Below are 144,179 nucleotides of genomic sequence, written 5' to 3' on the forward strand. Positions count from 1 at the left end.
ATGTTAATTGATCCTGGTCTAAAAAAAAAATGCTCCAGGTAAAATGAAAAACTTGGGGCGCATGCAATAGTCAATAAAGGTTCAATAGGTGAATATAATTGATTAGAAGATGATTTGATTAGAATTGATTAGAAGATAATAAGTGAAGATAACTTATAATAAATTAGCATGTGCCCCACGTTTTTCGTTTTAAATCTTTCAAGTCTTTCCACATATTTATAAATTACTTTTTACTTTTTAGTGCATTTAAAAACATGGTTTTTTTTAAGAATTTTTATTTATAAATTATTTTTGCCTATTTGAATTTATAAAGGGATTCTGCACATCTACAGGAAAACACATTTTTAACAGTATGCATAGATTTTCCTGTAGAAAATGATTTTATATATTATATTTAAAGACCTTACGTGTTTACATGTTTGTTTACCTCTAAAATTAGGGATTCTGACAAGGACAAAAAAGTAAATGGAACAAAATGTTACAAAGAAATATAATCTGTCATCAATACACGGTAATTTTGAATCTACAATGAGACAGATCAGTAGATTAAAGTTGAATACAATACAGTATGTACAATATTATACACTGACCTTAAACCTTAACTGGTTGATGGTGTCTTCTGAATTGTGACAAAAAACCTTGAAACTTACATAAAACTTTCAATGTACAATAAATATGTAATATCTAACTATAATACATCATCTTTAACAAGGAATGCATATATTGATCTAACATTGACGTAAAATAAGATGCATTAGCAACTAAATATGAATAACATTTAAAATAAATGTACAATAGGTGAAGTAAAATGAAATGCGATGTAATTGGGTAATAGTGTTTTTTGATTAAAACAGAAAATGTAAAAAAAATGTTCTAAAAACACATTTTTGGATTGAGAAGAGAACTAAACTGTTTTATTTTCTTTAAAAAATGTATAGAAAAATAATCTTATATGGTTAGGCCTGCTTGAGTTTAATCAATATTTAAACTTGATATGAGATTCTCTAAAATATGAAATAGTGTAATCTGTATTTTAGCTACGTACAAATATTGATTTAAATGATTGGTAATAGTATTAATACACATTTATGACATTATTTTAACAGCTCCTGTTCCAAACTATGGCATTCTCTTAGTCTTATGGTTATAACTAAGATATATGAGCAAACATATACATATGGTACAACACGGCGAAACATAATTTTATTCTTAGTATAAAATACAATGTATGTATATAGCTGAAATCAAAACAGGTATCTTTTGACACCTTTAGTAAATAAATATTTCACTGATCAACATGTTTAGAACATCAACTCGAATATACACATAATATTTCTCAAATCTAAAATACAATAAAATAATTTAACAGACTATTATTGTAATATACTCTTATAAACAAGGCTTTTTCGACAGTGAGTTATACCTTAACAACAAAATATTACAGTGATATCAATATTAACAATACACTTACACTACGACCCCCCGCATGTGTGTGCGTTACACTGAGTCCGCCTTCATCACAGTCAGTTGCTCTTGTCTCTCACAATCTATATGGCCAGCCTGCGACGTCATACGCTAAATTTAAATACATGTTTTCCTTAATTAGGATTTTGGTATTGTTATAATAAGTCTTTACCACCCGAAGTTGGTTAATCGACTTTCCGTGTCATATGCCTGTACATCATAGCATACAGGCTCAATAAGCCGTGGTTGAGGTTGGTGTGTGGGGACTCTAGTCCCCCAGCCACCCTCACAGCATACAGGCAAGGTACTTGAAAGATATTTTCTACCTAAATTTGACTGAATTTTCTGATTGGTTTAATGTATTATTATTTCTTAGTCACAATGCCACTGGTCACTTAATAGAGGAGTACCTATTGCTTCATATTGTTGTATTTTACAGTTTATATTTTTTATAGTTTATAGGTCTATTTTACAGCTGTATAGTAAAATTTAATTTTATAAAAATTCAAATTAGAGTAACTATAAAATTAACTTAGAACCTGTTAACAGTTTAAAAAGGTATAATTTCTTTTAAACTGCATTTTAAAGGGTAAATGTTTTAAAATGGAAAACAAAAATTATCATTCAGGTTTAAATCTTCACCAATTTCACAACTTAATCAATTATTGATACCATACTCTTTGTTCAAGGAAAGAACCAACAATAGGTTTGAAAGGTGTAAACTTGAACACTTGTGTAAAACAAAAATCAGGACTTAATACTTTGTCCTTACATTAGACACATACAGGCAGACTCTCAGGGGTTCCTGACTAGAGGGGGGCGGCGCGGGAAGCTGGGGGCTATTCCTCTTGCGAGGGCGGAGGAGTCTCATCTTCCCTCTTCATGTCTTCCACTGGCGCAGACGATGGTGGGTGCTGCACAATGGGCTCCGAGGCGCGAGGTCCACCCTCCCCCGACACCAGGTGTGAAGGGACGTGGGGCGACGGGCCATGCCCCGCTTTGTACGCCTTCTCACCTTTCCGCCACAGGGTTATTTCCTGCATTAGAAGGAAAATTGGTTAACTTGTGTACATTATTACATTTAATATCTAGTGACTAAGTGGAGTTAACGTATCCTATGACATCACATCAGTCAACAAATGTATTTCTATGGAAACAATTTACATCTATCTATCTATATATTAATAGGCAAGCATGTTTCTTTAAAACCTTTTTTCTCAGCTCGTGTGCAATCACAAGGAAAATCTACGCATACTGTTGGGAAGATATTTGCCTGTAGATGTGCAAAATCCCTTTATAAATTAAAATAGGCTCAAAAATAAGCACAAAAAATGAGTTTAAAATTTGAAAAAATTAACATGGATCTTATGGGTTGCCATGCTGGTGGCAAAATAACAATGAAATATAAACAGAAAATCAAAACAAATGGAAGAAACTCCAATCACGTCATGTTTTATTTACAGTGTGGGGGGTGAAAATAGAGAAGTCTGTACATTACATATTTTTGGTTGAGTTTCGACCACTGGACGATCTCTAGTACTTATTTAATCTGAAATTAATCTTCAAGAATAACTGGTGATATTGGAATGAATGAAAATTTGAACTCACCAATATTTTTAGAATTTTTAATTTTATGAGGCCTTTTGCCAGCTATGCTGGTATCATCAGACACATCACAAAACTGAAGGATATGTTTTTTATGTGAAGACTTTGAAAAGATGGAAGTTTATAGAACCATGATGTACGCTTCATTGACACAATGAGATGTTTCTCAGAGCAAGCTGGAACAAGGCCTCATAAAATTAAAAATTCAAAAAATATTGGTGAGGTTTTTATTTCAAATTTATAAATGAAATTAAATTTAGATGCAGTTGTTTACATACAAAATGTATGCTGCTAAAATTTTGCAGTAAAGACTTGTGGAACCTCATGTGATCAGAGAGAGTTCTGATGAGTGTTATCAAATAGATAATTTCTGATGAATACTGACAGAGTTTGTCCATTGGTTGATCCCCATCGCTCCAATCAGTAATCTTGCAGAGGACAACTACTAAGCAACCAAATCAAGACTTTGAAAAGATGGAAGTTTATAGAACCATGATGTATACACTTCGTTGACACAATGAGATGTTTCTCAGAGCAAGCAGCATTGAGAAAATTGAAAATTCCAAAGGAGTTGTTATTGCAAAATGTGTGGGGAACCAGAAGATAAGTGCTCAGGAGAAAATGGTCACATACCATGGAGAAGGTGATGGATTATCGAGAACTTCAAGTGGAAGAAACTGAAGACATTAACAACCGAATTCTTCTAACTGGGGAAAACTTTTAGCAAGGAAAAACAGCAACTTTTGGGAATGTGGAGGAAGAAGATTGATTTAAGACATAATTATTAATATGTAGCCCATTTGATTGTATCATAATCTAACAAGTTGTCATTGATCAACACTGTTAATACTGCACCTGTTGTTTGAAGTAACGACGGTCCTCTTCATCCATTAGCACCAGGTTGAGGAAGTATTTGACGGAGAACTTCTTGTTGATGTCCCTCATGGTGGGGGTGAGGTCGTAGCCAGCTAGGAACACTCGGATAGGGATGCTCTCCCCTCGAACTGGCGCACCGTCCATGATCTCGTACTTGGCGATGGTCTCGTTTTCTGTGAAGGTGTGTGGCCCTGCAATTGGAATGAATCAGTTTTTGGCCATCCCAAAAATAATACACCTCGTGAGTCTAAAGTGACCTTTTTGACATAAGCTTTAGTTAAGTGACCATAACAAAGACAGGGTCACAAATCGATAAGACATTTGACCTGTATAATGAACAATTTTTTTTCACAGTGCACTATTCCTCAAGATAACTAATTTACAGAACATAAATTGTGTACATTGTTCATTTATCTTAATAAATTAGCTACCAATATGGGTTTCTTTGGGGTTTACTATTATATTTAGCCTAAACAGCAGTTACTATTAATTACTTTGATTTAACATGTGTTACTTGCCAAAATAATAATAATAACTTTACATTAAAGTTACTGACATCTTTTAGTGAATTTCCCATATAGGGAATAAGCTATTTCTGTTTCTATCTGTCTAAATTTCATCCGAATCAGCATACATATGTTTAGTATTTTTATATCCATTACTTAATTTTACTTCTTTTGAAATTTTCAATTTCATTTTGTTTGTACGTTTTGCTCAGTGAGGAAACTATTTCAGAGTTCAATTTAGCTCAACCATCTGAGGGTACTAGAGTGGTTATAAGGCTCGTCTAAAAGCCATAAAATGTTTTTATCCATAAATCAGAATAGAAGACTTTTTAGTGTTATTAAATGAAAACCAGAAACGTTAAACTTGCTGATACAAATACCTATTCTAAGTTTTATATGCCAAGCATCATCATCAACTTTTGTAGGTCTACCTCCTGGTTCGCCTTAAAATATACAACATGCTTGAAAATATGTTAAGTACTGGATAGTTATAATTTATACCTGACCCTGTAGTTTCTCTCTTAATTATGGCGATTTCCATGTGCTTGATCTTGATTCGAACCAGTAGGAAATAAATTTTACCTACTATAACATCTTTCAAGTGATATCTGAAACAAAGGACACAATGTGTTAGAGAATTTATAAAAGGAATAAACATTTTGGGAAAACAGGAAAAGTTATATAAGTGAACCTCCTGAAGAATATAAACTATAATCAAGCATTAGAAACATTTTGATGACAGCCTTGTTGATTACCTACTTGGGTGGTATTAGCTAGCATATAAAACATACTTACCAGATATTAATATAAATTTATTGTTGTTCAACGTTAACTCAATATTTTTATTTAAATCCAATTTTCATACAAACTATGTATTGATCAGGTTGGCATGGGTTTTAATAAAATTACGAGTTTTAGCTGAGTTAGTCTTTGATGACGAAGGATGCTTCTAATAATATAAAGTAAAATGGATTTTACTTGGTTTTCTTACTTGCACTTGTTGTACTCGAATTCAATGTGTAAACAGTCTTCAATTCCTACTTCCATTTTGATGCTGTTGTTCATATCGGGATACGATGACAGAGTATGAACAACCAAATCCAGTTCTTTTACAATATCGGAAATCCGTCTTACAACTGTCACCCTCAACAAGTATCTGTAAATTAATTTAAACATTAACTCTTTATACTGTCCTAGAAGACTACACATGTAGTTGCACAAAGCATTCAACTGTGAACTGTTACATCAAACATCAAATTAACGAAAAGCAACGTTCCACATCAATGTATTAGGCTACACCTTTCATTTTACTACAGTTCAATGGAAAACTGAAAAAAATAAATTAGGTTTAGGTAACCCACAAGGGTAAAACTTTTTGAGAACGCATAACCTTCAAACCCAAAAACATGTTTAGTAGACTGATTAGTAATACCAAATTTTACTAATGGATATATTCTTAAAAATTAATTTTAGAAAAAGTATTTCAAAAGATTTGTAGGTAAAGGATAATCTGGAGCTTATGTTAATTGTTAACCAAATTTATGCCTCACTTAAATGTCCTGTGTCGCCTTACCAATAATATAATTAACACGCAAGGTTTGTTAAAACAAACTGTAATATTTTACGATTATCGGTTAAGAGGGTGTCTACTGTAACACTTTGAATCTACTATGTGTTAATGAGGTCTATAAATAAACTGCTTCAGTCAAAAGAGGTATCTAGCCTTAATTATCAATAACTAAACAATTGAATGGTTACCTACCTTAATCGGACATTGGAACCTGTGTAAGACTCAAACGGTTTTTCTACATTCAGAAACTCAAAGTTATATGTAGTGTTTTGGAAAAGCTCTCCTGGCCGGGCAAGCTCTTTAACCAACGACGTAAACTCATGGTGGTTGCCTCTGTCGTAGTAGAGCTCTATTTGTCCGATAAATTCAATTTTGATTCCTTGATGTTCTAATTTGCTTCCTGGCTTCTTTAGAGAGATATTAACCTGCAATATAAAGATGGCATGGTATTCAATCCATGCATTCATATTTTAAAAAGTAGGCTGGTGCCTACTTTAGTTAAATATAGTTAGGTACTACATAGGGATGGACGAGATTGGATTTTTAGTTCGAGACGAGATTTTTTATTTCTCATAAAATTTCGAGACGAGATCGAGACGGGATTTCCCTTCTCATACACAACGGGAAATGCACGTTCAAAATTTTTACCTGATTTTGTAACATTGTTAGATGACTGTTTAAATACAAAAATAATGATAATAGGCAAGAATATTTACAATCTTTTATTAAAAAACATCAGCATAACATTTTTTTATTAATCACGCCTAACTTATTAAAAATGCCTACGATTAAGAAACATAGTGATATCAGTTAGGATAGAGTTCAACTTATCCTAAAATAAAATAAATCATAAAATAAAAGCAATATTAATTTTTATAAAATAGTTACTTGTTTTGACTTTTTATAGTAATAAAACATTCCTCACACTGCTTACACTTAACAAAACTTCTCAAATGAAGTACTTCTCACTTAAAGTAATATTATTAAAATAATTAAAGTAATATTTATATTTAAAGAATTAATTGAATAAGAACGCCTTCGCAAAGGAAACGCAACTACAACACGCTCCTGTATTGCGGGTATTGCATTGACTTTCTGCAGGCGTTTTAATTTTTTTTTTCTTTTTTCCTCGTCTCGATGAAAATCTCGGCCAAAAAGAAATCTCGTCTCGTGTAACGAGATTTAAAATTTCCCGAAATTTCAAGACTTGACCATCCCTAGTACTACAGTTAGGAGTCAAGAAAATATTTACAGTAAAATAATGTTTGCCCATTGTCACCCTTTTGTTCCTAGATCTGTTTCTTTCGGACTATAATTGGTTTATTTAACACATTCACTGCGGCTGCAAGATGGCCAGCTGCTGCCGGGAGCGTGGACAGCTAATGAGCTGCGTGGATGAGTGCACAAAATGTTGAAATTTAGTTTCATCCAATAGGAGAGACATACTAAAGCATGTACTGTGTCCCAGTTGTTGTGGACGTAATTTTCCAAAAACCAAATAGATAACAGCACTAAACAAAACTGCTAGCCGGCCCTCAATTCCCTGCCAAATGGAGGGAAAAAGCAGGGGCGAAGTACCCGGATACACCATCAAAACATACCGCAAAAAGGGATAACAATTTTAAGGTTAGGTTCCTTCCACGACCGTACATTCAGTATTGTTATTCTATTTCATGTCATGAAATGCCTAATACGACAATGTCAACAAAATGAATATGAATATTGGCGGTAACCTTGACCAACGTGAAACTGAAAACCACTACCCTAACATGTACGCTAAGGCACAATATGCGTTTCATTCTCTCTCAATAGCTAGACGAAATATAATTGAATTACAGTGTCCATGACAAATGTCTCCAATCGGAGGCATGCACACGTGGGCGGGGATGCTGATGTCTCAAATCGGAGACAGGCCGCAGTGAATGTGTTAAGCGCAACTGTATGACTCACATATGTGTGTCACACCACTTTAGGTATTTAATACTTAAATTTTATAAGGGGTTGGCAGTCGCTTTTAACCTTGAATTTGCCCATCTACATGGGCCTCAAACTTGAGTTTGAAACCTATTAAGCAAATCAAGGGGTGGGCCATTTCAGTACAAGATTAAACTTGACTGATATACAGTAAATAGTTCCTCGATAATTTGGACCTCAATAATCCAGGAAAAACTAAATTTACCTTTCCAGATACACTCTCGCCATCATAATACAGCAAGTGCCTTTCCTTCTTTCCATCTTCAGTCTTGATATCAGCCTGTTTTCTTGTGTCTGCACCATCTAGCACAATGTTGATCTCAGCACTCTGGCCAAATCCAAAGAAACTCTGCAAACACAACACAATTTAGGATAAAAAATATAAATTAATTAAAAACTTTGTTGTCAATAAATAACTAAGTTACTTAGAAAAACTAAGATTTAAAAACAATAAAAACATTTAAAAGAGTAAAACTAAGTTACCGGTACCTATATATGGGCAACTTGTTTGTAAGGACTGACCATACTGCCACTGTTTTGAAAAACCCATCAGCTAAAGTAAGTCTTACTGTCACAATTATCTGAGGAGCTCAAGGGTCTAAAGGGCTATTCAAGGTAATTTTAGGCCTAAGTATTTCTTTTTTATTTTGGGCCAGAAAACAATACGGCATATAAATAACGTTATTAAGCCTAAAAAATGTTTCTGTTTGGTAAAGTAGGCCTTAAGCAATTAAGGAGTTATTTGATAAAACTAATGACTTACTTGTACATTATTATACATAAAATTAATAGGCATATTAATAACTAATTAATTATTAACCCTCCAAAAGTCCATAGTTTAGGCCTTAATGTCCACCTATTTTTGGCCCCTTTGCAAGGTTTTATTAAAACGGATCTGAGAAGCTTAAAACAATTTTAATTCTAATGTTCTATATACCATTTTGTTTGGAAAATCATGGGCTTCAATATTATATATAAAACATAAGGAACATTTTTTCAAAAAAAAATTTTTAGGTAAAAAAAAATATAATTTCGAAAATTTTCAAAAAAAAAATAAGTTCGCGCTCAATGAAATTGTATAAATTATAGGCCTATAAATATTTGAAAATAGCCACTTTGTTCTAAATTTAATGAGGATTACAAATATATAATCATATAGCGAGGTAAGTTATCAAATAAATAAGTTATGAGCGAAAAACAGATTTCAGTACATAGCGTTTAGCTAAGAATGCATAGCCTAACCATAGCTAGGAATCTGGCTGATAATTTACATCAATATCACTACCTACTTCTTCAGGATCATCAACCAGCACTTCAAAACCACTTAAATCTTCTTATAATGCACCACGTATATCACTACTTTTGATTTTTAACACTAAAACAATGATAAACATAATAAAACACATCAGTCATCGGTCCGAGGTTAAGTAACCTGTTTACTAATATGCACGTCAGCTGTCTGCTAACAATTACGATCGGCTCAGAGAACAAACAGCGCTTAGAGACAGACCTTTAGAAAGCTTAGAATCTAATGAAAAGAACGATACCTAACTCGATCCAGTTCAATCCGATTCAGTCAGTCATAGAGCCTTCGCCGTAAACGATGTTTGTGCGTCTTAAACTAGACGCGTGACCCTACACAAAGTGTGTTGTGCGTCTATTTTTTGACGCGTGACCCTCGGAGGGTTATTTATTAATTACATAAATTAATAATTAATAGGTACATTGCAAGTTTTTTTTTGTGAATTTTTCATTTAGGGAATAGGCTAAGCTATTGTACCACAGGTCTTATAGTAGCCTAAGATATGGACCCGGAACCGATTTACTTTTTGAAGTACTTACTAGGCTTACAAGAAGAGACCAAAAACACAATCTGTTTGAATACTTCATATAGGCCTATTTATACTACTATATATATATATATATGTGTTTGTTAGCACGATAACTCAAGCAAAAATCATCTGATTTTTATGAAACTTGGTCCCTAACCGTTTTTAAGAAAAATAAACCTAGTATATTTATTCAAACGAGTTTGCAAACCAGCATGATCGGACCATGGGAATGGAAATACGGTACTTCTTTTATACATTTTATGAATTTTAACAAAAACAAACAATAACCAAAACTCATGGATATGATTAAAAAGTTACCACCGCATAGGGTTTGAAATTGTACAGTTTCTTCTATTTTTAAGTTGGTCGTACAAATTTAGATTAGGATATAACTAAAATAAGTTAAGGATTAAAAAGACAGCTTTAAGTTAACTATTAATTTTTTTTTCGGTGCTTTACTGTTAAAGGGAACATTTTTATTATTATTGGTGATTTTTTTCCCCGGATATATAGTAGAACCTCTCAAATCCAAACCCCGCCATAATCCGAACGCCTCTTTGCATACCTCACAGTACAGTAGTTCTTTATTGTATACTGTAGGTATTTACTGGTACACGCACTGTAATTGTTTCTATTGTAATGTACAAAACTGTTTATTCACTATGTTTACTCTGTATTAAATATAAACAGTGTAGCCTATTTTACTTGACAAGTTAAAGCATTTTTCACTTTTCCCGTAACAATTGTACGATCCATTTTGCCACATTTTAGCTATTGTAATGTAAAAACAACAATATGTTCTGTAATCCGAACTATTCAATAAAACCGAACTACCCCTAGTCCCAATTAGTTCGGATTAAAGAGGTTCTACTGTATAGCTTTAACATTTTTGATTTCCTTAACGATCCATAACTACTAACTCCATATACTCCATATATACCGAGTTTCCTTCTGTTTTAATATCTTTAAACACATTTAAATTACAAAAAGAAAACTGATCTCATTTAGCCAAAAATAATATACCTAGGCTAGCCTTTATGGATTAAGAAATGAAACTTCTAAGCTAAGTTAAACTAATATCACATAACTAACCAAGCTTGCTCAACCATTTCAACATTCCTTGATAACAGAAAAGACATGTGGGGAGTATAGGCCTCAAACAAAATTTTGAAATATTACAGCAAGTTTGGTTGGTTAGGTTAAGTTAATTTGGAACAATTTCATTTCAATATAATATTTTTTTTATTGTTTGTTGAGATTGAACAATATTTAGCTAGTTATCATAGTTTTCAGCTGATATGTTTCAATTCGTTAAGTTAATAAGTTATAAATAAAAGTTATTGGATCAAAAAATAAAATATCTAGCCTACTATATAAGTTATCGACAAAAAATCATCGATAATAATGAATGTTCCCTTTAACTCTTTCAGTGCTATGCAATGATATAAGTTAAGTTATCGTTGTGCATATTTTTCCCATTTAATGCTATGGAACAATAACTTATACGCGTCAAATCCCAAAAGTGCAAAGCGACGATATATCATGCCGACCTGACTTTCGATTGTTTGAGTTTAAAATCTCCAATATCAGTTGACATAAGACATTTATTGATCTTTAGGCAAAATTACATGCAATCGATCTTGTCATGGACGCTTGAAATGCACAACACAGTCATAACTTAAGTAGGCTACAATAGTAAAACATGCTACACTAAAGCAAACATAAAAAAAAGTGATCAATCTAGCCTACAAAATTAAATAAGAGTGGCTATATTTTATGAGAGTTGACTAGGTTATTCTTTAGAAACAGCAATGATTCCTTTCCATTACTCACACGATCGAAGCACAATATAAGTTATCATTCCTTATTACTTTTGAGATGAAACATTTTTATTTCTACAATTTTGTATAAAACCATCTTTAAGTACCGGTACCCGTAGGCCTATATACAATTTTTTAACCCTAGCAGTGGCCAACGAGCGTAATACGCTCATTCACCGTGACGCCTAGAATGGCCACCAGCGTAAAACGCTATTATTAACCAAAATTTTTTTAACGGTGAAAAAACCACTTATAATAAACTCTGATGTGAACAATATATATATATACCATTCAAAATATCACATTCTGAACTTTCATATTATTATACAAACAAACCCTGTAGCAGGTATATAACAATGTCACGACAATTAGTAATCAAATGAATTTTTGGCGCGGCACGACTTTTGCAGCTGACACTTGGGAACTGTCAAAACACAAATTGTTTGGCATTACCCTGCTCGGGTAATTTTCGTTTTGGGATGATGCGGATGTTGCCACTGGATAGCCATTAATTTTATCTTCATTGTGGTATTGATACAGTAGAGTCCCACAAACTCGGCACTCGATAACCCGGCAGTCTGGATAACTCGGCCATCACCTGGCTCAGAAAATTTGTGATTTTTTAGTTAAATATGTAGGTATGTACAGTATACATTTTTTTATTTCCTAAGGCACCAAGGACTTGTTTCACTATATCTGATGACTTAATACTGACTTGTAATATAAATATAAATAAAAAAGGCGGTTGAAAAGCTTCAAAACTGTATTGTTAAGCCTAGTTCCCGATAACCCGGCATTTCACAAACTCGGCACCCTTTCAGTCCACATTACGCCGAGTTTGCGGGACTCTACTGTATTTAGTCTCCTAGGTCATTTTTCAATCTGATTGTTGGAAACAAAAGGTCATTTCATTGAGTTGAAGCAATGCCATGTGTATTTCTAAACCCCTAAGTTCCAACCTTTGAAAAATCTTAATATAAAGAGGGGCATCTCTGGTGAGTCGCCGGGGCCTCATAGATTCTAAATACATTAACTTAAGACCCTGTTCTTAGTGTTTTTAGCGAATTTCCCTCATAAGTTAAGTTAGGGAATAAGCTAACTTATTTATCTAACTTATATATCATATGGTTAAGTTAAATTTAATGTACCTAATGATAATAACTTATTGAAATCATAATCTATAAGCTCTGCTGCAATAGTGTCCCCACAACTTTTTCAACAATGGCAAAATAAGTTACAGTAACAAAGATTTGTCTAAACTTAAGTGAGTTTAATTTGGAAAAGGCTGGCATACACAGTGATAATATTTAAATCATATTTCAGTAGAATTTGAAGAACAAGAACTAAGTTAGCTTAGGAAGGTTAAGTTACTAAGTTTTGCCAAACTTAGGCTACTTCAAGGCAATAAGTACCTAACTTAACTTACCGTAGCAAGGTGTTAGCCTACATATACTCATCCCTAGGTGGAAAGTTTTATAATGTTCTATTAGGTTATTTTATTAGTTTTAATTTGACACAATCTTCTCCGACATTGTCGGTCACCGCAGTATTCAAGTAAGTATTCAAATAATACTAAAAGTAATTTACTTAAGGGTGGAATTTGAAAACTACTCAATAGGCTACAACAAATAAATTAGGTTCAGTTTTTTAAGTCCTAGGCACGGGCCTGGGATTGTTTTTCACATTAAGTTACTTCAGGCTAGACCTAGGTGTTGCAGTAATATCACCTAGATAAAATCCATTGGTGATTTGGTAGGATTTGAACGCAGGACCTCAGGGACCGAAGTCTCACGCTCAAACCACTAGACAAGCTCGCTCCCCCCATTACATTGGGAATAAGTAAAGGGGTCATCATACTTAACCCTATATGAGCGATCAAAATTTGGCAGTTCTAGCAGATATCAGGGAACTTTGGCCTAGGTCCTAGTTACTATGACACACAAATCCAAAAATATTTATGCTTATTTGTGCCTCGTATGGTTTCGACCATGGACATCTCACTGTTTTATTAATCTTAAGATTGTTTTTCCAAATAATAACTAGGCCTACATAGGCTAGTATGGCAAAGATATTCACAAATGTGTAAGTTAGCTTAATCAATTCACTTCACAGACGACTTGGTAAAAGTTTGTGTTCATATTTAGGTGGTATTATCTGACTTACCATAGTGAAAAAGTTTTATTGGATCTACGGCGATTGAAAATAACCAAAATTATAAATAAGGTAGAACAAATAACATTGCACTACACAAGAACTAGATAAATTTTAAATCAATCAGGTAATAACACTGAAGTTATTTATTGAGAGGCTAACAACTCCATCCCAGTTTGTTACGTCACGCCACACTTCCACGGTAGATGTCTGATCTCAGCCTTATAAATAGTTATAACTTAGACAAACAAAAGTTTGTGTACTATATAAGACACAAAAACGGTCACAATATATAACAATTGACTATTAGAATTATAGTCAAAGATATTAAACACTACTTTGCATATTTTGTATATAAATTCGTCCTCAAAAATGTTTATTTAGGAACTAAGATATATGTTTAACATTATAACACTTTTTTTCTCTTCTAGCATGAAATTTTGGGCCACCGGAATTTTATCCCCCTGGAATTTTACCCCCTGGACAAAGCTGACGTCACTATGACCTAAGGGAGTATGTTTTATCTATGCTATGACGTAGTAACCTGAGTGGCCAAAAGTTTTTTCGCGGCCGGAATTTACCCTCGCGGATTTGGAAGTCTAATGAAAATAGTCAGAGCGTGATTAATTAGATTAGCGATAAAAACCGGAATTTTAACCCCTGTCCTATATACAGTGTAACTAGCTTCACAGAAAACATTTGCCAGCGTTTAGACAACTGAAGATGTACTTTTATCCCCGGATTTTTACCCCCCGGAATTTTACCCACAGATTTTTACCCCCCGGTATTTCACCCCCTGGCCGATTTTAGAAATTGAATGATTGATTTTATTATTTCTGTTTTTAATTAGTTGTTAACATTTCATTATATAGTAGCCTATCTTAATTTATTTATTTTGTAATCTCAACTTAGTTTAACTTTTTAATGCTATTGAACATCACAGAATCCAATTGCTTAGTTGTACCAGCTGTTAAGATTCTTTAATTCCATTTTAATATGAGTACTCATAAGGTTAACATGGTAAACTCCATAGCCACTGGGGCGGAGCCCTTTTGAGGGATCTGCACCAAACTTCACACAAACCATTCATGAATAATGCTTAATAATGCCTGAAAGTTTCATTACAATCTGTCGAGCTGTTTCGGAGTCCATAAAAGACAAACAAACATACATATTGGATTTTATAGATATACTAGCTGAACCCGGCAGACGTTGTCTTGCCTTTGACTATTTATAAATTTAAGTACCGTAAGGTTTAATTGTCTTATTGTATATGAAGTGCTTATAACTAAATTAAAATACGTACGACAACTAATGAAACACATATAGTACAAAGGATAACCAATTCTTTATTATTGCTCTTATATTAATGCTAGGTTATGCTAGCTTAATTATTAATGGTTATTTTAATTCATTCATGGTTATTAATGACAGTATTTTCAAGATGATCTCGTTCGCATGGCTCAATCACGTCCTGGTTGAAGTTCGTTCGCTACGCTCACTCACCTTTAAGTTGGAGCTCGTTCGCTACGCTCACTCACCTTTAGGTTGGAGCTCGTTCGCTGCGCTCACTTGCCTTCAGGTTAGCTCGTTCACTACGCTAACTCGCCTCCAGGTTGAAGTTCGTTCGCTATGCTCACTCACCTTTTGGTTGCAAATTAGTTGTTGTCCTAAATGTAAAAGAAATAATAGTGCTGCACCCTGTTGGTAATCTTTGTAACTTTAATGCTATTGAACAGAACCAACTTGTTTAATTGAAACAGCTGTTAAGATTCATTAATTCCATTTCTCATAAGGTTAACATGGGAAACTCCAGAGCCACTGGGGCGGAGCTGATTGGGCGGATCACGAAATTGATGGTGTATAAACCTATTCCATGACATTCTACACGTATATGTACCAAGTTTCGTGGCAATCGGTACAGCGGTGTCTGAGTTTATCACTGCAATATATATATATATACAAACATTCTCTTTTATACTTATAGATTATTATTATCGAGTGTGTTTTATCTATAGTAATAATCCTAAACAGATCATATCAGTTCATATCCTTCAACCATGAATCATATCAGTATATTTTACAATGCCTACTCTTGAAATACACAACAAAATACTCAACTTGTAAACATATTTATATTTTAATTAAATTCTTAAATTTCATTCATGCTCATATTTTTAAAATTCGTATTAGGCCCATTTAAAACAATCATATTAATCCGAAGTAAATCAAATATTACAATAATTTTCTAATACAAAAGAGACATGTAGAATGGCACCGACGAGTCTAAGTATCATATTCAAAGTCCCGGGCAATGGACGCACAACCTGACGTCTACAGTGAACTGCTGATCGATGTGGCAGCCATAATCACAGCATTGAGCACCAAAGGGATGATGGACACCGTAGGCGGGGTTAATTAGAATCTGGAAAAAGGAAGGGACATGAGTAGCAAGATGGCATGAGTCTGGAAGAAGATTTGCGAGGCTAGGACGGGGTCGGATCGAGTAGGCCCCACTTAATATGTCCAGGATTGGTAAAATTTGCCACCTGAATACGTCCTAGGCCAAACGACTTCACCTACTCAACCAACACCGACAGAAGAGGTCCAGGGGGTCGTCATCCGTCTTCGAGTACCAGGATCAACCACCGAGTCATCCGACAACGGAGACAAGGGGAGGCCTGGACATCCACGACACGGGCCGAATCGTCTACCCTCAAGATCTTCTCATTGGTATGTTCCTAAATTCAATTATTATTCCCAGGACAAAAAGTTAGAAGAAAGAAGAAAAATTTTAATAATATAAGAGGGGCCTAAGTTAAATAACTACAATTCATTACAATTACACCTAAAGGGTTTATTAAAGAGATGTAGATTAGAGTGAGTGGTCAAATAAAATTTAGTAACTCATTCATGGTGTCAGTTCAATCAGTTCCTAAGTATTCTCACAATCTTAGTAGTCATTTTGTATTCTTCACATTTAAAGTAAACTCATAACCCCAATAGTTTACAAACTACAGTAAAGTAAAGTTGTGCGCTGTTGTCTAAAAAATTATGCAATATGATTACCACCCATAGAGCTATATACAGTATGTAGATCTGTGGTACCACCACGTGAAGACGGACCATGGCAATTTAAGAATATTATTTATTATATTACGGTCTTTCGTTCAAACATATATATATATACAAAACTCTAATTTTATTTATATAGATATACAAACTTCCTCTTTTATATAGATTTAATAAAATTTTAAATAGCATAGTAATATACAAAACTCTAATTTTATTTATATAGATATACAAACTTCCTCTTTTATATAATATTTAATACAATTTTAAATAGCATAGTAAAATCTATTTGGCTAGTGATAATTTTATTACATTTAATCCATTCAACATTATCTCTATGAAATTTCTATCTCTTCCCCTTCCTTCTAGAAGCTGGCAGCACTGATTCAAAAAGTCACGTTGCCGGCGTTCGTTGAACCTCTGAAATGATCTTTGAATTTTGCAGAAGAAGAATGTAAATTCTGGTCTTGTCTTTCTCGTCCGACGTCCTGTATCTGTATAGTATTATCATCATACACACTACACAAACACACGCACTACGTTACGTACGAACTAAGAAGACTACACAGTACAGACAGAGTCAACTGAATGCAGTGGGAGTGGAATCGGAATGTTCAACGAACACTCTTGCATCATGTGTTGCACTGCGTTTGCGATATTGTTTTAGACATTTTTTTGAAAATTAAAAACCTGACCGCGGGATTTTCAAATTGAATTCTGTAGTGGTGATTTGTGTTACTAAATATTTGCTTAATTTTACCTTTATAAGATTATAGCAGGATCTGAACCATAAACTAATTAGAGGTTTGAATATGATCACAAAACTGAAACATTGTGGTAGACAATTCTCAAAATTAGCTGTAAAATCTTTTGAAGACATCCCTTCACCGAAAAAGTGGCCAGTTTTGGGACATGCATATTTGTTTCTTCCCAGAGGTAATTAAACATATTAAATTCAAGAATTTTACAATGCTAGATAAAAAAAATATGAAGGACTGTGTGTTGCAATGCATGAACTTCAGATTAATTTATCTAGCTCTACAAAATACTTTTTTAGCTGTAGCAAGTTTTAAATGAAAATGAATCAATGTTATTTCAATTTTCATTTTCATCTTTTCATTTACTAAAACACATTATTGCATTACTTAACAATTTAAAAAATGACAAACTTATTGCAAAATCACAACTTGCTTTGATACCTTACTTTACTAGCTAGTAATTGCTTACACATGCTATAGCACATCTACCATAGCCATAATGTTCTACCACTGCACCTAAACCACAGATAAAAGTAAATTAAGTTCTTGTTGTGTACCACATCATTTTGTTGCGGTTCATATTTAATTAGCTGTTGTCATAAAATGCAAAAATATAATAGTGCTGCACCCTATTGGTTAACCTCATAACTTTTTAATGCTACTGTATTTATTATCATAGTCAGCTGTTTCAACTAAAAAATTGGTTCTATGATATGCAAAAGCATTAAAAGTTATAAGATTTACGAACAGGGTGCAGCACTATAATTTTTTCTGCTTTTATGAAAACAGCTAATAAGCCATTGACTATTTGAACTAAGCAGCAACAAAAAACTGTGATATGCAATAAGAATAGTCATAGTTGGACCCTTTACAGTTATCTTTATGTTTTTAATTTCATTAATAATTTGTGATATTTTGCAAATTTTTGATAATTTTTTCTCTTTTGTTTAGGTGAAGTGGTAGAATATTATGGCTATGGTAGATGTGTAATAAAGTATACCGTAAATTTAAAGAAGCAAATTTTATCAAAATGTGTCCTCTCCTATTGCAAACGCAAAGCTTGAGTATAACTGCAATAAGCATTTTATACTTATATGCCAACCCCATATGAAGGACGGACGTACTCTGATGGTATAATTATATATTTGAGGGGAAATCTAACCAGGTAAATGTAAATTGAATAGTCTGTAGGTTTGCTGCAGTGGTAGTATTTTTTTGTATCTAGAAGAGAATCTTATAAGGCCGCTGCGAGACAGACAAAAGTGGCAACGGCCACAGAAACGGCAAACTCTGTAACAGCTGTTGCACTAATTTATAACGGTTCGAGCGTGTGCATAATGTTTATATTTACAAGTTTGTTTTTCCTGTTATTACCAATAAGGCTATTCTGAAATTCTCTGAACAAAGTTGGAGTTGCTGTGTGCTGTGTGAAACAAGTTAAGTTTTACTAACAAGTTACACCCACTCTTGTACCATTTTTTAAGTTACCGCAGAAATGCCTTTATATTTACAGGACCATATAAAGTAGAGAAGATGACTGAGGCAATGGCAGATTTGAGCAGTAAACTGGGACCAGTTTTCAAACTTTATTTGAACGGAGAGCACATAGTGATAACGAAGGATGCAGACGACACTAAAGTCATGTACCAGCATGAAGGGACAAGACCTCATAGACCACCATTTCCTGCTCTTTACCACTTTCGGAAACATAAATTCAACAGTGTTGGGATTGTCCCTGGGTAATTTATTTTCTGGATATGGACAATAATACAAATATATGCATACAATATTTGGCATAGATAGATTGGATTTATTCTCACACATTAAATGTGTGAAATATGTTATAGGTAGTTCAAATTTTTTTATTAGGATGTTCAGTAGGCCCACTGTTATATTCTTATTAGGCCCTAGGCTTTCTAAATAAGGTTTTAGTATATAATGCTGATGTTTTTTTAAGAAAATGCAGTTTTTTTTAATCGTCATACTAGTTTACTACTCCTTTACTGTAATTTTTCATGGCAATTTATAATAAGCTGTTGGCAATTATTTTAAGGTATGTTTCTGACCGGGGCACATTGATTTCTATATGAGTGTGTGTGTATTGTGTATCGATTTAATTTTATTTCGTAGTTGCGTAAATTATTTTTAATTTAAAACCATTTTTAACAAATAATGAGTTCTGTTTATAATTCATTGCTTGAGTCCTCTGGTTTTAACTAACCAATGGTTTTTGTTTTTTGTGTCTAAGTAAAGGGGCAACATTTGGCTTTAAAGCCATGTAGTCTCTTGTGTTTTGTATTTTTAATTATCTTTATCATCGAGTTCTTCTGTGGTTGCCTTGATTGCTTATCACTTGAAGGTTGTCTTCATCATTTAAAGTGCATATTGTGAACTTTACTCTAAAATATGAGCAATAAATTTAGTCGATAATAACACTAAAACATAATTGGTTGCAGATAAAAATTAATAGTCTTCAAAAATTGATTAATATGGTATGAGAAGTCTACCTCCACTTGGTATCACTTGTCAAAAGTGATATTCTGAAATTACAACTATTAGTATTACAGCTAATTATTTTTGCAAGTGGATGACAGTTGTTGTACTAACACCAAATATAATTAGTCAGTGAGAGAAGATTCAAGCAAACTAAATAATATTACAGTTCTGTACTAAAAATGTTCTTGGACAATCCCAAAAGACAAATAGGCTATGGTCTGCCATTAAGTGTTTGGTTAGGTATTTACATTTTAATTCTTTCCAGAAATGGCGAAGAATGGTATCATTTTAGAAGAGCAATGAACATTCTACTCAATACAAGCATGTTACAAACCTACAAAGACAAGCAGCAGATGATTGCCAACAGATTCACTGATTATATAGACCGCCATAAAGATGAAAATGGAAATCTTTTTGATTTGTATCCACATCTAACAAAATTTTCAATTGAATGTAAGTAGCACTTTGAAAACATATTTTTTTTGTCACACCGCAGCAAAAACAGCCATTATTCATGCATGCTTTGCAGGCTAAAGTAACATTTTTACTCTCTAGGGAGTAAAAATCAGCTGTTTATTTATTTATTTCCTCTCAACGGTTACACCATTTTTCAGTGAATATGTTACATGTTGTATAAACAAATAAATAAATAAATAAATAAATAAGGTCTTTATTCATGAGCGAATTTCAGTTACAAAACTGTTTTACAAATTGACTCAAGTCAGGACTTAAACTAAATAAAACCTCTTATAACTACGAAACAAAATAAGATTAGTTACAAACTCTTTAGGCGATTCTTAAAACTGTTGTAAGACAGTGCTTTTAGCTTGCAAGGAAGTGCATTGTACTGAGCCGGCCCGAAGTAAGAAAACCCCCTTCTCCCAGCATCAAGAACAACCCTTGGTATGTCAAGCAACAAGTCCTGTCTAGTTCTGCGCTCTCTCACGGCCGACCTCGCTTTCAGTTTTTCCTTCAAGTACTGTGGTGCCTGAGTGACCAGTGTTTTTTGGACGATACATGCAACCTGCTTATCACAGCTCTCTCGGATGGACATTGTATTTGAGATCCTACAGTGACTTGTTATATGATCATATTTTTTAAGTTTGTATACGAACCTTAGGGAGCAATTCTGTAGCCTGTGAAGTATTGTGATCTGTTCCTGTGTTAAGCTGTATCCAAAAACAGTTAGGCAGTAATTTAAAGTAGGGAAAATCAGGGATTTGACCAACCTCAACTTGATGTTTGCTGGGAGTAATGTTCTAAACCTATTAAGCACTTTTAATTTTCCAACAACACGTTTGCTTATCTGTTTTACATGGCTAGAGAATGTCAGCTGTGAGTCAATTGTCACACCAAGAATCTTAATGCTTTTGGAAGTTGAAAGCTCTGAGTTATCAACTGTAACTTTGATGCTATTTTTTTCCAGCTGCTCATAGATTGCTGTATTGGCAAAGTGTATAGCGGAACATTTTTCAGGGTTTAGCTTTAATCCATGATCCTTAGACCATTCACAAACCTTTGAAAGGTCACTACTCATATGCTGTAATGCCTCCCCAACCAAAGTAGGCTGGTATGATAAGAAGATTTGACAGTCATCAGCATAAGAATACATAATCCCGAAATCCAACACTGATTCAATACCTACTATATACAGATTGAACAAGATAGGACCAAGACAACTTCCCTGGGGAACACCGACTGTCTTTGCCACTGACGATGAGAGCTGATTGCCCACCTTTGTAATCTGTGATCTCCCACTCAAATATGTGGTCATCCACTCTAGAGCCTTACAATCAAATCTAAAATATTTTAACTTTGAAATCAACAAGCTATGGTTTACAGAATCAAACGCCTGTGTATAATCTAACGACGACAATACGCTGCACAGCTTATTATTTTTGGCTTTGTAAATTTCATCAAACATGTTTAGCAAAGCTGTGCATGTACTGTGTCCCCTTCTAAAACCAGATTGGTTAACATCTAAAATCTGCTCTGCATCAATGAAATGCGCTATCTGGTCCACAACAACCTTCTCTAGGATTTTTGACAACGAAGGCAACAATGATACTGGTCTAAAGTGTGAAACCATGGATGCATTGTTCGTCTTAGGAAGGGGGATTACCAGGCTATGTTTCCAACATTCTGGGAAACTACCCGTTCTTAATGACATGTTTATTAGGCGTGTTATTACAGGGAGGCAGTAAGGGCTTAGTGACTTAATCATATGAATGTTGATTCCGTCTATTCCAGCAGATGCTGAAGTTATGCTATTCATGGCCATTTTTACTTGGCCTTCACTTACTTCAGAGAAACTAAAAGTCCCAGAAACGTGTTTAGCAATGTTAGATTTGTAATAGTTTAGAACATCAGGGTTAATATTATTACCAGTTCCCATGGTGGCAAAAAAACTATTCATATCATCTGGAGCTAGTTTACAAGAATTATTGTTCTTTTGGTTCAATACAGATGGACCATCTCTCCGAATTGATTTCCAGAACATTTTAGAGTTCCTCATTTCAATATTATTGCTGAAATGGTTCTGCTTTGCCCGCCTTATTGCACCATTTAACCTATTTCTAGCTCCACAGTACTGCTGCCTAGACTCAGGGGAATTTGCATGCAGATGCTCCTTCTTATATTTATTTTTTATTTTTGTGAGAAATTTTATTTCCTCATTCCTCCATGCAGCTTTTCGTTTGGTGACTCTTTTCCTAACTATGGGCGCACACTCATCATAAATCTGAATGATTGAATTTGTAAGTTTAGTACAGATTTCCTCTAAACCATCAATCTTAGCTATCGCTGCCCAGTTGGTTTTTGAAGCTAATGAAATAAAGTGAGGCATGTCAAACTTTGTGAAATCTCGATATGTTATATATTCTGCATTCCGTTTTTGTCTGCTACACGGAAAATCGCAAAAAACCAGTTTGTGGTCAGTTAGTTTCTTACCATAGCTAGTTAAAATTAGGGAAGTGTCAATCACTCCCACCCTGCTCATCTCCATAACACTTTCAGTAATAATATGGTCTATAAGGGTCGATGACATTTCTGTGACTCTAGTTGGCTCCATTACCAACTGCGATAAGCTAAGGGATTCCATCAGATTACTTAAGAACTTGCCATCACTCTTTTTTTCCCCGAATAAATTAATGTTCAAGTCCCCTAATAATATTACAGAGTCTACAAGTGGGAGAGTGTCAATAAAAAGAGAGTATAATACAGATTTCAGGTAACTATAAGGCAAGTCAGGTGGTCTATATAAAAAGCAAACGCAAATCTTTCTGTTTCCAATATCAACTTTCATGCATATATAGTCCATGCGATTGTCAATATCAGTTAATTGCATCAGGTTTACATTTTTTTCAGATCTCACATAGACTGCAACACCTCCTCCTTGACCGGATACAGAGGTGTCAGACTTCCTATCACTCCTCAAAAATGTATATCCTGGTAATTCAAAACAGTCTGAGTTAATTTCTGGGTTAAGCCAAGTCTCCGACACCCCAAGTATGTCAAAGTCAAAATCCTCCAAGACAGAACTGAACTCAGGGAAACCTGTATTTAGGGATCTTATATTTACATGTCCTATCCTGAAACTATCAACTGGACGTTTTTTCCGTTTCCCGAAAAAGACTGCCCCTGAGGCACTGACTCAGTGTTTACACATAATTGCTGGTAGTCACCAGACTTACGTTGGGTTGGTTTGACACCATTTCCTACATCACTTACTTCACTTCCTACTTCCCTAAGCACATCCGTTGAAACCCAATGAAATATTAAATTTTCCATTCGTTTTACACCCACTCTATTCAAATGCCTTCCATCACGAGACAGATGATATCTGCGAATTGTTTTGTTTCCATCAGCAAAGGCTACACCAAAGTTGTTACACATGAGGTAAAGCTGTTCATTGAAATATGCAAGAGATGAGTTGCCTATGTCCCTACGACAAAGAACACTGCTTACAATAAGCTTTGATTGTGGGAAATTATGCCTAGCTGTACTTAAGAGATCTGCCATTTCATGCAAGGCCTCGCGCTTGCCCGAACCACCATTATAACCTGGACCACCGTTGTAGCCATACCTCAGGTTGTTTGTACCAAAACATGAAAATAAATGCATTTAGGTTGACAAGTAACATAATTCATAAGTTTATCTTTTATGTGTCTAATTCTTGACCCTGGATTTACGTCAACCAAAGCCCCATTGTCAGCTAATTTTACCCCTGAAAATCTCAAAAGTGAGTCCCCAATTATCAACGTGTTTGCCAGCGAAACTCCCTTGTTACGATTACCCACCCGCTGACCAAAAGCACTGTCTCTTGCTACATGGACATCAGAAGAAGTAATATTAGGCTCACCTTTGTTCTTTGCTAAAACATGCACTTTACTTTTTACATTTTTTTTCTTTCTTAAGCTACTATTTCTAACCCTCCATACCCCAGAAACATTCTTTACCGAGTCCACTACATAAGTACCCATTGGTTCATCTAAATCCTGTAAAGCACTAAACTTATTTTGACAGTCAATCTGAGCCTTCTGATACATTTGGCTCTTTATTGATCTATTCTTACTCTTGCTCTTACGCTTGTTATGATTTACATTCCAGTTACCATCATCCGAAGAAACTTTACCTTGATTCAACCCTTTGTTTGGTGACTCACTTATACTAACATTATCTACATTACTATCAGCTAGAACATTGGTTACAGGCATGATATCAGTATTTACTAAATCCGTGGACTCAGAAGGAGTACCACACTCATCATTACTTTGCTTCTCTTGAAAGGAGTTCACATTAGCTGTCATCACCTTACAGCCAGCACCTTCCCCAGTAAAACAATTGTACCATTCAAGGAACTGTAAATGACAGGGACTCTCCCTCTTACAAAACCCCTCATAAATAAACTTAGCATTAACAAGTACGCTAAGCCCACACTCAAAAGCATTGTTTTGCTGATTGCAAGTCACTTCTGTAAAAATACATTGTTCAGAAAAAAGCCTATTTGCAACTTCTTTAGCTGTGTTTGAGTTGGTATACTTAAGAGAGTCAAAGTGAAATACATGTTTTGAAGCCACATCAACAAACAGTAAGCTCCAATGAAAAATGTCAGAGTTCAGAGCTTCATGCGTGCCTACTGGATTATTACAAATACATAAAAATGCACAATCTAAGCTAGGAAATGACAGCTGCAATAGGGATTCATCTTTAGCACTACCATGTTTAATAATTTGACTCACAGCAGGCCCTAGGAAAGCAGTTTTTGACTTTGATTGCCCATTGTTGGCAGCTAATGCCTGAAAATAACAATCAATTAGTTTGTCATCGAGAAACCTATTACTAGACCATGACCTTGCCTCGGCTTCTTTTACCTGGGCTTTCATTTTTGCAATAATATTTACAGTTTCTGTCTTTTGTTTTAAAACATGCTCAATTTGTTTACTCAATGAATTTACTTCTAAATCCTTGTCATCTAACTTTTTTTGGATAGCATCCAAATCGCTAGTTAAGTTATTTAGTTTAGCCTTAGTATTACTTAGACTAGATTTTAATTCTATGTTTTCTTTTAAGACAATGTCTTTTTCTTCTGTCAAAATTTCCTGAACATTAAAAGATTCATTCATACAAAATCGTTCCTTATTTTGTATCTAATAGGCCACAAAATATTGAGCAACAGTAACTACTCGAATAATAAATATACAATAAATAACAAATAATATAACAATAACAAAAGCATAACGAGATTTGCACACATTAACAATAATAGTATCAACAATTTTGACTAGATCAAGTAAGTGTAAGTGATTGACGTTACTACAAACATGGATGATATTGACAAACAAAACAATGAAGAAATGAAAAAGTTAAATTGTAGGACACTTGATTATGCTGTTGTAAACAGTTGTAAATTTTAATTTTGGCAATCGTATGAATCAAAATTATTTATCAATTGATTTTTTAGGTAAGGTTTTAGCCTATTGTTGTTGACCGCTCGACATATCGATGGTATAATGTACTGTAACACAATCCTAATAGACAAAATGATTGAATCACTTACTAAACAGCGCTCAATTATTTGCATTAGCAGAATTTTGAAAACAAGCTGGAAGTCGTTTTGAGAGGTTATATTTAGATAAAAATATTTTGTTTTCTAGATTAGGCCTAGTTTGTTAATTAATGATGCAATATGACAAAAAATATAATTAACCACACGGGCAAAAAGTGTCTTTTTAACCCCCGCTCATTTTCCGACCTCGGCTTCGCCTCAATCGTAAAACTTGACCTTGGGTCAAATAGCGTCACTTTATTTCCTTGAACAGGTACAGGAGCTTTGCCCAATGTTAGCATCTGGTTCATCACCTGGCTGCTTTTGACCAAAAAGGGCTGTTCTCCTAGCCCCAAGTATGTAGCAATTTAGAATTATGTGCTTTGCAGTCTTATTGCTGGACTGGCTGCAAAATTGATACCCCTGGTATCATTGATGATTCCCAGAGTTTGAAGGTGTTTGCTGAAATACCTCCGTATCTGACCCTCATTAGACCTAGGGGTTGTGAACCTCTGGCCTTTAAACGCCCTTCTGCCGAGGGTGGAATGACCGTTGCAGCTCTAGGGCACACCCTCGTATCTACATCGGGACCTTGTGTTTCCTAGTCTTTGGGGCTTCTTTGATACGTGCCAGCTCTGGATGAGCAAACCCCTGAAGTGTTGGCAATGCAGCTTCTGGAGTTGCATCAAGGTTTGGTTCTGGTAGGGTTTAGGTTTTCTAGAAAACAACATTCCCACTAGTGAACTGCTAAGGTGCTGAGGCTGAAGGTCGGGCTCAGGAAGAGTGCCGCATGGCTGGGTAAGTGCAGTAGATCATTAGGTAAAAGCGTTTCTCTATCTAGCAGACAGCATAGCAGATTGAGGGGTTGGATCTCGTCTCAGTTGGCTTGGTTAACTCATGGTTAGTTCACCTGTCTTTGGCTGAGCTTTGGTGGGGAAGGTTCACCTAAAAATAGTGGACGACTCAGGTAGAAGTTGTAGGAGTGAGTGAATTTGAATTCTTTATTAGGTAGCTGTATTTCAAATCAGGCATTTTACTCATCCTAACTGTGTTTGTATCCATTGAGAACTTGTAAAAAAATGTTTGATGTCAATGATAAGACTTTAAAAAAAAAAAAAACAGGCATAGGCTAATTAAAATTAAATAATAGAATAATCTGTTAAGTTTAATGGGCTGATAATAAGTGATTGACGAATTATTACGTTATTGTTATGATAAATAAATAAATAAATAAATAAATAAGGTCTTTATTCATGAGCGAATTTCGGTTACAAAACTGTTTTACAAATTGACTCAAGTCAGGACTTAAACTAAATAAAACCTCTCATAACTACTAAACAAAATAAGATTAGTTACAAACTCTTTAGGTGATTCTTAAAACTGGTGTAAGACAGTGCTTTTAGCTTGCAAGGAAGTGCATTGTACTGAGCCGGCGCGAAGTAAGAAAAACCCCTTCTACCAGCATCAAGAACAACCCTTGGTATGTCAAGCAACAAGTCCTGTCTAGTTCTGCGCTCTCTCACGGCCGACCTCGCTTTCAGTTTTTCCTTCAAGTACTGTGGTGCCTGAGTGACCAGTGTTTTGTGGACGATACATGCAACCTGCTTATCACAGCTCTCTCGGATGGACATTGTATTTGAGATCCTACAGTGACTTGTTATATGATCATACTTTTTTAGTTTGTATACGAACCTTAGGGAGCAATTCTGTAGCCTGTGAAGTATTGTGATCTGTTCCTGTGTTAAGCTGTATCCAAAAACAGGTAGGCAGTAATTTAAAGTAGGGAAAATCAGGGATTTGACGAACCTCAACTTGATGTTTGCTGGGAGCAATGTTCTGAACCTATTAAGCAAGCACTTTTAATTTTCCAACAACACATTTGCTTATCTGTTTTACATGGCTAGAGAAAGTCAGCTGTGAGTCAATTGTCACACCAAGAATCTTAATGCTTTTGGAAGTTGAAAGCTCTGAGTTATTAACTGTAACTTTGATGCTATTTTTTTCCAGCTGCTCATAGATTGCTGTATTGGCAAAGTGTATAGCGGAACATTTTGATATGTTGTACTTTACTTTATTGTTGCTGACTGATATAGCAGTAACATATCATTGACCAAAGATAATGTTTCAGCAATATCAGTAATATGTCCGGGAAGACTCTTCCCATGCCTGGACTCAGATCAGGGTCATGTCTCAGAGCTTGTCCAAGCCAATGTTGACTTCATGGATGGACTCTATCAAACCCTGATTGAACCTCCTATATGGAGGATCTACAAGACAAAAGGATACAGAAAGCTGGAAAATGCTCACATGACTATTTACAGGTGAACTTTTGAATTATTGTGTTCCTTTGATCAAAATAAATCGTTTGAGTAAACTAACTAACTATTTAGAACTATATACCTTACTAATATATATCCTTAACCAAACTATACAGAAATTACATTTTACAAAATTTGCCGATATCAACATGATTCATACTCTTGGCAGGAGCTTCAATTTGTCTTTATGTTGTTTTCGGCTACTATGACTAGTGACAAGATTAATTATCTCATTAAAGGTGGGGAACGGCTAGAATTATTGTGGATGAAGAAAAAGATGATGGTGAAATGAAATATTATTTTGAACTAGCCCGCATAGGCGTGGAAGGAGCTCGATGGAGACCCTAGTTTACCAATATATACTTCGTAATTTTATCTTAAGCCGGGTTTACCTAGGTGCGGAAGTGGAGCGCGGAATGCGGAGAGCAGTATCCACTTGTCTTAGGCAATTTAATGTTAATGTACACCATATTAATCCCTTTTCCGCTCTCCGTGCCTAGGAAAACTCAGCTTTAGTCATCTTTTTCAGCAGTCCTTGAAGGAACAAAGAATAAATTTAAAATTTGTTATATTTTTCTCAGGTTGCTAAAAGAGAGAATCAGTCAAGTGTTTGACGAATATCAGAAGGGAAGTCTCCAAGATCAACCTGTGATGGAGGCGCTCTTCAGCAACAAGTCTCTGACTTGGGATGACATTGTAATGCTAGTGATGGAAATATTTACTGGGGCAATCGATGCGGTGAGTTTTAGCCTAACTTAAATATTTAAATTCCACCTTTTTTTTATAATAGTTGTTCATTTGATAGCCTATATGAACTTCTATGACAAAGTGAATCAAACCTTTATTGTTGCTTTCAGTTGCCTTGACCTTCTGCCGGTTACATCATCATTAGTGTGTGTAGATGTTTTTCTTGTCGTCTTTGTGATTATTTACTACATGCCTCAATTTTGAGGGACCGACCACACAATCTGACCGTTTTGAACCTAGAAGATCAACACAAGATTTCAACACTGTAAACACTCCTTTAAATATCAATTAAGTTTAGTGTACTGGTGAAATAAGCCTTGTTGCATTTGCTTATTTATTCTGGTATCACGTGGTACACCAAACCTGAAACACATGGAATATGCACTCATTCTTATCAAAATATGCACCTGATCATCAATTATTGCTGTTAACTTTATTCTTGTGTACATTTGAAATAATATTGGTACTTGTGCTTTCTTCTACTATTATGTCATAAAATATGTTATTGTTACAGACTTCAACCACATTAGCCATGACATTGCATTACCTCTCAAAAGACTCAAAACTTCAAGAGCTGGTCCGGAACGATAGTTCTCTTAAGTTGACACGAGCGTGTTTGAAAGAAACCCTCCGAATGTCACCCACTGCGGGCGCCAACAGTAGATACCTGGCCAAGGACGCTGTTATTGGGGGTTATTCTGTTCCAGCGGGAGTTGAGTAAAAACAATAGTAAAAAAAATTTATCTTGTTAAACCTAATTAACTCTCGATTTACAACGTTTTTATCAACAAAATATTTATGTTGAAAATACGAGCTACTTTTTGTCTACAGAAATTACAGGACTTATGTCCCTGGACTTATGTCCACCCTGTATATACGTTTGCTTTGAAACTTTTTCAAAGATACTTTTAAGTAAATTTTTTGTTAAAGCTTCACTCCTAACTCTTTTTCACTTTTTGATAACTCTCATAAAGTTGCTTAGTCAAAAATTGTGTTATCTTAGTTATGAATTTGATATAAATTTGAGGATTTTATTACAATAGCAGGGTCACCTGAACTAGAAAGAATCCATCTAGGCACAAACATTTTACACTGTACGCAACAATTAATTAGATATTCCACTCTAATTACAGCATTTACAACAAAAAGGAAGATATGAATTAATGAATTTATTTCCATTTAGTACAAACTTATTACATGCATTGACAGTTTTTGGAAATTGAATTGGAAGATATTTTCCACAACTTTCTCCTTGGTAGAAAATACTGTAATACTGTACTGGCAGTGAACTATTTTATTTTGTGTTTCTTTTGTTATGGTGTGCTCTTTCCATTCACATAAGCCTGCTGTCCTAACAAAAAACTTAAACCTAAGCCGTTGTGCTCTATGTCAGGGAATGTTATGTTTATAATACATCACCGTTTGTGGTAAATGAGTGTTGATTTTCCAGACACTAGTATCAGCTTTTAACTCTGTGTCTGGTCTTGACCCGGAGTATTTTGAATCCCCATCATCATACCAACCCGAGAGATGGCTGAAAATTGCAAATCAAAGTGACAAAAAGATTCACCCGTTTGCATCTCTACCATTTGGCCATGGACCAAGAACCTGCCCCGGCAGAAGCATAGCAATGACAGAGATGACGATACTTCTCTCAACTGTAAGTAGTACAAAAATATATACATGTATTGGATAGGTCTAAAATATTCCCAAATTATTCGTTTTGAGCCTCAGGGATTTAAAATTTACCCTATCTATTTTAATTATTTACTTTGGATATTTTATGAACAAAAATGATCAAAATAATAACATTAAACTAGTTTTTAGTGGACACACACATTAAGCATAATCAAACAGGACCAAATGCACCTTGAATGGACTCGTTACATTATTTAAGGCGCAACTCATAGAATAAATAAATATGACAAAAATCATAATCAACAAATAAATAAGACATTCACATTTTATGAATGGCTGCCAAATAAGCTATGATGATTCCAATACACTATTAGATCTAATACATATTGGATTACAGAAGCACATCATGTGAGTTTTGGAAGTAATCCAACTTTTAAATTAATAATTTTGATTATTTGTTCAACCTCCTACACACGTTTTTAGACAGTAGATTTATTTACTTTGTATTAAAATTTAGTGTTTATAAAACACTATTATTTTTGTAGGTGCTGAAAAAATACAATCTACAAAGTTGCAATGATGATGCAATTGGTATGATCTACAGAATGAACAGAATACCAGACAAACCAGTGACTGTCAGTTTCTCTCCAGTAAAATGATTATCACACGAATTCTTGTTTTATTCCTTTCGACCAAGTGTTTTGTGTAATTTATTCAGGGTGCAACGATGCTTGATATGGTCTGTGCTCTGGCTAAAACATTACTAGAACTGTTGGTGGAATACAGGAAGTGAATTAAAAATTCATTAAATTCATCAAAACTTTACTGATTTTTACATCAGGGTTAGGGATAACAGTCTTGTACAAAACTGGAAATAACCTTTACGTATTAAAAAGCATTTCATAACACAACAAAAACTAGCTTCAAGAAAGTAACAGAATTTAAGTAGGTAATTTGTAAAATGTGCAATAAATTACACTTTGTACACATTAATTAATGTAAACGTCTACCTTTATCATAAAAAATCAAATATAAAGTTACTTAATATTTAAAAGAATTGTTTTAAAAAATCGTTTCTAACTTTGGAACTAAGCCCTGAGAAGTTGGGGAGTTTCAGACAATTTTGAGATGTACTTAAACATGTATGTCAAAATTTAAAAAAATATATATACTACATGCTTCAAAGCAAGTTATAAAAAAAGGGTTGATGTTAAATCTTATTTTAATTGAAAGAAACAAATGTGAAATAACTTCCAACTTAAAGGTATTAAGAATGTTTAAATACTAGTTGGATGTGGTTGTAGTCAAACAGAACACAATTTATAAAAATACTTAAACTTAATAATAAATTTAAATCATGTTTCTTACTATTTAACTGAGCTCTAAAGCAACTAAATCAAGTTGCATACTAAAACCAAACATACTAAATGAGATCAATAAAGTAATGTATAAAACATAGCACAAACAACATTAGTAAAGAATATTACTCATGTCCGGGAGGAGGTAGGTATTACGTGGATCTTACGGTTAAAGAAATTATTTCTGAGCATCAATTTAGCTACAATAAACATGGAAAATTTAACAAATGACATTAAATGTCATTAATTATGTAAAAAAAGTTGTTCGACAGCAGACTAATATGTTGAATGAATGAAACATTTTTGATACGATAAACAGTCAATTAAATCAGAATAAACTAATATAAAAATAAATATTAATTCATTAACATAATATAAATCTGGATAAATTGTTTGTAATAAGTCATATTGCACTGGTAATAGGTACTTTAAGGTATTGTTAAAAAAGTATTTTATTCAAGTTTTACTTTGATAACGGATGCGTAAAACTAAACATATTTTACAATATTCCAGAATGAGTTGAGTATGCACGCAAAGTACAGAGAATTATACTTTTTATTTTAGTGATACAGACAATAGGCTACTTTTGATATTTTGGTGATGGTGAGATTTGAAAATCCATGAAGATTAATTACTTGAGGGTAAGGGTCAAACTATTTTGAAATGAGCTAAAAATGTACTGGTTAAATAAAACCAAATTGTATACACAATCTTGCGGCAAAGATTGTTATATTTTATGGTTGGTAAAATTTTCTAAGAACAATTTTAATAACTTGTATTGGAGATATTGGCAAATTAATGTAATGTAATACTAAATTTTAACTTTTAAATTTAGTATTACTTTACATAAGAAAAATGTGTTGAACATAATAAAATTATGTAACTTTGATGGTTTAATACCAATTAGAAAATATTTTAGCAATGTTTTTAAGAGATTTTGTTTTAACTGAACCCGGGAAAATAATTTTGTTTGGTTATATCCAACGCCTAATTTAGCTTAAAAAGAGAAAGGAATTATATTCTTGTCTGTTTACTGGCAAGCCTTAGAGGATTACACAACATTCACACACACACTCACATATCAGCCTACCAGTGAGGTTAAGCTGTTGGTGCGCCTATTGTTTTTACAAATACAAAGAGAATCGAACATTAAGTTATTGCTAAAAAAAGTGATCCAGATGCCTGAATAGCTAATTGATAACTGTCACAGAAAATAGTGTATGACTATGGAACACATAGGAATGACATGAAACTTAATCTACACTCTATATAGTGAGAAACCACATAGTTAAAAAACCACATGCTGTAGTATAGTAAAAGTCTAAGTTGTTGTTTAAGGAAGATCATTGAGTGTGTATGTGAAGGTTGTTAAAAGGCTTGCCACTAAACAAAAAGTGTATGCAATATTAAATTAATGTGTTAAGCATATTGGTTATCAAAATATAAAAAAAAATAATGATGCTTCTCTAACATTCTCCTCAGTGGGAATAACTATGGGTAAATATTGCTTTTTTAGGAATAATTTGATTAATTCTTACATATTTCATCACTTTATGGAAGGCCGTTACTATTTAACAAAAACAAGAATCTTTGTATCCCTGGTAGCAGCAAACTTGGATACTCACTGTACAGCAAAAATAAATAACATTAGTTTCAGTGAGGTAATATGTTATTATAATGTTGATATATAAATAACAATTTGTTCAGTTTATATTTGACAATGTAATTAAGAAATGAAGTTTATGACATAGATAACTGATTGAACTTACAGCATTTCAATTTTTACAAGTTACTGTGGTTTTTCTTTTTCTTATTATTGAAATAGAGCATTTTAAACAACTTTTATTTGAGGATATAATGTAACATTTTTTATAACTAATTAATATTTTTAAGAGGTTTCCAAAGATGCAACAATACAAAATTAATGAGCGATACAGATTTAAATGACGAATCCAACAATAAAACTTGTTGAAGTTTGTTGTCGGTCTACCAGTGACAGAGAAAACATACAAAATTAACAATAAACAAATAATATTTCATAAAACTGGATATTAACTTTTCAGTTAATAACAAAAATAGAATGCACAACTACAAACAAAATCTCTATCGCTTAACTACTTACTATATAAAACAACTGTACATCTTATTTAAATCGAGTTTACACAAATATGAAAATTTTCATGTACAAACAAAAAATTAAGTATACTCATTTAGGATGTACAAAACATTAAACAGTTTTTCATCGACTATATACACATCGGTAGTTGGTCCAGTAATCAGTGTCTTTGGTAAAGTGAATATGTGAATGTATGGACTAATACAATCATTGGATCATAGGCTGTTTCGAGTATTGAATGATGAGATGAATGCGTACGATAAGTACATAAATCCTAAATGCAGCAAACTATTAATATGTACAGAATTCTAACAATTATAGAGAGCATTATTATTTACATTTGTTACAAACAGCTGCTTAGGATCATCACTAAATCGTTAACTTTTAATATTAAAGCTATGTATTTTTAAATACATATACACACGGATTTGTTAACTTTATATTCTAAACCCTGAAGTTGATGTGCTTTTGTTAAGTTTGTTTGTTTGTTTTATAGCTCATCAAAATACAAAATATGAAACAAACTGGGCCAATGAAAAAATTAATTTTAAAGGCTCGGCTATTTTATTAAATTGTAAGAAAGAATGAGAAGAAAACGTTGAAGTTGATTTCATGCAATAAATTGGTTCAAGTAAACAAAATTACTACTTAGCCTTCAATTGTTCATACAAAATCTATTACCTTAAAAACGTATTGCAATTTTTTCTGTCACACAAACTTTGATCGTATGGGATACAATTTAAGTTATATCATTAACTAACCTTACAAAACCCAGACATTTCAGATATGTATTACTTATATTACCTTAGCTTTCAACAAATAATTATTTATTAAAATGGAAATACATTAATTGTACACTTTTATGAGAAAGACATGTGCTAACCAGAAGGATTTTATGCAGTAAAACCTGATTTCTGATAACTTTAATTTCCAATAGAAGATTCTTAATGATTGGACAAAATATGTAACCACAATGTGTGATTTGAGACTTTTGGAAAATGTTTGAATTTTATGAGTAGTATTAAAAGTAATTTGGAAGGTAAGTCAAAAGACAAATGTAACATTGCGCTTTCAACTAGGTACAAAAGAAAAATATATGGTAGGAAGACTAATAATTTCTTTTTACACAGATACATTTTTCAAGATACATTTTGTTATAATTAACATACATACATTTTGTATGAAATAATTGAATAATTAAATAATTGTATTTCATAATATAAGTTTAACACAACACCATTTGTGTGCAACAAGTCTTTTTTTTATTTAGAAAGCATGTCACTTTCACATGGGTAGAGCTGTAACACCTTTTGTGTATAGCTCGTGACACGTAAGCTGGCACTTGGGCCTAGCACAGGCGTGTAGTAGGGGTGGGTGGTAGTGAGGAAAAGACCGGACTGCAAACATTTCCGCTGACTCAACAAGTTGACTCCTCGTGTTTCATGTACTTGAGCACCTTCACGAGGGTTGTGAGGACAGTTTACGCAACCCTCACGATGGCACATAATGTTTTTGAGCTAGAGGCTAGTAGGGATCGGTCAAGTGCCAGCTTACAAGTCAAGAGCTAAACAAAAAATCTTTTTTGAGAATTTTAAAGCTTGTAATGAGGTTTTACTGCTTTCAGTGGTAAAGAATGTTTTTAAGAAGTTAAGATCAATATTCATAAATCTAAAGCCAATAAAATAGGTCACAACTTATTGTGAAATACCTTCATAACCAAGAGGATCTGTTCATGGGGTCGTGCATCCCAAGGTACCCTCCTGGAGGGGGGTATCCAGTGGGGGGGAGTAGACCCTGGTGCAGGACCATCGGCCTCAGTAACTCCTCCTTCTGCAGCATCTGCGGATAGTTCATAAAGGGATGCGGGTAGGACAGAGGCCGAGACGGAGCATGACTCAGGTAGGGGAAGGGTGAAGCAGGTGGATGTGGACTAGGGGAAGAACTTTTAGTGTTTGCACTCATGTCCGGATGAGGTGCGAAGAAATTACTGGACCGCATTTCTTCCAGGTACGAAGTGTAACTGTCTTTGAGTGGCGCTGGGCCAAAATTAAAGGCACTTCCTGGTACAACACTAGATGTTTTTAAAGATATTGCTTCGGACGAGGACTGTCCCAAATACTGCTGAAATCCTGCCGGGATACCAGAGGGTGTGGAGGTGTCGCTGCTCTTTCTCTTCTTGCTCGGTTTCTTCACAGCGGGTTTGGCTGCTGGCTCTGACGGCTTAGGTGTAGTGCTGGCCCTGGACACCTGTTGATAGGCGACTTCCAGAGGCCTGTTGTACCCAGCAGTCATCAGATCCACTGGTCTGCCAGGGTACGTCCCTGAGGTAGCTTTGGCTTGGATGAGATCCGACATCGGGTGGTTGTAGCTGACACTGTGAGGGTAGCCAAACCTTGCGAGATCGGACATCGGATGACTGTAATTCACCTTGCCTGCGAGCAAGTCTTGTTGAGAAGGGTAGCTCAGCGGTGAAGGCGGAACACTAAGTTTCCCACTGACTAGGTCCGGAGAGTGATTGTAGCTCAAACCGGGCGCGGATAAGTCTGAAACTGCCCTACTGTAAGGTGAACTCACTTTAGGAGGTAAAGATTCTCGACTTGTAGGATAAGTAATGTGGGAACTTTCTTTGTTTTTAATCGGCTCATTTTGAGATACCTTGGCAAAATCCAAGGGGCTTTCGGTTAGTTTGTTTGAATCTTGTGATCTACTGACATAACTGAGGTTTGGTGGTGTATTTGTTTTGGCAGCAGTAGGATGACTGGAATAATTCAAAGGTGAAGATGACCTAGGTGCATTACAAGACAAATCTGTACTTCGCCCCGAATAATTTATCACAGGAGTTGAGGTCTTTGAGACTGGTAAAGAGTTAGAATACGATGACTGACTATCACTGACTTTGATAGGTCTTGTTTCAGAAAAATTAGGAGGAATTCGAGAATAGCCTCTATCATCTCTAGGATAACTAACATTACTCATTACACTGCTTGAAGTTGGATACATGGGATGTATCGATGTTGTTGAGGGAGGGTTCTTCCCATAAAGGCCATCATTACTGTAGTATGAAGCGGAAAGTAACCTTTCTTCTGCATAAGGGTCCATGAGATGTGGTGATATTCCATGCAATCCTAGAGCTAAAGCAGTTTCTGATGCATAGGCCGGTCTTGTATTAGGTTGAGTGGGTATTCGACCAGGTGTGGGAGTGAAACTCCTGTCGTTCTCAATAGCATTTCTAGTGGGTGTGAAAGACCCACCTCTATAAGATATCTCAGGACTAGAGCGAGCACTTTGTTCTACCTCGTTTATTATCCTCTTTTTAACAGGATACGTTGATGATACAGACTTTTCAGTTGCAATCGGTGTTGACCTGTACTGATCCGTCAAAGGTTTATTAGTGTCGTAATATGACATGTGAGCTGGATAAGGTGACATAGGTGCATCATAAGTGTTGACTGAAGGTGACTGGTAGGGCAGGGAGCTGCCACTGTATAAGGGATAGTCTGACTTGGGACTTGCCATTGGTGTTCTTGGGCTACAACTCGGGATATCCCTGGGTGAACAGCTGGGTGGCTCTCTGGGACTGCAATTGGGTGTGGGAGGTTCTCGGGGACTACTGCTTTTATCAGAGCTTCCCCGGGGAAATGATGTGTCTTGATAAAAACCAACTCTTATGGTTCCATTAAGGGGGGAGTGATGGTAAGGTGTTTTGTTCGGGTCTGCTTGCGGAGATAGGTAATGCTCGTCTAAGCTCGGCCGTGGCGAAGATCCATCAATCATTGGGTCTGTAGGGTCTTGACTGAAAGATGACCTCTCTGAAACACTGCTTCCTGTACTAGCCTTTCTTTGTCTTCTAGCAGGTGACACCAGAGGCGGAGCTACAGTAATTTTCTTATCTTTATCATCATCCACAGATATAACCTCTTCAGTGTCTTTAGGAGTAGCCTTGAACTGATCCAGCTTTTCTTTACTTTCATCATTAATATCAGACTTCTTTTTGGTAGGTGGTTGTGATTTTGGCAGCCCAAACGCTTTAAACCATGCACTCAGATTTGGTGTGGAGGATTTCTCAGCCTTGGTTGAAGTTGGCACAGGAGCTGTTTTCTTTTCAAAGCTGTTGGAAGTAGGAGAAGCATCTTCTTTCAACTTTTTGGTTGACAACCCATCTTCAGGAAGGTTTTCTTCCGCTTCTGGAGAGTTTTTATCATCCTCTTCAAGAACTAAAGGTTTTTCATCCCCAGAATCGTCTTGAGAATCCTCATCCTTTTTCATAACCTCAGTATCGGAATTTTCAAAACTGTGTTTTCCAAATCCGATAACATCACTATTTAAAACTGTCCCTAAACTCAGCTTAGGTGTTATCTGTTCTTCCTTTTCTAGAGTTTCAACATTTTGATCCTTTACCTTCATACCTGTTTGGTTTCCAGAGATGGAAGTTTCTTCATTCTTACTTGCACTGGGATTAGACAACAAATTGCCTTTGCTTTTCCCCGGTTGAAGTCTGTCTATTGTTCTTTGTACTTCACGTCTTCTTTTCAAGGAACCGTGATCCTTGAAAAATCTTCTTCTCGTAAAGTCCTAAAAAAATATTGTAGTAAATGCACAGTCAACAGGAAAGTTTTAATTGTTTCATTAGAAAGGAGATAACTTAATCCTAACAAGTAGGATGTAACAGACAACACTTTTTTACATGATGAATTAGAGCACCCTCCCAAGCTTATGATTACACACAGTTAACAAATTTTGTGTTAGCAGGAAGAATGTCTAATCATACTTACTCAATTATTATGAGTGGATCATTAAATGCAATTGGTTTAGTGTAAAAAAAAATACCAAGCTCTCCCTTAGCAAACATAACCGATTATAAAAGCTCAAATAGGCCCTACTCAGCTTAACCACTTTTGAAATAACTCAAATAAATTCTCATGGTACAAAACATTAATAGTCAGGACCAGGGTCTAAGCTTTAAGTGTCTTAACAAAAGGGATACTGCCGTAAAATTAACCAAATGGATAGTGTTTTATCACTTAAAAATGACTAACTCAATCAGTATATAACCCTCTACAAATCATAACGTAAATTACCAGTTTCTCTTTTGCTCGTATCTTGAGCCTGGCCCGGTAGTCGTGCTCTATGCGGCTGCCGACCCCATCACAATCATCCACCATTGGCAGTTGAGAGGGTGAGTTACTGGCAGATGAGAACTCTGAGAATCTGGGAGTGTCATCTAGCCACTTGTTGATGTCCTGAGAAAACGGTTATAAAGTTAAAAAATTAGTCTAACTTCATTGATTTAAATCTTAAATCTATTCTTTACCAAGCTATCTGTACCGAGTGCACAGCAGTTGATATTTATTGTACTAATCCCCAACAAGGACAATAGAAATGTATCTAATCTACAATATCATGGTAAAACACTAGTTGTAGTGCTCTGTTACTGCTCTGAAGATCAGCTCATGTTATCTGCAATATGACACAGTTTTGTCCCTAAGACCACAATACTTTAGTTAATTTTGAACCTTGGGAAGACTCACCTACTTCTAGTATTGTAGAAATTTAAACCCACTTTCAGGGTGTGCCACTAGCTTAGTGGTTTAAGTCTTGGACTAAGTTGCAAACAGGACAGATTTGATCCACAACAAATCCACAGTAATTTTTATTTGTTTGGACCACTCTCTTTTAAAGGTGTTTGAATTTCATAATTTGAAAATGCTACTGGTGTAAACCAGGGTGTATACTATTTTATTAAAGTGAAATTCCAGGTTTTTTCCTGGTTTTTCAAAGTTTTTCCAGGTTTCCGCGTGTCTGTTTGAATCCACTTAAACTATAATCAATTGAAGACTTGCAGCTTAAGTATACAATATACACATCAAATTTGTTTCAAGTCCAGTGAGCTAGTGTTGAAAAAATAATAATCCTTATTAAGTAATAATTTTCATTGTCATCATTACTTAAGGCCACGGAAACATTGTCTCTCTCGATGGCAGCAAAATCCTGAATATTATCTTCATTTTTTATGAACACATTATCAACGGCGGCAAAATCCTGAATATTTCCTGCGGTCGTGTGGTCGCTTCCCACAGTGACGTTAAAGTAATCACAGTCTTACGTTATCATAGAAAAATCCTGGACATCTCCCGCGGTATGTATACATTATCGCCGTCTCTCGCGATCACGGAAACGTAATCATCGTCATCCGCGATAGCGGCAAAATGACAAAAATGTTCCGAGGCCATGTAGACACCATCATTGACTCCAGCGGTCACGGGAACGTCATCGTTGTCGTCCGCGATCTCGGCAAAATCATTAAAATTTCCCGCGGCAGTGTAAACATCATCGTTGATCCCGCGGTCACGTAATCGTCATCGTCGTCGTCCGCGATCGCGGCAAAATCATGAACATTTGCGGCCGTGTTGACATAATTATCGTCGTCTTTCGCGGTCACGGCAAATCACTAATATCTTCCCCAGCCGTGTAGACATCATCATTGCCTCCCGCAGTCACGGAAACGTCATCGTCGTCGTCCGCGATCTCGGCAAAATCATGAATATTTCATGATTGGAGAGTGGAGAGTCATGGAGAGTGGGGGAAGCCCCTGATGCTACTTGACCTGTTTAATTTGTGCTCCTCAGTTTTTTAGAAATTTAACCCGGAAATTATTTGTTTTATGAGTTGTGTCTAGTATGTAAATATTCAGTTTTAATTTTTGTTCAAAATTCGGAAACCGGTTTTTTACTTTAAATAACCGGTTGTAAATTACAAAAGTTTTTCTTGGATAAATTCAAGTTTCACCAGATATTTGTGCTAAGATTAGTCAAGAGATAAGACGGCAGCGCTGATAAGACGGCAGCGCAGGAGTTGACCTTTGGAGTGGACATGTGGATGAGCTTCTACACAAGTCAGGTTGTTTGTTTACCTATCACCTGAAGTCTGACCCATATAGATAAAACAATCTTGGACTCTGGCTAAACTTCTTATTTCTAAGAGCAAAGAAAACAAAACAATTACATTTTTGTACAGTGAATTGAGCTCCTCAACTTGAAAATCAAATTTATATATTTCTGTATTCACAAAAAAAAAAAAAAAAAAAAAAATTGTATATTATCATGTTATCCAATTCTCAAGCCGATTTAAAAAATAAGAGCCCAAACTTACCTAGAGGTTGGGTAAGAGAAGAAAAGCTGAGGAAAAATGGTTTGAGTAAGGGTAAAACTGATGTTTACATTAAGTCACCAGGTGGTAAACTATTCCGTTCTAAAAAAGAGCTAGATAAATACATTAAGGAGAAAGGGCTCCCACTTAAAATTGAAGATTTTAATTTTACCTCAAGAAAAAACAGTAATGATTTGTCATTTTCTAGTAGCAATGAATCTTTCAGCCATGAACCGTTAAATTCTTCTGTCTCAACAAAAGTATATGAAACCATAAGTACTCAAACAGATCACATACCTGAACCTAAGCTTGTAACATCAATAGAAACACAAACTGATCTCACTTCAGTTAAGAAAATGAAATTCACTGATGAACTCTTGGAAAAACATTGGTTGACTGATTTAACAATACAGTCTTACCTAGAAATAATCAGTGACAGATTTTTGGCCTCTAAGTCATGCATTGTTGTAAATCCCCTTATTGTGCATGCTATTAAAAATCTTGTTGATTTTATATATATATTAGAACCATTAAATGTGAAAACAAGCAATATTGCCAGTAAATGATTCTGAGAGCTTGGATGGAGATAGTGGTACCCATTGGAGCTGCCTGATATATTATAAGATTGAAAATACTTATTACCATCTCGACTCGCTTAATCATCACAATTTACCTTCGGCCAAGAAACTTGTTACCAAACTTTCTAGCTACCTAGGAGGGGAATCATTAACAGCACCTCTCATTCCTGTGAAATGTCCACTACAGCCCAACACCTATGACTGTGGCGTTTTCACGTGCTGGTTCATTGAATCAGTAATACAGGACATAATGGATAATAAACCTGTTGATATTGATTTCTTTCAGAGGGTGTCCCTATCCAACTCAGAGTTGACAAAGATACGTTGTCTTATGGCTTATTTTTTGCTTAACAACCACGGTGTTAGTAATGACACATTTTATTCTGTTATGATTGAAAAGCCAGAAAAATGCACCAGTCCGGCAGTGATTAAGCATTATTCCAAGGAGCAGTCATGGAATTTAGTTACACATAAAAATACGAGACAAGCTCAACACGTACATTTGGACAAAACTAGTAATCCACCAAATAAATGCTCTGATTTACCCCTGAGTAACAGCTTTGATCCATTGAGCGGCCAAAGTGAGGAGGACAAGACTGTTTCCCAAACCGTGAAAGCTACTGACGATACCCGTAAGAACCAAAAACACCACACAAACTGTAAAAAACTTGCAGGAAAACCAAAGATAAGAAGGATTTGTAAGAGAAATGTAAATCTAGTCATTCACTCAGATAGCCAAGGTAGAAACTTGGCAAAACAAATTAACCTAATGAGTGAAGGGAAAATTAACTGCTTGGGAATTGTGAAACCTAATGCAAGACTAGTATCCATTCTTGACGGTGCTAACAACAAAGAAAAAACTCCAATTTTAGTTATCGGGGGTACAAATGATTCACTTCAATGCAGTGCAAAGGAGCTTTACAAGACTATAGAAGATAAATTGAAGATACTGTCATATAAAGAACACATATTTTTGGCTACCATACCACCAAGATTTGATATACCTAGAAATAGTCCAGTCCATGATGAATTAATTACCCTAAACAGCTACATTAACGAATTAAGCTCCCGCATCCCCAATGTAAAAATCATTAACTTAAACCCTTTAAAAAAACACAACTTTACACGACACGGGCTTCATTTCAACTACAAAGGGAAGAAGACTATTTCAGAAGCAGTGGTTGAACGGTATGAACAAGCAGTGTTTGGAAGAATGGGGACTGTGGAAGGTAAGGCACCAGTGCTCAACTCTTTATCACTTATTCCACCACTCGCTACCAAAGATAAAGCAAGTAAAATAAACGAATCTGATTCACTCTCGACTACCAGGCCTGGCTGTTCACTGGAAGCATCCTTACTGGAACAAGGTGATACGGGCCAGCTCTCACAAGTACCAACGGACGTCTCTCAAGCCAAAGAAGAAACTAACAAAGATCAATGCACAGCTGGGAAAAATCAAAAACTTGACGCCATTAAGACTATAAAGGAGAAGGAAGGAATAAAAATAGTTGAAGAAGATATGTCTGACGTTATCAGCCGCTTGAAGAACAACAGCTCAGTTGCTTTTGCGCACTGTATATCTAGTGATTTTCACGAAGAAAGAAACATGAGCGCAGGCGTGGCTGTAACTTTTAAGAAGATTTTTGGAAGACCACAGACCTCTGACATTCTCAACAAATACCTATCGTTCCAGCAAACCGATAACGGAGCAGGCATTTACGGGCTTATGACAAAATCAAAATTCTCCGCTAAACCCTCTTTAGAAGATTATAATTTGTGCTTTTCACACCTTATTAGCAACGTCAATACAAGAAACTTTAAAATCTTGGTATGCTCTCCGATGGGCTGTGTGAGGGACCGTATCTCCATTGAGAACTTTGCTAAGAACATAGTGCAACTTCATATAAAGACAGGGGCAGCAGTATGTGTAGTTGCAAAGCCAGAAAACTCATCCAGACAACTTTATAATGGACTTGACTTTCCTAAATTCATAAATGAACTTCGTCATGAAATTCATGTGGTCGAGAGTATGGCGAGGGAGTCTGCACTGAAATCTTCCCAACAGGGTCCATGTGAAAGTGATGGAGTCAAGTCAGTTGTAGAGCACAGCCAAGCAGAGTCAACACGATCTCCTAAGTGTCCAGCAGTGTGTGAAACGGGGGGTTATAAAGTCAATAAGGGGAATAGTGCAGTGAATGTTAGCCGGCCTCAACAAGATAGCATTAGTGATGGTTTTGTAATTCCATTTAGAAATGATAGTTGTGTAGGAAATGCAAATGATAAATTTCTAGGTTTCTCTACACCTGTTAGAACTAATTTAAAACATATCAATAGTTTTTTGGAGTCAACTCAACCTCCAGCGACAGACACATGAACAGTTGCTCTGATGACACCTCTAAGTCTTTGGGAAACAGATCATTTGCAATATTTCATTGTAACATCCAGGGCATCATCCAAAACAATAAAATTGATGAAATTAATTTATACCTCAATAGTTTCAACAGAAAACCGGATGTAGTTTGCTTTTCGGAACACTGGGTCCCATCTAATTGTAAAATTCCACTATTTCAATTTGATGGATATCAAAACGCTGCATCTTACTGCAGGGAAAATCAGAAAAGAGGGGGAGTATCCATTCTTGTAAATGATCATTTTAAAATTAAACATAGGCCTGATTTTGAAGAATTAACGATTGAGTCAAGTTTTGAATGTTGTGGGGTCCAAATAGTTAAACCCATAGATCTTATTGTACTGTGTGTCTACAGACCAACTGTTTATACCAAAGCTGCTTTTGATGTGTTTTTTGAACGTCTCCATTTCCTTTTAAGCTATTGTATAGATAAGACCCCTAAGGCGCATGTTTTACTTGCAGGAGATTTCAATATCAATGTTTTAAATTCTGACTTCTATACCAAAGAATTCTTATCAATTTTAAGTTCCTTTAATTTTTTTGCACATTTCAATGTTCCAACTCGAATTACTAATGTTTCTAGTTCCTGTCTTGACAATATTATCACTAATTTCTGTCCTAACTTGTGTAAAGCAATAGTTTTAGAAAATGGTTTATCTGACCACTTAACACAGTGTTTATGTTTAGATTATAGTTATTTTGAAAATAGACAACTGGAAACAAAGATAAAAATCAGTCCATCCTTAAAAAGAAATTATAGTAAAAAAAATTTGGATAGTTTTGTTAACGTTTTGAAGTATGAACAATGGACTGAATTTTTTAGCAAATCTGAAGTAATGACTGATGTTAATGTACTTTATAAGTGTTTTCTTCAAACTTTTAAACTGCATTTTAATTCTTGTTTTCCTTTAGTAAATAAGAAATGTTATAGTAAACATTTTGATAAAGGGTGGTTAACAACTGGAATTAGAGTCTCATGCAAAAGGAAAAGGGAATTACATGAACTTAGTAAAATGTCAAATGATACAACTTTTAAAGATTATGTAAAAGAATACAAGAAATTATTAAATAAATGTATAAAATCAGCTAAGATATTGTACAACAGAAATCAGATTAAAGAATCCTGTAACAAAACCAAAACAGCCTGGCATATTGTTAAAAAAGAGACTAATACAACTGACAACAGCAAAAAAGGATACCCCTTCTTGTTGCATTCAATGTCTGAAAGGACGCAACTAAATCAAATTAATGCATTTTTTTCTGACACATGTAAAAGCTTGAATGTTGGTTCAGATTCTTACAAAGCTCTTGGCTTCCTACACAGTAGAATCCCTCCCGAGTCCAAACTTATATCATTTAAGCCAGTGAACCTTCAAGAAGTCCAAGATATAATAAAAGACTTAAAGTCATCTAAAGCCTCTGGATGGGATGAAATTTCAACTTCATTAATGAAATCAAGTTCAGAGTTTATTGCTCAACCCATTGTTCATTTGATAAACATTTCTTTGTATACTGGTGTTTTCCCTGACCTATTAAAACTATCAAACATAATACCAGTCTTTAAAAAGGGTGACCCAAAAGATATATCCAACTACAGACCTATTTCTTTATTGCCTAGTTTCTCAAAAATATTTGAGAAAGTCGTCTTCAATAGATTGTGTGATCATTTTGAAACATCCCAAATTTTGGATACATGTCAGTTTGGATTCCGGAAGGGACGGAGTACGACATATCCAATCTTTAGCTTTATTACCGAAGTCACAGGTGCTCTTGACAGATCGCAGGCAGTAGCTGGTCTCTACTGTGATCTGTCAAAAGCATTTGACTGTGTAAACCATAGCCTATTAATACAAAAACTAAACTTTTATGGTGTGTCAGGCATGGCTATAAAGTGGATAACCTCGTTTTTATCAATGCGGAAACAGTGTGTGGACCTACGGTTAATAAATCTGAAATCTGATTTCAAATTAGTCACAGAGGGTGTGCCACAAGGCTCAATACTAGGTCCACTACTGTTTTTGGTTTATATTAATGACCTACCTTTGATTTTAAAGTCAAAATCAGTAATGTTTGCTGATGACATTTCCATTATTTTCACTGATCATAGTAAAATTTTCATGCAACAAACAGCTGAACAAGATTTCCTTCAGCTAGAAAAATGGTTTGAAGCAAATGGTTTGGCGTTAAATAAAGATAAATCTCTTCTGATGGAATTCCAAAAAAACTACCAGAAATCAGACTCATTAACAAAATTAGATTTGAATCTTTCTCTAAATTCAGTAAGCTCAGTTAAATTCTTAGGCATCACAGTGGATCAAAAATTGACTTGGCAAAATCATATTGGTGAAGTTGTAAAAAAATTAAATAAAGCTCATTTTATGTTCATTATTTTATCTAAATCTGTTGACATATCCACTCTCACGATGGTTTATTACGGTTATGTCTATCACTTGTTTAATTATGGTGTGATCTTCTGGGGAAATTCAGATAGGAGAAAAAAAGTTTTTAAAATGCAGAAGAGAATTATCCGTATTATTTTTGGACTTAAAGGAAAAAAATCCTGTAAGAGTATTTTTAAAAATCACAAAATTCTTACTTTTCCTAGTATATACATATATAACTTAATTTTGTATATAAGACAAAATTTATCAAATTTTCCAAATAACTCTGATTTTCACAACTATAACACAAGACAAAAGAATAGCCTTACATACCCTAGACATAACACCTCCACCATTGAACATTCTCCATATTACTCTGGCATAAAATTGTATAATAGCCTGCCTAGCACCATAAAGGGTTTGACAGATTTTAAAAGATTTAAAACCAGTTTGTTCAAATTGTTGTCAGATAAATGCTGCTACAAGATTGGGGACTTTTTCAATTAGATATTAGTATGTCAAATCAATAGTTAGTTGTAATGGTTGAACAGTAAGTAGTTGTAGGGGAGAAAGTGTATACATATAGATTATAGCTCTTAATTAATTAGTGTAGTAAATTTGCCAAATGTATAGTTATGTTTATTCTTGACTTGACACAATTCATGTATAGAAATGTACTGTTTGAATAAAGGATTTTTTGATTTGATTTGATTTGATTTGATTTCCCGCGGTCGTGTCTACATCATCGTCGTCTCTCGCGGTCACGGAAACATCATCGTCGTCGTCCACGATCTCGGCAAAATAATGAATATTTCCCGCGACAGTGTAAACATCATCGTTGATCTCGCGGTCACGGACACGTCATCGTCGTTTCCCGCGGTCACGGAAACGTCATCGTCGTTTCCCGCGGTCACGGAAACGTCATCGTCGTTTCCCGCGGTCACGGAAACGTCATCGTCGTTGGCCGCAATCACGGCAAAATCATGAGCATATCACGCGGCCGTGTAGAAATCATCATCGTCGTCTTTCGCGGTCACGGCAAATCACGAAAATCTTCCGCGGCCGTGTGGACATCATCATTGCCTCTCGCAGTTATGGAAACGTCAGCGCCGTCGTCCGCGATCTCGGCAAAATCATGAATATTTCCTGCGGCAGTGTATACATCATCGTTGATCTCACGGTCACGTAAACGTCTTCGTCGTCTCCCGCGGTCACGGAAACGTCATCGTCGTCGGCCGCAATCGCGGCAAAATCATGAGCATTTCACGCGGCCGTGTAGAAATCATCATCTTCATCTTTCGCGGCCACGGCAAATCATGAAAATCTTCCGCGGCCGTGTAGACATCATTATTGACTCCAGCGGTTAGGGAAACGTAATCGTCGAAGTACTCGATCGCGGCAAAATCATGAATATTTACCGCAGCCATGTAAACATCATCGTCGTCTCCAGTGGTCACGGAAACGTCATCGTCGTCTCCAGTGGTCACGGAAACGTCATCGTCCGCGATCTCGGTAAAATCATGATATTTCCCGCGGCTGTGTCTACATCATCGTCACGGAAACGTCATCGTCATCTCCCGCGGTCACGGAAACGTCATCGTTGTCGTCCGCAATCGCGGCAAATCATGAACATTTCCCGCGGACGTGTAGATGTCATTGTCGTATCCTGCGGTCACGGAAACGTCATCGTCGTCTCCCGCGGTCACAAAAACGTCATCGTCGTCGCCCGCAATCGCGGCAAGACGCATTTTTCGACTACAATCTTCTACCGGGGGCTAAAATAAAAATCCCGGAATCGGTCCAAAAATCCCGGCTTTTCCCCGGTTTTTTCCAGGTCCCTTCAAATTCAAGGTTATTTCCCGGTTCTCCCGGTTTTCCCGGTTGGTATACACCCTGTAAACCCTCACAAAAAACCCACCCACCGTAAAAATTAAAGGTGTACCTTTAACGTTTGTTCGGTGGCCAACTCAAGTGCCTCGATGTCTGTGACGTTCTTGATCCCCGTTGGTTTCTTCCCAGGTCTCTTGGTCTCCTGTGTCTTCTTGGTCGCCTTGCTTCGACTCTGGCTACGACTGCTCTGACTCTCTGAGTCTTTTTGACTTGCTTCCTCCTCTTCTTCTTCTGCCTCCACCTCTGACTCCTCTTTGACCGGAACCTCCTCTGGCAGTTCGTTGTCACTCTCTTCACTCCTGAAGAATAAAACAAGTATTAGTAATTTTTTCAATACCATGTTGTAAACACATTTTTCTTCCTCCACACATTCGCTGCTGTGTAATAGCCAGCAGCGACTTGGAGCAAAAACAGCCAATAGGCTGTGAGACTGAGTGCAATAAATAGTTTTCAATTCTGTTTCATCCAAAAGAGCCACAGCAAGCACGTATTGCACGTCATGTTTTCTAGACAGTTTTAAAAGAAGTAGAATGCCTTTATTTCAACAGGCAATCATAAATAAACTGGATCAGATAAGATCAAAGTTTTTGCAAATCACAGCCGAAGCATGAAAATGCCTCTAGGCTCTATCTCGGAGAATCATCATTTCCAGTGGAACCATTTTTCGTTCATTTCAAATCCCAAAAAATAAACAAGACTAAAAACCAACAATTTTAATTTTTATAATTTGCTTAAAACACAAATCTACTGCATCTACCCTAAGATGTAATTGATTTTTTTTTTATCACAGCTAAAAGATGAGAATGCCTCTATGATCTATGGAGGATAATCATTTCCAGTCAGACAGTTTTTATATTACTTAAAAGTTCCCAACTTAAAAACAAGACAAACTACTCGCTATTTCATTTTTTTATGATTGTACATAGGTACCTATTTATTTCTTATCAACTGGATCAGATAAGATCAAAGTTTTTTGCAAATCACAGCCGAAGCATGAAAATGCCTCTAGGCTCTTATCTCGGAGGATCATCATTTCCAGTAAAACTATTTTTTGTTAATTTCAAATCCCAATAAATAAACAAGACTAAAAACCAACAATTTTAATTTTTATAATTTGCTTAAAACACAAATCTACTGCATCTACCCTAAGATGTAATTGATTTTTTTTTTTATCACAGCTAAAAGATGAGAATGCCTCTATGATCTATGCAGGATAATCATTTCCAGTCAGACAGTTTTTATATTACTTAAAAGTTCCCAACTTAAAAACAAGACAAACTACTCGCTATTTCATTTTTTTATGATTGTACATAGGTACCTATTTATTTCTTATCAACTGGATCAGATAAGATCAAAGTTTTTTTGCAAATCACAGCCGAAGCATGAAAATGCCTCTAGGCTCTATCTCGGAGAATCATCATTTCCAGTGAAACCATTTTTCGTTAATTTCAAATCCCAAAAAATGAACAAGAATAAAAACCAACAATTTTGATTTTTATAACTTTCTTAAAACACAAATCAACTGCATTTACCCTAAGATGCAATAGATTTTTTTAAATCACAGCTAAAAGATGAGAATGCCTCTATGATCTCTAACATGCAGGATAATCATTTCCAGTCAAGACAGTTTTTATACTACTTAAAAGTTCCCAACTTAAACACAAGACAAACGACTCACTATTTCATTTATTTATGATTGTACATACCTATTTGTTTTCTTATCAACTGGATCAGATAAGATCAAAGTTTTTTGAAAATCAAAGCCGAAGCATGAAAATGCCTCTAGGCTCTTATCTCGGAGGATCATCATTTCCAGTAAAACTATTTTCTGGCAACTCAAAAGTTCCTAACATAAACGAACAAGGCCTTTACTATTTAATTGTGTAAAAAAATGGAACTACATATTTAGAAAACACTCGAGAATCATAACAATAAAAACATCGTCTGTGACAGTTGTGTGTTTTGTGGCACTGTATGTTTAATATTAGCCTCAAAAACTAGGACTACCTTAAATAAGAAATAAGAAGTAAATTAGATAAAAATGAACAATTGGTGTTATTAGTTTACCTGTGACTTGGTGGGGGAGAATGTTTAGAAGCCTGTGAAGATTTCCTTCTTCTGCCCTTTTGTTCACCGGGAAATTCAACTGCAACTTCTTCGTCAGTAGAAATTTCAGTTTCTAAATATCGATCAACTGCAGCATCAAATGCTTCTAGCAGTTTCCCAACCATTTCTGTGTACTCTGTAGAAAACCCTCTGTTTTAGTTTCAAAATAGCTAATTCTGATTTGGGATTAAAACATTTTCCTTGGTATTTTGTGGAGTAGTGGATACAATTAAATTTAAAAAGGTTAGCAAATTGAAATAAAAATATGTTTAGACGTTGAATGTTTTGGTTTATGTGTGGAATGAAGTCTACCATCTTAGTGTCATTCATGATGTTAGCTTCCGAATCACTTAAGTTAGTTAATAAATGGTATAAATACCATACCTGTCAGGTGATCTTTGGAGTATTAATACACTACTGCAGTTCCAGCCCTCATGGGGCTTTCTTCAGGTGCCAAAGGAAGTCAAAAATTTTCATTCACACAAATTTGTCGCATTGAAACTACGAGAACACAATACGGACATGAAATGAACATAAAAACGAATACACCTGTCAGAGTCACAAACAATTTTTATCGGTGCCGGCATTGATGTGCGACATGTGCGAGGAGCTAGTCTAGACTCAGTTTGAGACTCAAGAGGAGTCTAGACTAGCTCCTCGCATGTAGCTATTAAAAATGTTATTTTAAGTTCACACACATCAGTTCCGGCATATCATCGTTCAGTCATGTCAGTTAAAAAATTTATTATTGCCCTCATTAAACAGGCTTATGGGGACAGTGGACTGAGGAATTGCGGTAGCAACTGAGACTGAACTGTGACTGGACTAATGTGTGTGAATCAACCATGAACTTATTTATCCTTTTAACTCCTTTCAACACAAAGGCAGAGTTGTATTGGATTTCACAATGTCATAAAGTTTTACCTGTTGTCTACTGTTATATAATGGGGCTGCAGTAGGACTAGCAGACAACAGCCAAAAACACTTGCAACCGGTGATTCAGATAATGGGTATGATGTCTACCCTAGCATTTAAAAGTAAATGATTACATAAACAAATCTCTAAAATAGTTAAACTAACTTTCATTAAAGTAATCCTTGGTGATTGTAGTGACAACTAGTTGCAGTTCAAAGATGAACAATCTTCATGCCTACATGGACTCAACATCAATCACAACATTTAATTAATTGTTCAAGGAAAGGCTCTAGACCAAGATTTTGAATTGTAGAAAAAAGAGAATAGCAGCTACCTTATCTTGGATAAGAAAAGATGAACCATAGAACATACATGGCCTACCTGTACTTCTCCAAGGTAAGCTAGCTGCTAACCTCTTTATTCTGCGATTCAAAATCACAATATTTAGTGGTGAATAAAGTTTGCTAAAGCTTGCAGGCTCAAAGATGGTTGGAACCGAAACAAGTTGTCACTGCAGCAGGATTGCTAATCTAAAGTCCACATAACTCTTAGCAAATTAAATCAAATCACCGTTCTCGCTCCCGTTGTACTGCCGGCAGTTATCCACAATCAGTTGGAAGTCAGCCTTGAACTCGCCGAACGTACTGTACTCGCCAGCGTCCAGTTTATCCTCCATCCTCTGCAAATCCATAGGCTTGGCGATGACTGAGTAGTAACGAGGGGCGTACTCCTCCTCCACAGGGTCCAGGAATGGCCAAGCGTCCTCGTGGTTCTTCAGCCGATCCAGGATCTTGTACAGTCCCGTCTGCAGATCCTCCACACTTTGTCGGAACCTGTAACAATCCACCATCTATAATCGCACACACAGTGGGTGCTTCCAGGTTTTTTGTTAATTCACGGGAAAAGTTAACTACAGGAGTAAATAAGTAGTCTACGGTAGAGGATGTTAGTTGAGGACAGTTAATTCAACCTGTATCGTAATACAGGTACTGGTCAAATTCTTTAGTATTGCTGCAAATAAATGAAATAAGCTACAAGTTATGCAAGCTATACATTCTGTCACACGATTGCAGTTTACCAAATGAAAAATACTCTTAGAGGTCACACAAAATCAACCCCTTGCAATTAACCTGACAAAGATAACACAAAAAGAGTTATGTTTTTACCATAATTTTTAACTCCTATAGAAAAAGTAATAGGTAGAAAAACAACACTTTGTGAATTAAACAAAAGGTTCAACATTGTAGTGTAGTGCTCAAAACAATCTTTTACTAAAATAACAAACACAAAAACCTAACGGCATTTTATTGGACTTGTGTGTTAAACAAAAAAAAAACACTGAGTTTGTTTGTGTATATTTACTTGTATACTGTATTTTTTATAGTTTAATACTTAGCAGCATGTACAGGGTGTTTATAAAAGAATGCCGGGATTTCAAATAGTAATTGCTTGGATACTATTCAATGTAACTAAACGTTTTATTGTTTTATTCGTCAAATTGAACCTAGCTAAAACAAGAGCTCTTGTAGCAAGAGCTAAAACAAAGAGCTAAATTGTGACCACTATTGTGACTAAATTGTGGCCGCTATTGTGACTCACGCGCCAGACGCCGGTCGCCAGTGCAATGTTTACAGCGCAACAGAAGGCACAGAGTGTAATCTGTGTTTCAGCTAAATTAAACTAAATTTAAATCTTCTTGATGATAAAGAAATTTGACGCTGGTTTAATGAGATGAGTTTTGTGGCACCGTAGTATTTTGAAAAGACATTCACCTGGCCGGCTAAAAACAAGAGATGACATAGTCAAAGAAATCTGACAATTCAGCTTTAGATGGCCCAAAAAATTGATTTCCCGACGAAGTCGTCAGTTGAATTTACCTAAATCAACACCTTAGAGTCTTTGTGCCTTAAAAGATTCGATTAAGACATCAGATAAACCCGCCAATCGCCCTAAGCGTACATACTTAGCCAGTTTTACGCTCATATAAGATTTATGAAAATCTGAATTTTATTCTGAATTGTATCAAAGTATGAGAAACACCGCTCTTTTTCCCTTCAATTTGACGTCTAAATCATTTAATTATCTTGAATATTCCTCGAGCAACGACCGTTTAAAATCCCGGCATTCTTTTATAAACACCCTGTATTTAAAATAAAATTGTTAAAATAGGTTAATATACATTTATATTGTAATAATGTATAAAACACAAAATGTTTAGTTTTATAAGTAGACATCAATAGTTTACATGACACAAGTAGAGAACCAAAAACATAAAATTTGGGGGTTTTTTACACAATTGAACACTATCAGGACAAAATTATTAAACATTTAATTTCCAAAAAGTTAATTTATTATAATTATTACAAACAAGCTTGACTAGTATAGTACAGCAAAAATCCTAAACTAAAGAAATTCTTTGAGCTAAACACCAGTATAGGCTACATATCTTCTACATACAAGTTTAAATTGTTCTAAATGTGCTTTAGTGATATAATTTTAATTTTAACAATTACTGGATTTCTTTTGAAAATTGAATGTCAACATAGTTTGAGGTAAAAGAAATTCTAGCTGCATTTGTTGAGTTTAAACACTAAATAATGTTTAAATTCTAAATCTAATAACAAATCTAAAGAAATGTTAATTATAAAAGAGAGTACACAAAAACATTAACTAACTTAGGTAGTAATTTCATCACAAATACTATCACACTGCAATTGTATACAACCATAAGCTTTCCTTTAGAAAGCACTAAAGGTACAAAATCAAAACCTATCATAAGAAAAACAACTACTGTTTACTAAATGCAAAACAAACTTAAAAACTACAATATTATGTAACCTGTGGATTTCATCAATAATGACACTTTTTTTACAAAAACTCTTTTTTCTGTCATTATAAGTTAAATCTGAAGATCATGCATCAGAGGGAAACATCAGTGTTGTGCAACAGTCTGTATCAACAATGTATTTTTAAACACTTGGACTCAATCAATACCTTTGAAACCTAGTTAGAAAAATAACACTTTTTGATGCTAAAGAGCAACAAACAAAAAATAATAAAAATAATAAAAAATCTATTAAATCTCCAACTTATCAGCCAAGTTGGGCTATATCAGGCATGGGCTATGTCAAAATTTTTAAACCGGATTGATTTTTGTTTTTAAATTGTAAGAATTATTTTATTTTATTTTGAGGGGTATCTTTAATTTTTTAATTTTTAATTTGCTTTAACTTAACAAGTGTTTAGAACTTATATTCTGATGGTTATATGTTGGCCAGGACTAAGATATTTTATTTTATTTTTAATTTTAATGAATAAGTTATATTATTGTTAACTAGAAAAGTTGTTTTATGTAAGTGTATATATTTTTTAAGAGTGACCAGCGAGTGCCATGGACTCTTCCTCACACACAGACGTGTAGTCTTGTGAGGAATATTTTTTCCTTTATATAAAATATGTCACTTTTTATTTATTGTACTTTATTGGAAATAAAGAATCTTGAATCTTGAATCTTGAAAACACAAAACATTTAACTGGGAGAAACTAGAGGTGTGCAAGGGGCTCGATTTTCGAGTGTAGCCCAGCCTAGCCTATAAGCTAGAGATAGAGCACCAAGTCAAAAAATGATCATGGTTCAAGCTTTTACGATCGCAATCGCAGAAAAGTTAAAATATTTCCTTTTTTGAAGCGATTGCGGATGACAACAATAATATTTTTCAGATGGCGGGAGAGGATCAAGATGTTTCTGTTACTGCAAGAGATATTCAGGATTTAGATGATGTTTCCGTGACTGTGGGAGTTATTCAGGATGTTGCCGCAATCACGGAAGTTGATAATGATGGCCACACACACCAGAGACTATTACGATAATATAATGTGAAAAACGTCGACATTGTGAAAAAACGATATTAAGGTCGATGACACGCATCAGTTACATCACGTCACAGGTCATTCAAATCAGTCAAGTCACAGTAAAAAAACTATTCTTTAATGGATTTTTTTACTGTGCTATCTACTCATCCGGCACAGGTCTGTCAGTCACTCTGCCAGCGTCCGTCAATCAATTTCAGATTTCTTCCCACCAATATTTTTGGATTGTTCGGACGCCTGACGGACAAGTATTTGTTTAAGGTTAATTTTTTATTTGATTTTAATGATTGTGTTTATATTTTAAGTAGGTACTTAATCAACAACACACAATACACAATACTGTTTATATTTTGTAACAATCAACATGATAGACGATAGAAAATTGATAGAACAAATTGAAAATTCTTGACTGTAACGGCATTGTAAATAAAGTGACTGAAGACTGACTGAAACCAAATGACAGACAGTTGACTGAGGAATCGTGGATGCAACTAAGACAGAACTGTGACTGGACTGATGTGTGTAAACCAACCTTTACACTTAATTCATTTCCATTGAGGACAAATCATTTTGCTGTCAAGTCCAACCCCAAGCTGAATCCAGTATTTAAATTTTGATCTACAAAAATCTCAAACTTAAAAAAATAAACTAGGCCTAATTAATATAGGTACATTTAATCACAATTTTTAAACATGGTTAAGCCTGATTTACACAGAAGTCTGGCTGGTTTAACTGTATAAAGTCTCTTCTACAACTAAACTTTATTCTAAATAAAAGTATACACAGCCCTAAAACATTTAATTTAAATATTTTTTATTGAATGACATTACTGGGATGTTATAAATAAGCCCTTAAAGTCAGTTTTCTATCAGCTGTTGTTGATCTAAACCATCACACGAATAAACACTGAAAAGACAAGAGTAAACATAATACATCATATAAACTACTGTATAAAGTATACCTTTTTTTGTTTGAATTTAGTTGTGAAAATGTACTATATTTTTTAAGTTGTCTAAAATGCAACTTTTGACTGAAACACGAGAACTTAAATTTGGGGTGCCATTTAATAATTGTTTGGAACTAAAGAAAACATTTTGAGAAGAGTTCCCAGAAAGTAAATAAAAGAAACGTCTTATAACACTTAAAACATACCCTTATATTGTTACTCACAAGAAGGTAAATATACAAATACCCCCGCCGCAGCAAACCTGCAGACTAAGCAAATTTCAACTTGTCTGATTACATTTTTACTAAAATATTTCCATAAATAAGACATATTTTTTCCCAACTTAAATATCATTAGTTTTAACCAGTGCTTAGGTTTGCTGCTACGGGGAAGGTAGAAAGAGTTTTTTGACCATATGTCAATAGTATAGAATGAAATAAATAAATTTGCCAAATTTTATCACATATATCCATAAACAAGTAAACTACAACAGTTTTCATTTTTTCCATAAGAATAACATGGGAATTTTAAAGTACACTTTTTTTGAATTTTCTCCGTGAGCGTTAGGCATAAAACAGCGCTTCAATATACTAAATTATTTCTTTTTTTAAGCTCTACAAAATAGTTGAGAAAGAATTTGCAAAAATTTTTATTTTTAGGGTTAAAAATGGGAAAACCCCATTTTTACCCCATAGAACACCCCATAAACCCCTGTTCCCATGGTCCGATTATGCTGGTTTGCGAACTCGTTCGAATAAACGTAGGTTTACACGTTTGTACCAAATTTCATCAAAATCGGATCATATTTGCTCGAGTTATCGTGCTAACGGACACATATATAAATATAAATGAATTTGAACGGATGGTGTTTTTGGCCTCTGGGGACCTCAAAACGAAAAAGTAAATCGGTCCTGGGTATAGGTCTTACCATGAGACCTACGGTAATAGCTACTTCCCTATATGGGAAATTCGCTAAAAGATGGTAAGTGGTGATCGATTTTGATTGGACACTCCAATCATCATCAGACCCAATTGGCGAATCACTTACCATCTTTTTTTGTATATTTACCGTCTTGTGAGTAACAGTATAAGCGTAAATATATGTTTTAAGTTTTATAAGACGTTTCTTTTATTTACTTTCCGTAAATTTAATAAAGTGTACAATGCTGATCAAGAAACTATTTAGAAGAGTTCCAGCCAGTTGAAAGTCACAAAAAGTCCTTAACACCTAATTTTATACCGTACTTCGTCCCTTCAAGATATTTCTTCACATCTTAATACAGTAATTAAGTAGAAACCCTTCCTTTACACCAAAATAGTGCAAGGAGGTGCAAAATATCAAAGTAATTTTTGTATGTAAACATCTTGTGAGCTATCAACTGCCAGGATCATTTTAAGGTTGAGTTACTTGTGTCTCAACTCCTTCATTAAAATATTCGATTACCAATTTCTCACAAAAGTTAGTAAGCCCAGTTAGTAAAATAATAGTTTAGAGCAGCTTTATCCTTAAAGTTCATTATGTGTTAAAAACATTGGTTCACAAACTTAACGTTGATTTTAGTCAAGTAAAAAGAATTGATGTCAACTTACTTATTGAAACTATGTCTCGTTTGTATATCAAAGGAATGCTGTGGGTAATTCTTGACCAAATTTAAATTGAAATACACATTCACGTTTCATATCGATACTAACACATGTAATTTTTCAAATAATTCTAGTAATTTGCTGTGTGTTAATCTCCAACCATGAATGAAAAAAGGTGGGATTGGTATCAAATCACACTTTCTCTTATTGTTGTTAAAATACTCACACTTGGGATGTACGGAGTTTCTGCCGGGAAGGTTGTATGATGATCTGGCCTGTGGCAGAGGCGAGAGAGTTGTTGGTCTGACGGCCGCGGGGTTTACTAGCGTTGTCTGTCTGACTGCTAGAGCTGCACTCAGAGTTCGTGTGTGAACGCGACCGCAACATCGCGCGGTGCTCTCTCGCCCGTCTGGCGTCCCTGTGAAAAAAAACCCTCATCACTTGTTTAATTGAAGCTAATTTTTGATGCTAAATTTATGTTTGTTTGAGGAAATAATAATGACATTTTTTGTTAGATTAGTAAAAACAAGTTTCCACAACAATGTCATCATTGCAGATGTGTGTCCATTGTTTTCCCCTGTCCCCTACTTTTTTACTAATTGTTATTATTTTCAGAATATGTTGTTTCTTTTTTTACTACTATACAGTTCTCTGTGTGATTATTCAGCCTTGGCTGAAGTTTTTGTTCCATTCTTGTCACGTTTTAGCTTTGACTATAATAGTCAATGGTTTTAGGTACTTTCTTACCTGCATCAGGCGCCAGCCAAAAACATGGACATGACATCATGAAAAATTGTTTTTTACTAGTCTTGATTGAAAAGTTTCACAATAACACATACAATATTTAGGTGATAGTAAAAATAGAATGGTAAAATTCTAGGTTAATACAAGTAAAAAATGTTAAATAAGAAGTCTTAAGAAACAGTCTGAAAGCAGAGTAAGTACAAGTTCCCTTGGATGAAAATCAAATTTCTGTCTTTTGCCATAAAGAATAATATGTAATAAAGCGTTGTTTATTCATGACTATACTAATTCCGGGCTAATTCACTGAATTTCAGAAACCATACTAGTTGATATATGAGTCAACTTATTCTGGTAACCTAGGAAATTGTGGTAATCCATGCCAAATATAGACTGTATACTTGCAATATTAGTGTTGCTTATCTTGCGGATAGAATTTCAGTTTTCAGTAAGAGCGGGATGTCTTGGATCGCAATCTTTGCAAAAAGATACAAAAAGCATAGACTTGTTTTCTTAAAAAGCGTTTTTTGTGCTCTCCAAACAAAACTAAACTGATTCATGGTAAAAAAATTACTAAAGGTTAAACAAGTCAAAAGTTACTTTGATGTATGACTGAAGAACCATTTGTTTTGGATGAATTTAAACATAAACAATGATGCAATGATTCATGAAAATGAGTTAAAATATAATTAATTGTATGCTATGCAGAACTCACCTATCTCTTCTTTCTCTTTCTTTGATTTCATTTTCTTTTGGATCAATTTTGTCTGCTGATGATTCTTGAGCTCGTTTTTCTTCTTCTTTTTGGTGTTTTAATTTTTCTATTCGAGAGGATTGTCTTCTTGGTTGCATCTCCATTAACCTTTTCCTAAAGAATAATTTTGTTGTAAACTGAGGATTGTCAGTAAATAATACACTACTACACTCCCTCTTGATTGTATACATTAGGTTAGGACTAGGATAACTACAAGTGCATCATAGACTCGTGGAAATAAGTTGCTTTGTCTTTAATCACTTTAATTAAAGAACATGTGTCAACTATCAACTATTCATCTATAATAATGTTTTCTTGTATGATTTCTTCACTGTTTATAATGTAGGTACTGTAACTTATCAAATTTTCTCACTTAATGTGTGAATTTAAAATACTCATCAATATTTTTATCAACTTTCAATGGTTTGGACTTAATTGAGTTAGAACAAGGGTATAGTCCTGATGACTTTTATAAACAATGGTAGTTTAGTAAAATTTGAAACCTTGTAATAATGAGGTGTTGCTAACTACTAATTTGAAAACCTAAGACAATAAATTTAGTTAATACCATAGAAAAATAGAATAAATATAGACTGTCAAAGGAATGTTCCAGCACCCACCACTAGGAGTGCCGTGTAGTTACGGCGCACACCGCTGCAGGCGAGGAGCGTAGGAGCTGTATACGACCAGCAGACGCTGCAGTGGTGTGCGCCATAACTACACGGCAACCATAGCGGTAGACGCCAGAACTTATGCGAACCGCAGGACAGCTGAGGGTCTATATTTATTCTATTTGTCTATGGTAATACCCAGTAAGTGAGATAGTGAAGATATTTGCAGTCAATATTTTTGACTATCTTGACATATATAGATATATTAAATTCCTACATTATAGCTGTAGCCGGTTTAAGAATGAAAATGGACATGTGACAGTAGTGAATTTATCCAACAGTTCTCAAGTTATTATTGATTTTTGTTTTGTTTTATTAATTATAGATGGGATGCCTGGAATTCCATATCCTTAAGTCAATTCTACACATGTAAAATGACAATATTCATCATCTTTTATTTTAAGATTGATGGTTAAATTCTGAGGAGGGTAGATTCTAGCTAGAGCTTACTATGTTAACTAGACTATTATTTAACCTTGCAATTTATAAGGTCAACGTTAGATAGCAACAAGACCCGGGGAGTTTTTCTGTGCCCTAAAAAAATTAAACAATAAAATACCTAGAGTATGACAAAACAAAAAATCACAACTTACTTTTGCAGCCGTTCCTTTTCTTCGAACAGTCTCGGTATTTCTGGCAGGAAGTCTTCGGCTAGCACAGAGTGTAACGCTCGCTCCTCTCTACACTGGGAGTCCTCCATCTTGTAAGCGAGTCGCTCCCAGTCACTCTCTGTGTAACACACCACTTGCCACTCTCCACACCCCATATCCGGCTCCGACTCGCTCTCGCTACGCGACTTTCGGCCGTGCTTCTTCTCACGAGCCTTCTTCTTCTTCTTTTTCTGCAAAATAAACCACTATCATAACAAATTTGTAAGACATTTGAAATTGTTTGGGTACCGTACCGGTACATTATTTTTAAGAATGGTTAGGTTAGGTATTCTGACTGCCTAACTGCCACATATCGCTGTTTGGGTAGGTGTTTTGGTTAGTAAAAAAGCATCTGTAATGACTAGGCATAAAATTAATAAAATTCCAGTAAGAATCAGATTACTTTGTTATGGAATGATTGAGTGATACACTAAACATTGAAGTAATAGGGCATTAAAACTACACTACAAGCCATGGGTGCGTTGCTAGCCCAGTGGTTGGCATCTCAGATTTTGGTGCGAGAGGGATGGGTTCAATTACCGACACATAACTCCACAAAACTCTAACGGGTTTTGGACCACTTTTCCTTTAAGCGTTTAAACTAACTCTTCAACTTCAAACAAAAATGCTACCAGAACATGAGCAAAAAATGTACAGGGTGGTTATAAATTATTGGACACATTTTAAGATTAAATAACTAAATAACAAAAATACACAAAAATATTCTTTGTGATTTATTTCGTGTATCAAGGCTCTTAACTCTAATTTTCTCAAGTATATTGTTGACTGTTGGAAATTGTTTCAAAACTATATTATAACATGAAAAAGGTGTTTTAGCTTTTCACAAAAATGCTTGGTTCAAATATTCCGATTGGTTGAAATCAATTTTCAAGGTTGGATTAATAAATTCAGTAATGGTTTTTAAATTGTTAATTTTTATTACACCTTTGGTTAATATAATTGATTGATCAAGCCTAACCATAGACTGGCCAACAAAAGTAGACTTTTCATCTCATTGTACATTTTGAAGCTCGTATTTCATGTCTAGTTCATGTACGATGACAATGGGCGCTAATGTTGACAAAATTTTGTTTCTATTATTTTAGGGGTAATTTCTTGATTTTGCTTTACTGTTTGGTTATATAACTAGGGCACGAGTAATCGCTTATGAATAACTTAGCGCGTATTATTTGGCTAAACAAGGTTTTAAATGACTGAAATAACAAGAAACATATTGTTAACAAAATACGACCAATACAGTGAACCGTACAGAACTAACAATAAAATTTGCTTCAGCTATTCCATAAGGATGAGAAATCTACTAAAGGAGTGTGTTTTGTCTATGGCCTAACATTGTAAAAAAACTAAAACATATCACTAATACCAAATCAATTACTCATACTTACTGCTCTATGTGGGTAGTCTTCTCTGTAGAGACGAGTGCCATAGAAATACCAGTACGCAGATCTGTTCTCATCATATCCAAGAGGGTGTACTCGTAAGCTATCCGAGTCCAGGTTCTATTGCAAATTAGAAAAAAATGTAGGTTAGGTAGCTACAAGTGAGAGTAAGTGGGAAAGTGAAAAGAAATTCTAATTTCAGGATGTAACATAGAGCACAACAGCATAGGTTTTGGATTTTAGTCAAAATAGCAGATTTACCTGAATGGGAAAGAGTCCAGTCCGGCTGAAGAAACACATAATCTACTCGTACAAATAATAGAATTTAATAAGTCTCAAGATCCAATAGTGGCCAAGAAGTATAATTGTGGAACATTCCAAATTTTAGGTAAACTACTTGTAAGTACAAGGTTTTTGTGTTTCTTGTATCAGAATGAACTATTTTCCATTCAACTAGACTAACCATGTTATTACACAAAAATCCTATTCATTTAGTAGCCTAATTTATTAAACACAATTTGACTATAATTCCTTGTTGGGAATCTGGATTCCGGTACTTAAACTACTAGCTGGGAACATTTTGTCTAAAATTAGCAGTAGCAACAATACTATCCATCCCTCAATTTTAAATAGTCCTAATCATTAAAAGAATATTTCATTAAAAAATACAAAAAATATTATACCCTACAGTTGATTGATTAAACAAAACATATTTTGTACCTTGAGAACATCCATGACATCGTCCGCATCGAGTCGAAAATCACAAAGGGCATGCAAGATTTCCACCTTCGTGCGTAAAGGCAGGAACTGGAAGTCGATGTCCGAATTGAAAGGGTTTTCTTTTCCATATTCCTTTAAAAATAATTGATCACATAAGATTTCAAACATAAAGAAACCGCAAATAAGAAAATATAAGATTTAGCCTAAATTACGATGTATGCAATTTCATAAAATTGTGTATCAGAGTCTGAGGAAACTAACTACCTACTTATTGAATACGTAGCATGTCATCATCAAAACAGAGGATCCAAAGCTGGATCCTGTTATCCTTGATCCTTGGGATTTAGCCTACCCTAAATAATAGTCCAGCATAAAGAAATGAGCCAAGTACAGGTCATCTCACTCCTATCTACACAAAGGATTACTTATGTGTTCCACCTTGCACTCATATGCAGCTTAAATATTATGTTCAAATGTCAATATTGTTACTGTGTTAATTTGACAGCATTTTATGAAATGGATTTAAAAAAAAATTCAAGCTTAAAATATAACAAACGTCCTTTTTAAATATGTTTGCTACCAAAGTTATTTTCTATCTTATCGAGGAATTAGTTAGATGCCTGCATAGGGCCTGAAATTAAATTAAACAAACTAACTAGGCCTAGGTTATTTTTTTTATTAAATAATACTAAAATATTTCAACTAGTGGGAAAAATAATACTCACTCGACATTTCTGTCGGAAAAGTCGCCGCAAGAACATCTGGTAATTGAACGTGGAAATTCCATTGTTGCCGAGACAGCCACACAGTAATCGGACAATTAGCTCTTGGAGTAGGGAACTTCCAGTGTCTTCAGCTCCATCAGTGAGTAAAGCCTCCTCCAACTCCTGTTAGGGGAAAAAAGGTTGAAGTTAGGTTATTAGGAGGAGAACAAATGTGCTTGATTACGATACGACAAGAATAGTGATGAAGCAAAACACATAAAATAAAAGAGCAGACTTCATAGGAGATATTATAGGATAGGCCTATAAGGGAGATTTAAGAAAACCTTAACCTAGGCAATCAAGATATGATGGATGTTGCATGAAGAATAAAGAAAAAATAAATTAATTTAAAATTAATAAAGAAAAAAAGGTATGATACGATGGTGGTTTTTTTTTAAAAAAAAGGGCAGGGTGTTTTCACATATAAATCCATACTTTGCTTGCTTGTACCACGCCCATTGGGGATGTATCATAACTTTCCATGACTTTTTACCTATTTCCAAAACTTTCAATGACCAGGATTTTTTCCATAACCATCCCTGACTTTCCAGAATGTGGACACCCTGCACTTAACCATATTATTTTGCCTAAAGTTAAAGTTTAACTTAATCCCTGATAATGTAGCAATCAACTTACCTCAATATCAAAATCCAAAAGGTTAAATGCAACTCGGAAGAGGGAGCAAAAGTGGGCAATACTTGGTACTTCCCACCATGATTGTATATCTGTAAAAAACAACAAAGGTTATTTTTTAGGTATAGGTTAAATCAAGCTTTTTAATAGTCTTTAACCCTTTGAGCCCCAAGTGCCGATATATCGTCTTGTCAATATTGTGCTGAAAATGACACAGTGCCGATAAATCGGCACCCCAAGGTCATGGGCAGAAAGACAATACCGGTATGCCGATATATCGGCCATCTAATATTTTATAGTAGGCCTAATAGCACTATTTTAACATTTTTTTTGTCTCAGAAAACGTCATTGCGTAGCCAAAGCATAAAAAATTATATTACAAGTAATATTTTGTCCATTTTTAGTGAATTTCCCTAGAGGAAAGTAGCTATTCAATGTATTTATGTACAAGAAATGAATAAAGTAGTTTTGAATTGAATTACCTACCGTAGGTGGCACGGTAAAACCTAGGCCCGGGACCGAATTACTTTTTATTTCCATGTCCCCAGAGGCCAAAAACACAATTCGTTCAAATTTTTATACTATATATATATATATTATTAATATATATATGTCTGTGAACGCAATAACACGAGTGATTTCTGTCCGATATTGATGAAATTTGGTGTAGGGAATTGTAATTTGATGTTTTTTGTTTAAAGGTGTAAGGCGGGATTAACTTGAATGAGTTCTCGAACGAGCATGATCAGACCATGGGAACGGGGTTTTATGGGGTAAAAATTGGTTTTTCTAATTTTTGACCCTCAAAACACAAAATATCCCAATTTTTCTCTAGATCTTTTTAAAGAGCTTAAAAAACAAATAATTCAGTAGGCTACATCAAAGTGTTTTTGTATGGTTATTGGTTACAGTGAAAATATAAAAAAATGTTCATTTATAATTCCCGTGTTACTCTTATGGAGAATATTGTAAAATGTTGTAGTTGGCTTGTTTATGGATGTATTTTTGATCAAACTTGGCAAATTTATTGATTTTATACTAAGCTATTAATATTTTACTAAAAACACACTTTATTAGTTTCCTTGAGGCAGTAAACCTAGGTACCGTACTCGTTAAACTAATGTTATTTAAATATATTTAATTGAAAATTTAATTAATTCAGACAAATGAAAATTTGCTTGAAAAAGACAGCAGGTTTGCTGCGGCAGGGGTATTTTTACTACAGATTTGTGTTGTTTGAAGTGCATTTCAAAACTTTTATTATTCTTTAAGGGAGTTTATCAAAACATCATAACGATAATCAACTATGAACTACGTCTGTAATTGCATAAGTATTTGGGTGCATGCTATGGCCCTTGCATGGACATAGAAACCTATTTTCATAACTAACTAACTTAGGCCTAGTTCCTAACTAGAAAACATTAAAATTTTCTTTTAAGTTCTTTATCCTTTATTTCTTGCATGTTGAATGTTTTATTTGTCCAAAATATAGATAAAAAAAGAACTAGGACAGAATCTCCTGTAGTGAAAACACGCTGTTGAAATTAATATGGAAGAAGCTGGTTTGAATGTGATTTCTGATTATAATAGTGACAGTAATAATATTCTAAGCAGTTCTGATACTGATTCTGTGCCGATTTTAATTCAAATATTCAAAATCCGCGCCAAGGCAACAGACAACACTGTCCAATCACAACGAAAGCGGAGTGATACAAGGGCAAAGGCCAAAAGTTTGGAAGCGACGAGTAAAACCATTCAGCGGCACTTGGAGCACAAACATCAATCACTGAAATACCTATCGTTGGTATTTTGGGCCATATCAATATATATTGTAGCTTGGAAAATTGCGTAGGGGTAAAATTTGTATGTGCGTCGAAATGATAGCAAATGTCAATAATTCACCGAATTGTTAATTGAAAAGTGTTGTAGTTATAAGTCGAATTAATTTGAAATTACCGGATTAGTGTTGGGGAGGGAAAATTGTCATCAACCTGATCAACCTGCATCGAACTGTTTGTAAATGTCTATCTCTCATTGGATTAATTATCATGACGGTTTTTCAGTTGATTCAAAATCACGCCAGCTCGAAAAATTAAGAATTGATCAGTCCAATATCGTGATGAACCGTTGTCAAGAAAATTTCGCTCGGTTGACACAGCTCCAAGTCAGTTTTTAAATGTCGTCCCTGAGTGAATCTTGGGTCAGTGTGTAAGTTTGTGTGGTTGACCTGTGTACGTAAGTAAATGTTTCGTATTGTCTGTCTTTTAGATACAATTTAGTATTACCAATCTGCCATTTTTCACATTTTTTGTACATGCATGCTTTGCAAATCCTGTTCTAGTTGGTCCGTCTGTTTCACATTTTTCATGTCTTAGTTGGTCCGTAACGGTTTTATATCACATGTTCTCAGATCCAGAAATGTATATTATTTAGGCTATTAAATTCGACATATGGTTACAAGTCAAGTTTGTTGTAGAGATTATTAGAAGAATAAACATCATATTAAATTGAATTATAAAGCCAATTTAATTAAAATCAATATTTATCTGTGTTCAAAGATCAATTTTTGTATTTCTATGTTAAAAGGTATATTTTTGCAGTCACAGTTGAAATTACTGTGTTACATTTTATATCTTGTGTTGTGTTATTGGTCAAGGTCAATCAACCTGTGCGAGTAGTTGATGGTGTTATAGAGGAGAGTTTCAAAGACGTTGAATTGTCCACGCTCGAAGGCTAGGGAGAACTTCAAAGATCACAAGGATAGACTCCCGTTAGAGTCTAAAAATTAATTTCAACTAGCCTAAACATTTTACCAAGGATCTGACTCAGTAGTCGATTGGCCCCATTTGTAGGCTATTGTTAATACTGTTATACTGTTAATACTGTTCAATGAAATTGCGACCATACATAGTAGGTATTTTAAGCCAAGTATTGTACATCGCAGTGGTACTTTGGCAGTCCACTGGCAAACAAGTCCCTATTGCATATAACATACAACCGGCCGGCTGTAAAGTATACATTTGGGGAGACTGGTGATCTAAATAAATGGAATCGTTTGTACAAATAAATTAGTTTTTCTCTATTACCTATTCCCGGGACAGTGCATATTAGTGGAGTTGATATGATTCGAATCATATTAAACATCACAATCATATCCTCCACTTGGACAAAGTAAGCTTTCCTCTGACTATATTATATCTAAACTTGGTATCCTCCATTCCCTGCTGTATGACTTGTAAAATTATTTAATAGTCCATTCAATATACACATTCTCTTTCAAATACCATATTTTATTCTCCTGCAGTTTGACCATAGAATGTCTATTTTAAGAGTGACAAATTTTTGAGAGTAACGGCTTAACGGCTTATTTATCTATATAAATAATAAAATTAGAGTTTTGTCTGTACATTGATCAGAATCATAAATTTTTAGGTTACTTTTTACGTTTTATACATTAAAGAAGCCGAAACAAGTCTCATCTCAATTTCTGTCTGTCACGGCCCAAGAGCCATTTTATGCGGCCTTCTCCTGAAAAATGAGAGTACCTATCAAGATCCGAATCATTTTAATGTATTCACTGGATTGGCGAGAGTGTCTTTAGCTATTAAAATATGGCCTCACCGCCTCACTACTGTGTAAATAAACTTACGGACGTTTAAAAACCCAATTTTGTGCGATTTTTGTCAAGTTTTCTCCCAATGTTTATCAAATAATCATCTATGAAATAGCGAACAGCTGTTCGGATCAAGATTATTTTTCTCTAGCTGTCACTGATATGTTTACAATGAATGTTGTTTACAAATACCGAAATCATTTCCGATCATGTTTCAAAAGCAAATCCAAACCAAGTTGGATTAAAACGGGGTTTTTTTACATAACGGATTTAATTAATCGCAAGTGCAATAATGTGTAGGGTAACCGTAAATGAAAATAGAGATTCTTTGTGTATAAAATTTTTCTTGAGTTTTGATAACCGGGAAAAAGACCTTTGAATCAGTGTGGTACATGGCTGGGAAACTTACATTTTTTACATAAGCATTACCAATAGCTTACATAAAAGGTTCCAACTCATTGATGGCACTTCAATGGTGGTTGTGTAAAGTGCAAAGTGACAACTGCAGTGGGTGATTGTAACAGAGGTTTACGGATTATGTTCAAATCGCTTTTCCAATGTGTCTTCTCAATGCTATGTGCTGCTCGCTGGACCATACAGCCAATAGACCAATTGCCATATGCGACATTACAGAAGGTTCTAAAAAATATAAATACCCCCGCCACAGCAAACCTGCTGACTAAGCGAATTTCCATTTGCCTGGATTGATTTTCAATTAATCTATTAAATTAACATTTATGTTCAACGAGTAGGGCCTACCTAGGTTTATTGCTACGGTATATATATAATTTATGTGAATTTGAATGGATGGTGTTTTTGGCCTCAAACAAATAAGTAAAGTTATTAAGGTCCCAGGTCCAGGTCTTACCATGAGTAGGCCTACTAGGTAAAAGAAAACTGAATTAACCTTCCAGAGGTCGCATCACGGAAGAAACCTCCAGGGATGTTTAGTTTTTCGCGATTATATTATTTTGAGTTGTGTCGGCAGTGTGAGGGTCACTGTACCTCACGCATCTCATTCCTAGAATCGAGTGAAGGTCAAAACCACAGCCACCTCTAATACAAGGCCGCGGCGAGCGAAAAGTGGCAATGTTGCATCCGTGTCTTGGTGCGCGGTTGTCTTACCATTACAGCGAATGGAGGAGTCGCGTACTCTACGTACATAATCGCGTTTCTAATACACTTAATCATTAGTAATGACATTGAACTTGTTACTACAGCATGCCAGATAGATGTGACGTGCCTGGATGCAAAAATAATTACGAAAGCTCAATTAAAAATTAATAATACGTACAGTGTTCTAAGATTCTAAGTGATCCGCCGCTTAAGCAACAATGGCTTCCTGCTATTCTTCGGTAAAATAAGACATCTTAAAACAATTCTCGTTTTTGTGTGAAACATTTTCACGAATATGAAATTAGATTTGTAAAAAATTTTAGGAATAAGACAATGATTCATGTAAATATAGACGCGAGAAGCGAGTTTTAGGTATGAGAATGCCGTACTATTTCCTTATTTATTTGTCTTATTATTTATCTTATTGATGAAAGCTGTTGTTAAGTGATTAAAATACCTGAAATAACTTGCATTTTGAAGAAATAAACCGGTGTTTCTATTAAGTAGGCCTACTAGTAAAAAATATTTACAACACCATCTAACAATAAAAGCATCATAGTCTCCGACTCCAGTCTGAATGTTGATGTGATAAAACAATTCTATTAATATTGTAGAAAGCCATATAGAGGCCTAGCTTCTGAAATCGTTTACAAAATGAAAAACGTTTTTTGCTTAGTAACTATTCAAAGAAAATAAATTATTTATAGTGTCAGTATGTCTTCAAAGTGAAAACTTCAAATTTTGTTGTCGCTAACTAATGGTTTCCTCAGGTAGACTTAAACATAATATTCCTATTGAAAATTGAAAATTAATTTTATTTGAACAAATTGTTAGAAGTTAGTACAATTTCAAATCCTCAACAAATATTGAAGTGGCAATAAGTTAGTCCTACTGTATTACCATTCTTGGTATAGTAGCTATATTTTGTAAAATTTAAGCCCAGTCTGTCTAGGAGTTTTTACTATGTTGAATAACATACATATATACAGACACCATGGGATTCTTATGTATAAATAAAAATAAAAAAATTTAAATCTTACTACACATTGTAGTCTACCTACTGTAGAACAAAGAATAATATAACATGAAAATTTAAAAGTTTGTTTAGACCAAATTATGATAATTGTTGTATAGGTGGTTTCTTATAATAGGCCCTATTAATAGAAAATTTTATGGCTATTGAAGATTATGATTCAGTAATATAGATTATCAAATAAACAAAGGGGTATTTTAGTTTTAGACATATTGTGGTAGCCTATGTTGCAATTTTTCACTAAATAAAAAAAACCTAAATTCTAATTTGTCCATTTTACCATTCACTTAAATCCATTAAAATATGTAATTTAAATACTTTCATTCATTGATACAGAGCAGCAATACTCTCATTGATGTTTATAGCCTAGCACGAGTGCCGGACGCAGGTGGCGGGTGAGTGCGGCGTTGCCAGTTCGAACGTCGCGGCCCTGTATTAGAGGTGGCTGTGTCAAAACTCACCCCTACTATTTTATATTTGTTAGTTTTGTTCAGTTTTGTAAGAGGCTGGAAGTAACTTCCGTGTGCGCTCTGCCGAGTCTTATACAGCCTGGAGGCAACTTCCGTGATGCGACCTCTAGTTTAGGGTGTGCGTTGATTATTGTGTGTAAACAATTTCTGTAAATAATTATTGTTTTACGATTCATGGCATTATTTAGTAAATATAGAGTTTTTACAAGATGAGTGAAGAAGTTAAATTTTGAATTGCAACACTCTTTGCCGTGCTGAAAGGGAGATTTACGAACGACGTATGTACAGAGTCATTTAAGTTAGTTAAATTACTTAAAACATCAGGTATTGTAGCTATTTTCAGTAAAATAAAGATGTTATCATCTAAAACCACATTATAGGACATTGTGGTAAAATTTAAATTAACTTCTTGAATTCTTCATCTTCTTCTTCTTCAACTGAGATTCCTTCATATATTTTTATGGTAGAACATTTGATAGAATAAAAGTTTAATTTTACATTTATAAAATCTAAATAACACATTTTTGATGTTTAAAATTAAAAATAAAACTTAATTTGTGCACTAAAATACAAATTTTACCTCATAGGCTAAATGTTTGTTTTTAGGGTCAATCCATCAAGTGGTCAAGTGGTCCAAAGGTGATTGCTTCAAGATTTTTAATTTTTTTGATATTTTTATCCTTGAAAGTACATAGGCCTACGGTATCATTAGAAGTACAAAAATACGATTATTTTATTTTTATTTTATTTTTCTACTGTATGGCGGCCATTTTTGTTACTGGAATGCCCGTTTTCAGCGATTTCAGAGCTCTGCGTTTAATTAAATATCTCTGGTTCTACTAAATCCTAGAACATTAAAGTAAAAACCAATCTCTTCAGAAAGATCTAAACATTAATAGCCTATGGTAATATAGTTATGTACTTAAAACTAAATATATAGGTCTAATTACCTGTTTAAAGTTTAACGCAACGATGCTACGAAAACTGATTTTTAACAATTTATTTTTACCTAAAGGCAATTGACTATGTGTTTGTTATTTTTTTATCTCATAGTTATAGGTGTGTATTCCAAATCATCAAAGTTTCAAGTTATGGACTTAGTAGGCCTACATAGGGTTTGAAATAAAAATTTTCAAAATTTCAAAAGTTTGATGCTTAATATCTCTGATGGACATGAAAATAAAAATTTCAAATTTGGCTCAGATATAGGTAGTACTAAGTAAGGGTATTATCCTGTAATAATTTTATTTTGGGGACCCAACTGGTTTCAAAGTTATGAAATATTGAAAAGTAGTGCTCCTACACCATCTTTGTAGTGCCTCTTACACCATTGCAGGCATTTTTTCTGTGTGCAGTATAAAAAAAATGCCTTGCGGCTTGTATTTTAGTACCTGTGACTAAATATTTCAGTAAAAAAATTGTTTTATGATACTGTATCACCAAGGCCACCTTTAAATCCAGGCTGCAGTCTGGTAGAATTTGCTTTGTCGCAAGTAGTGTTGGTTTAGTGCCAGACGTCCCGTAAGATAACATGGCAGACTTGTGTATTATTAATTTAAATTTAAATTCATGAACATAAAAGTATTAAAAGAAAATAAAACACATAGAATTGAAAACCAAAACAATATTAATTTAAAATCTAAGTCTATACTTTTAATTAATAAAGTGGTGTCAATATTTTCCGATGGTGTAGGAGGCACTACAAAGAGCGAAGTCACTTATAGAGTCTACAACGTACCATTGACAACCAAATTTTAAATGCTAAGGATATGTTTAACTTTTGTTGAAAAGAACTTATAGGTTTTCAATACTTTTATGTAGACAGTGAAGAAGTAGCAAAAAATGAATTAGAACTTCAATTTTGATTCTAAGGGATGTCTACCAATTCCCTGAACACAAACCTTTCACAGATTTGTACCAGTGGCAGACAACAAAGTAGTAGGCCTATTGTAAAAAAATACTTAAAATCTATTATTAAAATATAACATTATTAAAAAATACATTGATAGTGTATTATAATATAATATTATGCTTCCTACGCTATTACACATATTAATGCTTATTTAAGTACTTTTCAATATTTCATAACTTTGAAACCAGTTGGGTCCACAAAAAAAAAATTATTACAGGATAATACCCTTACTTATTGTAAAACCTACTATATCTGAGCCAAATTTGAAATTTTTATTTTCATGCCCATCAGAGATATTAAGCATCAAACTTTTGAAATTGTTAAGATTTCAAAATTTTTTATTTCAAACTCTATGTAAGTCCACAACTTGAAACTTTGATGATTTGGAATACACACCCATAACTATCAGATAAAAAATAACAAACACATAGTCAATTGCCTTTAGGCCTATGTAAAAATAAATTGTTAAAAATCAGTTTTCTTAACATCGTTACCGGTACGTTAAACTTTAAACAGGTAATTAGACCTATATATATTTAGTTTTAAATACATAAATATATTACCATATTAAAGTTTAGATCTTGCTGAAGAGATTGGTTTTTACTTTAATGTTCTAGGATTAGCAGAACCAGAGATATTTAATTTAACGCAGAGCTCTGAAATCCCTGAAAACGGGCATTCGAGTATCAAAAAAATGGCCGCCATACAGTAGAAAAATAAAATAAGTTGTATTTTTGTAGGCCCTTCTTCTAATGATGTACTTTCAAGGATAAAAATATGAACAAATTAAAAATCTTGAAGCCAACCAATTAATTTATTTCTGGACCACTTGATATGGATTGGACCCTTTATTGACCTGGAAGTAACCTCCGGGTGCACCCTCACCCGTTTTGAAAACCAATTCGCCCTCTGAAAGGTTAACACTGTGCTGCATTTCTTGAGCAATCATTGAAAGAGACGATTTGCAAACTATGGAAATATAGGAAAGTCATAGAACACCACCAAGTAGAAGAAATAGAAATAATAGTGTTTTAAAGAATTTACAATCGTTAATATGGACAACCTAATACGGCTATGAGTGGTTAACATTTGTATAAAACACTCAAAAACAAGATCAGCTTTTGAAAAATGATAAGATATTTACAAGAAATGTTGACTAAATCAAACTGTTATTTACATCATGACTGAGTATTTCCATTTAATATTTGAGTCAACTGTTTTAAAGTCATCGGAAATTATACACGTGATAAAGGATATGTTCACGGATACCACAGTATCAATGTAGTATCACAGGAACCATTTGGCGTCTTCCAAGGGTCAGAAAAATGACGTAGTGCTCGCGCTAAAACCTATTGAGGGGGATATTACGGATCAATAGACACGCGACAGTTGATACCACTATATACGTGATAGGACATGTTCAATATAGTAGAGTAGGTACCACAGTATCAATATAGTAGGCCTATCTCAGGAAAGATTTTGGCGTCTTCAAATGGGCAGAAAAGTGACAAAGCGGTCGCACTAAATCTATTGATGGCGATAACTTACTACGGGTCACTAAGACAGACGACAGTACCACTAGGCTACATAATTGACGTCTTCACATTATAGGCTACCAACATTTATCTTAAATTAATACAATGATCTTATTGCATACAGTAGTTGTAAACAAAGAAATTGAACACATTGCAGTAATGACAGTTAGCTCAACTCAGTCAAACATTGAAATAACCTATAAAACGTAGTGACTGGAACAGGGTCACAACGCCATTTCCCTGCCATGGCTGTGAAGCTGTTTAACATGCTGCCGGAGAACTTGAGAAACCTTGAGACCAAGAAGTTTGAGAGAAAAATGAAAGACCAACTTACTCAGTCAGCCTATTTCTCCATCAAGGATTTCCTTGAGGATAATCTAGCGAGTAACTGACTCAAAACCCTACTTCACCCACCAAGTTTGTGAGTTGACATAGGCCTATTTGTATATATACAGTAGGCCTAGCCTAATATACATTTTTTTTTATATGACAAGAACATTTGATTTTGCTATTTGATCTAAAATTACGAAAACTGACACAGTTAATTCAGTAAACCTGGTCAAAAACGAAGAGATGGTAAGGTAAACATACCAAATACCGAACACCTGCCAAATACCGAACGCGCTGGGTTTTGTCTCAAATAATAAGCATATGCTTCATCTGATCAACACCTACTTAAGATTAAAGCATTCGTTGGCTTTTAATCTGTCTGCAGACAAATGGGTTTGTAGATCGTCATTGGCCACTAGATCCAGTAAGCCGTGATTGGTAATGCTGTACACAGTTTTTGCAAATTTCTAAAATCTCTTGTCTGTTTCCTTAGGAAAGTGGTTGAGATTCTTAGGCTTTAAATAGCTATACCGGCCAATTTGTAATAAAGTACAGTTGTTAATATGCAAATTTAAATATTTTTACTGTCATTTTAAGCCATAATAAAGACCCAGAAACTATTTTAAAATTAATTTTCTAGCCGTTCGGAATTAGGATGGCGAAATGTACACTAAGCCTAAGTTCCGAACGCATGTTCGGAATTAGGCAGCGGTACTTCCTAATTTCGGATCGTTACGTTTTTCATGATATATTTACTGATTTTGAATTATTATTAATTGCAAATACCTATATAAACCATATTAGTTATAAATAAAATCATATATTTGCCAAATTTTATAAAAGTAGAGTACTTTAAAAGAATATTTTTAGCAGAAAATGGTCTTTTTAGGCCCACTGAAGTAGGCTAGTTTTAAACTACCGAGCGTTGTTACATTTTTTGTAGGATAATTTTAGTTATAAATTAATTGTAAGTTAAATGGCTATAAAATTTATAACAAGTTAAAATTATAAATTTTCCAAAAATTACAAAAATGTATACTTTGAAACAATTTTATTAGGAGATAAATGGTTTTCATAGGCCTACTGAAGCAGTTCCGAACCGCCGAACCTTACGTTTTTAGTGTTATATATACACATTATGAACTGTAAACAGCTAACAATCGGTAATTATTACCCTTTATAATTATATCTATTTTCAAAATTCGCAAATATTTAATACTTTGGAATGTTATTCTTATCAGAAAGTAGTGTATTAGGCCTACTGAAGCAGTTCCAAACTTCCGAGAATGTTACGTTTTTTTCTGTTATATTTACAAATTATTAACTTAGGGTAACTGTAAACAGCTAAGTAAAATCGGAAATTATTACAATCATAATAGTTAGCCTATATATTTTCAAAATTCACAAAAACGTAGTAGCTTTCTTACTTATTAAATGTTATTTAGCAAAATAACAAACCAGAGCCAACACACCCTCATCACCCCTTATGACTCAGATTCTTGGGAATGCCAATCCCAAAATACCATCTGAACTGCCATATGATTAGCCCCTCTACATTCCTACATTATATAACCATGACATCATTCTGTCCTTGTTTATATTGAAATATGCAAAAAACATACCAGAGGTCAACTCACCCCATCTCCACTTACATGACTCACATTCCAGAGAATGTCTAACCAATACCAGCTGACGTAATGAGATCATCCCCTTCACAACCATGTTTTAACTCAACTCTTGTTATTTTTATTTGTTAAATCTTGTATGAGATATAATTTAAGAATTAAATGAGAATAAAAATTGCTTTCAATACGTTTTTGGGCTTCCTGGGCGCCGGCGGAATTGCCGTTCGGTATTAGGCGGCACAAATTCGGTATTAGGAAATTCGAACTCGGTATTAGGCAGTTTCAAAATTTTTGGTATTGGTTGAAAAAAACACAATTTCTGGTAATAAATATTATTATTATTGACTTCAAACGCTGAAAATTAAATCTGGAAATATAAGCAATCATTTTAATAGCAACAAATAAAGCTTACTTTATACCTATAAATATATTTTACAGATTAATTCATAACCTAACCTTAACCGTTCGGTATTTGGTATGTTTACCTTATTAAGGTATTAAAGGCACAATAAAACAGATTCCTGAAACACAAACGTTCACACACAAAGGCGCGCGCACTACTGGTGAGTAAGCTCGCACGCACAGTCGCGCACACTATTTATTGGGGAGTTATTGGCAGATTCACATATCAATTTTTAGGCGTAACTTAGGCTTAGCATAAGTTAGAGCCTAAGTATTTTAATAGTTGAAAATGGTGCTGGCCTGATTTATAACTTTGATAACTTATGCCTAGAAATTAACTAAGTTAGGGCCTACCTTTAACTTAAGTTAAGTTACTAGGCTTCTCGAAGTGAATAAGCTATCAAATAAAATATTCCTATCAATCTAAGCAAAATAGGTTGGGTTAGGCTTTAGAAGCCTAGGCCTTTTTAAGTTAACTTTACTGTATTTCAAAGTGATAGGCTAAGTTGCCTAGGCAAACTTAAGTTAAGTTAAGCCCACCATAAGTAAGTTTAATCTTTAGGCCTAGTAAGTGCAACATGCAACGAGATAAGTTACTTATTGTCATTTAGCCTAATAATTATAAAAGATGCAGTCGTTCAAAACAGAACTGTATCCCTAAGCCTAGGTTTAGGTAGGCTAACTTATTATTACTTCGTCTATTATTTATTTTTAGTTCTGAAAGCAATTGATAGCATATACCGGTAGGCCTTAAATCTGAATTAATTTTCTATAGGCCTAGGCTATTGTCTGATAAATTCAAGGGTTAAAAAATAGCCTAACTTATGCTGGAGTATTTTACACCATTTAAGTTATCCAAACAAAACAGTCAGCAGCTAACTTAAAATGTAAAAATAAGTCTCATTTGGTTAGCCCTAGGACTAAGTAGGGCTAGCCTTATAGGCTATAGCTATAGGCCTAGACTTAATCCTTTTGCCTAGGCCTCAACCTTTATTTACCGCCATTAACATAAAGGAGATGTTGATTTCAACATTCAGATTTTCGTTTAAATAATTTAAGTTTGGATGATTTAAGCTTATAATTCAAATTCTAAACAAAATAAAACCATCAAAACTCACCATCCATCAGAGATGTATGTTCAAGATCCTGATATCGACATTTCCCTGGTAAACACAATAAAACTGCTGTTTGGATATTTTAAACCGCCGAATGTCGCTTTAAAAGCTTACAATGGGCAAACAAAATTACATCCTAGGGACAAAGCCACCACTACTGACGTTAATAGAAACATTCTCATACAAAACGCAAAACAATTTAAGCTCACTTGCGACTTAATAACTAAACAGAAATCCTTTTAGAGGGACAAACATTATTCCCATATTGAAACATCACCTCGCGCTAAATACTACGCTGTTCATAACTACATTTAATTCTGTGCCTTGGTCTAAGACGCAAAATATTTAATTGATCATAGTTTAATTTTTAAGGCACAACACACATTATTAACAAACAATAATATCAAGAATCTAAAACCATTTTTATTGTTGCATTGATTTTTATAATTCATTTGTGTATCATAAATTACTACAGAGTACAGCTTGACTATCTTTGCAATGCATTAGCCTTGTGAAGGAGAGGGAGAGCGAGGATAGGATATTTTTTCGTCTGTTCTGTTATTTCTCCCACCTCCGCACCTCAACGACTTTTGGGTCATATCTACACAAGAGGAAGACCAAAAATCGGTAGAACGCGCCAAAATTTTAGTATTATGGTTTATAGTACTGTACCGGGGGACCGAGCCTGCGCCTTGCTCGGTTGTAGCACAGAAAACGTACTAAGTACGTTTTCTGTGGTTGTAGTTAAATTGGGTTTGTTTAAACGTTTTAAAACAAACATTTATCATATTTCCGAAAAACATTTTTATTACAAACCATAGACAGATATTTTATCTAAATTTTATAGCCCCGCTTTTGAACGCTGAAATAATAACAACTCTGTAATGTAAAAGCATGCACATAAACAAAAATAAGATAGGTAAATTTTTATGATTTGCACAGAATTTTTCTCCCCGCTAGTCACTGAAACCCATTATTGTTCGACTATTTTTCTCTAAAGTAAGCAGATAAAAATATTATACAAAATAAATCATATAAGTTTCAAAATGGCTTGTGACAATTTGTCACTACAACTTCTAAAAAAAATTGAGATTCTGTCTGTTTTTTTTTATTGGGATTTAGCTATTGGTAATAGCATTGACTATTGGGTACTGAAGTTGTATTGATAGTCAAAGGTAATATAGTTTCATGCCAATTAAAAACCCCCAGATGTAATATTAATTAGTTTTGGAATACCGTACCTCAGTACTTCAGGGAAGTTTTTGTGGAAAGGGCAAAGTAAAATAACCAATATTTGATCTGTTTCTCCTTTTAGCGAATTTCCCATATAGGGAATAAGCTATTACCGTAGTTAGCACTCATGGTAAGGTAAGACTTGGACCCATGGTGGAAGGAAAATACATAGGTGTGCTATTCCCGTCATATGCTGACGTCTCTCAGATTACAAACACCACTATACCATTTTTAGATAACAATCAAATCAAAACAAATGTATAAACAAATATTCTTTTTTCCAGCATTAAACAAAAATGTTAAATTACAAATCTCTCAGGTATCCTCTTAACTCATTATTTATTTCTCATCGCTCTCAGCTCTGTAACGTTCATTGCACGTACCGTTTCCTCTTTGTTTTTACTTGTCTCCATGGTTATTCACTTCAAATATTTATCATTGTTTTTAATATTATTTATTGTTCTCACAAACAAATATTTATGTATCTGTTTATTGTTATTTCATTGTTATTTATATCGTTCATTGTTATTTCATTGTTATTTGTATTGTTTATTGTTCTCTCAAAAATATTTATCATGTTTATTGTTATTTCATTGTTATTTATATTATTTATTGTTTTCTAGGTTAGTCCATACTCCATGTGCCATTTATTGCATGTATACCACTGAGCTAAAAGTATTGCCGGTAAATTGCCTTTCTCTCTGCCGCCAAAAGTTTGACGGGGATGACTCCAGCAACCACCACGACGGTGGGCTCGGACACTGTTCGGTAGGCAGATGCTACCCTCAGTGCTGCCTGACCCTGCACTCGGGCGAGCCGCATCCTGTATGCCTCCTTATTTGTCTGCTCACACCTCTGCACCGTACAAGAGTACGGACTGGACCGAAGACATTAACAGCCTTCTACGACTGGACCGAGGCCCTCCGACATTGGGCATCAATTGGCTAAGAGAAGAAACCACCCTAGCGGCCTTGTCCGCTGTACGGAAGATCTGATCACGCCAGCTAAGCTTGCTGTCTACCATGACCCCAAGATACTTGGCAGAACGAACGGTTTGAACCTCGACGGCTCCCACCCTCAACGGGACGATGGTGTCAATCCGTTTTTTGTCAAAATCACGATCTCGGTTTTGCTCAAAGCAAGCGAGAGACCGTGGTCTGCCATCCATGCGTTTATGGTACGCATAACTCGGTTTAGCTTTAGCTGAGCCAGCTCAACGTTGCGTGCAGCTATCAAAGCTGCAACGTCGTCTGCGTACCCAACCAAAACAGTTTCCTCAGGCATTTCAGACCTCAGAAGGCTGTCATAAGCGACGTCCCAGAGGTCTGGGCCGAGTAGCCAAAGTAGGCCTATTGGTGGATGTAAAAACATTAGTTATTAATAAGACACTAATTTCAAAGTGGGTTTCCTTTAAAATATCTGCCATAAAAATCAATTATTCTCCTCCACGCGAGACAATTTTTTTCTTTTAATCAATAACGATTATTGTTAAGCAACTTGTAAGACAAACTCACTATAAATTAACGATCGAGGGCCATGCTATAATGAAAATAACAATACTTGTTATTTTTTTCACATGCTTTTAAACCGTTATCCTACACTCATCCCCATTCATACTTGGCTTAAAATACCTACCTTATGTATGGTCACCATTTCATCGAAAAGTATTAAAGTACTGTATTAAGTTAAACATTATTAACTTTTTTATTGTGAAATTCCTGTGCATTTTAAATCATCTTCGGGGAACCTATGCCTAAATTATCTATGTATTTTTAAATATAGGAATAGCAGTGCTGTCCAGCTGACAGTGGTGGCGCCTTGACAGCGACCCTCGGCATTGAAGGTATCACCCAGGGCTACAGATATGGTATCACCACAGAAAACATACTACGGTTATAGTAGTATGTTTTCTGTGGTATCACAGGGCTCTGTGTGTTTAAATATTGTTTCAGTTTTTCTGCTTGAGGTTATTAGGTCACAGTCTCACGCAACTTAAGCCATAATAATACATAACCATATTGGTAGATTTTGAATAATAACAAGTAGAATAAACTTAGCATGTTTGTTACTGCTGGGTTTAGACTGTTTAGACTGGCTGGGTAGCTGAGTGGTTATAGTGCTCGCCTAGTAATCAAAAGGTCGCCGGTTCGATCCTGAGAAAAGTTAGTAGCTTTTTGATGGTTCGAAACTGGACCCAGCTGTTCCTGATCATTGGGCTTTAAATAAATGATCCTGACTAATGAAACCGCTGATCTTAGTCAGTAACAAAGCTACACAGGTCATCACACACCATTCTACACTCATCCTTCACTCATATTTGGGTTAAAATACGCACCTAGGTGGCGTCCCCATCTCAATAATTGATTGATTGATTACATTAAATATGGTATATAATCTTGGATCTAGTATTCTTTATATTCGTTCAGTCTTAGTTTGTGCTCAAACTCATTCCCCGTGATACTATGCGCCATGCGGCGATGTTAAAAAAATATGGAGGGAGTGGGATGAGATGAGAGTTTGGTTTGGTTTGGGGTTTGCATTGTTTGGATTCATTGTCATTGTCGTCCACGGGCCACGCTCATTTATAAAACTAAATCTAAAGGTTTTTGTAAAAAAAAAACATTTGTTTTTTAGTACCGTTAGGGTAGGCCTAGTGAATTTTGGTTAATTTTGGAATTTTGATTGTCTTTCTTTATTTAACTTTAAAAGCTCCTAGTTGCTCTCCTCAAGGGGCAGGTTGCCTTAGGTATTTCGCGTGGTTTAAGTTGTTAGGATTAGGTATAGGACTTTTGACTTGCGTGTTTTGGCTTGTGGTTAAGTGGTTTGCTCTTGATGGTTTCTACCAGTTAACCAGGAGTTTCTACCAGTCTAAATTTCAGGAATTTTAAATAGAGGCATCCGCATAGGCTAATACTTTGAGATTTTGTCCTTGAAGTTATAATGTTTTTCATTCATTTAAGTTATCTTAACAAGGAAAGCCCTACAGTACTTTGGTTATCGCAAATTTAATTTAGCAATTGATTCAAGTTTTAAAACCTCCCTTGTCTACTAAGTTAAGAATGGAATGCGAAGCTGTCATCGTTGCCCTTGGCATTTATTTCATGGGGGATGCCTTGTACTTTTTAAAGAAGGTAGGCCTAGGTCTAATTTATTTTTATAAACTTTTATAAGCTCGTTAAGGCCTTACTCATCTGTTAAATAAGTTAAGTGTAGTGCTCATTTTGTGACGGGGCTGCACTTAACTTTAGGTCCTACACTCATTTGAATGAAAATATCGATCGATATACCGTATCGATTAACCGATTGTTTCATTCAATATATCGTTTTGTTAGTTAGGTAAGGTTAACCTAACCTAACTAACCAAACGATATATCACATGAAACAATCGAATAATCGATATTTTCATTCGAATGAGTGGAGAACCTAACTTTAAGTAAAGTGCAGCCTGTGACGGGTAGGCCTAAGTTATGTGGCAGTACTTACTTCTTTTGAAAAGATAAAAATATTGGCTTAAATAGGTACTTTTTTGTCTTAATCATATTAAATAAGTTAGGTTACCTACAGTTGTTCCGGCACTTCATTTTTTACAAATCGAGCACTAAATAACTTAAGGGGAGTACAATGTCCCTAAGTTATACCGTGCGTGTTAAATTGACAAACTTTAAGGTAACTTAGGCTACCTACAACTCTTAGTAAGTTACCATAGCCTAAGTACTTACCGTACTTAACTTATCACAATGAAACTTTGCATGCTTGTTTAACTTATTATAGTCTATTTAACAACTGGAGGTATAAACTATAATAGGCTTAATATCTTACTCGTTACAGTTACCTACTATCTCTTTAACTCCTCTATCCAAAAAGGAATTTTCCCACACGTACTTAAAAGTTGGTCATATAGTCCCAATCCTTAAGATTGGAAATCCCTCAGAAGTGATCAACTACAGGCCAATCAGTATACTGCTGTCAATCGGAAATGTGTTTGAGATGCTGGTTTTGTCAAGATTCAAGCCATTTCTAAGGCCGCTTATTAGCCACAGTCAGCATGGGTTCACTACTCCAAAGTCTACAGTTACCAACCTCCTACTTTTTGAAAATTTTATCCTTTCAGCCATGAAAAATGGGAGACAAATGGATGTCGCCTTCGTTGATTTTGCGAAAGCATTCGATAAAGTGGACCATGGTATACTCATTGCTAAACTCGAAGCCTATGGAGTTTTTGGGCCACTCCTTAACTGGATGAGGGACTACCTTACAGGACGCCGCCTGTGTGTTAAACTGCCTCACTCCAAGTCGCTAGAATTTTTCCAGACTTCAGGGGTCCCACAAGGCTCTCTACTTGGTCCATACTTGTTCATTGCGTTCATCAATGACCTTGTCGATGTACTGAAGGTGGACACACTGCTCTTTGCCGACGACGTTAAGATCTTTACAGAGGTGTCAAGTTATGAGGATTCTATGCACTTGCAGACTGGCCTTACATCCATTAATGAGTGGTGCATTTGCAACAACATGTCCCTGAATATTGCCAAGTGCTCAATCATGACATTCGGTAGATTACGAGAACCGACCACTTTCAGTATGCGAAAGATGGTCAGTTTAAAGGGGGTGGAGGTTGTTCAGCATTTAAATTATTCCTGTGGCTACTGGGCTCAAGAATCGGTTAGGCCTACACTTACCGAGCCACTCCTGTTGTTGATTTGGAAAAACGCTTCGGTTTACTTCCCCTCAACCAAAGACGTCATCACTTCGACCTCGTTGCCCTGCACAAGATTGTGAATGGTTTTCTCAACTGTCCCGACTTGCTTAGTAGTATTGATTTCGTCACGCCCAGAGGAACCAGATCTAGAACTATCTTCAGGAGAAAATACCACTCCACCTACTACACTTACCATGCTGGACTATCACGTCTCCTGAGGATTGGAAGTGATGCTGCATCTCATCTAGACTTCTTTAATGAGTCGATTGCATCCTTCAAGCACAAAGTTCTTGCAAATTAGGTACACCTTATATCAGTATTAAATGTCAATGTATTGTTAGGTACCGGTATCCCATTTCACTGTATTATTTATTATCATAGTTCCTAGCTCTATCATACGTCCATCACATGTAGGCCTACTGTTTGCTTTTTGTTTTGTCTTGTTACCACAGTATTATTTATCATGTTATTTATATCATTTATATTTATTGTTATATTTCCTAGGTTAGTCTCACTTGTCTCTGTTACGGTATGTACATATTTCTTAGACTTAAACTTTTACTATTTATTCAATTACCGAATGTCTTGTATTATTTATGTCTTGTTACTCCTAGGTATAAGTAGTTTTTTTTACTGTCTAAGAGCTTGCATGCATCCCTATTGTATTGTTCATCAGTTTTGCATTGTTACTTAGTTTTAGTATTTAGTCATGATGAGTATCTCACTATATTGTAATTCTTATTGTAAATTGGTGAAATCCATTGGCAATAAATAAATAAAATACCGGTAAATAAATAAATAAGTTGTTGAAACGAGTCTCAGCGGTCAAAGATTTGGGGGTTTCTTTTGTAGAGGATCTTACCTTCGACAACCACATTGACGATATATGTAGCAAACCGGCTTCTGGGATTTCTCTTTCGATCGACACGTGGACTAAGCAACACTTGGGCGCTTAAGACTCTGTTCTGCTCTCTTGCTCGCCAGCTGCTCGAAAATGCCTGCCCAGTTTGGTCTCCTCATTTAATTGGCTAGATAAGCCAGCTTGAGAGCATCCAGAGGAAGTTTTTGAGATTGGTTGGAGTTTGCTAGGGTCTACAGTATCGGGATGTGCCTGTGGCTCAAATGCAGGAAAACCTAAATCTCCAGGATCTTCGGGCGAGGCGCTGTGCATCTGATATGGTCTTCCTCTCCAAGCTCGTAACCAGGTTGATTGATTGTCCTGCCTTGCTGTCTGAAGTAGACATTCGTGTTCCATCTGGTACAAGATCCCAGGACCTATTCGGAAGGAGGCACTATGCATGTGGATAGGCCTACTTGAATCTTTAATTTAACAGGTTAAGTTAATTGACTGTTTCCCCATAACTTAGAAAATCCAATAATATATTTATAATGGTTTAAATACCTGTATTCAGTAATCTAAACTGCTGCTTGTGGCAACTAGTTTCGTTTCAGCTAGGAACCATCTTCAGGCCATACAAGGTTTGGTTATTTATCTCTGTATATTAAGGTCGTAATTTAAAATATAGGCTAAGTATATAAAACACACACGAACACGCACATTGATTGACAAACATTTAACATTTAAAAACTACCAAGTTTAAGTTACTCGGGGACATGAGACAGGTGACGGGTCCAGGTGGAAGTTGTAGCTCGAACTTATATTTTAAAAGAGGACCTTCATATATGGAGGAAAATAACGACACCTTGTACGGCCTGAAGATGGTTCCTCTGGCTGAACCGAAACTATAGTTGCCATAAGCAGCAGTTTGGATTACTGAATATAGGTATTTAAACATATTCAAACGTAATCCGTAATACTTGGGCTAATTGTTCTATGACAAGGATTATAGGCCTTTTACAATTAACTACCGGTACTGTAGTGTAGTATAATATTTTGTTAATTTTTAACAACTATATTTTAAATCCCTGTCAAATTGTTTTTCTTTCCAGTGTTCCTGCTATCTTCACCAAGCCTGTGTTGATCACTTCAACAGAAAGTGCAAATCTACAATTGTACGGAAAATCGGAAACCATAGCACTTGGATTAAAGTTCCTAGGTGCGTATTTTTATTAAAATACGAGTGTTGTGTAACTTAGCTTTGTTACTACTAAGATCACCAGTTTCATTAGTCAGGACCATTTTTATAAAAAGCCCAATAATCGAGGACAGCTGGTCCAGTTTCAAACCATAAAAGGCTATGGTTTAGGGTACAACTTTTCTCAGAATCGAACCGGAAACCTATTGATCACTAGGCGAGCACTATAACCACTCAGATAACCAGCTATTTACCACTTATAGAAGTAATTGGTTTAGAAGTTCAGTAACTTTTTTAACCCTTTGCGGTCGAATGGCGAATATAGGTCACTGTCCGGCCTTTTTTTGGACTGCTCAAAAATGGCAACCTTTACTCACAAAAAATCAAATACCCCCGCCGCAGCAAACCTGCAGACTAAGCGAATTTCAACTTGTCTGATTACATTTTTACTAAAATATTCCCATAAATAAGACGTTTATTTCCAATTTAAATAACATTAGATTTAACGAGTGCTTAGGTTTGCTGCTACGGGGAAGGTAAAAAGTGTTTTTTGACCATATGTCAGTGGTCACCAATTAAATGTAATGGAGGTCCATCCAAAGTTTTTATAAAACTGTCACGGTCCGCACAAGTATCCGGGAGCTCTCCCCCGAAAAAAATTTCAAAATTTCAGTTAAAATGGTGTGATTTAAGCCTATTTGCGCATGCTATTTGTAACATTTTTTTGTTGCCTAAATACCATATAAAAGTTTGAATTTATTAGAAAATACCCTATTGTTTAGGTTTGGGAAAAAATCACAAATTATAAATTTTGTCATAAAATTTAATTTCACTTAGAAATTATACATAAAGATTACTCACATATGAGTGATTACTAATTGACAGATTACTCAATAACTTAGTGAGAGAAATGAAATTTTTTATTCTGGGCCACTTCTTTAAAGTTTGGAATGAGTCCTGTGCAGCTGATTCTCATCAGGTTGTTGAGGTGGTCACTGAGGCGAGATCTGTATTTATTTTTGATAAAGTTCATCCTTGAAAATGCAGACTCACATGTGTACGTTGTTCCAAACATTGTACAAAGTTTGATGGCCAAGTTTTTCAGTTTAGGATATTTTTCACTGCTCACATACTTGATCCAAAATAGCTCACACGAAAGTTCTTTCGGGACTCGTCTAAATTTGTCCTTCAGAGCAATGTCTTCCTGGAAATCTATTATTTCCATTTGTTACAATTCAAAACTACTGCTGCTTCATTGGTCCACTCTCCATTAGGCTTTAGAGAAAAACAGTTATTTAGGACTTGAACCACATTCCCTATTTTTTCAAAGTCACTAAATCGAGCTTCGAACTCAGATTTGAGGTCGTTTAAAAAGTTTACAAACTGTTTCATGTCAATAACGTCGTCGGTTTCACAAACTTGAGTTCAGGCTGGGAAAGTGCACACGTTCGTTACTGATATCTTCACACCAAAGAACAACCTTTCTCGTAAAGCTTCTAATTTCTGAGAGAAGTTCACACACAAGAAGTCCTTTCCCTTGAATCTTTAAGTTTAACATATTGAAATGTCTGAAGACATCTGTCAGGAAAGCTATTTTTGGGATAGTGTCTTCTGTATCAAGCAGAAAGCCCAAGTGTTCATTTGCAACTTCTTCACTACACTCTGAAAGAAATACTTTTATGTCCTCCATAACAGCAAAAAACCGTTGAAGTACAAATCCTTTGCTCAGCCACCTTACGTTGTTGTGAAGTAATAAATCGTCAAACTGTGCTTCAGTTTCCTCAAGAAGTGATTTGAATTGACGGTGCCTAAGTGAAGACTTTGATCGTATGAAGTTAATGATCTTAACTACAGTTTGCATTGTACCTTCAAGAGCAGGATTCAGTTTGCAACACAACACACTTTGATGGTTGATGGACAGTGATAGGCTAGCAAACTTTCATTAAATTTAGGGTCTGTTTTCATTCGACTTACCAAGCCTTTGTTTTTTCCTGTCATCGCACGAGCACCATCTGTCGGTACTGATATAATTTTTTTCAAATCCAAGTCAGCTTTCTCAAAATAGTCCATTAAAACATTGTACAAGTCCTCTCCGCGTGTTTGCCCTGATATTGGCAATATAGTTAACAATTCTTCCACAAACTGTTCTTTTTTAATGTCCAAAAACCTCACAAAAACAATCAATTGAGCTGTAGTGGTAATGTCACATGATTCGTCTAATGCTAAAGCGTATCTGTCTGTAGCTGCTAGAATCTGTTTCAAGCTTTTAGAACTTTCTTCTGCTAAAACTTCAGTGTTTCGTGTGCTGGTAGATGCAGAAAGCGGCATGCGTCGAATAGTTTCAACAACGTCTTGTTTATTTTCAAATAACACGTTTCCTGCCTCAATCATGCATTCTTTGACTATATCTGCATCAGTAAACGGTTTCATATGTTTAGCGAGAGTCCACGAAATACGCAAAGAAGCCTCTGCACATCTTTCTTGGGCAGTCATTGTTCGATTTAATATCTGGGTACTAGCTGTGACGCAAAATTCTAGGGGGGGAATAAACTGGTATTCACCTAAGTCAGGCTAGGCCTACCCTAGAACCGGCCACACTCAAATTTCTTCCCCGGAGTGCTCAGAAGGAGCCGAGAAAAATCCAGGGGTCGATACGAAGTTGTCACGGCTTTGACTGATCAATTTTTATTGAAATTTAATCGAAGGCTCAGAGCTCTAGAAGCTCAGGAAATCCTGCAGACGCTCAGTTGGAGCTATATATCATCCCAGCCTTCGTTAAAGTGTTTTGGAGAATTTTGCCTAACTTTTGAATGACTCTGTAGGGCCGACGAGTATCCAATCTTAAGCCAATGTGATTTAAATACTCGTAATGAACTTTAAACTAATTAGTTGGAGACGTTGGTAATTGATCTAATATCGAATAAAAGGCAAAACAATTCCTACAGAGTCGTCGGGGCCTAATTAATATAATTGGACGGAGAATTTATCGTGATGTTGTTTAAAATAGATTTAATATTAGTTTACGTAGCTGATTGTTCAAATCAGCCTGCTCCCAAGACTTGATTCTTTCACCCGCCAAAGACGGGGCTTAGAACTTAGACGACAAGTCTCGGGGTATTAAAACGGTGAAAACGAGATATAATTTGGACGTGATAATTATTTGTTAAGCGAACGGAGAAATCGTAATTTCGAAACTAGTTAATTAAAATAAAATAAACGATCGCCACCGCTAGTCACTGGCAGGCAGGAACTGGCGGGTCAAGACTCAAGTTACGATATTAAATTTAGATAATTCGAATCGGTAATATGAGAAAACGAAAAGGTATAATAAGTTAAGTATGCGTAAGATAAAACAGAAAGAACGTAAAACGTAAAAATGGGCCTAACTAATATGGTAGCTAACCTTCGTAATAATATCGTAGTGTCGTTTCGTTGTATTCGTAACTCGTGCGAGCTAGTCGGTGGTCAAACAGCGAATAAACTTGTCCGGCTCAAATCATGATTTCCTCGTTCGAGGCTTAATCGCTCTGGTGGTGAGTTTGAGAACTAGCCAACAGCTGATCGGAAATTCACCTGTTGAGCCGGTCGGTCTAGTTGTCGTCTGTCGTTGGTCAACAAACACCATTTCGAGGTTAAGTGATGTTGTCATCGGCGTTAAATATTCGTAAAATCGGTCGTTTTAACTTTATTATGTGAAACGGAGTGCTATCATGAATAAATATATCGTTGTGGGTGTGTTTGTGTACTTCACTGTTATTAAAAGTAGGCCTACGTTCTTTGGCCCATAGCCCAAGCTATGGCCAACACATAGGCCTAGGAGTAGGATGTTGTGGATAAAAATCGGGTAAGTTATGGTGTTTGTTGACTAGCAATACGTTTTTACCCCCTTTAAAATTTGGTACCTCACAAGCTAAGTAAAGTAGTTTGAACGTAAACTCTCAATCTTAGACTTTCGAAGATCACTTCCTATTGGGTATTTTGTATCAAACGGCTTGTGTTTAGTCTCAAAGTGTCGTTTAACGTTTGAACTCTTGACAACAGATACGGTTTGTTGACATATCAAACACACAGGCACAGCTCCACTTTTGTTTGGAAGGATAAACAAATACTGGTCCGCCCGCTCTGGTAAAAACTGCCTATTTTCACTGTCTACTTTCCGCTTTTTGCTATCCATTGTAAGTAATTCGCACTACACTTTTTGCATAACTAACAAACGGTAGGATGAATAATCAATGAAAGAACCACACACATAATGAACACCACATTAGTAAAGAAACAGACGACGCGACATCGACAGTGCTGACTACAGCCAGTGCGGGCGGCCTGGCGATGACGACAAGCGGTGGCGTCTAGGTGGGCGAGTTCAATTAGCGATGGAGGGGAGGAAGCATAAAGAAAAAGCCGGTGCATAGCATCGCTTATAACGGTTTTTATCTAGCGCGGAGCACGGCAAATTAACTATGAATTAACTATGTTTTGATAAAAATAGTTTTCTCGTATAAAATATGTTAATCTTTAATGGCTGGTACCGATATATCTTTAGGTTCAAATAAAGTTTAAATTCACTAAAAGATAAAAATACATAAAAAACACAGTTTGTGAATTCGAACTAACGGTCCGTAAAAAATCAGGCGGCGGTCCGGATCCGGACCGCGGTCCGCCATTTGGGGACCACTGCCATTATTATTTTTACATATGATTATATTTTTAATTTTGTTAGTTTAAAGAATGAGGTTATGGTAAAAATGACTTGATAATGGACTTAGTTTCCGAAACATGTCGTCATGAAAAATAAAATAATTACTAAAAGGGTACTTTGTTAAATATGTTTTTGATTTTTATTATATTAGTAGCCCAAAAATGCAAGAAAATAATATATAAATATATATATATATATACTAGCTGTGTGCCCGTTCTACGCACGGGGATCTTATAGTAGTCAGTTGAAACCTTCTTATATAAAAGAACAGCAGTTGGTTTGCAGATTTTCAGATATGCTGGCAAAACTATTATATATACACCTTCGCAAATACAGTATCTGACAGTTTCAAGCCAAAACAAACGCTTCGCAATTAAATGTCATGTCACCCCATATGTTAGTCCATATGTTAAATCCAATGATTAAACTAAAAAAGCTTTATAGGCCTACTATGATAAATAGATCTATGAGTCATAGCCCTAAGGTAGGCCTACAGTTGAAAGTTACTTTCCACAATGGTTAACAGTATTTAAAGTACTACCTCAAACCTCACCATTTAACACTTTATTCGGGTTGGCATTTTCATTATCAAAGGTGCTCAAATTGTCTTTTTCGTGACACTAAGATATAAGGACATTAATGCGTTACAAACAGACATACACACAAAAATACAGAACTTAATTAGGGAATTTGTTACGTTTTAACCATAACAAAGTACATATAAAATTAATATTTGAAATCTTTGTCAATGTCATTTTTTTATCATAACAATTTATATTTGCTTGGACCGAAGATGACGCGAAATGCTGTCGAAATGACTGCTTACTATATGAAATTCAGTACTATAGACGATTTAGATTGGTAATTTATAATACAAATTACCAAAATAGGCCACGAACTATTAAAACATAAACAACGTAAATCGTAAACAATTCACGATGGTTTGCTAAACAAATGTTTTACTTAAATGAGTTATCATTTTCTTAGCATAAACTAACGGGGTCTAGCGGATTTTTATCCCCCTGGAATTTTACCCCCTGGGCAAACGTGACGTCACAAAACAGGGGGTAAAATTCCAGCCGCGAACTTTTGAGTTTCGCGACATCAGCTCGGTGGATTAAACGCTGAATTAAACATATATTTTCACGGTTGTGAATTTAATCAGAACACATCAAATTATAAAAACCTAGAGTGTACGACCCGGATTTTTACCCCCGGAATTTTACCCCCGGATTTTTACCCCCGGAATTTTACCCCCGGAATTTTACCCCCCGGAATTTTACCTCCGGATTTTTACCCCCCGGTTTGGCTTCAAAAACTGTTCGATTTTTGAAGCCAACAGTTGGTTAATATGACGTATAAACAATCAACTTAATGATAATTGTCTCGAACATTTCATTACAAAATAAATAAATAAAGATAGGCTACTAAATAATTAAATGTTTACAATTAATTAAAAACAGAAATAAGAAAATCAATCATTAAATTTCTAAAATCGGCCAGGGGGTAAAATTCCGGGGGGTAAAAATCCGGGGGTAAAATTCCGGGGGGTAAAAATCCGGCCCGTACATCTTTAGTTGACTAAACGCTAGTTATATGGACAGGGGGTAAAATTCCGGGTTATATCGCTAATCTAATTAATCACGCTCTGGCTATTTTCATTAGACTTCCGAATCCGCGGGGGTAAAATTCCGGCCGCGAACAAACTTTTGGCCACTCAGGTTCCTACGTCATAGTGACGTCAGCTTTGCCCAGGGGGTAAAATTCCAGGGGGATAAAATTCCGGCGACCCAAACTAACATTTTGGAATCCAGACAGAAAAAGCAAAACTTATATAGGCCTAGTTAAGACATCAATTAAACTGAATAAGACTGTATAAATAAGGTGCAATACCAACGATAACTAATTTGTAAATTACAGTGATGTGTTGGTACGTAAATATTATTCTTGCTGCTACCAATGGTTCTAAGGAAAAGAACCAGTACCAAAAACCAACGTTTACAGTTAGCAACTAAAGTACATTCGTCCAACTAAATACGTTAATCAAATCCCAAGGTTATTGATTTTTTGGTTTTGAATTTTATCGTTAAAAGTTATCGGCAATCAAAGTTATTTCTTATTAATTGCTTTATTCGTAAACAACTTTTAATTTAGGCCTAAACTTATTGGTGTCAGTTTGAAAAAAAAACAACCTTATACAAACAACTTTTTGTTATTTAATAGATTACGTATTCTCTAAACAATGATTGGTATATCTATTAACATTAGAAAGAAATGTGACAAAAATCACACAATGCTGGGTTTTTGGACGTTTGTAATTTTATTTCTTAAGTAGGGAGGCCTTATAGGTGTATTATAGGGAAAGGTACCGGTATCAAGGATCGTCGTCAAAAAGGTTGTTATGAATAATTGGGTAGGCGTAAGTACCCAAGAGATGGGCTATGGGCCTATTGGCTGTATGGTCCACCGATTGCATCACACGGTGAGTAGGAACAGAAAGTGACACATTGGAAAAGCGAGTTTAGGATCATCCATAAACCGTAAACCTCTGTTACAATCACCCACTGCAGTTGTGATTTTTTTACTTTACACTTTACACAACCGCCATTGAAGCGCTGTTAATGAGTGGAAACCTTGTTTGTAAGCTATTGGCGACGATCATTAATAAATTTAAGTTTCCCAGCCCTATACAACACTGATTCAAGGTCTTCTTTCTGGTTATCTAACCTCAAGAACAATTTTATACACAAAGAATATCTGGTTCCTGACCTGGATGACGCCTAGTTATTTAATTTCATTTACGGTTACACTATATTATTTCACCTGCGATTAATTAAATCCGTTATGTAAGAAAAATGTTTTTAATCTCACTTGGTAAGGATTTGCCTTCAAAATGTGATCGGAAATGGTTGTGGTATTTGTAAACAACATTTGTAAACATATCAGTGACAGCTAGAAAAAATAATCTTGATCCAAACAGCTGTTCGTTATTTCATAGATGATTGTGTGATAAAAATTGGACGAAAACTTGACAAAAATCGCACAAAACTGCATTTTTGAACGTCCGTAATTTTATTTACAAAGTAGTGAGGTCATATTTTAATGGCTAAAGACAATCTCGCCAATCCAGTGAATACATTAAAATGACTTGGATCGTGATAGGTACTCTCGTTTTCCTGGAGAAGATTGCGTAAAATGCCGTCTTGAGTGTTACAGAAAGACAGACAGACAGAAATTTAGATGAGACTTGTTTCGGCTTCTTTAATGTATAAAACGTAAAAATAACCTAAAACTTTATGATTCTGAGCAATGTACAGACAAAACTCTAATTTTATTTATATAGATATGAATTTGAACGGATGGTGTTTTTGGCCTCTGGGGACCTCAAAACGAAAAAGTAAATCGGTCCTGGGTCTAGGTCTTACCATGAGACCTACGGTAATAGCTTATTCCCTATATGGGAAATTCGCTAAAATCAAAAAAGTTTATCTTTGAGGTCGGCATGGTGATATGCACCCGGACACCATTTTCCTGGCGGCTCGAATGGCGACCTATAATTGCCGGAAAATGAAAAAAAATCAACTTCAAAGGGTTAATCTACTAAGGTGTATTCTGCTTTAAAGAATAATTGGATATGTCATAATTATTGCTTTATTTCAGATGCAATGTGTCAATTGAGCGGGCCACGAGCTCTGTGCAGTTAGAGAATCGAATTGAGGAATTAGAAAAAGAACTACTTCAGTTGCAGCTGCAAGTTAGCAATATTTTACTCAAGAAAGACTCAAAAGAAACCAAATACAGCAACAACAATGGTAAGAGAACGTTATTCAATTTTAAACTTTCCTAAACTAGCTGACCCGTGTGAAGCATTCCTCCTGTATCCTTCTCAAATCCCATTTAATTGAAATACATAAAACACAGTTAATACTGCATAGTGCGTTGTTGATTTAGGTATGGGTCCTTATTTCAGGAATAGATGTGGGTTTACATTTTTTGACACTTTCAAAACATAATGTTAAGTTATTTACATATTTAAATATTTATAGGACCTCTTTGAACACTATGTTTGAAGTGATGTAATGGTCAAATACGATTATGTTGATAGCTTTGTTTTTACACTGACAACACCTCCAAATCAATTTGTGAAAAACAGGATATGGCACGTACATTCCTTCTTTCGTTAGCTTCTCTTCATGTGCCTTATTTTTAGCGAATTTCTCTGTAACGACCCAAAACCCGTCAAGGGGTAAAAATCTAATTTAAAAAGTCTCATTTAAAGTTATTATAATTTGATATACGTTCGGGGTAACCCGTGCTCGCGTCGAAGGTGCATGGCGAGTATCCTCGATCTAGGAGTCGTTGGAATGTGGCCCCAGCAGAATGGAGGCCAAATGGCATAACGGTGAACTGGTAAACACCAAGTCCAGGCACTGTAAAAGCAGTGATTGGCCTACTAGTCTCCGAGAGATGAACTTGCCATTAGCCCTGCTTCAAGTTGAGTGTTCTGATAAACTTCTCCTCACGAACAGAGGCTTTGTTTACTCCTCGTAAATCTGCACAAGGCCGCAGCCCACCGGAAGATTTTTTTTACCATCACGATATTAGAACTCTAGGGGCTATTTGCAGGCTCGATAACCCCGTCCGTAAGCATAGTCTCGACTTACCTCTTGGGTACGATCGCTGTTTCACCGGTTCGGCTCCCTCCTTCAGAGTTATCACATGCTCTTAAAAGGTGGATTTTGCTTTTGCCGCTGACCTTCTCGAAGAGCGCAAGTTTGTTGGCTAGAAACGTCTCTAGTCGCACGCTCTGGTCATTTGACAGCCTGATCACTGCAGCTACGTCGTTGGCGGGTCTGGAACATTCTCCAGGACCGTGTTCTACAGTGAGTTCAAATCGAGGTCGTTAATTTGTGTTATTCCTAAAACTAAATCACAAGTCAATCCTGCCACATGTAACGCTACCCATTCGTATTCGAGTCCGCCGAATAATCCGCAAACTCGGTATCCAGTCGTGATGGAAAACAGCATGCCATTCGCCATTCTTATATCAACATTGCTGTCTACAGGCAGAACCCATCGGGATTGTAATAACATTGCAAGACCGTCACCAATGAGGCTGACCATGGCACCGGTATCCACGAGGGCCCTAAACGGTTGACTGAATATTTCCACGGTTACAAAGGGTCTTGTATCGGGGGACACATCATGAACATTATGATTGGTCGAAACGGAGAAATCCTTTATTCGTTGGAGCCACACGCTCCATTCTTGGGGGGTTGTGATCCGGACCGGGGATTTGGACTCAGCCATCAAAATTACAGTTTGTAGTATTAATAAACCATTCAGCGAAAAATAGGGCCGTCATTTGCTCTTATGTGATTCAAGCTGCAACTTTTCACTGTCTGAAGTTGTACGTTCTCGATGTGAGTGCATGGATGAGGCGTTGGAGTCTAAGATAAGGTCCTATTGTATGAAGGTTGTTGCTATGAAGCAATTCATGTCCACGCTGGTGGCAAAAAGACTTAGCCCTCTCTGCGTAAAATATGGCTTTGTAGCGTTATGTAGACAAAGTTACATAAGAAACATATTGAAGGTTTTTCCAGATTCTTAAGAACCAGAACCTCTAATCAAGTGTGAAGCTTGAATTTTATTTCGAACTGGATTGAGTATCTGTAATGGCTTTTTGCTCCTCAACTCATATCCATTTCTTTTCTGCCGTTTTTCTGCTGGCCTGTTCCTCTTGGATGTTATGAGGCTAGTTGTGATTTGTCCCTCGATAATAACTGGCTAAGGCTAATGGAAAAGCTTTGCAGTTTCTAACGTGCTAATGAAAAATTGCTTCTGGTTGCTGCAGCATGAAGCTGTACTCCTGGTCGGGTATGTTTTATCAACTGAACTCTTCGCCAAATGTGTCTTTGAAGGTGCCCCACAGTTATAGTATGTTAGAGTTACCAGTTGGAGTTTATTTGCAACTTCGCACATCCTACCGTCCAAAGGTCCTCTAAAGACTTGAGCTTCTAATGTGGAGAGTACTAATATAGTACCCGCAGATGATATCGGTTGGATTGACGGTGAATTGTGGTTCAAAATATATTAAGTGTTATTCTAGCAGATGTCTCATTGACCGTTGGACCACAGGAGGTGTTCAGAGAGAAAGTAAATTGGTTGTCAGTGATAAAGTAAAAATACCCCCGCCGCAGCAAACCTGCAGACTTAGCGAATTTCCATTTGCCTGATTGGATATACACTAAAATGTCTCCTTAAAAATATCACATTTCTTCCCTATTTCAATAGAATTAGTTTAACAAGTACTTAGGTTTGCTGCAACAGGGAGGATAAAAAAGTGTTTTTTGTTGTAAAATGTGAATACCGTAGTTTTGTAAGAAATGAATGTATTTTCCAAATTTGATCAAAATATGTTCATAAATAAGCAAACTACAACAGTTGACTTATTGTCCATAAGAATTACATGAGAGTTTTAAATTTAAAATTTTTTTGAATTTTCTCCATAACCACCAGGCGCATGATAACGATTCAATATACTAAATTATTTGTTTTTTAAGCTTTACAAAATGGTTTGGAAAAAAATTGTGAAATTTTGTGTTTTTAGGATAAAAAATGTGAAAACACTTTTTTTACCCCATAAAACCCCCAATAAACCCCCGTTCCCATAGTTTGATCATGCTGGTTCGCGAACTCGTTTGAATAAATGTAGGTTTACACTTTTAGACCAAATTTAATCAAAATCGGATCATTTTTGCTCGAGTTATCGCGCTAACGGACACACACACGCACATATATATATATATTACATTTATAATATTAGTAGGATATATATATATTTATTTATATATACATATACATATATATATATATACTAGCAGAGTACCCGTCCTTCGTACGGGGTTGGCATATAAGTAAAATGCTTATTGCAGTTATACTCAAGCTTTGCGTTTGCAATGAAGGAGAACAAAGTTTGATAAAATTTGTTTCTTTAAATTGACGTTATACTAATGGTATTTACGCATCTAAAAAAAAAAATTGTTACAAATTTACAAAAAAATCACAAATTATTCATGACATAAACATAACTGTAAACAATCCTACTTTGTCAGTTCTCATTGCGTATCACAGTTTTTTGTTGCTGCTTGCTTAGTTTAAATTACTCTAGCTGTCTACATAAACGCAAAAAAATTGTAGTGCTGCACCCTATTGGTAAATCGTATAACCTTTTAATGCTCTTTGTATATCATAGAACCAACTTTCTTAGTTGAAACAGCTGACTAAATTCTTTGAATACTCATAAGGTTAACTTGGGGAACCACAGAGTTACGCTGGGGCGGAGCCCGAAAGGATTTTTGAGATAAGAATATGCCTATATGTTAATCGGGAATGTGAGCTATCATTATGCCAAATTTCAGCCCAATCTGTCGTGTGGTTTATGCGTGATTGAACTTCAAACCAACAAACAAATAAACAAACATACAAACACAAACTTTCACATTTATAATATTAGTAAGATAAGATATATATATATATATATAAATATACTAGCTGAGTACCCGTCCTTCGTACGGGGTTGGTATACAATGATTATTGTAGTTAAATACTTGTGCTTTGAATTTGCAATGAGAGAGGACACGTTTTGAGAAAATTTGGTTTACTATAATCTACCGTATACTATAGTATATAGACCATCTACCATAGCCATAATGTTCTACCACTTTACCTAAAAAATAGAAAGAAGTAAAGTTCTCATACTCAGGTTTTTGTCGCTGCTTGGTTCAAATTAGTCATAAATGTATAAAGAACTAATAGTGCAGCACCCTGTTGGTAAACCGTATAACCTTTTCATGCTATTGAATATCATAGAAACAAATTGTGTAGTTGAAACAGCTGGCAAAATTATTTAATTCCTTTTAAATATGAATACTCATAAGGTTAACATGGGAAACTCCAGAGCCGCTAGGGCAGATCCCGAAAGGATTTTTAAGGTAAGAATATGTCTATATGTTAATCAGGAATGTGAGCTATCATCATACCAAATTTCAACACAATCCGGACCAGTATTTAATGCGTGATTGAACTTCAAACAAACAAACACACAAACTTTTACATTTATAATGATACTAGCCGAACCCGGCAGACGTCTTGCCTTTGACTATTTATGATTTAAGTACCGTAACGTTTAATTGTCTTATTGTATATGAAGTGCTTATAACTAAATTAAAATACGTACGACAACTAATGAAACACATATAGTACAAAGGATAACCGATTCTTTATTATTGCTCTTATATTAATGCTAGTGGGTAGACAATATTTTTGGTCTTTCTATTCGGCTCAATCACGTCCTGGTTGAAGTTCGTTCGCTACGCTCACTCACCTTTAGGTTGGAGCTCGTTCGCTACGCTCACTCACCTTCAGGTTGGAGCTCGTTCGCTGCGCTCACTTGCCTTCAGGTTAGCTCGTTCACTACGCTAACTCGCCTCCAGGTTGAACTTCGTTCGCTATGCTCACTCACCTTTTGGTTGCAAATTAGCTGTTGTCATAAATGTAAAAGAAATAATAGTGCTGCACCCTGTTGGTAATCCATGTAACTTTAATGCTATTGAACATCATAGAACAGAACCAACTTGTTTAATTGAAACAGCTGTTAAGATTCATTAATTCCATTACTCATAAGGTTAACATGGGAAACTCCAGAGTCACTGGGGCGGAGCCGATTGGACGGATCACGAAATTGATGGTGTATAAACCTATTCCATGAAATTCTACACTTATGTACCAAGTTTCGTGGCAATCGGTTCAGCGGTGTCTGAGTTTATCACTGCCAAATATATATATATACAAACATCCTCTTTTATACTTATAAGATGAATTTGAACGGATGGTGTTTTTGGCCTCTAGGGACCTCAAAACGAAAATGAAAATCGGTCCCGGTTCCAGGTCTTATTATGAGTAAAATATTATAATATTAGATTAATAGGGTAATAGGTTATTCCCTATATGGAAAATTCGATAAATTCAAGTAGGCCTACAGTAAAAGATTTTGGAAAGAATCTATAAATCAAAGGTTTTGTTGAAAATCTAATTCACCTTAGGCCTATAAATAAATCAGCTGATCAAATAACTTAAATCAACATTTTGCATCAACATATTGACTGCAGTCAATACCCCGTTTATGGATAGTATATTAATTTCATAATTTAATTTCAATTCAAAATGTTGATTTAAGTTATTTGATCAGCTAATAGACTATTATATTTTAAATGTTTAACCCTTTAGAGGTTACTTACTTTTCTTCAGAGTATTTGTATTTTAGTAGCCTATTAAATATGTGTTTTCGCTGGTCGGTTGGGATTAAATGTCTAAACAGTTCCTCAGTGCTTTACAGTGTCTAGGAACTGACTCGACCTCATTTCACTCTTCAAAATCTTCCCCACATTCCCTTACTTTCAGAATGTTAAGCTTCGCATAACACAGATGCTGCCATTGTTCATCACCTGTTCACCTCTCTCGCCCAGAGAGTTTGGTTCTGTGTGTCACATCTCGTGTTTTGTTTTCTGTTATGTATTTATTTATTAAAATACATCACATAAAACCTAAGGAGTGCTTAATACATACAAAGAGAGCACAGGTAAAATCTTAACTCTTTAAAAAAAAATTTATACTAGATGTACTTGGACTAACTGGTGTGATAACTCTTATAATTCTCTTTTTTATTTTAAATATTATTTTACTATCTTTGGCATTTCCAAAGAACTCAATACCATAGCCGATGTAAGAGTGTACGCATGCAAAGTATACCATTATCTACGTTTTTGCATCGTATTATTTTAGAAAGCACTAAGGTAACTACTTAATATGGTATTATGTTACACTTATTTATTATGTTATTATTTACTTATGTTGTTATTTACTTACTTACTAATATGTTATTATTTACTTTCCACAGTCTAATTTAGTATTTAATTAGTGTTTAGTTCGTGCTCATCTCATTAATCTGAACTTAACTCTACGTATATATTTACACTGATTGTCTATGTTTACATTACTAGATTAGAAAAAATTCTGTACAGGTCATTGCTCGTATTTTAAAATTAAAATCACCATAAAAACTCCCCAAAACTATATAATAACTGTTTGAGTGAAGGTTAAAAACTATAGTTCACTATGAATAGCCTATTATGATATATTTTTTAATTCTTCTGTATTTTGATTCTTTGTTTTCTTACTCATATTTCCTATAAAATTAATTACTTCTTGTGTTTAGTTTATCTAGAAATTTTATTTTCAAGCAGAGGCTTGAACTTGAAGACTGGTTAAACCAGCTTATGAAGGGCTAAGAAATAATATTATTTGAACACATGCCCAATTTTATTAAATGTTCACCTGTTATATTGAGATGGCTTTTTAATGGTTTGAAACTGGCCTCTGCTGTCTGTGATTGAGCTTACAATAAATGGTTTAAAGAGACAACTGCTCTTTGTAACAAATCTAAAAGCTACACAAGGCATCTCCTTCAATCTACACTCATCCATCATTCATTCATATTTTGGTTAAAAAAAATACATCCCAGGAGTGTTTCAAACTCATTGCAGTAATATTTTTTTTTGCCAAAAGAATTGTTATGTTTATTATAAGAACACCCTTTTATTATAAGGGTTTATTATAAGGGCGGTGAAAACCTAGTCTTATTAACATCTAATGTCGACCTTTTTTAATAAAGCATTAATTTTAAGTCCAATGACAAATAATATCATTAGGATTACAAGCGGAGTGAATGTTCAGATTTGATACTCTACTAGTGGTTTATAGTAAACTAGACGTGGGCATAATGTAAATTAAATGTAAGTTTTAAACAGCCTTGGTTATTTGTTTATTTAGGTATAAAAATGGTTTATGTTACCTTTTTGTGTCAAACGATCTGTGTGTAGTTAGCATCAACTACAGCTGTTTCATGCCCTCTAGGGCACATCTTCAAGTTGTCAGAAGAACGTTAGATAAGCGCATTCATCTGTAGATGTTATCTTTTTGGGTAGATGTTCTTTAAATCTAGTGGCGAAAGAACAAGCTGTTTGGCCGATGTAAAGTTCGGGCAATCATTCTGTTTGATTTGTAGGTGCCTGTGTTGTTTACTTGATCAGAAGGCGTCTTTTTTATTCTTTGAGCATACAAGATAATTTTTTGGATGTTTTGTATGCAACTTGTACATCGTTCTTTGCCATTTCTTTTCTCAAAGTGTTATTTGGCTGTATAGGGATTCATTTATTTCCTTTCATCTTTAAAAGTTTAGAGCGTAATATGTAGCTGCCTATGGGATACAGTTTCAGACTTACATTAACAAGTTTTATTTGTTTCAGATGACATTGTTACATCTACAAGTTTGTCCCTCCCTCCTCCCCCACCCCCACTTCCTCCCCCACCCCCACCTCTTCCTCCAACTGGACTTCTTTGCAATATAACACCTCTAGTCAAGACTGTACCAAAAAGTGCCAATGTCGTGAAAGACACTACATCCACCTTCATCGAAGAGTTGTCCAAGAGGCCTCCCAAGCTCCGTCATGTGGAACGGTCTCCAGGGGGACGACCTGTGCGTGTCACCCCTGCCTCCACCGACCCAGCAGACGTACTAGCCGCTGTGCTTAGGAAGCGGTTCGAAGCGATTCATGGGTAAAAGCGAGAATACTACATGCCATCGCCAGAAGGTTCAACCAAAACAATGATAACTGGACATTGACTTGACTTGGCATTTTATTTCATGTTTACAGTTGAATGTTTTTATGTTGATTTTTGAATTTTATTTTATTGTAATTTCAGACTGGAAGTTTTACTGAACAGGTTGGTTAATGTATAAAGAATGTTTGTAAACAGAGATACAGTATCTTAAATCTAGTTTGTTTAGTGAAACAAAAATCTTAGATTTGAGTTTTTCCAGTTGTGTTTTTGATATACATTTTTTTAATGGCTCAGTAATGTTGAATGGTATCAAACAAAAAAAGTACATTTATTTTTGTTGCATCAAGACTGTTTGAAGTCATAATTTACTCCAACCTTATCTTTCTTTAATTAAGCCCTGACTTCATTTCCTTGAACTTAACTTGTTAAATTTTTGATTTTTTTTTAAATTGAGGCTAGATATCTAATAGATTAACATATTTTGTCTCTGTTATTTTTTATCATGTTAAACCAAGAAGTACAGGTGTTTATAACAACATTGACTTTTTTTCACCAAACGGTATGTGTATTTAAAATGAGTATTTAATTCTGACCCTTAAGCATTTCTTAATTCACCTAAGTTTTCTGTCTCATATTGGCACAGACATTTTTAAAAGTTAAGTAGGTTCACAATTTTTACTAACTCATAGTTATAATTTTACTGAGTCATGCTCATAGATGAGTATTATCACTTTAAGCTCCAAAACCTGGTATGCCAGACTCGAGATTAAGATAACCTTACTACTATTTATGAGTATATCGCAATAAAAAATAAAATACCATATTTAGTTGTAAGTTTATAACAACTGTGCTTGGACTTTTGGAAGAGACGTGAGGGTGAGGTAGTCTCTCCAGCCAGAAGACAGTTCTGTAGATTAAGGGTTCGAATTCTGTTTTGGTCAAGTCTGGTGCAGTGGTGTAGTGGGCTGTACGAGTCACAGTATGCTTTTTCCAAAGAACCTATATATTGGCAAGCAACCCTCATTTTGTCACAACATTGGTGATCGTTCGTGCACTGGAAGATTTATGACTACACCACTAGTCTCTGGTGTGCGCCTCATGAGTGACGTAGGCCCATCTATAACAACTGTAACCCGCTCAGATAGAAGTTTGCTGGAATTGGCGGATTCTTAGTGAGCTGTATCCAAAATTGGCACTCGTTACACTGTTTCGTAATCCTACCATTCGTGTGTGTAAAAAAAAGTTGTTAGAAGATGACTATGATTTTAAAGATCACAAGGCGAGAGAAAAAATAGATAGAAGTTTCTTTGTTACATCACTGAATATTGAGAAAGGTCAAGGTGTAAACTGATAATAGGATAGTGAAAAATACCCTTGCTGCAGCAAACCTGCAGACAAAGCAAATTGTAATTTGTTTCATTCGATATTTACTAAAATATTTCTATAAACAAGTCATAGTTAAACCCTATTTTAATTAGAGTGGATTATATGAGTACTTAAGTTTGCTGCTTAGGGAAGGAAAACATTTTTTTTTAATTTTTGTGTACCCTACCATTGCTTTATTTTTTTTAATAGCTCTACATGTTGGTTGAAATGGAAATCAGGCATTTACATGTTTTTAAGGTACAAATTGGGGAAAATTATACAAAAATTAAATGGTTGTTCTTATACTCAATCAAGTTTATCCAGCTCTACAACAGGATGTATGGACAATTTTACTATAATTGAGTTATCGTGTTTACAAACACACACACATACATTTACTAAGAGTACCCGTCCTTCGTACGGGGTTGGCATAAGGATAAAATGATTATTGCAGTAATACTAGAGCTTTGCGTTTGCAATGGGAGAGGACGCAGTTTGATAAAATTTAGTTCTTTAAATTGGTGTATACTATAATGTTACACATTTACCATAGCTATAAATGTTCTACCTCTTCACCTAAACAATAGAGAAATATAAATATTACCTTTGACTATTAATATTACGTATTAGGAATCCGCAAAATATCACAAATTATCATGAAAATTAATAACATAAACAATCCTACTTTGACAGTTCTCATTGCGTATCACTGTTTTTTTGCTGCTTAGTTCAAATAAGCTGTTTTCATAAATGCAAAAAAATATAGTGCTGCACTCTGATGTTAAATCTTGTAACTTTTTAATTCTTTTGCATATCATAGACTTCCCCAAAACATCAAATCCCTAAAACCTAACAAAACCAAATTCAAGCAAACCCTAACAAATCATCTCACACAAAATCCATGCTACACCAAACAAGAATTTTACACCATCAACAAAAACAGATAGACTCACACATACACCAAAACAAGAACCCAGGTCAAACTTTGACCAACAATAAACTTCCTAGGGCCTTGCCCAAAGAAGAAGACGTACCCCCTGTCTTAAGGAGAGTGGCGGTGAAGAAGAAGGTAAAGGTAAAGGTAGAACCAACTTTTTTAGTTGAAATAGCTGAAATGCTCCTGCTCCTACACGTATTTTTTATGGGTCTGACTTAGGGGAGGTACGAATGAGGCATTAGTTCAAAATTCCTCCGTGAACAGCCCTGTAGTAGGGAGTACTTTGGCAATGAAGGTTTACTAATCGCAAAAATAGTTCTGTTCATAAAATAAAATTATAAATGCCTCAAATTCAATTTTATTATTTTTTAATTATAAAATTAAACTATCATAACCTAACCGAACTAACCAAACTTGCTGATAATGAAATAATATAACAAAAGTGTATTAATAGAAAAAATAATTCTGTTTATTAAATAAAACTAGATATTGCTCTACTAAAATTTTATAATGACTTAATAATAAAATTAAACTGTCATAACCGAACCAAACCAACCAAACTTGCTGATAATAAAAAAATCTTGGACAAAAAGTTAATGCCACGAGCGGGATTTGAACCCGGGACCTTCAGCTTAGGCCAGGCGCACACAGGCGATTTTGAGTCGTGCAACAGTTGCCCGACTAAAATGTTCAACATTGTTTTAAATTGCAGTGCGCACACGAAGGAAACAGTCTGGGGACAGTCGCGCAACTGTTGCAACCGATGTTCCCGGACCCAATTTGCCAGCGACTGCTCTGCGACTGAATTGTTGCGGGACTGTCGCTCCAGGTTTGGTATCCATTGAAACAAGTGTAGATGCGCACACATGCAACTAAATAGTAGCTGTCTCGCTCAGTCAAGCCCCAGGAGTTCAACTACTCGTGGCCAGAACTGTCACTAGTGTTTGCTCTCTTGTTGTGTGAAGATTTTAGAAAATTACAAGTATGAGTGTGCGTGTTGAGGATGTTTGAGAAGAGGCCGACTATATTATAAGTCATTGAAACTGTCATTTCACAAGTTGCTCACTATATATATGGGATGAACCCTGAACCCAGTATCTTCTCTTTTTCTTTCGCGCGCGAAACTTCAGCAACAAACCACATACTACGGCTGTATCATTGAAATCCATTCGGAACGCTGTTACGAATGTATTTCCAACACGTCTCAAGACTAGATCCGCGACTAAAAAGTTGCCTGTGTGCGCACTCCAGCTCAACTGTCGCTAGACTTCAGAGTCTCCGAGAGAGTTGCGCAACAGTCCCCCGATTAGTCGGTCAACTGTTGCGCAACTCAAAATCGCCTGTGTGCGCCTGGCCTTAAGCCCGGCACGCTAACCATTAGACCACCGAGGCCGATGACTACTGATCGTTTTGTTACGGTAATGGCGTTCCCTCAGCTAATAAGAAGCCCACAGCTGTCATCGTAGCCTCTTCTATACCTCCCCTGAGTAAATACCATTTTTTATGATGTGCGTGTCAGGTGGTTAGAAAAATCGACTATAGTCCGGCCGCTTAGAAAACGACCTGCGCGCGCGCTGATGCTAAACCAATGGTGGAGGAGGTCGTTTGGTCGTTTTCTAAGCGGCCGAACTATAGTAGTAACAGTGTTATATAAAATAAGAAGAAATTTAAAAAAATTTAAATAAACGTATCAGATCCTAGATCCAGGCTGAATTTTTATTTCAGGATTAGTGTTTTGCCTTCAGTATTATTTTGAGGCTTCTGATTGGCTGAGGGAACATCATTACCGCGACGATACGGTTGATGCCAACGGCCTCGGTGGTGTAGTGGATAGAGTGCTGGGCTGATGATCCGAAGGACTCGGGTTCGAGTCCCACCCGTGGCACTATTTTTTTGTATTGGATTTTTTTCATTATCAACAAGTTTGGTTGGTTTGGTTATGACGGTTTAATTTTATAATTAAAACATGAAATTGAATTTGACCCATTTATAGTTTTATTTTATGAACAGAAATATTTTTTCGGTTAAACCTTCATTTGATTTTTCATTGTTAGCAAGTCTGGTTAGTTTGGTTAGGTTATGATAGTTTAATTTCATAATAAAAAAATTATAAAATAGGATTTGAGGCATTTATAATTTTATTTTATGAACAGAACTATTTTTTCGATTATAAACCTTCATTAGATTTTTTCATAGTCAGCACGTTTGGTTGGTTTGGTTAGGTTATGACGGTTTAATTTCATAATAAAAAAATATAAAATTGAATTTGAGGCATTTATAATTTTATTCTATGAACAAAAATAATTTTTCAATTACTAAACTTTTGGCAAAATTAATCCTGAAAAACAAATTGTGCTAGATCCAGACCGAAACACCGAGGCCCAAGGTCCAGGGTCTGACTTAGGGGAGGTACAAATGAGGCATTTAGTTCAAAATTCCTCCGCGAACAGCGCTGTAGTAGAGAGCACTTTGGCAATGAAGGTTTACTAATCGCAAAAATAGTTCTGTTCATAAAATAAAATTATAAATGCCTCAAATTCAATTTTACTATTTTTTAATTATAAAATTAAACTATCATAACCTAACCGAACTAACCAAACTTGCTGATAAAGAAATAATATAACAAAAGTTTAGTAATCGGAAAAATAATTCTGTTTATTAAATAAAACTAGAAATTGCTCAATTAAAATTTTATAATGACTTAATAATAAAATTAAACTGTAATAACCAAACCAAACCAACCAAACTTGCTGATAATAAAAAAATCTTGGACAAAAAGTTAACGCTACCAGCGGGATTTCGAACCCGGGACCTACAGCCCGGCACGCTAACCAATAGACCACCGAGGCCGATGGATGTTGAACGTTTTGTTACGGTAATGGCGTTCCCTCAGCTAATAAGAAGATCTCAGCTGTCATCGTAGCCTCTTCTATACCTCCCCTGAGTAAATACCCAAGGTCCAGAGGTGATAATTAAATTAAATAAAATAGGTTATGTATGGTTTATTGGTTTGGTTATGTTTACAGTATGGATTCATTCAATCGAACAGAGCAATGAGTCATATCATAGTTAGTTTTAATTTAGTTTGATTAGATAGAATTAGACCGGCACAATAATTGTAAATGTAAACATTTTTCCTTTCAACGTGAAGACAATACAAGTTTAGTTTAGAAGAAAGTGCAAGAGAAGAAACACCCATAAAGAAAAAAAAAGAACACCCATAGCCAAGAGTTCATTTGCGATCAGCTATACCTATCAGTAAAAATGTTTTCCAGACCTTCTTTGATGAAACGCACTTTAAAGCCTTCACTGCATTTTTTAAAGGTTAGTTTTTCATTTTAGGCCTACTTGGCTAGATTTAATCCCAAGTCTCTCATAGACGGTAGCTTGCAAGTAATTTACTACATTTAGGCCGACTGCTTTGTTGCATTTATTGATTTTATTACTTTAATAATTCACTTGACTAATAACTTGTTACTGAAAAATCGCCCACATTAATTTAGGCCTAGGCTACATTGCATACATTTGGGCATGCCTACTTAACATAGGCTAGGTCTACTAATAATTGGCCTTCCATAAACAGTGGCACTTAACAGGCTAAAGAAAAGTTCTCTGGGTAGGGCCTAGCTGTAACTTGGTGTATCCATCCACTCGGCCAAAAAAATAATCCCGCTTAGGCCTACTTTGTTGAGAAATCCTTTTCTATCCTAATGATAGGCCTATTTAGTTTAATCCCGAGTGTTATAGGCCTAGCCTATTTGACGCAGGCCTATCATTTTTAAATAGGTAGTTGTTTAAAACATTGCTATTATATTTTGCCACAGTAAACTTAACTTAGTTTAACCAATTAGAGTTAGATTTTCTCCCAAATTAAGTACCTAAACTTAAGTTAGAAAAAAATTATAATAGACGCCATAGCCAAATATCCTGCTTTATCCCACATCCCGTTTTATCATGCCTCATGGTCTAAAAGTCCTGTTTTGGGGATAATAATCCCGCGTATGGAAATACTGAATAGCTGCTGCTGGGTGGTTATAATGCATGTCTTCGAATTTGTGGGTTGCTGTTTTGGGTGCTTAGGGTAGTTTTGATTCCAAGCAAGATTGAATGGACCCAGATGCCATTTTGTCATTGGTCCATCAATTACCAATGTTAAGTTATCAAAGAAAAAGATTGAAGATGGACCAGGGTTTGGACCGTTTCTTTGAATAATTTTTACAACTGTAAAAAAGATAAGTTAGGTGTAGGCCTACCGTTCCTAACCTAATAGTTGTTAGGCTATGGTATGCACTTAAGTTAAGTGTTATATGCCTATCGTATTGCAAAAGATTTAGGTCTTAAGTTAGGAAGTTGTAATTTATTGTAGGATACATAAGTCATAAGTCATTTATTTGGCCAGATTTACATGAATGCATTGGCTAAGTCAATATACATAAAAAAAATAAAGATTGTCTTATAAACTATAAAATAACTAGGCTACTAAAATAAACAATATTTACATGTAATCAATTCATGAACCAAGCATACGGTACCATATGCCTATGACTACCCATCAGCAATAAAATCACGGACACGGTAGTAACACTTGGACACCAGTAATTTTCGAAGTGATTTTTTAAAAACAACAGGGTTTGACTCAATTTTTAGATGTGTTGGCAGTGCATTGAAAAGCAGTAGGCCTATACCGTTATAATAAAGATGTTTTTTGAAAAAGGTGGTTGAATGTTTTGGTATCTGAAGATTAAGATTGTTTTGCAAAGAATATGGACATGATCTGGAACTTGAAAAAATGGAAAAAAATGTTCTTTTTCAGAAAAGAGAGTGTTTCAAGGATGTATATGCATGGAAAAGTTAAAATACCGTAGCCTATTTGAAGACTGAAAAAAATCTTTGCATGAAGTTCGTGAGCTGATTTTAAAGATGGTTCGAATTGCTCTCTTTTGAAGTCGAAATAGAAATCTGGTCCTTCCATTCTCACATCCCCATGCCGGCACTGCGTATACTAAATGAGGGAAAATGACCTCATAATAGGCGGGTCATAAGGACGTTCTGATCAGAAAAAATTGACAATTGTTTTAAAAGAAAGATGCTGGAACCAACCCTCGTACACACACTGTCGATATGGTCATAAAAACGAAGGTGTTTGTCTAATATTAAACCAAGGAACTTGACGCCTCCTGTTGACTCAATTTCCACGTTGTCTAAAAGGATAGTTGTGTGTGGATTGCCTAGGATTGAAAAACGGAGCAATTCAGTTTTGTTGGGGTTGAGATTTAATAAATTGGAGTCAAACCACTGCTTTACGTTATTTGCCTCAATAAAAGATTTTAATTCTAATTCCTCGGAAGTTGAGCCAGACAGAGTTAAAGACGTGTCATCCGCAAAAAGACAGATCTCTCCAGCCTCAACACTTGAAGGCAGTTCATTGATATAAATCAGAAACAGCACAGGTCCGAGGACAGATCCCTGGGGAACCCCACAAGTGACGGTGTCCCGAGAGGAGACAAAGGGTCGAGCACACCCAGAACTGTCAACACCTCTGACCTCAACGAATTGCTCCCTCTTTCTAAGGTATGAGGAGAACCACTCCTGTGCCAAGTTAACACTGTTGTAGGCAACTTATAATTTAGCCTATTAATTACTTAAGGTAGGTTATTGTAAATCTTATAATGGATCTGAGCGGAAATATTTAAATTCAAGGGTATTAAACTACCATGTTGGCCTTGTTACAAAATTTATTTAGTTAACTTGTGTCACGTTTTAGATATGCACGGACGTAGCCAAAAGTTCATTACGGTACAGTTGTGTGGTAATAAATGTTTGCTCTGCAAGTTAAGCCTATGGGGGTCAGTGAGTCTTAAAACATACCCCTGGATATAAGCTCACCCCTAAGTTAAAATTCAAAGATTTCTCACCACGGTAAACCAGACCAAGTCCAAAACGACTCAGTCATTCATTTAACTTATCCGTTAGTCAAATAGGCTAAGCTAATCATGACCAAAATTGGGATGTATGTACACATTTGTGCCTCTTAAATTTGTTAAAATTAATTAGGTTTAAATTAGGTTTTTAAAAAGTTAAATTAGGTAAAATTTTAATTAGGTTTAAATTTAGTAAATTTTCTGTGAAGATGTTAGGTAGGCCAAATATTACTGTGTGGTAGCCTATTTGTAAAATGTCTGCTGTTCAAATTAATCTTGTTAATGTATTCTCTGCAGCAAACATACTGAAGTTGCGTCTGGAGAAATTTCCAACACTATATAAATAAGTAATTCCTTGTTTTATACCTATTTTACATAAATTTGTTAATAACACATCTCATTTTAATAATACATTCTTGTGCATTTTCTTTTTCAGGTTGACAGTGCAGCCCATCTACATGTTTGCTGTCTTCGAAACTTAAAACTCCCTTCAAGAACAAATGAAGTTAGACTTTTAAATGGTTACGTATCAAGTTCCTTTGGTTCTATTTTGCAAGCGAGACATGAAAGCACAACCAGCTCAAAGGTGACAGAAAAATCAAATGAGAGGTTAGCAGAATTGGACCCGATTCCAGAACCTCCCACTGCTGTCACATCGTCAGCCCCTTCAGACATAACGAGTTCTGTTCAGGTGCATAAGTTAGTTATATTTAAGTTACGTAGTGTATTGTTTAAACTAACCATACGGTTGGCCTAAACTACTAACTTAATTACTAACAAAACCATGGACCGATTTTACCCTCCTATTGTAACCTATTACATTTTTTATAAAAAACATCTTGAGACAGTACAATCTAACACTCTTGGGATTAAGAGTCTTTGGAGCCTAGACCTTGTAACTCATAAAACAATTACTAAAGTTGGAAGAAAATTTTATAATCTCACAGTTCATTAGATATTTAAATTCCTACCCACTTTGGTAGGCCTACCTATTTGAAACATATTTTGAGATGGTTAATAACTCTTCAGCAGCTGTTTGAAATTAACAAAATTAATATTGTTCTTATGGCCAGAAAATCGAAGATAGTTGTTAGCCTTCATGGACCCCCTTGGGAATACAATTACAAAACTTCAAAAGAAAGTGTTGGTCTAACAAAAAATAATGGGTTGAGTTACCAAATGTAATACTAATCTAGCCCTATTAACTTATAAGTAAACAAATGGCTTTTGTAAACTATTTTGATTAGAAGTTGAAATTAGACTTATCTTGCTTGGCTGAATTATTATTTGAAAGGGTTTAAATGTGTTAATGTGCTGTTCTTTGAGACTAATTGGAGCTGTTAAACTCTCAGTCTAGCAGATTTACAACTGACTCCTCATCAATAGAGAATAGCTATGATTCTGTATCAAATACACTTCCAGAAGTCTACAGGGTCGCTATGGAGGTATGGAGGATGAATTTTTATTCTTCAATGTTAGCAATTTCCGTTGACTTCACTTTAATTTTCAGCTCCTTTCAATTGTTTCTTTTTTGTTCAAGTTCTTTTTCAAACTGCATGTCTTGCTCTTTTTGGTAGTCTTGTTAGCTGTATTGTTTTATATTTTGTTGAGACCCTTCCTTTTTTAGATTACAGGTACTTCACATGCACGGTGGTGAAAAGTTAGTTGTTTTTATTCTTATTCGTTTTCAATAAAAATGTTTGAGAAATGTTTAGTTATTGAGCTGTTAACTATTCTATGTTTCAAAACAAATCACCTTTAAACACAGACAGTTCTATGCAGATTACAGTCGTACCTTCCTTTAAAACACTTAAATTTGAGTGGTTTATGTTTATTTTATACTATGTTAGATTCTAAACTTTTCAAAATTTTCCCAACTTAGCCCATACCGGTAATTATGTGCGGTTATCATTATCAAATATGTTACAATCCGAGTAGTGTTGCCTTCTGATAATTTAACTCTGATAATTATCATTCAATGATGATTGATGATGGTTATGATCAATGAAATGTATTGAGTTTACAACATTTGATTACATTTACATCACTTTTCCTACATGTGATGTTTGATAAGTTAGGCCATTTCTTGTTGAACGACCAAGTGTCATTATGCAAATTAACTGCTTTTGCCTGCTGGAAATAAATTCACAATCATATCTGTAGTTCCTCAGGTTTTAGAGGTTCTCTAGTTCCGAGAGTGACACATAATCAGGTCACTGTGATCTGTAATTTTCCTACTGTTCAGGTGTTTTCAAGTTTCCCAGCGGAGGAAGATCTAGCAGTGGCTCGTCCTTCCAAATCTTCCTCTGTAACAACAGTTGAATCTTCTGAAACAGGACCAGATATATACAAGACTGCGATGGAGGTAGCTTAACTTTCTCTTGGTGTTGTGAGTTGTGGCTCGGTTTTACACAGTCTTAGGTGTTTTTGTACTGGTGACCAGTTTATACAAATTCTTCATTTTATTAGATCTGGGGTAATCCGGCTTCTTCAACATCGGATCATGGAACATTAGACGTCGGAAATGTCGCGTTTGAAGCAGCCAGTTCTCCAAAGGTATTTAACATTTCATTGGATTTTGGAAATCAATTTGCAAAATTTGTTCTGATTTTGTTTCTGTTTTCTTAATAATGTTTATTGAGTTGTCTTTCACTTTGTACACAAGCTGCAAGGAGAACTTTCTTCGGAGTCTGGTTATGTCAGTGTATTAGACTCTCTTCCAGATCCCCCAGCTGTGAACAGTCCAGTTTCTATGCTTGAGGTAACAATACAAACTTCTTCATAAAATACTCATTTATCATTGTGTTTATTTTTAAATGAAAGAAGTTTTCAACTATTGTTAAACCTAACTAGGCTAATGGGTGTAAGTTATCACTCGGTTGTAAACAGGTGAAGCTTGATTCCACTTTTTGGTCAGAAATCCCTCTGCTAGGATATAAATAGCTAAGGTAGATTGTACCTGTGGATTGATTATGATTTTTGAGTACTAAATAATATTTCTTACATGAGTTCAAAATTTAAAATGACCGTGGATACAATTACGTAAAATGACCCCCTATGACCACAAAAAAATTTTAAAACGAGTTAAAGAGTTTTTTAATCCAATATTTTTTAATGAATTACCAACTGAAATATAAATAATGTAGGTAACTAACTTAGTTTTAGAGTTTTAAAATCTAAACTAATCTTTTTAAACCTTGTTTAACAGTTTGTTTTAAATTAGGCCTACTTATTATATTATCGTTAAAGTTTATAATTAATTATTTAGGTTTAAAATGATTAAAACATATTATTTACTGTGGATACTTGTCCAAAATTTTTACCTTTGTTAAAAGTTGTATTAAGATTAGGTATTATATACAATACGCTACAGTTGCCATTGGTATAGGTAAATGTAAAAGTTAGAAACTTGAAGCTGCTGTACAGTACTTAGGTAGAATTGGATCAGACACAAGGAAGACATCAGTTGGGATAAGGGTTTAGCTTACTGACGACTAAGTACATTTCCATCCAACAACTATTTTCTTAATTTGCTGCAAACCTATTTTTCCGGCTTTTGCAACAAGTCATTAGGAACACTGTTGTGGTTTTCTAAATAACTATTGTCAATTGTCTGCATTTTAGGGCTATGGACATGAGACTCCATTTTCGGAGCTTGGGCTTGGCGGATGGACCCCTCCTGGGATGGTCCAGACTTGTTTAGAGTATTTTCATGTAGACTTGGGACTACCTTGGTGGCAAGCCGTCGTTGCTGGTAATGTGGTTTGTATGCTTTCAGAGATTGTAAGGGCCATTATCATGTTACAATAATACTCTTAATAACCCAGATTAATATAGACCTGTTCAAATAAATACTCAATAAATCAACAGGAATCACGCTAAGTTTTAAGTTTTGCTGCAAAAGGTATTATCTGATACTACAAAGTTATTTAAAGGTATAATTTATTCCTTATCTCAATTGGTGTTTTGTTTCATGTATTGAAATTTGTAAAACTTGTTTGTAAGGAAATGGTCCAAACACTGGTCTTGTTACTATATATTATTGAGTTTATGTTAAGATAGTACCATTAATTGATAGCCCAATGAAAAATTGCATCAGGACGCTTGGAGAAATCAACGACTCAGTTTTGAAAACGAGCACTATTATAACCACGGTTTAGTTTAGTTTTTGTCAAAACTATTAAAAAACTAAAGTTAAAACCAAATTTGACTTACATAATGACTCAAAGATTAAGAATATACAAGGTAAAACATTCTTGTATTAACATTTTTATCTTTTGGCTCAATGATTAAGGACAGGTAGGTGGTAGGTGCAGTTTTGATCAATAAGCTTCTGATTTTTCAGAAAATCAAACTAATAATCTTTCTTTGCTTCTATACTTACCAAATTTACCTTGAGCACCTGTCTAAAGTAAATATGATTTTTCAGGTACTATACTAATCAGGTTAATGCTGTTTCCCATAGTCATTGCGTCCCAAAGAAATATCGCAATATTGAATAATAATATGCCTCAAATGACACACATTCAAGCGAAAGTTACAGAAGCAAGGCAGCGGGGAGACAAGCTGGAAAGTGAGTATAATTTATTTTACCATTCCTGATAAACAACAATATATATTGACTCCAAGTAGTTACACGGCATAGAAAATAAGGATAGTCTTTGTATGTTGATCTTGTTTTATTACTAAGATATTGATATTTAATTATTAAACAGTGAACTTGTAGAATTTCCATATTGTTAAAATAAATTAAGATATGGATAATTTTTAATATGGAGAAATACATATAAAACCTGTGTCATTTCAAAACATTTGATTATATATTTAATATTTACTAAAACTAGATGAGAACACTTTAAATTATCAAGAGTGCAATCACAGGGTCAATCAGTCAGGGTGTCTAGTAGTCAGGAAAATCGGGAATTAGTAGTGAAAGTTTGAAATGATCTTAAAAAGACGGAATTTAGTCTTAATTTTGATGGACCATGTAAAATCTAATAAAATACTCATAATTTTGCATTGATCGCATAAGACAATGATGATGTGTAAACGGCTGCAGAAAATGGTTTTGATTTTGCCGCAATCGCGCTAAATTATGATGTTTCCGTGACCGCGGGAGTTGATGATGATGTCTAAACGGCCTTGGGAAATGATAAGAATTTTGCCCACGTTTAAAGAATGTGAATGAGTTTGCTGCGATCATGTAAGACGACAATGACATTTTTGTGACCACGGAAGTTAATGATGGATGATGCCTACCTACCCCGAGAGATAACCAGAATGTTGTGATCCCGTAAGATGATGATAACATCTACACGACCGCAAAGACAATGATAACGTGTACACGGCCGTACGATAATAACATTAACCTGACCGCGAAGACGATAACACGGTCGTGGGATATGATCAGAAATTTGTTGCAATACCTGGAGACATTGATAATGTCCACATGACCGTGGGAGATATTCATGATTTGGCCGCAATTGCGGCATGATGATGATGTTTACACAACTGCAAGAGATAACCAGATTTTTTTTTGTGATTGCCTTAGACCATTAAAATGTTCACATAACTGTGAGAGATGTTCATGATTTTACCGCGATTGCGGGAGACGACGATGATATCTACATGAATGCGGGAGATTAAAAAAAATTTTCCGCTATTGCAGAAGACAATGATAATGTCCACCTGACCGTAGAAGTTATTTATTGGTGATTTCGCCACGCTTGCGGGAGTCATTCATAACGTTACCGTGACCACGGGAGACAATCGCAAAATGTTTCCGTGATTGAGCAAGATATTCTGGATTTTGCAGTGATCCCAGAAGTCGACTATGATGTCTCCACAGACGCAGGAGATCACAATATTACCTTTAGTTTGGTATGGCTGAAAATATGATTCTGGCACATCTCTAATTATTATAATAAAATTTTCTCTTTGATATTTTGTTATTAGATCTTCATTTACGGTTGAATGGGTAGCTATTTAATGTGTTAAAAAGGGTAAAAACCCTAATTGGCTAGTTAGAATTTTTTATAGCTGCAATAATTTGTTCTTTACGTGAAAAACACCCCATAATCTCAATTAGTATACATGTTGCTCGAAATCGAGCAATTGCAAAGAAGTAAAGTAAGTAGTTATTTAAAAACAAAAAACTTATTTAAAAACTAATAAAAGTCATAATTTCTGTTGAGTTTAAAAGACTCAACTCATAGATTACGTACCTAACAGTTCCATATAATCAACATTTCTTGTAAATATTTTATCATTTTTCAAAAGCTGATCTAGTTTTTTAGTGTATTCTACAAATATTTCCCACTTATAGCCGCATTAGGTTGTCCATGTTGAGCTTCGTCAATGATAATGTAGTCTGCATAGTACTACCCGTTGTCGCCAGTACGTTTACAAACTTCAGTCATTTTTTTATAACGATAACATTTTGTCTACATTACTTAAGAACTGCTTGATTTTCTGCTTAACCTCTCTATCACAATTATTTTATTTGCTTCAACTGGCAATAATTTGGCTAGTTACGTATACTCAATTGTATACGTGTATACTCAATAGTTATATTTATCTGGAAAAATGAAGAATTGAAAGGCCTAATGTTGTTCAGATGGTTTTTTGTTTCCCTTAAATGTGAATAATGCAAATCCTTCAATGAAAGTTTTATTAAGGTTTCTTGGATGTAGGCAAATAATTCTCAAATCACTTGACTTTTATTAAAACAATGTCCTTGTCGTACCAGTTTAATTTAGCCATAGAGTGTTTTACTTTGACAATCATCATAAAGTTAAGTCCGTGTTTCCTAAATAGTAACATTTCGGCTAACATTCTTGTTCATTGTTTGTGGGAATCTTCATATTGTAGGTGTTCTTCATTATATAGGAGGTGTCCAGGCTTTCTCGATTTTTTATATTGTAAATTAAAGTAGTAAATATTTAATTCCAACAAAATCAGTAAATGTACCCAATGCGTTTTGTTTTGTTGAATTTTAAAATAAATAACAGTAATTAAATTATACAGCTGATCAAAATGTAAACAATTATGTTCTTCATAAAGATAACATGGGAAATTTCAAAGCCACTGCGGTAGAGCCCAAGAGACTTTTTTTCAAAAATGTAAGGCCAGTTTGCAAATCTATGCGACACGCTCTTTCCAATGAGACGTCAATGGATAAAATCGGCTAAGAAATGGCGGAGGAGTTCAACCGACAAAGTTTCATGTAGCGTATTAATTATATAGATACTTGAGATACTGTGATATAAAGACAGGCGTCAGTATATTATAACCAATTCCATTAAACAATCTTGGTAAAACTAGGAAACAAATGTTATTAGTATTGAGAGTTGAGAAGAGATTTTTCATGTATCGGTATCGAGAATCAATAAATTTTGGTATTGACATGTCACTAATTGTTGAAAAAGCTAGTTTTAAAAAGGCTGGAAAAATAGTATTGAATTGTACAATGTAAATTAACTATGCACCCTGCATTGTCTAAAACACAATTTGTTTGTTATTAAAATTCTATTTCTTTAAATACAGAGATTTGAGATGTTGAGTGTTTGTATTTAAATGATGTGGTTATGTTTTTGTAATGTATTACCTAGTGTTTGATCAACTTTTCATAACAAAACATGATGCTTTTAAAGATAAGTAACAAAAACTTTTTTTTCCAGCCGCTAGATACACAGGTGAATTAATGAAATTCATGCAAGAAAAAAATGTGAACCCATTTAAAAATATGCTGCCACCACTGGTTCAAGTGAGTTGTGAAATGCTTTAAAATGTATTTGACTAGTCCGAGTATGTATAAAATGTATTTTATAACCGAGTTCTCATTTGAGTATTAGTATAAACATTTTTCTGTTTTATTAGTACATTAGTTCTAGTTTACTCTGCTTTATTAGTAAGTCTTCAGTTTTGCTAGCATCACAGTGGTTTTTTAATGTGTGTCTTTTTTTGTTTAAAGAATATTGTTTGTAATTAAAAATGGGTGACCTTTTGTTTGGTATGTATCCAGGACTGGTCAGGTACGATGACAAATATACACACAATATTCTTAGATATCAAGTCTAGTATGACCTAAATAACAACCCATTTCTTCAGGGTTAGGAAACTTATTTTTATCCCGCACACAAGTGATTGCTGATATTTACCAATAAATCTTACCTCAACCTAAAAGCATTTTAACCAAAGCAGTGAAATACATTTTTGACATTTGTTTTACAGGCACCAATTTTTATCTCAGTATTCATGGGAATGCGGAAGATGGCTAATTTACCAGTGGAAAGTTTGAAAACTGGAGGAACTCTGTGGTTTACGGACCTCACTGTGCCAGACCAGTTCTACATGTTGCCGATCATCACTAGTGCCACATTGTTTTGTACTGTCAAGGTATTGTACATTTTTGAGTGAATATAGGTTCATAATGTAACACAGGCAGCAAGAGCTTAGGTGTAAGGGGAATTTTTTGTTAGGCTAGCTAACTTAAACCTGAATGGAAAGAGTTCCCCTGTCACAGGAGAATTAAGAAGTTGTTAAACTAGGCAGCTATATTTAAACTAACACTCGTTCATTTTCAAAGGTCAAAATATGTGAATTTTTAAAAATCAATGTGAGTATTACAGTGCCAACTTTCAACCTTTATGAAAATACTAATTTATTAGGTTTAGCGTTGGACTGTACTCTTAATTGGACAGGTCACATTGATAAAGTCTGCTCTAAAATAAGTTCTGGGATCTTTGCTATAAAGCGACTGTCAACTTTCTGTGATTTGGAAACAATTAAATCGGTTTATTATTCAGTAATTCATTCACATATAACGTATGGCATTGAAGTCTATGGCGCTACTTCAAATTTTAACATAAATAGAATTTTATGTTTGCAAAAAGAAATCCTTAAGAACTATGTTAAAACTAAAATATGACACTCCTTGTAAAACTTATTTTTCAGAATTAGGGATAATGACAGTTTACAGCCTTTACATTTTTAACATTATTCTCTATATGTGATTATGACATTATTCTCTATATAGGGCCGACAAGAGGTCCCTTTTCTGAAGCGATTTTTACGACATGCTTCAATAAAACAATTATTCAAATTAAAACCAATGTGATTTAAGAAATAAATTTGTATTTCTTTCAAAGAGGACATTATAAGCTTTCTTTTGATACCAAAATCGTTTCTTGAATACGAAAAACACCATTTTTATGCATATTTGAAATTTTCAAAACAGTTTTTCTCAAAATGACCCTTTTCCATTAGAACATTTTTAAGTCCTATAACTTTAACAAAAAAAAATAAATAAATAATAATGCGTGGTACTTGCACAATCGATTTGGAATTTAATAAGGAATTCAAATATATAACTCAAAATCAAAAATTAAAAATAAAATAACCTCTGGCAATTTTAAAAATGTTTTAAAATCTTTTTTAATTGATGGTGCATTTTATAGTTTTCCAAAAGTTAGTCATTAAGTTTAGTAATAGTTTTATATTGACGCCATTTATGTATACATATTGTTGGAGGCTATATAAAAATGAATGCATTTTATTTTGATTTGAGTAGTAAGCCTGTTAAGAAGAAAAAACTGATAATTGCCGAGTAATAGGTAGTGGGACTTGTATTAAAACTGATAGGTTATGATTTTTTTACACGGAAGATACCCATGACTGAACCCCCAAACCGTATTGTATTCTACAATCGTTTTTTTTTTTAAATGATAACATAGGTATCCATTTAAACAACAAATTAAGGTTATATTTTGTGATAACAGAACGTAAGGTACTTTTCATAAAACCAAAATGTAATTTTTCAAATCCATATTTTTAGCCCCTGAGCTGTGATATAACTAAAAAATTGTTTTTACCTTTGTCTACAGCTCAATCAGTTGTAACTTCCGTTACGGCCGTTTCGGCATTAACATGCCATCATCAGACGTCTTCGGCTGAAGCATTATGTTTCTACTGTGACGACGCTGCTTCAGCCGAAGACGTCTGATGATGGCATGTTAATGCCGAAACGGCCGTAACGGAAGTTACAACTGATTGAGCTGTAGACAAAGGTAAAAACAATTTTTTAGTGTAATTTTTCTTTTTCTGTTTAGATTGGAGCTGAAGGCACACCTTCCACAAGCCAAAACTCACATCTGCTCAAATACTTAATGATGGGACTACCTTTGATTGTGTTCCCATTTACGATTAGCTTTCCTGGGGTAAGTATACTGCTTACAAAATAGTCAATTACCATCAATTTACTGTGCTAAAGTAGAGTTTTGTCTCTGTTAGCCAATCTAAATTGGCCAAAGCGAGGTTTTACAGCGAGGAAAATTGTAAAAATAAATCTGTAAATCTATATTTCAATCACTGCCACTAAGTGGTAGCAACTTGTCCTGAAATACTATTTTGGAGTATTATATACCTTATTTTGTTTGTAGAGTACGAAAATGTAATATACCTACTTGGTTTTTATCTTGATTAGGTTTTAATCTATTAACCTCAAAACAGCTTGCCAATTCAAACAAAGTTTGACTGGTTTTATGCTCTAATTCACTATAGGACTTAGTTTTGGTAACTACAGTTGTGTCATCTGCATATAGGATGATTTTTGATTTTATCAAACACTTCTTGGTCACAGGTTAGTCATTTATATATGAGTATAAAAAAATTGAAGAGGTCCTTGAAGTAGAAACTAGTGGAACATAAATTTTTATATTTTCTTTAGAAGGCTTCAATATTTTCTGGATTTCTAAATATTATTCATGTAGCCTAATCAATTTTTGTCCGGTTAACATCATGTTATTAGCGAATTTCCCATAGGGAATAAGACCCTGGACTGATTTACTTTTTTGTTTTGAGGTCCCTAGAGGCCAAAAACACCATTTGTTCAAATTCATATATATATTATATAGGCCTATGTGTGTGTTGGTTAGCACGATAATTCGAGCAAAATGATCCGATTTTAATGAAATAAAGGTAAACCTACATTTATTCAAACGAGTTTGCGAGCCAGCATGATCAGACTATGGGAACGGGAGTTTATGGGGGATTTTACGGATTAAAAATTAGTTTTTCCTATTTTTTTTTAAAAAAATTTGGCATTTTCTTCCCTAACTATTTTGTAGAGCTTAAAAACAAATAATTGAGTATATTGAAGTCAGAATTGTTATTATGAGCCTAACACAGAAAATATTCCAAACAATTTTAAATTTAAAATTCCCATGTTATTCTTATGGAGAATAAGTAAAACTGTTGTAGTTTGCTTGTTTATGATCATATTTTAACCAAATTTGGAAGTTGCATTTATTTCTTACTAAACTATTAACATTTTACAAAAAATAACACCTCTCTACCCTCCCTGTTGCAGCAAACCTAAACTCATTAAACTGTTTGTTAAAATGTTGTTGTTTTAAGGAACTACCATCATAAATAAAAATACATAAGTTAGTTGGGAGTCATTAAGCTAGAATCTTTTCTATTTACTGGACAGGAAAATATAATAAACCCAGTGTTACTTTTAGAATATTTCATTTATTAACTTCAACTTGTATTTCAGCTTATGCTCGTATATTGGACAACTTCAAACTTCTTATCATTGGTGCAAGTTGGAATACTCAGGATTCCTAGAGTGAGAGAATTCTTCAAGATTGAACAATTGGTGAAACATACACCAACAAATCTGGCCATAAAAGACAAAGGATTCGTTGGAAACGTAAAAGAATGTATGTGTTCAAAACTCATTAAAAAAGTGGTTTTTCTATTAATCAAATTTTCCTATTGCAGAATTTTTAATAAAATAATATTGTTATCACACAAAAACAGATTATTTAGCCTACCTGTTAAAAACTGTGCAAATAAGTTTAAATTCAGGCTGACTTACAAAACAGGAATAAAATAATAACTGTATCCATTTGACCTCTAATAATCTATCATTATGTTATTTTGTAGCTCAATGTGTAACCCCACTTTGGGGGAGTGAGCTGGTCTTGTGGTAGAGCGTGGGACTTTGGCCCCAGGTTCAAATCGCCAATCAATTTTATCCAAGTGATAATGCCGTGACCCCTAGGTCTAGCCTGAAGTAATGTGAAAAACTATCCCAGGCTAGTGCCTACCGCCATAGGACAAAAAAGAGGTGTAACACCAATCATTTAAAGACTGCTTTTTCAACCGAGTAAGCTATTTATTCATGATAGCTTACTAGCATCTATCCATTCATCTAGTTACTTTGTAGATAATTTAGCCGCATTATTAATAAAATTTTAATTTGTACCTATTAAATTGGATTCATTTTCAGTGTTAAATGTTTTCTTTTTACGCACGGTCAAAACTAAATTACAATAATTGATATTTATGTAAACAATTTTAATGTGATAGGATTTTTATGCCAGAAAGGGCAAACTATTTTTGACAGCTTGGCATGATTATTGGCCTACATATGAGAGTCTCACAAGACAGTACCGCATCTAGATCTCCAATTCTCTTAAGATGATACATTTATATATTTTGGATTGCACTTCATGATGTAATCTCAATAACAGTGGGCTTTTCTTGGTCATGAGCTATATGTCTTTTGTTATTCATGTTTTTAAATTGTCACACACATTTTCTCCCATTTTTGCTATTCTTAAGTTCATAACTCCAAGCTTCAATAAACCCTCATTAATATGAACCCTGTTAAAACAGAATTTGCCTAACCATTTTCGTCAGCAAACTGTGAAAATTGCAGCTACCTATGTGAAGAATTGGGCTCTTTAATAAATACAGTCGATGAACAAAAATTTTTCATTTTACTAGGGTTTATAGTTTTAATGCAAAATTTACATGATCCATGAAAAATCTAGAAAAGGGGTTTCATTATTTACAATGGAATAGCGCTATTTAAATTGGACAACTGGATATTGTATTTCTTTAATTTTAGAATGGACAATGTATTTCCTCTAAGATTATGTTAAGTTTTCTTCAAGAATTTTTTTCCTTTTAGCCTGGAACAATTTCAAAATAACCACAGAACTACAAGAGAGGGAAAGAATGGATAGAATGGCATTTATGAAAGCAGGCCGGGATCCAATCAAGAAAACCTACAAGTACGATCCAACTAAAGTCAAGCCTACTATTCAAGCGAAGAAAGCAACATAGTTGTGAAATATGTTAGAATGTTGTAACGATTGTTATAAAGAGTGACTGGTTTGGACTGTACTTTTTGTTGTAACATGTGATACCTGCAGTCAGTTATTGTTTATACTTTTAGAGTTATGTAAAGTAAAAACCTGTAACGTTGGTTTGTAGTTATCATTTTACTTGTTGTCACCCAACTATATTATTTTTCCTACAGTTGCATAACAATGCACATGTTCTCTCACTGATTTGAGAAATAGAAAGCAAAGTGGGCAATTCACTCATCAGTGAGACAATGTTAACATTGTCTCACTCTAATTACTTTGTCTCACTCCAGATTTGCAACGTGAAGGCACGAAATAGTGAGCGCGTAACATGCAGACAAGGTCGAAATATGTTGGCAGCACTGGCTGTAAATCAGCTGTTGTACTGTTGTATTTGTCACTTCACATTAAATGTCATATTAAAAGTTAACTTTTATGTAAAATTATGTTATTTTTCTTTTACAATTTATTTGTTTTATGGTAACTGTAGGAAAAATATAATGTGCAACTCGAGTGCAAAATGCAATTGCCTCACTCGAGAAACCATTCCTCACTCGCCTACGGCTCGTGAGGAATGGTTTCTCGAGTGAGGCAATTGTACTTTGAACTCGAGCTGCACATTATACTTTTCCTACAGTAAAACAAATAAAACATACATATAAAACAAATAAATTGGTGAAGAAACATAACCTATTTTTACACAGAAGTGAACTTTTAATATAACATTTATAGTACAGGTAAAATAATACAAAAACACTCCATATAAACAACAAAATTTGTACATTCATGAAATTTCACCCGTAAGTTATTAATAATATGAGAAATGAAGATCCGATGAGTCCCCAAAATTTTGGGCGTCCTAGGGCCCTTTTTGTTCCGAAGGGCCCTTGTTCCTGAATAATTTTGTTTTTACGTTTAAGGTCGATTGAGATGTGGTTTTCGATAGTTTTAGTTATTTTAAATCGATTGGGACTAGTTTAAAGTGTATTAAGCCACTCCATACAGGGTGTTTCGAAATATAAATACTTTTTACAACATTTAAACATTTATTCATAAAGTAATAAAATTAGTTACCTCCATGCTCTATGTAAAAGGGGATTATTGAAAATAACTTTAATTCTTTACTATATAAGAGGGAAGGATCACAAGGAGTGAGAGAAAATATTAAATACCCCCGTCACAGCAAACCTGCAGACTAAGCGAATTTTCATTTCCCTGATTTTAAATTAAATCTAAAATAGCATTGAGTTTAATGAATACTTAGGTTTGCTGCTACAAGGAGGCTAATAAAGTGTGTTGTATTTATAGTAAAATATTAATAGCCTAGTATAAAACAAATAAATTTGACAAAATTTATTAAGACGTATCTATAAAAAAAAAAAAAAAATCATTTTACACTATTCTCCTTAAGAATAACATAGAATTTTAAATTTATAATTTTTGAATTTCATTCGTAACGAATACAATTACAAAACACGTTAATATAGTAATTTATTTGTTTTCTTTAAGCTCTTTAAAATGCTCTAGAAAAAAATTGGGAAACTTTGTGTTCTTAAATTCAAACATTACAAATATTTACCACATAAAACCCTGTTCCATGGACCGATTATGCCAGTTTTGTTAAAATTGAACCAAAATTACTCGAGTTATCATGTTTACGGACACGTATATAATATGGATATATTATATTATATTATTATATATATTTTACTGTATATATGTATATAAACACATATACAATATTTTGAGTGGATGATGCTTTAGGCTTCTGGGGGCATCGAAATGAAAACGTAAATCGGTTTCGGGTCTATCTTTTACCATAAGACCTTCGGTAATAGCTTATTTCTATATGGGAAGTTAAAGGGGGATAAGTTATCCCCCGTAAAGGGGGGTTAGGTTATAAGGTGGGTAAAAGGGTATGGATTAAGTTTTACACTATAACATAATAACATAGGTTACTACGCAAACATTTCAACTTTTAAGGTGGTGTGAATAATCTTTCAATGTGTTTTTTATGCAAATCTATTAGGACCAATATCAAATTGATATGTATTTTTCTTAGGTAGTTATTTAAGTTATTTTTTTACATTTATTAAAAATTAAAACAATTGTATTTGTATAAAACCTTACATTACATATTAAAATGACTTAAACTACAAATTTACTTAAACTAAAGCTATTTTTCTACAATATCCGTAGTATCTCTCTTTACAATTTCATCATCACAATAATTATTCTCAGACGACTCATTAAAAATTTTATTATTCTTAGCAACTTGTCCTTCTGTACTGATTTTGTCCAAGTTGGTGTTCAAGCAGGGTTCCCCTTTACAAACCTTGCATAATGCAGAACAGGCAACACCAATCATAAAGCACGAACAATGTGGTGCAAAAACACCTTTCATACATACTGACGTTTGCAACTTGTATCTTAAGTTCCTCAAAATTATTTTCAATCAATACAAGTACGGTTGTCTTTGACGGTTATGACGACCAGGACAGCACTAAGACATCAGAGCAGCATCGTTGGTACAAGCATTTTTGACCTGAACAATGGGAACAAGGTTACCCCATAAACCAAAAAATTGAGTTTTCTCATTTACTTTACCCTCAAAACACAAAATTTCCCAATTTTTCTCTAGAACATTTTAAATAGCTTAAAAAATAATTTAGTATAATAACGTGTTTTTGTATGATTATTAGCTACGGATAAAAATACTAAAATTGTAAATTTAAAATTCCCATTTTATTCTTATGTAGAATAGTGTCAAATGATTTTGTTTGTTTGTTAATAGATATATCTTGATCAAAATTAATTGTAAAATTTATTTGTTTTATATTAGGCTATTAATATTTTACTATAAACAGATTTTATTAGCCTCCTTGTAGCAGCAAACCTAGGTAATCGGTAAACGAAATGCTATTTTAGATTAAATTGAAAATCAAGTAAGTACTGTAAAACGGAAATTCGCTAGATCTGCAGGTTTGCTGTGACGGGGGTATTTAATATTTTCTCTTACTCCTTGTGATCCTTTTCCCTTACGTAGTAAAGTATTACAATTATTTTCAATAATCCCCTTTTATATGGAGCATGGAGGTAACTAATTTTATTACTTTATGAATAAATGTTTAAATGTCGTAAAAAGTAATAATATTTCGAAACACCCTGTATGGAGTGGCTTAATACACTTAAAACTAGTCCCAATCGATTTAAAATAACTAAAACTATCGAAAACCACACCTCACTCGACCTTAAACGTAAAAACAAAATTATTCAGGAACAAGGGCCCTTCGGAACAAAAAGGGTCCCTAAAAGGGCCTTAGGACGCCCAAAGTTTTGGGGACTCATCGGATCTTCATTTCTCATATTATTAGTAACTCACAGGTGAAATTTCATGAATGTACAAATTTTGTTGTTTATAAAACCCTATTTTACCTGTACTATTAATGTGAAGTGACAAATACAACAGTACAACAGCTGACCAGCTGATTTACAGCCAGTGCTGCCAACGTATTTCGCGCGCATACGACGTTGCCTGTATGTTACGCGCTCACTATTTCGTGCCTTCACGTTGCAAATCTGGAGTGAGACAAAGTAATTAGAGTGAGACAATGTTAACATTGTCTCACTGATGAGCGAATTGGCCACTTTGCTTTCTCAAATCAGTGAGAGAACATGTACATTGTTAGGTAACTGTAGGAAAATAACTATTTCTTTTGTAAAATTTATGCAATTTAATGGGAAGAAATCTATCCCCTCCCCTTGATCCTAACATAAAAACAAAAGATTTACAGCAGATATGCCAAAACTTTTATCCATAATGTGCCTCCAGGATTTATTAAATAATATAAATAAGGTTACTGACCTGTCGTCAATCAATCCTACTGTTTCTAGAGCATAACTAGTTTCGGGGTTTCAACCCTATTTTAAAATCCTTATTTCTTCTTGTCAAACACAAATTACTTAACACTTGCCGTAGTCAAATTTTAAAATACTTAACATATAACGAAGAAACACAAAGAGACATACTTTTATTTACAATATGGAAGGCCGGCCAAGGACAAAACAAGACTGCTAAATTGGCAGTCTGGATTGGCCAAAACGTCTATCAGCTGCAACCTATACATTAACCCTAGGACTGCCCTGACCTGATTTATGCTGCAATGCTCGGTGCCCTGACATTCATTTTTTGCCATTTTACAGTGTTTTTTTTACAATTCGCAGTGCCTAAACTACTGTTGATAACCCAGTCATATTTGGTCTATTGCCTTCACTACACAGTCGTTCACTCCACCAAGTAATTTTTACAAATTATTTGCCTGTTCGTTAGCTCCACTGTTCATTCGATCCACCATATACAGTCTGCTCCTGAAGTAGAGGGTCCTGTATAAAATAAAAATTTTATAAAGTGTGTACAGTGGTTCAAATGCACGGTGGAGTGAATCTTCAGTATTATTGAAATATGTAACCATTGTGGGTCGTTTGCTCCACCAGCGATGTGTGATTGGTGTTGCGTTCCCCAATCTGCAGGCTTGCGGCGCATTTACTATCATGATAATGTCGAACGAAAGCTTTTGAAATGAAACTGATTGTTTTAGCCCCTGAACTGCTTTAAGTAGACAAAATTAGGTCCGTACCCTTCGTCACTCAGTTCAATTTGTATTCTCAAGTGATCTAATACAAAACCACTTACTTCTTCATTTTCATGCAAGGAGGTGTCAAATTTACACAAATTCACTTTGATACAAACATGAATACACGGATGAAAATAATTTACAATTAGTACCTGCCTACAAAGCTAATGAACTACTTTTTGACCTTTTAAACCGTAGTATACGTTTTGCTCTGTAAGGATACAAGATACAAGAAATTCTAAAATATTCAAATGGAGTAAAACATTTTAAAAACCAGTAGTGTATAAAGTAAACTATTGTTTTTCAGAAAGTTTTGATTATTTTTCTTTTACCTGTAGATGAAACCACACAAAGTAAATTGAATGGTACAAAAATATTGTAAATGGTAAATTTTATTCACAATCTTGAGTTAGTTTTTTATTTTATTCAAATCCCTACTATTAATCCTCCATATCCACATAACATAATATGTAAAATTAACAGACAAATTATTAAATAAACGGTATCATTTTCTCTTGAAGGAGGAAAATTACTGAGGCAGTTAGGTGATCACAGTGATATTTATTTACAACTAACTTGCCTAAAGGCGTAACCTACAGCTGGGTTTATTCTTCTACAGCTATGCACTGGTTGATGACCTGTATAAGACTTGTGTTCTCCAAAGCAGCAGCCACCCTCTCTTTGTCTGCCAGCTGTTTGTTGATGGCGTGTTCAGACGCATGAGTGCCAGGGGATACTTTTACCTGCAAACAAAAATTGTAAATAAACAACCGAAAATTAAACTTTACCATAGATAAAACATAGTCCCTTAGGGTAGAAACACACATACGGCGATTGGGAGCGGAGCGATTCAGAGCGAGCTGTAGTGCGACTGACCTTGCACACATACAGCAACTAGCGAGAGCGACACGAACGGGAGCTCGATAATTTTCAAGATACAACGATCACATAAGACCTAGATGGAGCACGTTAGCCGCGACGTGAAGCCAGTATTTTTCACTATTCTTCACCAAGATGGCGGCTGACGGCTGTGATGAGCCCCACTAATAGCGGGCGCAACTAATTTAATGTTATTTTATATCAATGATATTCGTGACAATAAGCCTTTGTATAATAAATATTTCTATTACTAACACCATTACCTTCAAAATACGCTTTTAATTTTTTTCTAGCGTTTACTGTTTCTAAGAAAAAGTTAGTTTACATAATTGACCACAAAAACTTGTTGGGCAATTCTGAAAAGCTACAAATCCTATACTCTAATACGAGCAATGTTTGCTTGTATGTATGCTTGCACCAAGATCTCAAAAACGTCTCCGACGATTTTCTCCAAATGTTTTAAATAGTTTATTCCTGGCCTAAAAACGAGTTAACTGCAGTTAGAACTGCCAACAAAAATCTAATCACGTAAAAAAATGAAACTGAAAGTCACATTTTTTTAACATTAGTCTAATGGGTTGCTAAGTAACCATCTTGGCTGAACTAAATTAATAACAAGGAAAAAGTAAACGAAAGACTTGTAAGCTGTCTATCCACAGTATAGTAGCAAAACAAAATACAGTACGAAAGGAAAAACATCAGTTGTTACTATTGAGCAAAGATTATACTGAAGATTACTCGACACATTGTAGTCAAGTGTAGCAGTGTGGAGTACGGGATCTGTTTATGACGATTAGATTGCGGTATCTGCAATCCTTAAATACCATGGGAAGGGAAGGAACGGGTCCGCGAAGTAGGAAGTGATGAAGGAAGTAATAAAGGCGAGCAGTCCGGAGTGTGGGAACTGTTTATGATGATTAGATTAAGGTATCTGCAATCCTAAAATGCTATGGGAAGGGTGGAAAACAGGTCCGTGACGTAGGAAATGGTGAAGGAAGTAGTAAAGGCTTGCAGTCTGGAGTGTGGGAACTGTTTATGACGATTAGATTAAGTTATCTACAATCCGAAAATGCTATGGGAAGAGAGGGAAACAGGTCCGTGACGTAGGAAGAGATGAAGGAAGTAGTAAAGGCGAGCAGTACGGAGTGTGGGAACTGTTTATGACGATAAGATTAAGATATCTACAATAATATAATGCTATGGGAAGGGAGGGAAACAGGTCCGTGACGTAGGAAGTAGTAAAGGCAAGCGGTCCGGAGTGTGGGAACTGTTTATGACGATTAGATTAAGATATCTGCAATCATAAAATGCTATGGGAAGGGAGGGAAACAGGTCCATGACGTAGAAAGTGATGAAGGAAGTAGTAAAGTCGAGCTGTCCGCAGTGTGGGAACTGTTTATGACGATTAGATTAAGATATCTGCAATCATAAAATGCTATGGGAAGGGAGGGAAACAGGTCCATGACGTAGGAAGTGATGAAGGAAGTAGTAAAGTCGAGCTGTCCGCAGTGTGGGAACTGTTTATGACGATTAGATTAACATATCTGCAATCATAAAATGCTATGGGAAGGGAGGGAAACAGGCCTATGACGTAGGAAGTTATGAAGGAAGTAGTCAAGGCGAGCTGTCCGGAGTGTGGGAACTGTTTATGACGATTAGATTAAGATATCTGCAATCCTAAAATGCTATGGGAAGGTATAAAAATATCTGCGACATAGGAAGTGGTGAAGGAAGTAGTAAAGGCTAGCAGTGCCTCCGCTAGCCTTCCCCGGACTACTCTGGGGAATGTTTGTGGCAAATATATTAATTTATCTAAAATATTAAAATGCTATGGAAAGAGATAAAATCAGGTCCACGACGTAGGAAGTAGTAAAGTTTAGCATCGCAGAGTGTGGGTACCGTGTTTGGCAGTTAGATTAATGCATCTTCCATCCTAAAATGCTATGAGAAGGGAAGGAAACAGGTTCATGACGTAGGAAATGGTGAAAGATGTAGCAAGGCCAGCAGTGCAGAGTGTGGGAACTGTCTGTGGCAATTATGTATCTGCAATTCTAATACCCCCCTTCCCTATACCATTTTAGAATTGCAGATACGACGTAGGGAGTGGTGAAGCAAGTAGTAAAGGCGAGCAGTGTGGAGTTTGGGAATGGATTAATCTATCTGCAATACTAAACTGCTTTCAGAGTAAACTAATGATTTTCCTCCAGGAGGTACTTATTTTATAATATATGTATCTATATCGTATAAAAGTTTGATAAAGTTCTAGCGTTTGGTTAGAATTTTCAAAGTCACAAGATAGTTTCTGAAACTCTCTGGGTAGGTACCATTTGCGGTAGAATGGGTGTACAGAGCGGCCTACTGGCGAGTGGTGAAAGTGGAACTAAAAATGTCCACAATATCACTGCCCGCTCCGCTCCAAAACGCTAGAAAAACAAACAAGATTGTTCCAAAGTTAACCGCTACGTTCGGAACAGCGGTTTGTGTGCGCATTACTACTTGATTGTATAGGTTTGATTTTGTCGCTCTAAATCGCGCCGCTCCCAGTCGCTGTATGTGTGTTTCTACCCTTAGATTTCCCATCCTTATGTAACAGCTGAAGCCAATTTTATTATTAGTTCTGTCCGGTTTTCTGTAGATGCCGTGTTCTGTTTACAATTTGTTTCTTGTTATTTCAGTAATTTAAAACCTCGTTTGACCAAATAAAACTATCTAATCATAAACAATATCTCGTCCAATAGCTATATAACCTCCCTCTGGGCACCCCTGATCGTTGCGATTGGTGACAAAGTCACTGGTACGAAAATATCGAACACCTCTAAAACAACTCAGCAAGTATAATCTCAAATAAACATGTAAGGGGGACAAAAATTCCAATTTCTCACACAATTAAGTTGTTTGCGGCTAAAAATCAAGAAAAAATCAAATTCAATTATTTTCCAAACTTATTGAGGAACTTTATGTTTCGAGAGCTATATGTTCCCGGCAGTTTAATAACCAAATATTAAACAATTTGTTTAATTTGTTATTATAAAACCTGTACTTACAGGTTTAAAAATTACAAAATAATTGAGCGGAGCGAGCGAAGCGAGCGAAGCTCTTATACGTCGACTTTTATGCATTTCGTAATACGCAAACTCCTCCTAAACGGCTGAATCAATCGTTTTAAAATTTTGCATGGTGATAAAGACCATACCGGTGAGTGCCAACATCTATATGGCGCTAAAAAAGTCTCTCAGGAATCCGCCCCACTGGGTCTCAAAGTTTCAATGTAATCCTTATGGAAGCAGTATTTGACACATAAACAAAGACATATGATCAGCTGTTGACTTTTGAATGCAGTAGATAAAGAAATAGCTGATAGCATTGTTCCACAGATATTAGAACAGAAACGGTATGGATCATAAATATAATCAATTGACGACACTAGCTTGAGGTCCGTGACGTAGGAAGTGGTGAAGGAAGTACTGTAGTAAAGGTGAGCGGTCTGGAGTGTGGAAACTGTTTATGACGATTAGATTAAGGGATCTGGAATCCTAAAATGCTATGGGAAGGGAGGAAAACAGGTCCGGGACGTAGGAAGTGGTGAAGGAAGTAGTCAAGGTGAGCTGTCCGGAGTGTGGGAACTGTTTATGACGATTAGATTAAGGTATCTGCAATCTTAAAATTCTATTGGAAGGGAAGGAAACAGGTCCACGACGTAGGAAGTACCGAAGTGGTGAAGTAAGTATAAAAGGCGAGCTGTTCGGGGTGTGGGATCTGTTTATGACCATTATATTAAGGTATTTGCAATCCTATGATGCTATGAAAAGGGAGGGAAACTGGTCCGTGACGTAGGAAGTGGTGAAGGAAGTAGTAAAGGCGAGCAGTCCGGAGGGTGGAAACTGTTTATGACGATTAGATTAAGGGATCTGCAATCATAAAATGCTATGGAAAGGGAGAGAAACAGGTCCGTGACGTAGGAAGTGGTGAAGGAAGTAGTAAAGGCGAGCAGTCCGGAGTGTGAGAACAGTTTATGACGATTAGATTAAGGTATTTATAATTCTAAAATGCTATGGAAAGGGAGGGAAACAGGTCCGTAACGTAGGAAGTGGTGAAAGAAGTAGTAAAGGCAAGCATTCCGGACTGTGGGAACTGTTTGTGACGATTAGATTAAGGTATATGCAATCCTATAATGCTATGGGAAGGGAGAAGAACCCATCCGCGACACCATAGGAAGTGGTGAAGGATGTAGTCAATGCAAGCTGTCCGGAGTGTGGAAATTGTTTATGACGATTAGATTAAGGTATCTGCAATTATAAAATGCTATGGAAAGGGAGGGAAACAGGTCCGTGACGTAGGAAGTGGTGAAGGAAGTAGTAAAGGCGAGCAGTCCGGAGGGTGGAAACTGTTTATGACGATTAGATTAAGGGATCTGCAATCATAAAATGCTATGGAAAGGGAGGGAAACAGGTCCGTGACGTAGAAAGTGGTTAAGGAAGTAGTAAAGGCAAGCATTCCGGAGTGTGGGAATTGTTTATGACGATTAGATTAAGGTATCTGCAATCATAAAATGCTATGGAAAGGGAGGGAAACAGGTCCGTGACGTAGGAAGTGGTGAAGGAAGTAGTAAAGGCAAGCTTTCCGGAGTGTGGGAATTGTTTATGACGATTAGATTAAGGTATATGCAATCATAAAATGCTATGGAAGGGAAGGAAACAGGTCCGCGACGTAGGAAGTACCGAAGTGGTGAAGTAAGTATAAAAGGCGAGCTGTTCGGGGTGTGGGATCTGTTTATGACCATTATATTAAGGTATTTGCAATCCTATGATGCTATGAAAAGGGAGGGAAACTGGTCCGTGACGTAGGAAGTGGTGAAGGAAGAAGAAAAGGGGAGCTGTCCAGACTGTGGGAACTGTTTGTGACGATTAGATTAAGGTATCTTCAATCCTTTGATGCTATGGGAAGGGAGGAAAACAGGTCCGTGACGTAGGAAGTGGTGAAGGAAGTAGAAAAGGCGAGCAGTCCGGAGGGTGGAAACTGTTTATGACGATTAGATTAAGGGATCTGCAATCATAAAATGCTATGGAAAGGGAGGGAAACAGGTCCGTGACGTAGGAAGTGGTTAAGGAAGTAGTAAAGGCGAGCAGTCCGGAGTGTGGGAACTGTTTATGACGATTAGGGTATCTATAATTCTAAAATGCTATGGAAAGGGTGGGAAACAGGTCCGTGACGTAGGAAGTGGTGTAGGAAGTAGTAAAGGGAAGCATTCCGGAGTGTGGGAATTGTTTATGACGATTAGATTAAGGTATCTGCAATCATAAAATGCTATGGAAAGGGAGGGAAACAGGTCCGTGACGTAGGAAGTGGTGAAGGAAGTAGTAAAGGCAAGCTTTCCGGAGTGTGGGAATTGTTTATGACGATTAGATTAAGGTATATGCAATCATAAAATGCTATGGAAGGGAAGGAAACAGGTCCGTGACGTAGGAAGCGGTGAAGGAAGTAGTTAAGGAGAGTTGTTCGGAGTGTGGGATCTGTTTATGACCAATAAATTATGGAATTTGCAATCCAATAATGCTAAAGGAAGGGAGAGAAACAGGTCCGTGACGTAGGAAGTGGTGAAGGAAGTAGTAAAGGCGTGCAGTCCGGAGTGTGAGAACTTTTTATGACGATAGATTAAGGTATCTACAATCCTTAAATGCTATGGGAAGGGAGGAAAACAGGTCCGGGACGTAGAAAGTGGTGAAGGAAGTAGTCAAGGCGAGCTGTCCAGAGTGTGGGAACTGTGTATGGCGATTAGATTAAGGTCTCTACAATCTTACAATGCCATGGGAAGAGAGGGAAACAGGTCCGCGACGTAGGAAGAGGTGATGGAAGTGAGCAGTGTGGAGTATGGGAACTGGAAACCGTTTGTAGCAGTTATTGAGTTAGATTAATGTATCTGAAATGCTGAAATGCTATGAGAAGGGATGGAAGCATGCCCACGACATAGGAAATGGTGAAAGAAGTAGTGAAGGCTAGCAGTGCGGAGTGTGGGGAATGTTTGTGGCAATTAGATTTAACGTATCAAAAATACTAAAATGTTAGGGAAAGTGATAAAAACAGGTCCACGACGTTGGAAGTGTCTTAGGAAGTAGTAAAATATGAGCGTAGTGTGAGAACCGTCTGTGACAGATAGATTAATGTATCTTCAATCCTAAAATGGTATGAGAAGGGAAGGAAACGGGTCTATGACGTAGGAAATGGTGAAGGATGTGGTAAGGCTAGCAGTGCAGAGTGTGGGAACTGTCTTTAGCAAATACATTAACGTATCTGTAATCCTAAAAAGCTATGGGAAGAGACGGAAACAGGTCCACGACGTAGGGGGTGGTGAACGAAGTAGTAAAGGTGAGTAGTGTTGAGTGTGGGAATGGATTAATGTATCTGCATTGCTAAAATGCTATGGGAAGAGACTGTAGACTGTAGGATAAAATGATTATGAAGCTCGAATCGATACATATTTTCGATACATTCAATCGTGCACAATCAAATTTCCAACTAAGTTGACAACAGCTGATGTTTACTCCATAGAGGCTAAAAACGATTTATACTCCCTAAAGAGTAAAAATTCTACTTTAGACTCGCAACGCATGCATTAAAACGATTTTTTTACTGCAGTATGACAAAACCAATATAAGATATAAACCCTTGATGACTCCGCTCAATTTTGTGGATGCCTCTGCAAACGCCACCTAGTATACCAATTTTTAATAACGTAATATAACAGTATCATTAAAACTTTGGACCATTTCCTTAAAAAAGTTTGTGTGCCTCGTGTTAAGATGACTGACTGTAAATGTCATTAGCACTTAGAAAAAAAACCACAGCTGCGAGGGTAAATTTAGGACTTGTCCCCCCTAGAAAAATGTGTAGCTGCGGCCCTTTAAGTATTGAATATCTTGAATATCAATGGCAGTGATAGTTTAACAGTAGGTACCGGTACCCACTGTTACTTCGGGTGACGTAGCTCAGGAATAAAACTCAGCACTCGCTTACAAAACCCAACTTTATTAATTACCCAAAACAACACAAAGATTAATATCAAACTGTCCAGGTAAGACACTGTTAAGGGTTTTCGAAATTGGGGTTTAGAGTCTTTTATTAAAAAATTGGGGTTTCAGTTTCTAACTAAATGATTTATACAGTTCCAGTCTACTCTACCAAACACTTCCTGTTCACAATATTTGACCCTCCTATTACAATAGTGTGTGTTCTAGTGAGAGTAGACTGGAACTGTATAAATCATTAGGTTAGAAACTGGATTCCCAATTTGGAAAATACTCTAAACCCCAATTTCGAAAACCCTTAACAGTGTCTTACCTGGACCCAAGACCAAATGCCTTGGGCTCCAGCTCCCCCAGCAGGACTGCGTCCCCCGGTGCACCGCCCTCACCACAACACACACAACTGACCCCCTGATCAAGTGCAGGCCTACTTAAAGCAACAGCCTTCAGTAGGTCAGCACAGCAATTTATTGTTTAACAACACTACCAGCCTACTCACACAACATTACCAACCACTTTCTTTTCACAATATTTGACCCTCCTATTACCATAGTGTGTGTTCTAGTAAATAAGAAATACCGCAAAAGAATCATGTTTTGGGGTGAAGTCATAACTAGATAGGGGAAAAATACTCAGGTTAATTTACCAACCTAACATCAGCAAAGAACTATTTACGAATGTACAAACCAACTTACCTGGAGTTACAATAATTGATACACTTTTTATTGCCAAGCAAGATACTGTTATAGTGTAAGCCATATTGACTTGCAAAAAGTTAATGGTAACATTGTGATACTAGGATACAGGCAGATGAACACTGGAAGATCTGAAGTTCACAACTAGAATATATGTCTCGGACTCCAGGATTTGAGATACATGTTCAGTAGTTCAGTATCCCATCCAGCTGTCCAGCCAGTATCCGCCTCAAAGAATCCCCACACAATGTCAGTTCTTCCTTCAGCCTAGGACTGTACAGTCCAGACCTTGAGGCCCAACTTAACGTGTATGGTAGGCCTTACAACAGATGTTTGTAAGTAGAATGTTAGGTCTACTCTTGAGTGTCGATGTATCAATCTTTGGAGCGCAAGCAGATACAAACCGTAAACTGTTATGCAATAAATGATGATACAAATAAAATTACTATCAATCCATCTATGGACTCAATGACAGACTCTAAATATGCAACCTCTTATTTCAGCATACCTGTACTTTGAACCTCGGTGGTAACGTTCTTAACAGCTGTACTTGTAGGGACAGACCAATCAGAGTAGCCATGCTGCAGTGTGGGATTGTCGGGGTGAATTGAACATTGATTTCATTGTTATTGTTGTCAACCTGAAATAATTTGGAAATACATTAGTACAGTAAATAGTGTTTGACTTAGGTTCTAATTTGCTGCTAATGGTTGCTTGGTGTCAAGGTGGTTCAACAAGAGGAGTCTAATGCTTTAGAATAAATTTGAAGATGTTCACTATATATATTTACCTCAATGTTATTCTGTTCGACGACATTCAACTCTTCAAGGGTCAAAGGGTGTTCTGGGTCGTTAATGTTGCGAATCAGATCTAACAATTAGTTAAGGATCATTTTATGAGATTAATAGCCTATATAATTGATTTGATTGTGCATTAACTTAATTATTATTAAATACAGAGTTACTATTCTTATTGTAATCATCCAAAGAAAAATAATTATTAGCTTTATTAATTTGTTGATTTATTTCATACCCTCTAATACAAGGCCGCGGCATTAGTGTGTGGCAACGTCAAACCAGCATGACTATTGTCATGGTAATAACAAACTTGTAAACGTAAACATAAACATTGCACATAAGCTTAATTTTGTATTAGTGCACAGCAATTTCAGTGTGCTGGGTTTGCGGCATTGCCTCTTTTGTCTTGCCGTGAAATAGTGTTAGAGGAGGCTGTCCGTTGGACTAACAAAAATAAATACCCCCGCCGCAGCAAACCTGCCGACTGAGCGAATTTCCAGTTGCTTGAATTGATTTTCAATAAAACATATTTAATTAACATTAGGTTTTATGAGTACATAGGCTTGCTGCTACAGGGAGGGTAAAAAGTGTTTTTTAGTAAAATATTATTAACTTAGTATAAAATAAATAAATTTACCAAGTTTGATAAAAATATATCGATAAAGAAGCAAACTACAACATTTTACAATATTCTCCATAAGAATAACATAAGAATTTGAAAATACAATTTTCTCCGTAACCAATAATTGTACAAAAAAAACTTTGATATACTAAATTACTTGTTTTTGTAAGCTCTTTAAAATGGTCTAGAGAGAAATTGGGAAATTTTGCGTTTTCAGGGTCAAAAATTAGAAAAACCATTTTTCACCCAACAAAACCCCCCGTAAATCCCCGTTCCCATGGTCCGATCATGTTGGTTTGCGAACTCATTCAAGTTTATCTTGCCTTACACCTTTAAACCAAATTTCACCAAAATCCGACAAAAATTACTCAAGTTATCATATGCCGGGAACACGAGTGACGATTGCGGTATCGCAGAGAATACAAAATATAGTTACGGGTTGCGAGTGACGATTACTGTATTGCCGAGACTACAAATATACTTACGGGTGTTGCCGCAATTGGTAATGATGATTAAGGTATCGCCGAGACCGCAATATATGCTCTCGAGTTGCCGAAACTTTGAAGAGCATCTGTGTACACTTACTGTAATGTAAAAACAATTATTTCTCAGTAGGGCTTCGCTGGCCGGATAAAATCCATTTGTATGTGGCCCGTGGGCCGTAGGTTGGTTGGAGACCCCTGGTTTAATTGATCATGTTTAATACTTTCAAACTGGGTTATTTACAATGTGAAGATTACAGTATATAAATACAACGAACGACTATGAAAGTTAAATTAAATCCAATTTAATGGCACTGATTTTGAGGTGTCTGTTTATCTTAATATTTAAATTAGCCTAAATCAGGACTTGAAGATATTTACCACTGAAACTTTATTACAACATGTCAATATTGAGTTGTAACATGATTACGAATTTTTGGATCACATATTTTAAATTGTAGCAAAATAATATGCCTTTGTATTACATTACTAAAGTACAGGCCTAAGCCCTAAAATACCATTTATTGTTTGGTCATAAATCATACAAAAACTACATTCCAGTTTCTTTGTTACAGTTGTAGCAGCTAAAAAGAGTGTGCTGATGTCAAATTTATTATTTATATCGATTGCTTCAACTTACTATAACCAAGCCAAACGGATTTGGCTAATTAGGCTACTGTGAACTATAACATATTTTATATGTTTTATTGTAATATCAAAAACTAAAAAGACTCATTCAATTGCTCTTTTCTTTTGAATAGAAAACTAGAACTACAGCTGTCCTATATAGCTGGGATGTCTACTTCAGTATCCAAAAGTTAGTACAAGCAGTACTCAAAATAAGTATAGTCAGCTGTCCTGTACATTAGATGTCAACCTAAATCATAACCTGTATTTAAAATGTGTTATGGTTGCAAATGTTTGTATACGTGATATGCCTATTAATTTTGTTGTTTTTCCAAATTACAAGTGAATCTGACAAAAATGCAAACTTTAATGATAAAAAGGGATATTTTCATGAAAGAGAAAGAAATCAAGATAATAATCATTATCTAGAATCTTCAACAGAAACTATATCAAGAGAGGAAGATCCTGAGTTTCCTTTATATCTTGACAGTCAAGTCCTTCTGGATAACCAAGACGCTGAAATAAGTCCCCAGATCAGGGGTATAAAGCGGTATGTGAAATCAGAAAAAAATTTAAACTGTATTAGATATCATAACCCAACTGAAAATAAAAATAAACAACAAAGTAGTGTTGGCAATAAACCAATAGGCAGCACCGCTTATTGTAAAATGCGGAGGAAAAGGAACCTAATTGGGAAGAATAAGTTTAAAAACCATACCAAAAAAAGACCACTTAGATCGTCAAGAGAAAACGAAGATGAGGAAGAAAGTTGGAAAACTCAAAAACAATTTGATCTGTGCGCATACAGACCGAATGATGAATGTTTCCAAAGTGAACAAAAAAGAACAAAACTTCGGCTTTCAACACCTGAACCGACGGTGTTAGCAGATGACTACTTTCAAGACGAAATGCAAACACTGTCGCAAAATCATCAAGTCACTAATAATACTCTAAAACAAAGTTATTCCATATCAGCTAGCATTACTAATATGACTAGGGCATCAAAAGATACAACAAAACCACAAATTGCTCCAACCAATCCCAAGAATAAAAATAATATCACAGTAAATTTTAGTGTGACACAGGTTTCCTTCGGCAATACTACAGCAAGTACCCCAACAAAAAAGGGTACAACAGAGGACATGTGTAAACAGGTCTTGTACACTTTTATTAGAGGTGGGTCTCTTTCTACAATAGATAATCGTAGCTTGTACAGTAGTAACATTACCAATAGGTCAAGCTCTTTTAATGCAATAATTGAACAGTCAAAAGGTTTGAAATCTGACACAATAAAGAAAGTTGAAGACGGTCCTTCAGTTAGCTATACTGATCCTGCTCTGGAAGGTTTCTCGAGTGGGACAAAAGGAGTAAAATCTACATTGCCAGCAACACTAACAAGCAAACTCATATTGAGTTCACTAACAAATAATAACTTACACTTAACCACATCAATAAACAATTCGGAAAACATGAGTGGGATATTATATAACACAAGCAATTTAGTTTCTTTAAGTAAAGTAGTTAACAAAACAGATTATAAGCATAGCTATTTGAGTAATCTACCTAATACTACAACGTTGAAAGAAATTTCAAAACAAACTTTGTTCACTGTCAATGAAAAATCAACATCCCCTCTACCTTATAAAATTAGCTCAACTCATATAAATGTTTTTACCAACAAACCGGTAATAAAACAATACAATCCATCTGCTTTTGAAGATTCAGACAACCTGATCAGTTTTCAGGCTGACCAATCGTTTAAATTAGAAACCTCTTCTGAAAAAATAGAATCAGGAAATTCCAGCGAGTGTTTTAAAATATACTGCAAAGAAGTTTTACATAGTTCATCTAGTATGGAGAATTCTTCAGAGTCCAAAAACATAAAAGATTTTACCCCTACAGAAAGAAATAATAAACTAGAAAAGTCAGGAAATGTAAATGTTGCATATTGTGGAAAAGACAAATCAAACACACATCCATCACAATTACAAAAACATTTAGTCACTGGAAAGGGAAACGGGTACAACATTCTTCATCAAATTGATAAACCTTTAAATGTCACTAAGGAAAGCATCTACTACGCATATCACAATAAAACTACTCCTTCCAGAAGGGCATACACATTTTTTTTTGTTTCAGAATACCAGACAACAAATACTCCTGAGACAAAGTTAAGTGCTTTTTTCAAAAAACTAACAAACAACTCAATAATTCAAAACAAAAGTAGTACCAAATCAAGCATTATTACTTTACATCACAAAGAGCCATGCAAAGAAGTAGAAGTAACTGTAAAACCGATAGTTGAACGAGTGTTAAGTATTATTCCAAAACCCACGGACAAAATACCATCAGAGCATTATAACCAAAGTGTCAACCTCAGACATAAAAAAGTGTACCCGATTAATCATAAAGGTAATCATTACTACCATGGAAAACACCCTTTGAGGGTTAGTAAAACTACAGGAAAATGTATAACTACTCCTGGAGAACCTAACATAGGACAAAGTATGCCTAAGCACCAAGGAAATAATGAGAAACTTGTGTCGGAAACAATAATAACCTCTGAAAAATATAAATCCAACACAAACTCTGAACATACCATAGTCACAACATCCCCAGAGAAATTTACACAAACTACGAAAGAAAATAAATCATTTATCACCAAAAGGAGAGTTGGACAAGCCCATGGAAATAAAGAATCGTCGGTAGAAATGTTAAACGGGTCAACTTTTTTCCCAATTGACAATAAGTGTGCAGTTTTCAATGTTACAAATGATATAAAAGAGATTCTACCACAGAAATTTCATAAAGAATATCTCAGCAGGACACCAATAGAACCGATGAAAGTATTTCACGGTGTATCAAAAATAAAAAAGAAACCTAAAACTAGAGAAAAATTGTATTTATGTTCATCAAATAAAACTATTTTTAACAATTGAGCTTTAGTTGTATTTTCCTTTTTTACAAACTGAAAAACAGTAAATATTTGTAACAGCATATAACTTTAATAACTTATAACTTAACTGGTTATAGCATATAACTGGTTAATTTACCTTTTATTCAGTCAATTACAATGCTTAGATCTAAGTATAACTGTAAATAATATGCAATTCATATAAACACTATTTCAAAATGAACTAAAACAGATTATTTAAATAAACTACAAAAAACCTTTTGATCATTTATCCATACGACTGTCAATACATATAGTACGCTGTGTACATGGCCATATGGGAAAAAGCTGCACTTTTTGATTGGGATATGGCACTTTCTGTGGTCATAGCTGATGCCAAAATGTAACTTTTCAGATAGGGAGCCACTTTAAATTCTGTGTAAGACACTAAAGTGGCGGCAATTAGAGATGGCTGACGTACTTTTGCACCATATTTGTTGTATCTCAATCTCAGCTTCAATTTTTTAAAATTAAAGTAATTAAGTATTTGAAATGGTAACTGGTTACGGAGAGAATTGTAAAATGTTGTTGTTTGCTTGTTTAAGGATATACTTTGATCAAACTAAGCAAAATTATTTATGTTATATTAAGCTATTAATATTTTACTAAAAACGCATTTTATCAGCCTGCCTTTAGCAGCAAACCCAGGTGCTCGTTAACCATAATATTATTCAAATGGATTTAATTGAAAATCAAATCAGTAAATTGAAATTTGCTTAGTCCGCAGGTTTCCTGCAGCAGGGGTATTATCAACTTAATACTGTATACAAACCATTTTTCCTCTAGAGCCAAAAATGAATTCTAAGCACAACTACAATGTTACCAAAAGTTTCATAAAATAGTAATTTTTTTGTTTTGTACAAGTTCTGCAGAACCCTTAGGTTATGCAGTTAAATGTGCAATATAAAAAGTTTACTCTTAAATAAAGCTTTAATATAAAAAAAATATAATTGAAATCCAACCATTAGAAGCTGAGATATAACAAATTTGATGCAACAGCAAAAGGAAGCCATCTTTAATGGCCGCCATTTTGGTGTCATACAAGGAATTTGAAGTGGCTCCCTATCTGAAAAGTTACCTTTTGGCATCAGCTATAACCACAGAAAGTGCCAAATCCCAATCGAAAAGTGAAGTTTTTATTTGTGTACCCACTGTACTAATACAAAAATCTGTGGCTAATTATAGTGATAGCCTATATAAGTATTTAAATTTGTATCACCTTCAGATTATTTATTTGAGTAAACATTGTGTGATCAGAGCCGTCCTTATAAAATGCGAGGCCTGGGGCAATACATAGTTGCAAGGCCTGGGGCAATACATAAATGTGAGGTGTTCTTTAATAACTTAATGCTCACCAGGAGTCTGGGGGGATGGAATACCCCCTAGCGGAAAGGGGGGTCCTGGGGTATTCCCACGGTATAAAATTATACTTGCAAAGTTGTCATTTTAAGCACTTTGAAAAAAAATTAATCTTTTACACTCTGAAAATGGGCGTGAATATTAATGCTAATTGCAAATCCAAAAGTTCCAATTCTAAAGTGGATATCATAAATATTGCCCACAAAGTTCTTTGCAATCATTAATAAAAAAATGAACATTTCTCTTCACTGTGCATTGTCGTCCTGTCACTTTGTAAATGCTCATATAAGCTATCTTGTTTATTTACTTTTTGACAAGTTAGTTTTATTGCCTTTTTTGGCAGTTGGTCTGGAGAGGGGGCTACAAGGATATAAAAATATATTAGGTACCCATGATTGTTAATGAGCATGACAGTAAGAGTAAGCGTACGACTCACTCACCGGCTGCCGCGAGGCTCGGGTTTGGTCATCGGGTTCTTTTGTGTTTTAAATGTCGTTCGAAGGTTTTTATTAAATCAATAATCAATAATAAAATCCCCAGTCGAGGCCTAACCAAAACCTTAACTTCCCCTTAGGCCTCGCTGTGCGAGGCTTTCCCCGGCTTGAGCCCTGGAGCAGCCGCTCCAATCTAAGGATGGCACTGTGTGAGATGCTAGTACTGTATGTGTTTTGTTACGAGAGCTAAACTGGTATACAAAGTTAGGTAGACAACAACCGATTAGGG

General features: G+C 35.1%; 6 protein-coding genes across 9 annotated transcripts in view; 3 read left to right on the top strand and 3 right to left on the bottom strand.

Moving 5' to 3' along the window:
- Positions 1-476: 476 nt before the first annotated feature.
- On the bottom strand, positions 477-13,980 carry LOC129004835 (vacuolar protein sorting-associated protein 26B-like). Of its 3 annotated transcripts, none has more exons than XR_008491768.1 (8): positions 13,811-13,980; positions 8,201-8,344; positions 6,214-6,446; positions 5,443-5,607; positions 4,953-5,059; positions 3,925-4,136; positions 2,250-2,501; positions 477-1,560 (listed from the first exon to the last, which is right to left on the bottom strand). XR_008491768.1 is itself a non-coding variant. In XM_054433488.1 (7 exons), the coding sequence occupies exons 1-7, from the start codon at positions 13,811-13,813 to the stop codon at positions 2,304-2,306; spliced, it is 1,062 nt and encodes a 353-aa protein (XP_054289463.1). In that variant the 5' UTR covers positions 13,814-13,980; the 3' UTR covers positions 477-2,303. The 3 variants fall into 3 exon arrangements, 1 of the variants encoding a protein (XP_054289463.1); XR_008491767.1 differs by having other exon boundaries at positions 2,237-2,501; XM_054433488.1 differs by having other exon boundaries at positions 477-2,501.
- A 3,549-nt stretch (positions 13,981-17,529) lies between these two features.
- LOC129004834 (probable cytochrome P450 49a1) lies at positions 17,530-31,538 on the top strand. Its single transcript, XM_054433487.1, has 8 exons — positions 17,530-17,806; positions 19,142-19,367; positions 20,390-20,577; positions 28,299-28,491; positions 29,070-29,226; positions 29,750-29,947; positions 30,686-30,895; positions 31,419-31,538. The coding sequence occupies exons 1-8, from the start codon at positions 17,683-17,685 to the stop codon at positions 31,530-31,532; spliced, it is 1,410 nt and encodes a 469-aa protein (XP_054289462.1). The 5' UTR covers positions 17,530-17,682; the 3' UTR covers positions 31,533-31,538.
- A 179-nt stretch (positions 31,539-31,717) lies between these two features.
- On the bottom strand, positions 31,718-77,922 carry LOC129004737 (proteoglycan 4-like). Its single transcript, XM_054433334.1, has 13 exons — positions 77,661-77,922; positions 64,510-64,598; positions 63,835-63,996; positions 63,110-63,241; positions 62,396-62,509; positions 60,933-61,180; positions 59,630-59,782; positions 58,400-58,591; positions 52,344-52,606; positions 50,820-50,994; positions 48,805-49,051; positions 39,426-39,587; positions 31,718-38,919 (listed from the first exon to the last, which is right to left on the bottom strand). The coding sequence occupies exons 1-13, from the start codon at positions 77,665-77,667 to the stop codon at positions 36,058-36,060; spliced, it is 4,806 nt and encodes a 1,601-aa protein (XP_054289309.1). The 5' UTR covers positions 77,668-77,922; the 3' UTR covers positions 31,718-36,057.
- Positions 77,923-81,468: 3,546 nt separating this feature from the next.
- On the top strand, positions 81,469-102,455 carry LOC129004796 (mitochondrial fission regulator 1-like). The gene is made up of 4 exons (XM_054433437.1): positions 81,469-82,021; positions 85,540-85,646; positions 93,985-94,136; positions 101,691-102,455. The coding sequence occupies exons 1-4, from the start codon at positions 81,950-81,952 to the stop codon at positions 102,002-102,004; spliced, it is 645 nt and encodes a 214-aa protein (XP_054289412.1). The 5' UTR covers positions 81,469-81,949; the 3' UTR covers positions 102,005-102,455.
- A 4,855-nt stretch (positions 102,456-107,310) lies between these two features.
- Positions 107,311-123,508, top strand: LOC129004840 (mitochondrial inner membrane protein OXA1L-like). Of its 2 annotated transcripts, XM_054433495.1 has the most exons (11): positions 111,654-111,674; positions 112,475-112,594; positions 112,699-112,785; positions 112,895-112,990; positions 113,854-113,983; positions 114,659-114,802; positions 117,909-117,994; positions 118,462-118,626; positions 120,339-120,446; positions 121,787-121,952; positions 123,212-123,508. In XM_054433495.1, exons 1-11 carry the CDS (start codon positions 111,669-111,671, stop codon positions 123,364-123,366), a joined length of 1,263 nt encoding a protein of 420 aa, XP_054289470.1. In that variant the 5' UTR covers positions 111,654-111,668; the 3' UTR covers positions 123,367-123,508. The 2 variants fall into 2 exon arrangements, with proteins under 2 accessions (XP_054289469.1, XP_054289470.1); XM_054433494.1 differs by lacking the exons at positions 111,654-111,674; positions 112,475-112,594; positions 112,699-112,785; positions 112,895-112,990 and adding exons at positions 107,311-107,632; positions 110,666-110,920.
- Positions 123,509-128,564: 5,056 nt separating this feature from the next.
- Positions 128,565-144,179, bottom strand: part of LOC129004806 (MIP18 family protein galla-2-like) — a 21,427-nt gene continuing 5,812 nt past the window's right edge. Inside the window, exons 2-4 of the mRNA XM_054433449.1 lie at positions 137,407-137,486; positions 137,125-137,256; positions 128,565-128,766 (exon numbers count right to left, since the gene is read on the bottom strand). Of these exons, the coding sequence (XP_054289424.1) occupies positions 128,629-128,766; positions 137,125-137,256; positions 137,407-137,486 (350 nt within the window). The 3' untranslated portion in view covers positions 128,565-128,628. The remainder of the gene's footprint in view (positions 128,767-137,124; positions 137,257-137,406; positions 137,487-144,179) is intronic.

Source organism: Macrosteles quadrilineatus, unplaced genomic scaffold (assembly GCF_028750875.1).
Source record: "Macrosteles quadrilineatus isolate MER2022 unplaced genomic scaffold, UCM_ALF_1.0 Scaffold_11__1_contigs__length_5352618, whole genome shotgun sequence".
NCBI classification, from domain to species: Eukaryota; Metazoa; Arthropoda; class Insecta; order Hemiptera; family Cicadellidae; genus Macrosteles; species Macrosteles quadrilineatus.

Excerpts from the sequence above, each read along its gene's own strand:
- LOC129004835 (XM_054433488.1), bottom strand. Across the intron at positions 6,447-8,200 it reads GCGAGAGTGTATCTGGAAAG|GTTAATATCTCTCTAAAGAA; the intron begins GTAAATTTAGTT and ends TTTATATTGCAG. Across the intron at positions 4,137-4,952 it reads GAGAGAAACTACAGGGTCAG|GGCCACACACCTTCACAGAA; the intron begins GTATAAATTATA and ends TTCCAATTGCAG.
- LOC129004840 (XM_054433494.1), top strand. The coding sequence starts at position 107,573 with ATGTTTTCCAGACCTTCTTTGATGAAACGCACTTTAAAGCCTTCACTG. Across the intron at positions 113,984-114,658 it reads GTGGCAAGCCGTCGTTGCTG|GTACTATACTAATCAGGTTA; the intron begins GTAATGTGGTTT and ends ATGATTTTTCAG. Across the intron at positions 117,995-118,461 it reads TGCTGCCACCACTGGTTCAA|GCACCAATTTTTATCTCAGT; the intron begins GTGAGTTGTGAA and ends TTTGTTTTACAG.
- LOC129004796 (XM_054433437.1), top strand. The coding sequence starts at position 81,950 with ATGGAATGCGAAGCTGTCATCGTTGCCCTTGGCATTTATTTCATGGGG. Across the intron at positions 85,647-93,984 it reads ACTTGGATTAAAGTTCCTAG|ATGCAATGTGTCAATTGAGC; the intron begins GTGCGTATTTTT and ends GCTTTATTTCAG. Across the intron at positions 94,137-101,690 it reads CAAATACAGCAACAACAATG|ATGACATTGTTACATCTACA; the intron begins GTAAGAGAACGT and ends TATTTGTTTCAG.
- LOC129004737 (XM_054433334.1), bottom strand. Across the intron at positions 62,510-63,109 it reads ATGTCATGGATGTTCTCAAG|AACCTGGACTCGGATAGCTT; the intron begins GTACAAAATATG and ends AATTTGCAATAG. Across the intron at positions 39,588-48,804 it reads CCACCGAACAAACGTTAAAG|GACATCAACAAGTGGCTAGA; the intron begins GTACACCTTTAA and ends CCGTTTTCTCAG.
- LOC129004834 (XM_054433487.1), top strand. The coding sequence starts at position 17,683 with ATGATCACAAAACTGAAACATTGTGGTAGACAATTCTCAAAATTAGCT. Across the intron at positions 19,368-20,389 it reads AGTGTTGGGATTGTCCCTGG|AAATGGCGAAGAATGGTATC; the intron begins GTAATTTATTTT and ends AATTCTTTCCAG. Across the intron at positions 29,948-30,685 it reads GTTATTCTGTTCCAGCGGGA|ACACTAGTATCAGCTTTTAA; the intron begins GTTGAGTAAAAA and ends TTGATTTTCCAG.